Consider the following 144179-nt stretch of genomic DNA (forward strand, 5'->3'; position numbering starts at 1 on the left):
TCATCCTATTATGGTTCTTTTTCTGTTAACAGGTGACCTGATATGGTTACACATTTTCCTTATATTCTATATCATTAAGGGGATTTGTTTTGTGAGGTTTGGATTCAGTCAAAGGCCACACTTGAGAACCTATAGGGCCACATGTTGCCTTGAGGCCACAAGTTTCCCACCCGTGTTCTATGCTATCTATCATGTAATAATCATTTGTTAGGGACTAGAAAGATCAAGGAAACTGATGGAAGGACACCAATGAGAACTATAGTGGGGATTTATGACAGAAGGCTGGCAATTTGTCCTCATAATGGATGAAAAAGCAATCTATAAATGAAAAATAAAGGAAGTCAAGGATTTTTCTTAAGTATGAATATGAAGGCCTTCTCCAAAGTCAGCCCTTCCTTCTGGTATCAAGGAGCAACATGTTTCCATTATTAGTTAAAAGGGCAAGTTTAAGTCTTTATATTTTTTTTAAAAGTCATATTCAATGAACTTGTTAATAACATACAAAAACTAACTGACTCAACTCCCCATTTGGAAGGATTTTTATGGTAAAATATATGGTTGGGAAGAGAAGAGAAAGTGTTTTATATTACCTACGTAAATGTGTGTGTGTGTGTGTGTGTGTGTGTGTGTATTTCCCTTCAAGATTCCACAGAGCTACATCTCTATAATTTATAAACAACTGAGTTTATTAAGAAACAGATAATTCCATTGGCCACTCTTATAAGTACTTGGCCTTCACATATTATAAAAGGTCCTGTGTACACATTTCAAGGCAGAATTTCCCAGTTTACAGAAGTGTAACTAAAAAAAAAAAAGTATTTCCAAGTTAGCAAAAGATAGTCTCACAAAGTAAAGTTCCTAGTTACTAGATGGGTGTCCTTGACCAGGGAGACATGACATTCATTCATCATTTTCATTGTCATCCTCATAACTGTCACTACATCCACACCACTATCATTCTCTTCATCACCCAAAAATATTTATTAAGTGATTACTTACATGGAACATTATGTTAATCTCTGGATAAAATTTAAAAGAAATACCTTTGTACTCTATAGGATAATTTGCAGAAGTGAGAGGAAATGTTTTTAAGAAAATATATTATTCTTAGTCTCATATAGAGAAGGGGACAATAGGTTTATGATAAAATTTCCCTTTTGTCTTCAGACAATTTACATTCCACTTCAATCATGGTATTTTCCTTTCAGATTATTCATAAAATTTACTCTTTGGTAGAACTAGAAATGTCTAAACCTTGCAAGGATAAAATAAGCTAATACAGCACTTAAGGAACTATCTTAAACCTCTTTAATAGTTTTTGACACATTCTCCTAAATTACCTAAGGAATAGGAACTTTCTCCTGTTACCACATGCAGCTCCTTCTCTGCTCCATATCCCCCACCCCCATACAGTTTGCATTTTCCATTATTTTACTTGGAAGCTAGGGAGTATAAAATTTCCCTGGAGCCATTCAAATAATCATGGCATTAGCAAACTACCTTCTAGGAGCCATTAAATGGATATCATAAATTTGGTCATACTGAATCTATATCGGAATTGATGGGACATACAGAATAAATTACATATCAAAACTGCTGAATGGCACAAGAAGAGTACATAGATGCATTGTTTAGTGGAGATACACAGATTGTATGGTCCTTGTACACTCTATATACAGTAACTGTGGTTGTTAGAGAGAAAAAAAGGTTGTGGAATTTTCATGTTAAGGGAATCAACAATCATCCTTTTAAAAGGATGCATTTTGTAAAGGATGAGTGAAAACTGTAGATTATTGCAATTTCATAACTATAAATTATTGAACATACATTCTTTGAAATGATGTCTCCATTGGCATACAACCAATTAGAGAGATTATTCATTGAAGACCAGCAAAGAAGACATACTTTGTAATTATGACCATCACAGCTGGTGAGTTTGAGTTGGAAAAATGTATGCTTAATTGTTGCTGTGAACATGTGTATTTAGATCAAGGTTAAAAATTTTAATTAATAGTCGTAGTCACATCAAGTATGTGAAATACTTATTTTCTCTTTTTAAAAGTGTAGAAAAATTGGTTTCTGTCTAAAAATACTTATGCACTGAGGAGAATTAGTTAAAATACAAAATATACACTTTATATGATAAAAAAAGAAGCAAACAAAACAACTGAATGAGACTGAGAGAACAACCCTTATGAAGGACTTAACCCAGTAGCAGGGAGAGTAGGCCCCTCTAATTTATCCTTGAGACATGGTCAACAAGGTTTTATCAACTACTTCTTTGAACAGTGTACTAGGCATTATAGACAGGCTGCTTAATGAAAAGACAGAATTGTCAGCCACTTACAGTAGGAGGTGTTATTTGAGGTTATTTACATGGAATGTTATGTTAATCCCTGAATAATATTTAAAAGAAATACTTCTGTACACTACAGGATAATTTGCAGAATTGACAGGAAGAAATGTTTTTAGGTTTCTACCTTCTCACCACAAATATTATAACCCACTGCTTCGTTAAGTGGTTGTTTTTTTTTTTTAATTTCTGGAATTCATCATAAGTATTTATTCAGCTTAATAATTAGCAAGTAATATTTGTACAGTGTTTTAAGTTTTGCAAGATATTTTAGTTACATTATGTCATTTGAGACATAATGAGGACAACTCTGCGAGGTAGAGACTATAGGTATTATGATTTGTTATACAAGTAAGGAAAGTGAGGTATAAAAAGGGTTAATGATTTGCCTATTTACCAAACAATTACATGTCAGAGGTGGGTATTAAACCCAGGCTGTCCCAATTGCAAGTGTGACACAATGACCACTGTATCACTCTGCCTATATTAAGGTTTGTTTGTTTTTTTCCTCTATTAAAATGTAAAGGCCTTAGAAAAAGTAAACTGTTAAACTTTACTAGGCATCTATACTTATTGTGTACAGGAGTTAGACACTTTTTTTCCTAGTTAAGATTTCCGATGGAATTATAAAGAACGATTAAGACATCAGGTGCCTAAGAGATAAGGGGTACATTATATATAGAAACCAAACCTAGAACATAAGGTGGAGGAAATGCAAAAAACAAACTTTGTCTATACCTCAATTTTGCCAAGGGTCTATCCTGACCATGAGGAAATGGATGCACAATAATTCAAAACTCAAGATCCCTTCCCAAGAATTATCTGAATTTAATTTAGAGACAAAACAAGGACCTAATTTCACTTATGCACATTAGCAAGTATCACATGAAAGAACTGCAAAATGTAAACTCTGTACACAGATGCCCAAGGGGATGGAGAATAAGATAGCAATCAATTGCTTGGGATAAAGTCACAGAATCCTAGGAAGTATGGAGTCAACCTAATTAAGAATAAGATTCTTCAAGCAAGAATTCATTTAGGTACATTTGGCTTCAGGGCATTTGAATTGCCTTGTTATCAGCCTTCTGTAGTTATCTGACTAATTCCTTTGCTTAGACTTCCCCTTTTATCTTATCTCAACTTACCCAATCATAGACACTTTCAGGCTGGAAAAGAGAGACAGGATCTAGGTCAGCCCTGTCTTGACCAGATGAAGAAACTGAACCTAAAAGAAGTCAAGTGATTTAGGCTGGTTAGTTATTAAGTCAAAATACTTCAAGTACAGGTAGGCCTGAAACTCAAGGTATTCTGGTGCGCAGAGACGTGTTTGTCCTACTATTTCCTGAGTACTGTCACAGTGCTAACTCTGTGGTAGACCATAGCCTTGGAGGCCACAGTGGTAGGGTACAGTGGCTGATATAGCTGAAACCAGCAAGACTGGGGGCACATATCCTTGCTCTGAGGCTCACTGGCTTTGTGACTTCCATGGAGAAGTCACTTAGACTCTCTTAGTCAATTTCTTCTTTAAATTATTACTATATTCTCCGAGTCTGTAGGAATTTTCTTATAAGGAAAACAAATCCCCCAAAATTACCAAGTTCCAACCATTTTAATTGCTACACTGGTAGGAAGGGCCTTTAAAGAAGTTATTTTGTTTGGCGGAGCCAAGATTGTAGCGTGAAAACAAGGCTGCCATGCCAGGACAGACCAGGCAGGAGCAGACTGAGCAGAGTAGGCCTCGGGGCCCTGAAAAACTGAGCTATGGCAGTTTTCAGGCTTCTCAACCCACAAACGCCAAAGACAATGTAGTAGGTCAGTAGGAAAACTGCTGGACCTGGGTGAGAGAAGGGCATTATTCAGCTCCAGCCCTGGGGTGGCAGAGGTGGCTGCAGTGGTGGTGGCAGCAGCAGCAGCACTTCTTCCAGAGCTCTAGGCCCACAGACTGTGGGAGGGACCAAGTGGCTTATCAGAACAGGAGTGCAGGGATCTCTTGCTGTGCTATGTTTGGATCTGGGTCCCAGTCCTGGGTGGCAGTCCTTGGAGGAGGAGGATCACTCATGTGGCAGAGCTTGTGGTGGCTGTGGGAGTCCTCCTGGTAGTTGCACGGCAGAAAGGAGTGCTTGCACTCATAGAACAGAGCACAGGCAGGGAGAGAAGTATCATACCACCTAAGGATAGAAGTAGCTTTGAAAACAGCAGCGCAAAACCCCTGAAGCTTGGGACAGAGCCCGTCCACTCTGGAAGCAGTCACACCCTGACAAAGAGCTCAAAAGACAAGCATTTGCTGGGAAAATGAGCAGACAGCATAAAAGGACTCAGACTATAGAATCTCACTTTGGTGACAAAGAAGATCAAAACATATAGCCAGAAGAAGTCAACAAAGTCCAAGATCCTACATCAAAAGCCTCCAAGAAAAATGTGAATTAGTCTCAGGTCATGGAAGAGCTCAAAAAGGATTTGGAAGAGCAAGTAAGAGAAGTAGAGGACAAATTGGGAAGAGAAATGAGAGTGATGCAAGAAAATCATGAAAAACAAGTCAACACCTTGCTAAAGGAGACCCAAAAAAGTACTGAAGAAAATAACACCTTAAAAAGTAGATTAACCCAAATGGCAAAAGAAGTCCAAAAAGCCAGTGAAGAGAAGAATATCTTAAAAGGCAGAATTAAAATGGAAAAGGAGGTCCAAAATACCACTGAAGAAAATAATGCCTTAAAAATTAGAATGGAGCAAGTGGAAGCTAGTGACTTTATGAGAAATCGAGATATTATAAAAAAAGAACCAAAGGAATGAAAAAATGGAAGACAATGTGAAATATCTCCTTGGAAAAACCACTGACCTGAAAAACAGATCCAGGAGAGATAATTTAAAAATTATTGGACTACCTGAAAGCCATGATCAAAAAAAGAGCCTAGATATCATCTTTCAAGAAAAAATCAAGGAGAACTGCCCACAGGCATTTAATTTGCTCAGTATTTCTTTTTTTTTTTCATTTCATCATCTTCACCACATTTCTAGAAAGCATAATTTCTTCTTGCCTATAATGGGACTAATAACTCTGGAAGGGAAATTATATATTTTTACTCTCAACTTTCATCCCATGGAATAATGGCTAGACCCTAAAATGAGAAAACTAAAACTATTTCTATCATTTTAATTGAAAATATAATACTTTCAAAAGTAGGGAGGAAAGGGATGGGGGGGATGACAGAAGGGAGGACAGACTAGGGGAGGGGGTAGTCAGGAGCAAATACTTTTGAAAAGGGACAGGGTCAAAGGAGAAAACTGAATAAATGAGGCACAGGATAGGATGGAGAGAAATATAGTTAGTCTTTCACAACCGGACTATTATGGAAGTGTTTTGCATAATGATACATGTATAACCTATATTGAATTGCTTGCCTTCTCAAGGAGGGGGTGGGTAGGGAGGGAAGAAGGCAGAGAATTTGGAACTCAAAGTTCTAAAAACAAATGTTAAAAACTGTTTTTACATGCAACTGGGAAATAAGATATACAGGCAATGGGGTATAAAAATCTATCTTGCCCTACAAGAAAGTAAGGGAAAAGGCAATGGGGAGGAGTGAGTTGATAGAAGGGAGGGCAGACAAGGGAAAGGGACAATCAGAAGACACGCCATCTTGGGGTGGGGAGGAAGGGAGAGATGGGTAAAAAATTTGTAACTCAAAATCTTGTGGAAATGAATGATGAAAACTAAAAATAAATTAATTAATAAAAACATAATATGTTCAAAGTAGTAAGTTGTCATTAACTAATAAACAACACCTTATGGAAAAGTTGAAGAAGTATTCACACACAACTGGGTATAGAAATTCATCTTACTGAACAGGTAAATATAAGGGGAAGGGGCTAAGAGAAAGAGGGACAGGAAGAACAGGGAAGGCAGATTAAGTGAGGATGAAGTCAGATGCAAAACAGACTTTTGAGGAGAGGACAGGTTAAAAAAAAAGAACAAATAAAAACGAATAGGACGGAAATACAGTTAGCAATAATGAATATGGCTGTGAATGGGAATTCACACATGAAAAGGAAAGAATATAGACAAACGGATTAGAAACCACAATCCAATAACATTTTTTATAAGAGACAAACTTGAAACATATAGATACATATACAGATAAAATTTGAGGCCAGAGCAGAAACTATTATGCTTCAGCTGGAGTAAATAAAGATAGTAATACCAATCATAATCTCCTACAAAGCAAAAGAAAAAAATGGACTATTAAAAGGGATAATTAGCATAGTTATATTTTGCTAAAAAGGTACTAGAGATAATAAAAGAATATCAACACTCAACATATATGCAACAAATGTCATAGCATCTAAATTCTTGGATGAAAAGTGATATGAATTATAGGAGGAAAAAGACAGTACAATTAGTGGAGGATTTCAATATGCCCCTATAAAACTTAAATAAATTAGAAACTAAATATCCTTATCCTGAAGAATGAGTGCAAGGAACAAATCATAGAAACAATAATTTTATTAAAGATAACAATGAGACAACATACCAAAAGTTGTGGGATGCAGTCAAAGAAGTATTTAGGGAAAGTTTATAGCTCTATAAGCTTACATCAATAAAAAAAAAAAAAGAAAGAGAAGTTCAATGAATTAGGGATTCAATTTTTAAAACTAGAAAAAGAAAAAAATTAAAAATTCCCCCCATTAAACACCAAAGTTGAAATCCTAAAACTTAAAGGAGAGATTAAGAAAACTGAAAATAAAAAAGTGAAGTAAAAAATAAAACTTGAAGATGGTTCTATAAAAATAAATAAACCATCAGTTGATTTGTTTAATAAAAGAAAAGCAAATGACCAGTGTAAAAAATAATGAATAAACAACTAACATGAAATTAAAGAAATTATTTGGACTTATTTTGTCCAAATGCCAATAAAACTGACTATGTAAATGAAATGCATTAATGTTTACAAAAATAAAAATATTCCAGATTAGGAGAAGAGGAAATAAAGTACTTAAATAACTCCATCTTGGAAAAATAAATTAAACAAGTCATAAGCTCCCTATGGGGTAAGGGAAAAACAAACAAACCTAGGACCAGATGGATTTACAAGTGAATTTTACAAAACATTTAAATAACAATAACTACTCTATTATATAAACTGTTTGGAAAAAGAAATAGGCAAAGAAATAGTCCTACCAAATTCCTTCTATGACACAACTATGGTTTTGATACCTACACCAGGGAAAGCAAGAACAGAGAAAGAAAAGAGCTATGTCCCTGCTGAATACTGATGAAAAATTTTTTTCAAATAAAATAATAGCAAGAAGATTACAACAATATACCACAAAGATCATACATTATGGTCATGCTGGAATGGAATGCAAGTGGTTCAATATTAGGAAAATTATAAGCATAACTGACCACATCAATAACAATAAGAATTATATGATTTTATCAAGAGATACATAAAGTAAAAACAATTTACAAAATACTTACTCCTATTAAAATATGAGAAAATAGAGGAATAAAATGAACTTTCCTTAAAATAAGTATGATTTAACTAAAACAAAGAGCAATCACTATTCGCAATGGGGATAAACTAGAAGCTGTTCTAATAAAATCAGGAGTGAAGTACGTATGTCCATTACCACCATTATTATTCAACATTGTTCTAAAAATGCTAGCTCCAGCAATAGGACAAGAAAGAAATTTAAGGAATTAGCATAGGAAACAAGGAACAAAACTATCACTTTTTAAAGATGATAGAGAATCCTAGAGATTCAACAAAACAACAACAAACTAAATGAAACAACAACTTCAGCAAAGTTGTTGTAGGATATAAAATAAACCTATATAAATCGCCAACATTTCTACATATTACAAACAAAACCCAGAAGGAAAGGATAGAAAGATAAATTCCACTCAAAAATACTGCAGACCATATAAAGTACTAGAGAATCTACCTGCCAAGACACACTCAGGAACTTTATGTAGTATTAAAATACTAAACACTTATCATATGAATAAAGACAGATCCAAAAAATTGGAGAAATATCAATTGCTCATGTGTACAACTAGCCAATATAGCAAAAATTCCAATACTACCTAAATTAATTTCCTTATTCATAGTTATTCCAATCAAACAATTAATTTATAGAGCTAGAAAAAATAATAAAATTCATATGGAGGTAAAAAAGATCAAGACTCTCAATGGAATCAATTAAAAAACCAAACAAACTGAAGGAAGGAGTTGCAGTATCAGATCTCAAACTATATTACAAAACAGTAATCATAAAAAAATAGTAATCATCAAAGCAATTTGGTACTGGATAAGAAATAAAATGGTTGACCAATGAAATAGATTAGGTACACAATATACAGAAGTAAAAGAGCACAGTATACCAGTGTTTGATGTAGATCTCAGCAATTCTGGGCAAAAACTATTTCACAAAAACTGCTGGGAAAATGAAAAGTAGTCTGGCAGAAATTAGGCACAGATAACTCCTCACACCACATATCAAAACAAACTCAAAAAGAGTATATGGTTTTGACATAAAGGATGATATTATAAGCAAATTAGGGGGAACACAGAAAAAATTACATGTCAGATCTATGGATAGCAGAAGAGTACATGACCAAACAGGAAGGTAAAATTGATCATTTTAATGACACAAAATTGAAAAGTTTATGAACAAATAAAAGCCATGCAGCCAAAATTAGAAGAAAAGCAGGAAACTGTGAAAAAATACAGAAAATTTCTTTGATAAGGATCTCATTTCTCAAATGTATAGAGGACTGAGCCAAATTAATAAAAATAGGAATGATTCTCCAAATGACAAATGGTCAAAGTATATAAATATACACCCTTCAGAGGAATTAACAAAAGCTTTCAATAGTAATATTAAAAAAAATGATCAAAATCAATGGTGCATAAATATATATATATGATGAGGGTTGGGGTGAGAGATGCTCGACACCCCAAAGTACCCACAGGCCAGGTCCTGCCGAAAGAATTCGACTCAAGCTTTCTCAGCCAAGGGAAAAGACAAAGTTTATTAAGAGTTAGCCAAATAAGCCTGCCCTGAGAGATCTCACCCCCTGCGGCGCCTGTAAGGAAAGTGGGCCAGACCAATCTGAGCTAGATTGGATCTGACCGCCTTCCTGGAGGCAAGATGGAGATTATATACACAAAGGTTGTGGGAGGGATTGAGGGGTGGTCTGGGGTGACCAGAAGAGGGGTCTAGGGAGGGACTTAAGGAGGAGTCTAAGGAGGAGCTTGAAGGGACTGGGATGAGGTCAGACTCCCGGGCGGCGGGGGGGGGGGGGGGGGGGGGGGGGGGGGGGGGGGCCGAATAGCTGAAGGCTATATGGAAATGACAACCCATAAAGGGCTGGGGTAACAGAGCTAGGGTATAGATATTTTGATCAGGATTAAGGATGGGAAACAGGATTAAGGGTGGGAGGTTGTTGGGAAGACAAGATTAAGGGTGGGAAACAGCTGGACAATAGAGGACTGGGCAAGGTAGTCATTTGGGCTTAATGGTTATAGCCTCAGGCCAAGGCCAGGTCGAGTGGGAAGATTCAAGGAGAGTTCAAGGTTTCAAGGGGTTCCCAGAGACTGCCCTCATCATATATATATATATATATATCTTCTCATATCCTCTTCATCATTTGTCATTTTCCTGTTCTGTTATCTTAGCCAATCTGATGAACAGTTTGCATTGGTGGAGCAATGAGCAAGTACAAATATTCTGGAGAGCAATTTGGAACTATTTCCAAAGGGTTTTATAAAACTATACACACCCTTTGACCCAGCAATACTGCTACTAGAGCTATACCCTGTATTAGTAAGGCAAGATTCATGACCTCGAGGATGATCGTGAACATGCCTTGTATGGTTCGGGAATAGCAAAGTATGAGAAACTCTCTAGGTAGAAGGCAGAGGAAGTGTAACTTTTATTTACCTCCAGATGATTACATCCAAAGACTGATACCTCCAATTTGATATAGCAGTGATTATATTCTGAAACCAGTAAGCCCACTTCAATGCATCAAGAAGGAAACTATAACATACTATTATAGCAAGGAACCAAGTCATCCTGTAACCTTGCCCCCTGCTAGGTTCTTCCCTGTCTGCTTGCCTGTGTTCTCTCCCGCCTCAGTTCTCTGGTTTCTGCAGCTTACTGGTTTCCACTCTACACTCTGAACTCTTTCTGCATCTCTGTTATCTCTTTCACCTTGGGCTGAATTCTGAATTCTGGTTTCTCTTCTGACTTCTGAATTTTGAATTCTCAGTTCTCAATGGCTACCTTCTGGGTGGGCCTGAGGCTTAGTGCCTAGTAAGTAAAGGGATTAGGCCTACCTACCAACAAACCTCTAATTAAGTTTCCCTTAATTGCCCCCCCCCCAGGTCCCTGGAAGTGAGTAGGAAAAATCTTTAATCCCTGATTGGCAACACAAAGGTGTGGGCTTGCCTCTAATCAGGCCTCCCTTTATTGGCCCTACGGGAGGCCTATTCAATGGGTGGGAAAGATCTTTTACTTATTGATTGGCCTTACATACCCCAAAGAGATGAGTGGAAACCAGTAGAAAAAATACATATATTTATAGCTGCTCATTTTGTGGTAACAAAAAATTCAAAACTAAGGGGATGGCCATGAGTTGGGGAATGGTTGAACAAGTTATGGTATATAAATGTGATGGAGTATTATTGTGCTATACACAATCATGAAGGAAATGGTTTCAGAAAACCTAGGAAGGTTTATATGAACTGATGCAAAGTGAAGTAAATAGAACCATGAAAATAATCTATAGAATAGCAATATTGTAAAGACAATAAACTGTGAAAACTTAGCAATTCTGATCAGTACAATGATCCACCAGAACTCCAAAGAACTCACAATGTAAAATGCAATCCACCTCCTGATAGAGAACTTATTATTAAAAGTGCAGAACCAAGCATTATTTTTTCTTTCCTTTTTTTTAACATAGTTAATGTAGAAAAATATTTTGCATGATTTCACATGCATAAGGTGTATCTCATTTCTTGCCTTCTCAAGGGGGGGGCTAGAAGGAGAGAGAGAATTTAGAACTAAAAAAAAATGATATATATATAAATATAACATAATACGTATAATATATAATATATAAACTATATATGTACACACACACACATATTTAAAAGCAGCAGTAACAGACCGAGAGAAAAAATAGGCATTCAAATCTACAAAGAAGGACATGACAACAGAGAGCTGGAACTGAAGCAAATCTATCTTCAGTGAGCTGCATGTATTCCCATGCCAGTCACTGACAGCATACTGAAAGAAAACAGCAATGATTGACAGTTTCCTCACCCTGTCTTCTCACATACCAAAGGGATACTCATCCTCACCCCCTCATAAATTTGTTTAGGAGATTTCTTCTATATCTACCCCACTGAGAGATATAAGAGATTAATTTCTATATGGGGAAAAAAAGTTATTTCTGCACAATAATATTCCATCACATTTATATACCATAACTTGTTCAACCATTCCCCAATTCATGGCCATCCCCTTAGTTATTTGAATTGTTTTATTCGTAATTGCTTTTGCTTTGAAATCTGTGGCTATTCACGTTCTATAAATAGAGTTGCATTGGAAAAAATAAAGTTAAAGAAGGAACATGGCCTTTTGAAGGTTCAGATGTCAAAGTTAAGGTGACATTTTTCCTAAAATACTCATATACTAGACAAAGGACTTTTTAATATTCTATATGGTCATTTAACTAAATAGAAGTAACAAAAAAATCACCCATTCTTTTATTTGATACATATGTCTTGGACTATCATGTTTGTGTGTGCAGGAAGAACTGTTTATGCTTCAGCAGATATTATTGGGGCTTGCAAGGATGAGGTACATACTGGAAAGCTCATACTGCAGGTGCTCTGCCACCTGCCTCACTGCAGTATATCACCAATGAATAAGGTGCCACAGCATTCCCTGCATGGATCACCATTTACAGACTCACTGATGCTTTGGATTTGGTACAGCATCTAAGGAGGTGACATTTCAAATCCAAAAATGTTTGTTTCAAAAGCTGGGACAATCAGGAGAGTTGTCATCTCTCAGTTCTAATATGAGTTTGGTCTTATAAGAAGTATATGACTGGCGCATTTGTCATTTTTTTTTCCCACTCTTCCCCATAGGACATAAGAACCATCTCAGCAGGATACACTCAAAATAGATAACTGAGACTTGTCATCACTTTAGATCATGAAAAAAAGCTTTGGACTAACTTTAGATTTCAGAATTATTATTTGTCTCTTTGATCATTCACTGATTTGGCAACTCACATTGATGGAAGTTTTCGAAGTGTTTCTTAAAGGCAATGATTATCACAAATAGCCAACAAAGTTTAAGGAGATCTCAGAAGATATGAAGCCTAAGTCCTACCTGAACAGTAATCACTTCTACAAAATCCCCCCAAAATGATCATCTGGCTTTTGCTGGCATGCCCCTAGTGCAGTCTTTCTTCAACTTTACCATTTGTCTTTAATTAACAATTTGCATCTTTCTGGAAGTACCAGGATCTATTTGTCTGCAAACAGACCTCAATCAGAACCAAATTATCACTAACTTTGGGCCTTATTCTACTTCTTGTAATACTCTTCCACTGATCACATTTTGAAAAACTTTTTCCAGTTTCATTTTTGCTACTGCTGCTATTCCTTACTTTCACTCTGAGGATAATGCAGCTTAATAATTCTAGGGATAAGGTATAGTATGAAAAACTTATATTTTCATTTATATCAAGCATAAGACTTTTGGCATTTGATTTTGGGAGAAAAAAGGTAATTTTGTTTGGGAGAGCAAATTACAGATATTTAAGAGTCAAAATATCTGAGCTAAGTATTAAAAAAATTATTAATTTTTAATACTAGCTCAAATTGTGTAACTGCCAGCTACGAACTTTCATCCTCACAACTCTGGGAGATTAAGTGGATGAAGATCTATGGTATTCATTTTATTATGAGAAAACTATGACTCAGAGAATCTAAAAAACTTTCCTTGGGTCATATTACATATATATATATCAGAGATGGATTTTTTGGACACTGGATCTGATTTAAACTTAATGTTATTTCTACTATACTGTACTGCCACAATATTCAACAAACTACCTAATCAATATAATTTTTTTCCAAACGAATTTTGTAGGAAAATAGTCCTCATCTCTTCCTTTGCATGAACAGATCCATTCATGGGCTCCAGCGTATGAACAATGAACATCTCCTTTAAAACATGATCATATATGTGGATATCTCTATGCAAGTATATATACATATACATATATATATATATATATATATATATATATATATATATTTGTTTCCTTTGTTATCTTATGTAGTTAAAAAATATTATTTTGAAAAGGGGTCCACATGCTTTAGCAGACTGCCAAAAAAGTTCATCATACAAGACCACCCACACTCATAGACACACGCAAACCTTAACAAAGGTTAAGAGCCCTTGATCATTCTAAAATAAAATGCATCACTACCACCTGGTATTAATAGCTATGTGAATTATAGGCATGAATCTCAGGGTGCAGGGGGGCAGATTTTGGAAGAGCTTCAGCACAAAATCTTAGAGCTTGAAGTCTCAGGTTTTTTCATCCAATTGTAATATATTAGTTATATTTAAAAATATTAAATTTAATTTTTCTGGATCTGGTTTAACATTTTGGCCCGCTAAGATTTTTTGGATCCTGCCTCCAGTATCCAGTGTTAGTTATATTTCCTATGTTGTATCATCTGAAATTGGATAATATTGCTTCTTACTTTTTTCCTAGCAATTGATAAAATGCTTTAAAAGCTCAGAGCTAAACACAAATACCTGTGTTACTCCTTTAAAATCTTCTCTCCAACCTATTCATTACATGCATTGAGCAATACTACATTTTTGCCTTCATCCATTATCATTCCATTCACCTCAAGCAGAAGTCCTGCCCTTTATCTTTTCCTTGCCCTGACTTCAAGTCGTTTCATTCACATCTGATTGTGATCTCATTTTGGGGTTACTTGGCAAAGATACTAAAGTGGGTTGCCACTTCCTTCTCCAGCTTATTTTACAGATGAGAAACTGAGGCAAACAAGGTTCAGTGATTTCCTCTGGGTCATGCAGCTAGTCTGAGGATGGATTTGAACTCATGAAGATAATTCTTTCTAGTTCTAAGCCCAGTGCTCTAATTACTGTACCACCTAGCTGTCCCATCTTGCCCTAGACAAAGCTAAAAACAAACAAAAACAAGCAAAAATGTCCCTTTTTAAGTTGTCCTTAGCATTCCTTTCTAGCCTGAGCTCATTCTGATATCATCCTTAAAGGATCATGCTACTTTTTATATTTGGTCTCAGTTTTTACTGGCTTTTAATTATATCTTCTATGCCTGTATGGCAGTTGCTTTTATCTGAATTGGTGAATGAGTTCCCTACAGAGCTCCAGTACTCTGCTTCCCCCAGTGCACTTCAAATTCATCCCCTTCTCTCCATTCACAGTCACCACTCTAGTTCATAGTTTCATACTCTCTCCTGTGGACTTTTGAAATACCATCTTAATTGGATTCCCACCTTCCAGTCTTTTCCCTCTCCAATCTAACCTACACACAGCTACAAAATTAATATTCCTAAAACATTCATCTGACAATATCACTTCCCTATTTAAAATTTGTGGTCGCTCCTTCTTGCCTCTAGGATAAGATACAATTCAACAGCCTGATATTTAAAGTCCTTCTCAATCTGAATCTCCTTTATCTGATTTCAAATAAGTAGTTCCCTTCATAATCTTTGTAAGATTAGCTGGTTCCCAAAAAGTCTTTAACCTTCCTCTCTGCCACTTAGAATCCATAGTTTCATTCAAAGATTAATTCATGTGTCACCTCTTAGATGAGGCCTTTCTTCATCCCCACCCTCCAGTTGTTAGTGCTTTCACTCTTCTCAAATAACTTTCATTTACTTATATCTTGTGTATCCAGAGACTTTTCTATTTTTGTATTTATGTCCCCCAATACAAAACACAACGCATTGCACGTTAGGTACTTAATAAATTCATATCAGGTATCACTGGCTCATCTTTTTAGCAAAGAAAAATCTCTGGCAGATGTAAGTATATCCTTAATGCCCTCACTGCTAAAATATTATGCTTTTGTGCCAAGTTTTAAAACCATTTTCTAAACCACTTATTTAATTCCTCTTTCTGATGAGATGCTTTTACAACAGTGGTCTACAAAGTGTTGGGGGAGGGAGAGCAGGGAGCAGGCGATGATAGTGAGACAGACTTACAGCACTGATTGTATAATCAAGCACTATGAGGATGAGAAGATGAGCTTTTCTCCAATTCAACTACGCCACCCACCCCATGCATTATATCTCAAAATTCCCTTGCTGTACCCACTCCCACCCTTGGTCTCCCATAGCTGTCTGGTCCAGGACTCTTCGTGATAGTTATATCCTAACCACAAACCAAGCACCCACAGCATCTGTACAGATAAAATTTCTCCATTCTCTCACTTGCAACCTATTTCCAGATCACCTTAAAGCTACCAAAGGCAGCCCTCAACGAATGGCTTCTGTAATATGGTGTAGTAGCTAGTTATAAGATCCATGCAGTTTTTTGCCACAAGAAATGATAATTTCAGAGAATACTAGGAAGTATGAATTTAAACAAAGAGAAGTGAGCAGTCCCAGGAGGGCAATGTATACAAGAACAACACTGTAAAGAAAAAACTGAAGAAAGACTTAAGAAATCTCATCAAAGCAATGATCAGTCACATTTTCAGGGGACATAAGACAGAGAGGTAATAGATTCAAGGTACAAAAAGAGATATTCTCACTGTGCTTTTCACCACAAGTGTGTTTGCTGAATCTTTTCTGTTTTTAATTGCAGAGAGGACTAGGGAGGAGTGGAGTTAATAACAATGATTTCCTTAATAAAACTGAGCCATTATAAAACTGTTTTAAAATGTATAGAAGGCGGGCGGAGCCAAGATGGCGGCTGGTAAGCACGGACTAGAGTGAGCTCCATACCCGAGTCCCTCCAAAAACCTATAAAAATGGCTCTGAACCAATTCTAGAACGGCAGAACCCACAGAACAGCAGAGGGAAGCAGGGCTCCAGCCCAGGACAGCCCGGATGGTCTCTGGGTGAGCTCTATTCCACACGGAGCTGGGAGCTGGGAGCTGGGAGCTGGGAACGGAGTGGAGCAGAGCCCAGCCTGAGCGGCGTGGACGATCCAGACCAGAGGCCGGGCGGAGGGGGCCCTAGCGCCCTGAATACGTGAGCAGTTACCAGACCCCTCGACCCACAAACGCCAAAGACTGCGGAGAAGGTTAGTGGGAAAAGCTGCGGGAGTGGAAGGAGTTCGGGGTTCGGCTTCCAGCCCCGGGGGCAGCGGAGGTGGGGCAGCTACAGCTGTTGTTACTTCCGGCTCCAGGCCCACCTGGTGGGGGGAATTAAGTGGCGGATCACAGCAGGGGTGCACAGCCTGCCGAAGATCTGAGCCCAGTCTGGACTGGGGGTCCTTGGGGAAGGAGGAGTGTGGCTCTGACAGAGCTGGCACCTCCCCCCCAAACGTAGAACATAGAACTCTGTAATCTACAAGCAGTCATACCCCACTGAAAAACTCAAGGGTCAAGTTAGTTGGTTGGGAATATGGCCAGGACGCGAAAACGCGCCCAGATTCAGTCTCAGACTTTGGATTCTTTCTTTGGTGACAAAGAAGACCAAAACATACAGCCTAAAGAAGACAGCAAAGTCATAGAGCCTACAACCAAAGCCTCCAAGAAAAACATGAACTGGCCCCAGACCATAGAAGAACTCAAAAAGGATTTGGAAAAGCAAGTTAGAGAAGTAGAGGAAAAATTGGGAAGAGAAATAAGAAGGATGCGAGAAAGCCATGAAAAACAAGTCAATGACTTGCTAAAGGAGACCCAAAAAAATACTGAAAAATACACTGAAGAAAACAACACCTTACAAAATAGACTAACTCAAATGGCAAAAGAGCTCCAAAAAGCCAATGAGGAGAAGAATGCCTTGAAAGGCAGAATTAGCCAAATGGAAAAGGAGGTCCAAAAGACCACTGAAGAAAATACTACTTTAAAAATTAGATTGGAGCAAGTGGAAGCTAGTGACTTTATGAGAAATCAGGATATTATAAAACAGAACCAGAGGAATGAAAAAATGGAAGACAATGTGAAATATCTCATTGGAAAAACCACTGACCTGGAAAATAGATCCAGGAGAGATAATTTAAAAATTATTGGACTACCTGAAAGCCATGATCAAAAAAAGAGCCTAGATACCATCTTTCAGGAAATTATCAAGGAGAACTGCCCTGATATTCTAGAGCCACAGGGCAAAATAGAAATTGAAAGAATCCATCGATCGCCTCCGCAAATAGATCCCAAAAAGAAATCTCCTAGGAATATTGTTGCCAAATTCCAGAGCTCCCAGATCAAGGAGAAAATACTGCAAGCAGCCAGAAAGAAACAATTTGAATATTGTGGAAACCCAATCAGAATAATCCAAGACCTGGCAGCTTCTACATTAAGAGATCGAAGGGCTTGGAATGCGATATTCCGGAGGTCAATGGAGCTAGGATTAAAACCTAGAATCACCTACCCAGCAAAACTGAGTATCATGTTCCAAGGCAAAATATGGACTTTCAATAAAATGGAGGACTTTCAAGCCTTCTCAGTGAAAAGACCAGAACTGAATAGAAAATTTGACTTTCAAACACAAGAATCAAGAGAAGCATGAAAAGGTAATCAAGAAACGGAAATTGCAAGGGACTTACTAAAGTTGAACTGTTTTGTTTACATTCCTACATGGAAAGATGATGAGTATGATTCATGAGACCTCAGTATTAGGGTAGTTGAAGGGAATATGCATATATATATATATGTTTATGTATATATAAGTGAATGTGTATGTATGCATGTATCTATGTGTATATGTATGTATGTGTATGTATGTGTATATATATATATATATATGTAAAAGAAAGAGAGCAGACACAGGGTGAGTTGAGGATGAAGGGAAGATAGCTAAAAGAAATAAAATGACATTAAGGGATGAGAGAGTAACTTACTGAGAGAGGGAGATAGGGAGAGATAGAATGGGGTGGATTATCTCCCATAAAGGTGGCAAGAGGAAGCAGTTCTAGGAGAGGAGGGGAGTGGGCAGGTGAGGGGGGAATGAGTGAACCTTGCTCTCATCAGATTTGGCCTGAGGGGGAATACCATACATACTCAGTTGGGTATCTTACCCCACAGGAAAGAAGAGGGAGGAAGATAAAAAAAAAAAAATAAAAGCCAGGGGGATGATGGAGTGGAGGGCAGATGGGGGTGGAGGTAATCAAAACAAACACTTTGGAAAGGGGACAGGGTCAAGGAAGAAAATTCAATAAAGCGGGATGGGTTGGGAAGGAGCAAAATGTAGTTAGCCTTTCACAACATGAATATTGTGGAAGGGTTATACATAATAATACATGTGTGGCCTAGGTTGAATTGCTCAACTTCTTAGGGAGGGTGGGTGGGAAGGGAAGAGGGAAGGGAATTTGGAACTCAAAGTTTTAAAATCAGATGTTCAAAAACAAAAAAAGTTTTTGTATGCAACTAAAAAATAAGATACACAGGCAATGGGGCGTAGAAATTTATCTTGCCCTACAAGAAAGGAAGGGAAAAGGGGATGAGAGGGGAGGGGGGTGATAGAGGGGAGGGCTGACTGGGGAACAGGGCAACCAGAATATACGCCATCTTGGAGTGGGGGGGGAGGGCAGAAATGGGGAGAAAATTTGTAATTCAAACTGTTGTGAAAATCAATGCTGAAAACCAAATATGTTAAATAAATAAATTGCATTAAATGTGCAAGTAAAAAAAAAATGTATAGAAGGGAACAAAAAAGGGCAGAAGAAAGCACAGAGAAGGCCAATTATGAAAGTAATGTGTGGATTTTATTATATGTGTAACTCTCCTTTTCTAGTTTTCCTAATGTAGGACCTATTGTGTCCCCTGCCACATGGGGGGGTGGCATCCTTTGATAGGCTGCCTGTGTCTTTAAAACTGGGGAGACCAAGCTGGTTGCTGTTTTCTGCCATCCATTCCAATGCACTCTTCTCAAGGACTTCTACCTACTGTGCCCAATGTGGAATCCATGAACTAAAGCTGTGAAAGTGGATGGACTTGCCTCCTCCCCTGCTCTGCCTCTTTTCTCCTGGCTCAGAAAAATGAGCCTGGGGTTATTTATTTCAATTCTGCTTTGTTCACCTTCAGTTTCAGGGGAGGAAGGGAGCTTCATGAATCTGGAATTAGAACCCATAGGACGCTGAAGCCAGGGAGGTGGTACAGTCAGCTTAACATGAAAGCTGTGGGAAACCAAGGTGTTCAGGACTAAAGCCTAATGAGGGTTTTGGACTTGGAACTGGGACTATGCTCTACAAAAATTGCAGTAAATTGTGAATCTAGTTATTTTCCCCTCCCCAGAGACTGAGGTGATACATGGTACATGGATTATGCTTCCCACATGTTGGGAGAAGCAAGTTTGCATATTGCAGAGTGGTGTAGGGGCAGCTAGGTGGGGCAGTGAGTAGAGCACAGGCCCTGGAGTCAGGAGGACCTGAGTTCAAATTTGGCCCCAGACACTTGACACACTTAATAGCTGTGAGACCTTGGGCAAGTCACTTAACCCCAATTTCCCTTCCCTTGCTCCAAAAAAAAAAAAAAAAAGAAATAGAGTGGTGGATCAAGTATACAATTCACAATAGTAAATGACCAGAGTAGTCCAGTATTTGACAACCGCCCACCCAAACAAAAAGGACAAGAAATCACTATCTAACAAAAATTGCTAAGAAGACTGGAAAGCAGCTTGGCACAAACTAGGTATAGACCAACATCTCACACTGTACACTGAGATAAGGTTAAAATGGGTACATGATTTAGACATAAAGGATAACACCATAGGAAAATTAGGGGAGGATGGAATAAATAGTTCACCTGTCACATTTATGGATAAAGGAAGAATGCATGATCAAATAAGAAATAAAAGAAAAAACATTATGGGATGTAAAGTGCATAATTTTGATTACATCAAATTAAAAAGTTATTGTGCAACCAAAACCAATGCAACCCAGATTAGAAGGGAAACAGGAAACTGGGGAAAATTGTTTACAGCAGGTCTCTCTGATAAAGGCCTCATTTCTTAAATATACAGAGAACTGAGTCAAATTTATTAGAATAGGAGTTATTCTTCTATTGATAAATAATAGTCAAGGATACAAAGAGGCAGTTTTCAGAAGAAATCAAAGCTATCTATGGTCTTATAGGGAAAAATGCTTTAAATCACTATGGATTAGACAAATGCAAGTTAAAACAACTCTGAGGTACCTTCTTATACCTATTAGATTGTTCAATGTGACAGAAAAGGAAAATGACAAATGTTTGAGGGGATGTGGAAAAATTGGGAAATCAATGCATTATTGGTAGAGTTTTAAACTGACAACCATTCTGGAGAACGATTAAGAATTATGTCCAAAGGGCTATAAAACTGTTCATACCCTTTGACCCAGCAATATCACTGCTAGCTAGTTAATGTATCATACCTGTGACTAAGTCCCTATCATGTAGTAGTTCTTTCTCCCTTAAGGATTATATCTTTCCACCTTTCCATGTTGCACTCAAAAGGGAGACTATTTGGTGACATTAGTTCAGAGGCTGTTGTAGTAATTCAAAAGTGAGATAAGTACTTGTGCTTAATCAAATCAATATAAATTTCATGAAGAGAGGAGGTGGAGGAAGAGAAGGCCTATAAAAGATAATCTGGAGCAGTTTTCAATTGTTTACTATTGGAAAGAAATTAAAATATCTTCCTAAACAAAACAAGAAAAGCATAAACTAACCCACCTAAAGCATAACTTCACCTTTCTCTACAAAACCTGAAATTCTAAAGATTCCTAATTACTGCTGACTTCTTTCTAAAAGTGCACGGCCACTTTGATTATGAGAGTGACTTTTCCCATTAGAAAACCTTCCAAGATGATGAAAGCAAAAATTGGAGTCCTTGTGCCAAGCAAATGCTGTGTTAAATGAAGCTTGCAGATTTTCTTGTTATCCCCTGAATCATTGCTATTAAATGCTTTCCATTATCTCCTTCATCGTTTAGTGAGGGACTGGCTAAAGAAGAAAGCAAACTGGATCCAAAGTAATCATCTATGGCCACTGTTATTTGCATCATCCTTTGTCAGTGTCTGTGTTTTTTATCTGCAGGTTCTCATCATGCTGTTTGTCTTTTGGAATTCATGGTTTTTGCACAGTATCTTCTGATTGACTTAGCCAACTGGAAGAAACAAGTTGATTGTGCCTGTTGATTAAAATTAGCCTAAAAAAAACATGATAAATATAGAGTTCAATTTGCTTTGTGGGAAATAAAAAAGCTGTGCATTAAAATGTTTGCAAGTTTATTTACAATTGTGTAATTTTTTTAATAATGTCGTTTTAGAACTGGTTTGGTTTTTTCAGGTTCTAAAACTGACAGAAAATTAATATTCAGGTACAGCTATTGATCATTTCTTTTCTTAAAGGATATTATTTCCCCCATAACACTTTAAGTACTACCCATTTTAGGATCTGACCCACTAACTACTCACAGACTATCCCTACATATACATAAAGTTCAACTGTCATGGCAATAATCCTTTTTTTTTTAATAGTCAACTATAGATAAGCAGAGTTGGGTATTAAACCATTATAGGAATTTTTAACGCATAATGATTTGATCACTTAATTACAATTGGTTTAAATAATGCTGAATTTAAAATTAATCACATTTCTATTTAGTTTCATATACATCAAAATATCAGTGACAGTTCCTTAAATTTATGGAAATGTTATTTGAACTATTTTTCAGTTAGCTAGTTTCCTACATAAACACTTCAAACTTTTAACATGTTTATTATTGTCTCCTCCTTTTTCTATGGAGCTCATCTGTCCTAATAGTTTAGGAAACATCACAATGCACACAAGGGCAGATGAATAGCAAATCTATCTCCCAACTCCTACATGTTCTATTTCCATAAATAGAAACCATTAAAATTCTTTCTTTTTAAGCTCATTGTGTATTCCTGATGATTTTATGATCTAATTTGAGATTTGGATAGAAAAGGTTTAGATACACAAGTAGATTCCCACTTAAGCAGATTTGGAGACTGGTTGAATACCCTAAAGGGAAGGCATTATTGGTTTGATATCAGCTTGGAAAGAGGTCTCAGAAAGAAGATTCAAAGTACTGATATCTGACTGGCCCATGTTTAACATGTTTATCAATGATTGGCTATCTCTCATACCTTGTATACATTTCTTCCTCCCCTTTTCCTTTTTTAATCTTTTTTTTTTTACCTTTAAGAAACAGCTGAAGAACTATATGATGCCTTTTCTCATCTCCCAAATTGTTTTGTCCTCCCTCCCCAAATTTTTATTTTGTATATGTTTATTTTGTATAAACTCTATATTTTACATACATTCTGAACATGGATATATGTGAACCTATGATTCAACACAGCCTTCTTGAGGGAAAGTGCTGAATCATTTTTGTCTTTGCGTCTCCAGGACTGAGTACATCCATGGAACGTAACTGGTAATTAAAAAGTGTTTGTTCATTGATTGATAGCTGTTTAAATAACTTGGTTTGGATAATCCACATATGATCCAAAAAAAAGTCCTCATGTTAACAACACTATGTTACCTTCACACAATTTCACTGCCAATTTTAAAAAATGCCACAGTCTGTAAAAAAAAAAAAAAAGAAAGAAAGAAATGAAAAACCTTAAAGATCAGCATCCATTAATGGCAATTGCCTTTCAAACATGTTTTTAAAAATGCTTCATTAGTAAACTTTGTTTCCAATGATAGTGTTCAGGGAAGAAACAGAAACAGCTAAGATCAAAACTGGGCTCTGGAACTAAGAAATTAAATGAAACAAATGGCCCAAATTCTGGAAGCGCTGAAGTAATCTGTTTCTAGTGAGATACAGATGAGCTGAATAAAATCGCTTTTAGTGTTATTTGTCAGCCTTGATTGTCTTTTTCTTATTACTTTGTGTTTGTCAAATAGGGAAATCAGGTGACAACTAATAGGCAGACTAGGCTATATATATATATATGTGTGTGTGTGTGTGTCTGTGTGTCTCTGTGTCTCTGTGTGTGTGTGTGTGCATGCGCACGTGTGTGTGTGCATCTTTCAGGGTCTTTGTACATCATTGCTGTATTTAAATCATTTAACCACTCATACACAATCACGGGTGAAATTACAACACTCTTGGGATGACCTTTCATTGCACATATTTGCTTTTGAAAAAGCTGTCCAAAAATCTATACTTAGTTATCCTAAACATGCAAGTTCTAATCATCTTGGCATGCTGTGGAAAGCTGTCATCTCCTGGGACACTTTATCTTTTTTTCCAAGTGGTAAAGTGAAGTTGTGACTTCTTTTCTGGCACCAACCTAATGGCGTGAGTCACAGGAGAGGAAAGTTTAAGGTGTTTGTGACAGTTTGGAAGAGACATGCAATGAATGCATTGATAGACCCTAATAGTACTAGAAATCAAATTAATGCAAGTGCCTGTTGCTTTTCTTATTTTTAAGCACTTGCCTATTCTCCTCCCCACTGCTCCAAGATGCTAACGTGCATACATATATAAATACATAGTTACAAACCCTGTACAGAAACACGCACAAATGAACTTTTTGACGAATACATTTTCAATTGAAACAATTCAGATTTACTGAATATCCCCCTGACCTTTATTAGTTATTATTTGGGGTTGGAGGTAGGAAACAATTTCGTAAGTTTCTGAAAACAAGAAACAATAACCATAGCAACCATTTATTGAGCCCTTTACAAGCATGATCACATGTTTCTCACAAGGTGGTAAGCTGAGTAGTTTAGGTATTGTTATCCCCATTTTACAGATGGGGATTGAGTTTTAGAAAGGTTAGGTGCATTCCCTATTATAACCCAATTAGCAAGTGCCAAAGGCAGGTTCTGAATCAAAGTTGCTATGGACTTTTGAGTCCAGAGATCTTTTGTGAACATAAAGCATAGTTTGTCTATTATATATGAAGGGGGAATAATTGTGACATTATTATCTGTCAAATTGTATTCACAGATTAGGGCAGATAGTATTACAATCAGGGAGAGAGGCCCAGGTGTTGGTGCTAGGAATACCTGGGTATAGCTCCTGCTTCTTACACATCCTGCCTATGTGACCAGGAACAAATCACTTAACTTAGCCCACATGCTTCTAAGACTATAGGTTAGAGATCTTTCCTCATATAATCAATGGAGGGAAATTCTACACCAATGGAATGGCAGGTCAATACCAAAACCAAACATACTGAAAATTTAACATCTATTTGGATGTATAAAGATGTGGCTTAGGGAAAATAAATTACTTGAATGCTTGTGTACCTTGGTATATTAGTATAACATGAATTATGGCAATCTGTGCAGAATTATTAGAAATTTCTTCAACCTTGTATCCCCACTGGGCTTCTTTGTTTTGAAGTGTTTATGTTGTAAAGTATAATAGCTGAAAAAGCTGAAATGATTCAAGCCACAGAGAATAATGTTTTTATTTTAGTCTTTCAAAAGGTCACTAAAGCTGAACAGCAGTAAATTACATTGCTAAAAATGCATTGTCTGTCAACACAACACACTTTCCAGATGGTTTCCTCAATATCTGTTAGATTTGCATTTTTCAATCATATTAAGGTGCTGGTAAGGGGTAAATTGGCCTTATTATTTTGATAACAATTTTTGGCGCATGGGGAGGGAGTACCTTGTCCTTTTAAAAAAAGTCTTTTTTCCCCTATTAAGAATTTTCAATATGGTAGATTATATATGTACATGTATACATACATACATGTGTGGAGATGTACAGACTACATCTAACTACATGGACATATATATGCATATGTGCAATATAATAGACAGCATATGACCTATCATACAGAAAATAATGAACCCAGAGATACACATGCATAAAAACATACACATGCATGCACATCATCTATCTGTCTACATATATATGTCCTACACACACATAACCTTGGAGACAGGAAGATCAAGGTTCAACTCCTTATTCCACATGTTAGCTGTGCAACCCTGAGAGATCACTAAACCCAAGGCAACTCTTAAATTTCTCATCTGAATCAAATGAAGAAGTTTCCATACCTGCAATTCCCAACATCAATGAAATCAAAGAAAGAGCCTCCTACACTCCACCCAAAAGGGGATAAATACAATACGCACAATCCAAATCCAAATTTTATATCTATTTATATAAAGTATATTATATAGTATACATATATAGTATAGAGTATATTATAGATTATATATACTAGGATGGAGTTTCATTTTAATGAGGAATCAAGGGTTAATATAGTTGAACTTTTTTCTTAATAAAGAAAAAGGAGAGGAGGAGGAAAACAAATCCCTCCTAGCCTAATCCCTAAATAAAAAATTCCCCTGTTCTACCCCACCTATATACTTGTACCTACTCATATCTACAGATCTTTATACTACCTCCGCAACAGTGTGAATCATGTTAATCCCACGGCACCATAGGGAACATCTGGGGCTGTTAACAAATGGGAAAACAATACACTTCCCACTTTCCCCAGAGTGAGTAAAGGTAGGCACTTCATAGGCTTCTTTGTTGGAACAGAATACTAACCCCAATCCTCATCACATCTGCCTTGCATCATCTTGATTTATGTATATGATTTTGTGCCCTTCCAGATTATAAGCTATATATTGAAGGTAGGGTCTCTGAGTTTCATATCATCATTGTGTTTCCCTTAATTCTAATCACATTAAGTGGGAGCAGCTAGGTGATGTAATAGAGTGCTGGGCCTGGAGAACTGAATTCAAATCTGGCCCCAGATATTTACTAGCTGTGTGACCCAGGCAAATCATTTAACCTATTTGTTTCAGTTTCCTCACAGTAAAATGGAGATAAAATGAGATATTTGCAAAGTGTTTAACACAATGTCTAGCACACTGTAGGCGTTATATAAATGCTTACTCCCTTCCATAAATGTTTGTTGAATTGAATTAATATGAGTTAAGCTTTGAATTAGTGAGTAAATTCCTTTTAATGGCAGTTTATTCTGTCTGGTGTGTTTTCCACAGGATAAAATAGAGACAGGCAAAGGTATAATATACTCAAATACTTATGTGTTGTGATAACATAGTTTTTGCAAAGGTAATAAGTATCGATAGTGAGCAGCTAAATTCCTGTACTCAGATCTGTCTTTTGGAAGCAATGTAGCTATCTTTCTAACCTGAATATTTACTAGGACATTCAGTCAAAATATTGAGTAAATGTAGTTTTACTGGCTTAAAAAAAGCAGTAAAACTAGAAAGCATTCCAAATACCAAAAAGACCATTACTATTTGTAATGAAAGCAAAAAGGAATGATCTTGGAATTTTAGCTAAGCTTTGAATTAAATGAAGAGGGTAACAAGGTAAACTAGAAAAAAACATACTATTCCAAGAATATTTTCCCATTTATTTTTTGTATATTTTATATATCGACAAATATTTTACAGTAAACATGCATTTACATAACAGCATCTATTAAAATTATATAAAGCTGTGATTTTTCTTTTGATTCTCAAAAAGTGGTTGGACTTTCTTATTGATATAGACTTATTAAAAAAAACAAATATGAAATAGCATTCAACTTAATACACATTCATCAATGGCCTGTTATGTGCAAGGTATGATGCTAAGTCTCAGAGATACAAACACAAAAACTCTACCCTCAAGAAACTTACTTGCAATTTCAAGTGAGCTTTGGGGGTATAAGTAAGGATTTCCCCACAGCCAGTGGCTCCTGAGTTGTGTCTTGAAGGAAACTAGAGATGTTAAGAGGCAGATGTAAGGAGAGCAGCCATGCAGGGCAGCCTGTGCAAAGGCAAAGAGACTAAAGAAAGAAATGCCAAGTTCATAGAGAAATAAGGTCAGACTGGCTGGACAATTGGGAACATTAAGTATAGTAATGTGCAGTAAGTCTGGAAATATAGACTGAAGTCAGACTATGAAGGTATTTAAAATCCTAGCTGCATTTTATCCTAAAGGTAATAGCGAACGATAAAAATATCTTATGCAAAGGAGGGATACGGTTATAGCTGTGCCTTAGGAATATTACTTTGATGGCCATGTGGAAGATGGATTGCAGAGGGAGGATAGAAAAAGGGGAAAAAATTAGGAGGCAACTTCAATAATCTAGGCAAGAGGGAAGGAAGTCTCATTTTAGGTGGAAGAATAGTAGGTTTAAGATAAGATTTTCAAAACTCTGGACTAAGGAAATAGAACAGCCGTGTCTGAGAGAGAGAGAGAGAGAGAGAGAGCGAGTGTGTGTGTGTGTGTGTGTGTGTGTGTGTGTGAGAGAGAGACAGACAGACAGACAGACAGAGACAAAGAGAGGGAGAATGTGTGATCTATGTGAGTGGTGTTCAATCTGCAGTTATACTATAAGACTATTATTTATAAAAATTATACATACAAATAGAAGAGTGATCAGTTTTAGTGTAAATAACATTTCTAGTCCACACATATTTCTCCTTTATATACAAATAATCTAAGTGAATATGACTTTTCTATTCTTAAAAGGAAGTAAATATCTTGGCTTCTAAATAATAGGACTAGAACCAAAAGAAGCTACTTTATTAAACCTAACAATTTAAAAGAATAAAATTTCTACTACCTCTTAAAAATAAATGTGTCTCATCTTATCTCCTGCCTTAGCAAATTCAGTGGTTTATCCTAAAAGAAAATATAAGGTAACCAAAATAAAACAGAATCTCCTATGAAAACAAGAATTTAAACAATGTTTTATAACAATATTTTCCAAGCTGAGTTCCTCAGAAATGGTGTTTCACATAATTTAAAGAGTTTATGCAATAAAAAATTTATGCAGGTGATATTTCCCCAAAATATCAATTAGGAAATTATATATGCACCAAAATATTTATTATGCAGTTCTTTTTTTCTGGCACAAAACAAACTGAATTTCTTTTATTTAGCTTCAATCCTACTTTCTTCCCAAGAATATACCTTGTCCTCCAGGTTTCTTATGTACCAGTATTTATAAGTTCTGTCTATATATTTCAAAATCCAATGTGTTCTGTGGCCATGTTAATTTGGTAAACACTGTTTGAGATTATCTGAATTCTTTTACATCTATTTTTCTCATCTCTTTTGATTTTAGACATACCACAATTGTTCAGCAACCATGAATTATCATTTAACTATAAATACTGAGTGTCATCTTCACCATTTTCTAAATATAATTTCATATGAACATAGTAATCATATGCAATAGATGATTGTTGTATCTACCTTTTGTAATGCTGGGCTATCTGTAATTATAAATTAGAGATGAATTCCCTCTCTGCATTGGTAGAAGAAGGTTCCATACCAGGAACGTCAGCACCTTGGGAAACTGGATGGGCTTTTGCTTTCACAATGATACCAGTGATTGAAGTCTAGGAGGGAGAAAAGTGAAAAAAGAAGAAAAATAAGGAAAGAGGAAAAATGAAAAAGTAGATGAGTGAAACAATAGTAATTAAAAAACAAAATATGAGATAAAGAAATGGAAAAGCCACTGTCTTTTTTATAAAAGAAATTTTCAATTTCATTTCAATAACAAAGCAGATAAAGAAAAAGCAAGATCAACAGTGACACAACAAAGACATAAAAAGTCTGGTGCCCCCACCATGCTGTCTGTCATTCTGCTCTGCCAAATTCAATCCCCACCCTTGACTCGCCCCTATGAGGAGCTGGCCATGACCCAGATATCATTCACCTTCCCCTTTCCCATTTTAACAAAGCCAGTGTTTAGAAGGTGGATGTACAATCCATTGAAAGGCCTTTTGGATCCTGGAGGCCTACTCCTTATCCTCCAAGTGGTAGAGTCATATGTGGACACTGCTTTCTGAAAATGAGGAAGTGCTAAATACTGCATGAACAATGCAGATTCCTTTGAGCAGTTGCTAGCAGAAGATGCTGAGTTCCTAAATGTGATTGACATAGCAGATGCCAAATCCTACTTTGAAAAGACTCAGTAGGACAGGTCAAGTGCATCAGATGAAACAGCCCAGGCTGAAATGCAGATTCAATTAAAAGCCAATAAAACCTGTGTGAAAGTGCTTGAATAGCAAAAGTGAGAGCTGATCCTCCCCAAATTAATGGTGATTAGTACACTCCACAGGGTTACCTTCAGTTGACTGGCCCAGAAAATGTCCAAGAAGGAAAACACCTACACTGAACCCATTTTGCCCCTAGACCCACCCCTATCCTCTGTGGAAGATGAAAAACCAGACAAACCCTGGGAGAGTTGGGGGTCAGATCAGTGACAAAGTAAACAGTGTAGAGATCCTTTAAATGTGAACACTTTAGTACTCCCCTCTTTTACTGAATCTTGTCCTATCATTGTGGGTACTCCCTCCAACAGGAAAGATTACTTCCTATCCATGCGTTCCCCTTTGATTCAAAAGTCCTATATGATACTTGTCTAGGTTCTCCAATAAATCCTCTATAACAGAGCTTCCCAAAGTCCTGGAAGACATGCTATATGTTTTTGTTTTTGTTTAGGTTTTTATCCATCCTGTCAAGCACTTTAACTAGTCATGTGTTATCTCTCCCTCCTTGGTCCCTTTAATAGTCATAACTTTCTTGAATAGTTCTTATGCTGCTTCTTGAGAACATCATCACTAGTAATATGTGACAGCCTACTTAGCCCAACAATAGTATCCTACTGTCCCTTTTATTATCTACAATTCTAATTTTTCAGAGATTATATTATGACTTGATATGCAATTATATGCACCCTACAAGGATACTGGTATTGAAAAATTGGTCTTTTTTATGTCAAGGAGCAACTTCATATCACTGAAAGCATTATACACTTTCCAATAAGCAATATCCTATTCTCTGCCTACCAGTCAATTCTAGGCCCTCTTCATTTACATCTATAATGCCGATCCAAGATACAATATTTATCTACTGATGGATTAATTCATATTTCATGATAGAGAGGCATTTCCACAACAGGATGATTTATCATAACACTTTATGTTGAGGTCAATTATAGCATCTTAATTATGCTCTGCTCAAGGCAGCAATCTTTGTTTCTACCTAAATTCTTTTCCCAACTCCCTGATGCTCTGATCACAGAAACATATATTCAAACTGAAATTCTGAGGGTTATTCTTGGGGGCATTAGTAGCACAATACCTGGGAAAACTAAAATGTTTGCCTTGGCTCTCAATGTTTTTGTTTTGTTTTTCTTTTCTGGTATGTGTGTCCACGAATACATGTGAATGAATATCTGCCACTTGCTATGGTCCATTACATTAGACCAATTCCAAGCAAGGCCTCTGAAATAGGTTCTTTTTGCCAAACAACAAAATAGACAATTCTCATTCTTTGATTTCACCAGTGGTTGGTATTTAACAGGTTTTTCCAAATACTTGAAGGCAAAAAATAATGACATCTTGTCCTTTCATCTTTAGAACTAAAAGTCATAAAATCAGTATTTTTTAAAATGGGAAAGAATTCCTAGGTGATTCTTCATATTGTAAAAAATGGTTTAATGAATCTATAACTTCAAAATAGTATATAAAATGTGTATATATGTTTAGATTTTTATATATTGCAATACCTTCCATCCATCCATCCATCCATCAATCTATCTATCTATCTTCTATCCATTTGGCTAAAAAGGCAGTATGGTGTAATGGATAGATTCAGCTTCCAAAAGAGAAGGACTTGGTTCAGGTCCTAACACTGGTGCATGCTAGCCACAGGCCTCTAAACAAGTCACTTTACCCCTCAGTTCTTTAGGCAATTATCCAAACTACAAGTTGCAGAGCAGTTGCTACATTGGAAGAGGGAGTTTTCTCAGAGTTCACTATACCAATGGAATAACAAGTCTTGTACAAATTTTGTGTGTGTGTGCATGTGTGTGCATGGGTGCATGTGTGTGTGAGAGAGAGAGACACCAAGAGAGAGGCATAGATGAAAAAGTGAGCTAGTTACAAGGCGAGAGTTGGAGATAACTTGTGAACACCCCAGATGCTCCACTGATATCTTTATGACATCAGCAAGACTTTCTCTGGTAAACTTACTGGAGAACATGAGCAAGAGTTGCACAGAACATTATGGGTAGGAGTGGATGGCTTATTACCTGAATCACTGGAGGGATTACTCACATTGATGAGATAACAGGTCTGCTTCAGTAGATGACTATACCTACAAAGGGCTTTCTATTCATTACACATACCCCCAGAATATATACATAAATCCATGTATGTATAAACGCATATATGTATGCAGTTTTGAAAGAGCCATACATATGGATCTATATATGTATATGTATGTACCATATATGCATCCATACAAATATATCTGAGTGTATTGGCTACCAGCTGAGCAAATATATAACAATACAATGGCAAGTGGTAATTATAATACATTTTTTTCAACAGAGTAAAAATACTTTTTTTTTTTTGCAGGGGTTTGGAAGGCAGGGCAATTGGGGGTTAAGCGATTTACCTAAGGTCACAAAGATGGTAATTGTGTCAAGTGTTTGAGACCGGATTTGAGCTAGGGTCCTCCTGACTCTACTCACTGCGCCACCTAGCTGCCCCAGAATAAAAATACTTTTAATAAAGAAGTATACAATTCATTTATAATTCACAGATCAACTGAGGTTTCCTAAACTATAGTAAATGAGGATTAACTAAGGAAAAGCATTTCTTTAACAAGGTTTTTTTTTGTTTTTGTTTTTTTCTTGAAGGCAGGTCAAATGCCTTTGTGGGTTCCATATTATTTCACAAAGGCAAGATAAGGCTAAGTCTCTGTGCAATAGGACTCTTTTTTTCCCCCAAGATTCTAGTGAAGTCCACATTAAATTGTTCCAGTTTCTTTTTAAAAAATACAGACTGTGCTTAAAGCCTAAAGAGTCGTTATATATAGCTCTTAAATATGAAATTCTAATAATAAGTCTTACAAAAGTGAACTGCACTTCTTACTAAATGAGAAGTTGCAGAGTAGTTGCTACTATATATGTTCCTGAAAATAACTGAAAACAATGCACTGATTATATGCACTGGGGATGCATAAAGGATCCACTTCAAGAACTTGGCTAACCAATACAAATATGGTGGGGGCACAGATGGAAACTTTCTTTGGTGAAGGTAACTTTTGATGAGAAAAATACCTTATATAAATTCAGATCAGCGACTATTCTGGAGTTATAATCTTCAAAAGTTGCCTGGAGTGCTTGAGAGGTTAAATGACTTGGTCTGTCGCATAACTAGTATGTGTCAGAGGTGAGTGAGCCAAGTCTTCCTGTTTCAAGGTGAATTCTCTATCCACTATGCCATGAAGTCTATCAGGAAGTAAATCCCAGTATTCATTTCAATGAGATACTATGCTCTGGCCCCAAAATCATGTTTGCTTGTTTTTTTCACCATTAGAACACAGTAGAACCTTAATGCTGACTATCATGAAACATCCCAGCCTCCAAAGAATCAAAATTACAGAAAACCCTAAGGATGATGGAAATCAGCATGGCGAGCATAAATGAGGAGGCTACAGCATCTCAGCAACCACAACTTGTATGGAGGAAGTGACGTAAAAGATATCAACTAAGAAAATTATGATCAGACAAAAAGGTAGGCCAGATATGTAGAAATAGTGTTAGATGAAAAGTGGGCAGCCAAGTTCTTTACTGGTACCCAAGAAATATTAAAAGATTTCCTATGCAATGATCTTCTAAGGAGGAACAGTGAAAGAATATGGACAAGAAGTACAGAGCATAAGAAACCATTGTTGGGATGAGTTCTACAAAATTGGAGCGAGAACTCGGAATGATGAGAACCAACTGAAGGATTACAGTTATCATCAGCATTCTTAGGGTTAAATGTTAATAATTTCACATAACTCTTTACATTTTGTTAAAACTCATCAGATTTACATTCATGCTGTCTGTCTCGCCCCTCCACCTCTATCTTCATCAGAGTTTCTTAACTTTTTGTGCTATGGACCCCTTCACTTATAAATGCATAAAGTAAAATAGAGAGGATTGCAAAGCAAACCAATTGTATTGATGTAGAGTTGTCTTTTTTTTAATTCATGGATCCCAGTGTAAAAATTCCCCATCTACAGGTATTAGATTAATTGGAAAACTGGCAATATTTTCCAAGCATGATCTGTAAAGTTCATTTAAAAAAATAACACTCATTGTCTTTTTTATTAGAAATACTTACTACGTGGCAGGTTCTGTGTTAAGTACAGAGGATACAAATACAAACAAAAAATAAATATAGTCCCTGCAAGCAAAGACCTTACATTAAATTGGGGAAATGCTTATATCCTAATGAGGGCAAACAATATATAAAAGGGCTCCAGAAAGGTGGAAATAGAGAAGATAACAGGTCTCCCAGGGTATAGTCATGAGAGGAATGAAGCATGGCCCAGGCCTCAGTAGATGCCAAAAATAGGAGCCATGAAAGTAATTCACCAATGGGAGAAAGAAGTTGGCATAATGGAGGGCTGTTTCAGGGATATTGGTAAAACAAAGATCTTTCAAATAAAAAATCATTTTTGGCATTATTCCATCTACATGTCTACCTAGTACCTTTACTATTGTTTTATATGATTGAATTAGACAGGCAATCAATAGTAAGAGGAACTGTCATATCACATTCCTGATTTCAGGTCTGAGCTAAGAGATCTTTGGATGCTAAGATCACTTACAATCTGTCAGACTGTAAAATATTTGTGGAATGCAAGTATTATTTCAACAACTGCTACTCTGCAAAGAAATCTGCAAAGAGAAAGTTGTATGTTCCTCATAGTCCAGGCTCCTGATGACATTTAAATGATTATATAACCAATAGCAGGACATGGTTTAAAAATCTGCTTAAACATACAAATAAAAAAAATTAGCCTAACATCAGTATCCTTTTTTTTTTCAAAGCCAGATGATAAAATGTGAGCTTATTCATTGTATATACCATGCATATCATAGAGCTCCCGTCAATCCCTATTCAGATATTTTATCATGATACCACCAAGTGACCCTGAGTTTTCTTAACCAGTAGCAGGGAACTGGTGGCCTCGAGGCCACATGTGGCTCTCTAGGTCCTCAAGTGCAACACTTTGACTAAATCCAAATTTCACAGAACAAATCCCCTTAATAAGAGGATTTGTTCTATAAAACTGGACTCAACCAAAAGGCCACACCCAAGGATGCAGTTTCCCCACCTGTTAGGCCATAGTATTAAGTATACAAGTTCTGACAAAGTCTCCCAAATTTGACAGGCTTTAAGCATGAGACAAATGATAGACTATTTCTCGGTTGTTGTTATGTGTATATACATGTGTCTGTGTGTGTGTGTGTGTGTACATACATACTTATCTCTCTCCAAACACAGACTTTTCTCTCTCTCTCTCTATACACACACACACACACACACACACATACACATAGAATAAGAGTATAAGAAAGATACAAAAGGCTATTCGTAGCAAAAATCACATCCTCACTAAGTCATTTGTTTAAAATACTGTTGGATTCAATACAGAATTGTTGTGGATATAAATGGCTCATGTTATTTGGTATTAAAAGTAATAGTCCCAAATAACTATTTAAAATAGTTAACTATAAAGTAGCTATTCAAGTTTTGTTGCTGTTGAATTAATATTTTCTAATACTGTAAAAAATACATTTTTAAGCTTTTAATTCTCATGAGGGGAAAATTAGTTGAAATTTAAGTTTCCCTTGGTTGAAAATATCCCTCTTGCTCTGAGGAAAAACGTGTCAAGTGGAAGAACACTGGACTGAGGGACCAAAGACCTATTTCTTAGACTTTGCTCTGCCACTAACTAGATGTATAAGTGTTTACACATCTAGTTCGTGAGCATCTCTAGGCCTCAGCATCTTCTTCTCAAACCATGAGAGAACTGGACTAGATGATGCCTAAGATCACTTCCAAAGTTAAATTCTTCATTATTTTCTCTGTTTGTTTTCCAATTTTTCAGATTATATAAATGGGGTTTAAAAAAAGATAAAAATAGCCCACCCTCACACTGTAATGTCAGTAGAGGCTCCCGAGTAAAATAAAAGTTGTCTTCACTGACTTCTTCTAAAATATTTTAATTCTTACAGCAATTTTTTTAAATAAATGTTACTTAAGTTACCCTGTAATTAATTTGAGGAAATTTCCCCAACCTGCATAGCTCCTACATGAAGCCTTTTCTGATTGTCTCCAGTTATTAACACTGCTTTCCTCTTACGAAACATAATAAAACCCCTCTGTATATACTTCATATTTATATGCCTCAACAGGGCCATCATTACTGTATGTCAAACCTTTTTTCTAAAAAATTCATTATTTTTTAATTTTTTAGTTTTCAGCATTGATTTTCACAAGAGTTTGAATTATAAATTTTCTCCCCATTTCTACCCTCCCCGCACTCCTAGGTGGCATGTATTTTGATTGCCCTGTTCCCCAGTCAACCCCTCTTCTGTCACCCCACTCCCCTGCATCCCCTTTTCCCTTACATTCTTGTGGAGCAAGATGGATTTCTATGCCCCATGGCCTGTATATCTTATTTCCTAGTTGCATGCAAAAACTTTTTTTTTGAAGATCTGCTTTTAAAACTTTGAGTTCTAAATTCTCTCCCCTCTTCCCTCCCCACCCACTCTCCCTAAGAAGGCAAGCAATTCAACATAGGCCATATGTGTATCACTGTGCAAAACCCTTCCAAAATACTCAAAGACTAACTATAGTTTGCTCCTTCCTATCATGTCCCCCTTTATTCAATTTTCTCCCTTGACCCTGTCCCTTTTCAAAAGTGTTTGCTTTTGATTACCTCCTCCCCATATATACCCTCCCTTCTATCGTCCCCCCCCCCTTTTTTATCTCCTTCCTCCTTCTTTCCTGTGTGGTAAGATACCCAATTGAGTACGTATGTTATTCTCTCCTCATGTCAAATCCGATGACAGCAAGATTCACTCATTCCCCCTCGTGAGCCCCCTCTTCCCTTCCTACAGAACTGCTTTTTCTTGCCACTTTTATGCGAGATAATTTACCCCATTCTATCTCTCCCTTTCTCCCTCTCTCAATATATTCTTCTCTCATCCCTTAATTTGATTTTATTTTTGTAGATATCGTCCCTTCATATTCAACTCACCTTGTTCCCTCTGTCTATATATATATGCATATATATATATATATATACACACACATATATATTTGTATATATGTATATTCCCTTCAGCTACCTAATACTGAGGTCTCATGAATTATACACATCATCTTTCCATGCAGAATTGTAAACAAAACACTTCAACTTTAGTAAGTCCCTTATGATTTCTCTTTCTTGTTTATTTTTTCATGCTTCTTTTGATGCTTGTGTTTGAAAGTCAAATTTTCTATTCAGCTCTGGTCTTTTCACTGAGAAGACTTAAAAGTCCTCTATTTTATTAAAAATCCATATTTTGCCTTGAGCATGATACTCAGTTTTGCTGGGTAGGTGATTCTTGGTTTTAATCCTAGCTCCATTGACCTCCAGAACATCATATTCCAAGCCCTTCAATCCCTTAGGGTAGAAGCTGCTAGATCTTGTGTTATCCTGATTATGTTTCCACAACACTCAAATTGTTTCTTTCTGGCTGCTTGCAGTATTTTCTCCTTGATCTGGGAGCTCTGGAATTTGGTGACAATATTCCTAGGAGTTTTCTTTTTGGGATCTTTTTCAGGAGACAATAGGTGGATTCTTTCAATTTCTATTTCGCCCTGCAGCTCTAGAATATCAGGGCAGTTCTCCTTGATAATTTCTTGAAAGATGATATGTAGGCTATTTTCTTGATCATGGCTTTCAGGTAGTCCAATAATTTTTAAATTATCTCTCCTGGATCTATTTTCCAGGTCAGTGGTTTTTCCAATGCGATATTTCACATTGTCTTCCATTTTTTCATTCCTTTGGTTCTGTTTTATAATATCTTGATTTCTCATAAAGTCACTAGCTTCCACTTGCTCCAATCTAATTTTTAAGGTAGTATTTTCTTCAGTGGTCTTTTGGACCTCCTTTTCCATGTGGCTAATTCTGCCTTTCAAAGAATTCTTCTCCTCATTGGCTTTTTGGAGCTTTGTTGCCATTTGAGTTAGTCTATTTTTTAAGGTGTTATTTTCTTCAGTATTTTTTGGGGTCTCCTTTAGCAAGTCATTGACTTGTTTTTCATGGTTTTCTGGCATCCTTCTCATTTCTCTTCCCAATTTTTCCTCTACTTCTCTAACTTGCTTTTCCAAATCCTTTTTGAGCTCTTCCATGGCCTGAGACCAGTTCATGTTTTTCTTGGAGGCTTTTGATGTAGGCTCTTTGACTTTGTTGACTTCTTCTGGCTGTATGTTTTGGTCTTCTTTGTCCCAAAGAAAGATTCCAAAGTCTGAGTCTGAATCTGAGTCTGTTTTCACTGCCTGGCCATGTTCCCAGCCAACTACTTCATCCTAGAGTTTTTTGTTGGGGTATGACTGCTTGCAGAGTAGAGAGTACTTTGTGCCAAGCTTGAGGGGCTACACTGTTGTTTTCAGAGGTATTTCTACACAGCAAGCTCTGCCACACCAGCGCTCCTCCTCCCCCAAGAACTGCCAACCCAGACCATGACTCAGATCTAAGCAGGCTCTGCACTCCCTCTCTGATCTTCCACTTAATTCCTCCCACCAGGTGGGCCTGGGTCCAGAAGCAACTACAGCTGTAGTTCTGTTCTCAGAGCTACACCACTTCCGCTTCCCCGGGGCGGGGGACAGGGGGGTGGCTGAACCATGAACTCCTTTCACTCTGTCCCCCACAGCTTTTCCCACCAACCTTCTCTGTTGTCTTTGGTGTTTGTTGGTTGAGAAGTCTGGTAAATGCCACATCTCGCTGATTCAGGCTGCTAGGGCCTGTTCTGCCCAGCTCCAGGTCTGGTTGGTCTGGGCACAGCCCATGCTGGGCTCTGCTCCATTCCACTCGTATCTTCGTGAAATTAACCTTACCCAGCAACCATCCAGGCTGTCCTGGGCTGGAGCCCTGCTTCCCTCTGCTATTTCATGGGTTCTGCAGTTTTAGAATTAGTTCAGAGTAATTTTTTATAGCTGTATGGAGGGTCCTGGGGGATAGCTTTAGGGAAGTCCCTGCTTTCCAGATGCCATCTTGGCTCTGCCCCTATGGCAAAGCTTTTCATCTTCCTAATTAACTCCCTATCCCACTCAGCATAAGGGTTTCTCCAAACATTTCCATCCCTTTTCCAACTTCCCATGGCTTCCCCTCCCCCAAACCCTCTCAGCTGAGGCCTCATAACTACTGAAAAAATTGAGGCCATTTACCAAGAGCTTCCTTTTCTTTCTTCCTCCTCATGTAATTATATCCAGATGCCTTCTGCCACTATCTCCTTTGTCCCCATCTCACAACAAGTGTCCCTTTTTGAAAAGGCAAATCCCTCTACATGCATAAGTGATACCATTCTATTCCATCTTCTCCAAGACATCACCTCCTCTATCATCCCTACTCTTGCTTCTGTTCAATTCCTCCCTGCCTAGTAGGTATTTCCCCACTGTCTACAATCATGTCTGTATCTCCCCCATCCTCACAAAAACCTTCACTTGATCCATCCATCCTTGCTAACTTCCCATAGCTCTCCTCTTTATGGTTAAATTTCATTTTCTTTTTCCCTCTCACTCTTTTCTTAACTCTATAGTCTAGCTTCCAAGTTCAGCATTCAACAAAAACTGCTTTCTCCAAAGTTACTAACAATGTCTTAATTTCCAACTCTAATGGGCTTGTTTTCAAGCCTCATCCTTCTTGACTTCTCTGCAACTTCTGAAACTGCCAATTATCCTCCTTTCCTTGACAGTCTCTCTTCTTTTAGGTTTTTGTGACACATTCTCTCCTAATTCTTTCCTACCCATCTGACCCCATCACTCTCCTTTGCTGGATCTTTATTTGGATAATACCCCTTAATTGTGGGTGTCCCACAGGCCTGGCTCTATTCTTGGCCCTCTTCTCCTCTCCCTCCACATACTACTTCACTTGGTGATCTCATTAGCTCCTATGGATTTAATCACCATTACTATGCTGATAATTCTCAAATTGACTTCTAGCCCTAAGATCTCTCTTGACCTCCAATTTAGTTGCCTAATGTACATCTCCAACTGATGTCCCACAGATGCCTTAATCTTAATATTTCCAAAACTGAATTCATTACCCTTTTTGCCCCAAACCCTCCCCATCTTCCAAATTCCCTTATTACTGCAACCCTATCTTCCCAGTACCCCAGACTCACAACCTCAGTGTCATCCCTGATTCCTCACCTTCCCATATCTAATCTATTATCAAGGACTATTAATTTTACATTCATGTTATCTCTCACATACACCTTCTCTCCTATGATACTGCCACTGCATTGGTACCTTATCACTTTAACCCTGGATTTTTGCAATAGCCTATTGATTAGTCTCCCTGCGCCATTTTCCCCTACTATAACCCATCCTCCATTCAGCTCTCAGTGATCTTCCTAAATCTCACATCTCATCATGTAAGCCATACCTTCTCCCACCCTCATCCCCACCCCCGCCTCCATTCAATAAACTCTAGTGGTTGCTGACCTTCAAAAACAAATATAAACTCTTCTGTTTGGCATCAGAGCCCTTCATAATCTTTCCTGACATCTTTCCAATCTTCTCACTCATTATATCCCTCATGTTCTCTTCAGTTCAGTGACACTGGCCTCCTTGCTGTTCCTCAAACAAGAAACTCCATCTCTATACTCTGGGCATTTTCACTGGCTATTCCCCATGTCTAGAATGCTGTCTCTCCTCATCTCTACCTCCTGGCATCATCTCCTTCAAGTCCCAGTCAAAGCCCCACCTTCTACAGGAAATCTTTCCCCATCTTGCTTAATTCTAGTGCATTTCCTCTATTGATCCTTTTCAATTTAACTTGTATATGGTTTGTTTTTTCATAGTCGTTTATGAGCTCAAGGACAGGGACTGTCCTTTGTCTTTCTTTACCTCCCTAGTGCTAAGCGTTGTGCTTGACACGTAATAAATTCCCTAGATTCCAAAGGAGACAGCCCAGGGCACTTTAACCCAAGGGCCTCAGGACTGGCAATGTTTCAAGCCCAGTGCCCATAAGCATTATCTTTGGAAGCAATCTCTATAGAAGCAACCACTGGCAAACTCCTACAGGTGCTAAAAAGCTACTGAAGGCACAAAAAAAAATCTTGTCACCAAAGATCTTGGGGTTTAACATTAGGCAATGATAGGATTTTATCAAGGGAAATGAGATTAAAAAAGAGAAACTAGCATCTGCTTTTCCACTGTACCCTAAGGACCAAGAAACCTTTCTATCTGACATATCTTTTCATGTGTGTTATCCCCCCCATTAGAATTTGAGCTCTTTGGGAGCAGGGGTGCTTAACATAGTGCTTTACACATAGTAAGCACTTAATAAATGCTTCATTCATTCATCTATTTATGCATTCCTGACAATGCCAAAATCCTGGTGGAATATATGGCATCTCATTAGATATCACTACTAACCTTAGCCTTGTGACCAAACCATCTTCTTTTTCCATCATAATTTTTTTAACGAGTTAATTATCTTGTCATGTTTCTTACAGTTTTCAGGTTAAAAATGAAGTCATCTTTACAAGAATTTTAAACTGAAGTTTCTCCAGTAATAAGTGCTGTTCCACCACACATATAAGGTCAATTCATCAAACTTAAGACTACTTGTTACCTTAAAATTCAGTAACACTTCATTTTTCGCACCAATTTTTATTCAATATTTCTATCCCAGTTTTGGTTTTATAATTCATAAATAAAACTCTCTTGAGCCTTCTTAAAATTAGGCCAACCTATGCCCCTCAGATGCTACAATTTATTGCTTCTGCTTGTGTTTCAGAAAGCTTTTTCATATTTTACATTGACATAGTTTATCATAAAAGGCACATTTCAATACAATACCTGAATCAAGGGCAATTTAATCTTTCTGTACACAATCTATATACTCAGGTGTCACACTGGAGCTATAGAACTCATAACGCCACTTTTATGAGTTGCAGAAGAAAAGAAAATGACACACTTCTTAAGAGAAAGAAGAGTAAACAGCCTAGCTCACCCTTCAGAACTCTACAATTCTTGCAATCTTCTTCACTGGAGACTATTTATTGGCTAATGCTTTGCAACCCACAGGGCCAAGAAAAGTGAGCTGATCCTTGACCCACTCCATTTAGTCTAGACAATTACTCTACCGCCATCACATGATAACCTTTCATCTTTTGAAGTGTATGAAATCCATTTGCACTAATTTCATCCAATCTTTGTTGGTGTTATTTTTTGCCCTAAAGGTCACTCTCTAAAATTTCTCAATGACTTGTACCTGACCCAGGATATTCTTCTTTGCCTTATCCACAAGGATTTTAGTATTCACGTTGATGATCATGACAACATACATATTCCCTTAGTCTGACAACCTGGTCCTCCCCACTTCAACAACCTATTAGCATGCACAAACCCATTTCTCAAAATTGATTCTCAAAAAAGATCTAGAACATTGATATACCTCTTGACCACAAGCCCTAGTCCTGATACTCTCTTTGCCACTAAATCCATTTTTCACTTTCATTGCTTTTCTTTCATTATTTATTTATTTATCTTGTCCCCGCCACCCCCCCTATTCTCATTCTTACTGTTTATCTCACTCACTTTTGCCTTCAAATCTAGCACTGACCTCTCATCTGCTGCTTTAACAATTCACTAGCTTTAACATTTCACTAACACTCACTATCTTAACATTTCAGAATGGCAAAATTGGAAAAGACCACAGATAAAATCTAGTCCAAAACTTATCTGCACTGTGATCTCCTCCAGTTATTATGACAAATGGTCATATAGCCTTTGCTTGAGTCTTTGAGTAATAAGGAAGTCTCTATACCCTTTGAATATTTGAAGACAAATGTTATGGCTATCCTCTTCCCAACCTTAAATCCCCCAAGATCAAACAACTATTCACCCAATTTGTTCTCTGATAACTTGTTCTCCAGTATCTTCATTGAACTAGTTAATCTCCTCTGGAAGTTCTTTAGATAAGATTTCCTAAAATACTCTAGAGTACTGTGTTCAGTTTGGGGAACAGCATTTTAGGATCATGAAAGAGTATAGTGAAGCTATCAGCTCTTTCATTCTGACACTAGGAGTCTCTATTCAGTGGAATCAAATTCAAATAGAAACAGGGCAACTAAGCTATACACAAGGATCCTGTCTGGCTGTATATTGGCTTATAAAACTACATATTAACATTATGTATATTCTATGGTATTTTTATTTTTAAAATACTTTCCAATCAAATTTTAATCTGGTTCAAATGTTTGGATGCCTCTGCCTTAGTAAAATCTAAGGTCACATTAACTTTGTCCATTGTCATGTCATATTGTTGATTTGTATTAAGCCTGCAGGCCACCAAATTGATAAATTTTCCAAATGAACCGAACTATTCACTTCCTATCTCTCCCATCATATACTTGTGAAATTTTTTTTTAACACTATGAATAAGACTTTGCATTAGCCCTGTTAAATTTCATCTTCCTATATTCAACCCTACAATTTAGCTTGCTAAAGACTTTTTTTTTCCAGATTCTTACTCTGTCATTCAGTGGATTAGCTATTTTTCACAGTTTCATTTTATTTTGCAATTTTGAAAAAAAGAAAAGAATTGGCCATCTGTGCTCTCATTTAAGTCATTGATAAAGAATGTTCAAAAGCTTGGAGCCAAAATTGGAAGTGTGGCACACCCCGCTAGAGATTTCACTCCATGTTCACATTGGTGCATCAATAAATAAAAGTCCTTAGTGAGCTACACTGGGCTGTGGGTCCAATGTTAGTATGATGAAAGGCCATCTCTGGGTCAGGAGAGTCTGGGAAGGGAGCAGGGAAGAACTGTCTGAAGGAAGGGGGCAGCTAAAGCTTAACCAGGCCCTCTACTGCTGTAAGTCCAAGGCAAGAAGGAGCCTTCCTCTAAAATAAGAGTGTGGATGGTATCCAGGGGCTCTGAGAAGCTACAGGAAGCCCTGGTGAGGATAGTCAAAAAAATATTTTGGGGCACAGAGAGGTACAGAGCTAGTACTGCTGACAGTTTTACTCAAGCCTGGGCCAGGCCTTTGCCTTCTATGTAGCCCATGGCCAGGGTGCATTGGCTAGTGTTGGCAGATATGCTACCAAGGGTGGGGAATCTGTGGCCTCGAGGCCACATGTGGCCCTCTAGGTCCTCAAGTGCAGCCCTTTGACTGAATCCAAACTTAACAGAACAAGTCCCCTTAATACAAGGATTTGTTCTGTAAAATTTGGACTCAGTCAAAAGGCCACACCCAAGGTCTAGAAGGCGAAGCCACAGGTTCCCCACCCCTGTAACTAGCCCATTGCTGCTGCTAGCTCCTCAGCTCCACCACTTGGCCCACAGCCCCATGCTCCTGGCTAGAGGGCAAGGATGATAAGGAAGAAGTCAATGAAAAGAAAAAGGGGAAAGGAAGGAGAAAGAGGGGGAGAGAAATGAAAATGAAGCTTAAAGAGAAAGGAAGTGCAAGGGAGAGTGGAAAGGATCAGAGGCTGAGAAGGAAGAGGGGAAAGAAAAAAAGGCGGAGGGAAAGAAGAAAAGGGAAAGGGGGAGGAGAGGGACAAGGAGGACAAGACAGAGAAGGCAGGGCGAAGGTGTCTAAGAACTGTTGATACTGGGAGGCCTCTTCTGATGGATGAATAAGCTACCTGTAATCCAGATCCAGAGAGCCCTGGTGGCGAGCGCCTGATTAATGAGGCACCCCCGGTCCTCCGAACTGCGTGATCGAGGCTACCCAACAGTCTGCCAAAGGTCTCACGACTCCGCTTTTGAGGGGCTTCGAGCAAAGAAAAAGCGCAGGTCGGAGAAGGGAAATGAGCGCCCTTCCTCTGACCTGGACTGCCACATGAGCAAGGTCAAGGGCGTCTGGGTGTCCTGTGATCTACCCCTACCTGCCAAGCTTCGATGGCAAAAACTTCCAGAGGTGGAACGTGGGGGAACTGGAGAGAGTAAAGGAAACTAATCAAAGTCCCAGCTCTGCTCACTGATCCTACCCGTCAATTTGTGCCGACCAATCCTCTTCAACTTTTCCGGGGACGCCAGCTTTACAAAGAAAGCCCAATCAGCTCCCTACGCAGCAACAACCTTAGCCCTGCCCCGACCAATCAGGACTTAGTGCCTTCTCAGGGAGCACCCTTTCTGCTTCTGCGGGAACCAGTGGATACCGGAGCTGCTCAGTAGCTCTGCTCTATGGGAAAAGTTCACTCTTCCTGATACCACAACCATCCTACTCCTGGCCCAACCTACCTCAGGGATGGCCCAATTACATTAGTATTTGCCCACATGAAGACCCACCATTGGCCTATCCCTGGAAAGGGTTCAGCCAATCAGCTGTCTCTTTGAAGTATGTCTGTTCCCCCACTCAACCACGCATGTCTTTAAGGGCCTCCCTGGCCAGTGGGAGTAAATAGGCGGTTTGCCAGAGAATAAAGTGGGTTTATATCTCCCTTTCCTCCCATCTCCCATTATTATTATTTTTTTTTTAATTTAGGGACATTTACCCATCTACAAACTGTTATAATTTGTATTCACTGCTCTGCTTGCTTTCTACTTATTGTCGGTAATAATTATAGTGCAATGTCTCACCTGCAAGTTAAATCTGTAATATTCTGGAATCTTCTTAGAGTTTCCACGTGTCTTTCCATTGCCAATAATCTTCGATCTTTTTTCTTATGTGAGCACAATCTTTCATGATACTGCTATATGATTAGTAAGACTGGGACATTATTTGGCAAAAAGCAAAAAACAAAAAGCGAAAACATAGATTTTTGCAGTTTGAGAAGAGTTTGGAATCCACAGAAGTGTTTAGCTAGTTTTCAACTTTGCTGCAATTTAGTCTCTTCCCAAGTCCAGCTCATTTTTCATGAGTAGAGAGAATAGACATATTTGTGGATACCATGGAGCTCATCCAGTTGTGATTTCACATATCTTAATTGGGACAATATTCATTCTTTATCCACTTAGCTTTTTTGTTGTTATTTTTTATTTAGTTTTACTAGAGTAATGTCTCTTCTTAAAATTTAAATAAATCTTATTAATATTATTTTAATAGTCTACATTCCTCTATGGAAGTTTTAAAAACATATTAAAATATCCTTATACTTTGTTGGGTTTTTTTTAGTACAGATGAGTGTTATGCTTTATTAAAAATGTTTTTTCCTCTAAATGTCTTAATCAGATAATTTTAAACATTTTAATACTAATTATTTTCCTAGTGGTAAACATCTTTATACCCCCAATGTAAAAGCTAATTTAATCATGGTAAATTATTTTATGTTAAATCATTGTAGTCAGTCAGTCAAAAAGAATTCATTACTCATGACATCTGAGGCAACATGCTAAGCATAGTTCTTGCTTTAAGTCAGTGGAACATTCTGCAGACCTCTACTAAAGAAATTTTTCTATAGTATGAATTTACCATGGGTATGGGAAAGGGAGGGAGGCTAATAGGCAGGAAGAGGACCATTGGCCTGTGAATAAGGGTGCTGGCACACTGTTCAAGGTCTCATGGAGGCCAGGGACAAAGAAGAGAGCAAGAGGAGGAGCACATAGGGTGGTGCCAGCCCCATGGGGGTCTGGCCTGAACTGAGAGGAAGAACAGGGGGAGGACCTGACACATGGTAGACATGGATGGTACCCAAGTGTTGGAGGGACAGAAGACAGGCAGGTAGGTGGATGGAGGGCAAAGGTCTCCTGTCCAGGGGGAGGTCTCAAACCAAGCCCTAGACCCAGAGTCTTAGGTGGCCATCTCTTCACAGCTGTTCTTTTGCTTTCACTTGGAGGATATTTTTTAAGAGTTTTATATATTATGGAATGTAGATTCTTTCAAAATTCTTTATGTAAAAGTTGAATTTGCTCAATGTGAACTTACATTATGTAAGAACTATCTGTAAAGGCAAAAACACACAGTCCTTGTCTTCAAGGTGCTCACATTCTAATGGGAAATACAATATACAAACTACTATGTATAAACAAAATACATATAGGTAACTATCCTCAACCTATATACTGCCCATGAGCTACTACCTCTATGCCACACATAAAGATTACCCTACTCTTGATCTTGCCATCACCAACAAATGTACCACCTCTGTGTTCAAAAATTCTGAAATCCTTGTATCCAACCATAATCTACTGGATTTTTATCTTTCTCTCTGACTTTCCTTAAAAAAAATGTTACTTTTTGTCCTGCACCATGATCTCCAATCCCTTGATCCTTCAATTCTCTCTACTTTCCACTCTGTCCTCTCCATTTTGACCCTTTAGTGAACCAATTCAACTCTACATTGTGTTCCTGTCTTGAATCCCTGAACCCCTTATCATATCCCTGATTATACGCAGCCTTGGATCACCTCCACCATTCACCACCTTCATTCCTACACATGTGCTGCTGAATGAAGATGGGGAAAATCACTCAAATAGTCTGACTGGATACGCCACAAATTTATGTTATACCACTTCAACTTAGCCCTGAATGCTGTCAGGTAATGCTATTATACCTCCCTTATCAACTCACTATTCCTCCTTTCCACAATGGCTCTTCCAAACCTCATCCATCTTCAAACCTCCCACGGTTCCCCTTCCAACTACTCTCTCAACCTCATATTTTACAGGGGAAAAAATAAGCTGTTTACTGTGAGCTCTCTCTTCTCTCATCTTCCTCCTTTTCTGTCATTCAGATATCTTATGCCACCATCTCCTCCTTTTTCCCTCTCTCACATTATTAAGTGGTTTTACTCCTTTCTAAGTCTAATCTCTCTACTTGTTCAAAGGATCCCATTCTATCCTACCTCTTCGAACAGATTTCCCTCTCCGTCATCTACACTCTCACTTATTTTCAATCTCTCCCTGTATACTAGCTCATTCCTTATTGCCTACCAACACTCCCATGTCTCCCTTGTCCTGAAAAATCTCTCACTTGATCCTCCCATCCCAGCTAACTATCATCCTATATATCTCTTCTGTTCTTTGTAGCTAAACTTCTAGAAAAGGCCAACTACAATTTGTGCCTACACTTTGGCTCTTCTCATTCTCTTCTTAATCCCTTACGATATGACTTCAGATCTTAACATTCCACTGAAACTGCTCTTTCTAAAATTACTAATGATTTCTTAGCTGCCAGATCCAATTGTTTTTTCACTATCCTCATTCTTCTTGACATCTCTGCAGTCTTTGATAATATTGATCACTCTCCTCCTTGATATTCTCTTCTTCTAGGTTTTTGGGACACCACGCTCTCCTAGTTTTCATCTTATCTATCCAAACTCTTTCTCTCTGTATTTTTCTGGGTCCTCTTCCAGATTACGTCTTCTAACCATAGGTGCCCCTTAAGGTTTTATCCTGGGCCCTCTTTTCTTCTCCCTCTATACTATTTCACTTATAGGATCTCATCAGTTTCCATGGATTTAATTGAATCTAACTATCCTGTCCTAAACTCTATATTGAGTTCCAATCTTGTATCTCCAATTGCTTTTCAGACAGCTAGAATGTCCAGTAGTCATCTTAAACTCAATATATCCAAAACAGAACTCATTGTCTTTCCCTCTAAAGCCTTCTCTCTTCCTACCTTCCCTATTACTGTAAGGACAACACCATACTCTCAATCTCATGGTCTTGCAACACAGGGTTCACCTGGAATCCTCATTGTCTCTCATTGCTTCCTGCCTACCCCGCTCTACCCCATATCAAATCGGTCGCCAAGGCCTGTTGATTTCACCTTTGCAACATATGTCAAGTGTACCTCATTCTCTGCTCTGGTACTGTCAATGTTCTAGTGTAGGCCCTCATCACCTCATGCCTGGATTATTGGAATAAACTATTGGAGGATCTGCCTGCCTCAAGTCTCTTCCCACTCCAATTCATCCTCCATTCACCGCTAAAGTGATTTTCCTAAAATACAGGTCTGATCATGTCGTCTCCCTACTTGATAAATTCCAATTACTCCCTATTGGCTCCTGGATCAAATTTGTGAGAATAATTTAGGTGATATAGGAATTATTTATTCCTTTAAAATTTGTTATAATTCTCTTGTAAATCCATCTGGACCAAGATTGTTAATGTCTGACCCTGCCTCCACTTTTGTAGTTCTTCTACAGATGATTCACAGACCTATTATCTGTTACAGGATTTGAACTCAAGTCTTCCTGACTCTGGCTTCAACATTACGTCCACCTAGCTGCTCCATTATAGAATTCATTCCAATTCCCCAACATTTCTGGACTCCATTTGTCACTGTGAGTTCATCCATCCCTTCCCCTGCGCTGGGATATTGTCCCTGAAGGCATCTCATTATCTCAAAGAAGGTTGTCCCAGAAGGCACTAACTTCCCCTAGATCAAACCCATTATGGGGTTCTTATCCTCCATCACAGACATATACCACTTCCCCTATGCGAGTGTTCTTCAGTGAGACTCCTTCTTCTTACCATTGAATTGAGAATTCCCCTTTTATGCACCCAGATTCACTGCCTTCTTTCTGCCACCTATACTTTTCCTCCATTCTCCCACTTCTCTCTGACAGACTATAGGAATCATTTTCCCTTCACTCTTCACCTATGGAATTGAAGGTGTACATTGATTATTGTCCTGTGTCCAACTTCATGTTTAGGGATACTTCTACCCTGCAATTTCTGCCCGATGAAATGCAATGACTCCTCTTAGATGAGTCATGGAGTTGAACTGATAGTGCTTGAGTTTCGCTCTTCCAACATTATTTCTCTTACCTTAAGTCCTGCTTATGTCACTTAAAGATTCTTTTTTATTCTCTTCTTTTCTAGAAAACACCTTCAGCCTTTAACCATTGGCTAATGTATTTCGTTTCTTTCCTTGATAACTGTACTTGTTTCTCATGTCTTTCCCATCTGCTCATATCTCATTTATATTGTAGTAATGTTCACTATCCATCTTTTTTCATCGATGCTTAGGCTTCGGTTTGCATTGTATATAATTTTGGATTGTATCTTGAGTTAATTATTGTTGTTGTTTGTTGTTGCTGCTGCTGCTGTGGTTTTTTTCAGCATGTGAAATAATTTTGTGTTATTCAGATCTCCTTTGCTTTATGTTCGAAAGTCTCTCCTGCCCTCTGTAATAGGGTTTGAAACATGGTTTTGTTGTTTGTTGTTTGTTGTTGTTGTTGTTTGGTTTGGTTTGATTTTAATTTTTCTTGGAATCAATGTGTAGATCTCTCTCGATTTGTTCTTTGCTTTTTGTATTAAGAAGTTTGGACTGTTTCTTGTATTATTCCCTGCATTATGATGTTTCCTGATGATGGTGAGAATGATGATGATGATCTTGATGATCTGCCATATTCTTCTGGGAAACCTCTATTGCTTAAGCTTTTCTCCACAGACTCAAGTTCCTGATTTCTTTCAATACTGTTGCCTTTTTTCTTTTCTTCTGTAAAATTTTTCTTACCCTTCTTTTTATATTATCTAATTCAAATCTTTAGAGAGAATTTCAGTCATGGATTCAAATATTTTCTAATCTACTTAATGAACTTAAATTTTTATATGACACACTGAAAAATCTAAATTCTGAACAATGTTCATTCCTAATTTATTTTATTATGGTTTTCAAATAATTTTGGAGTTTTAAAAATTGTTGTCTCACGCTGTCTTTAGAGTCTACAAGTTTCTTTATTTCTTCAAGCATACACTTTGATACATTTTCCTTTGTCTTTGCAATATTTGTTGAGACTTTTTATTCTTTTTCAGGATTTACTGCTCATCTTTTCTTCTAATTTAGGATCATCTCTGTTGATTTATCTGCTCATGTTTGATTTTTTTATTGAGGTATTTTCTCTTGAAATCTTTGGTGTTTTAGGCTTCCTTCCTTCCCCTGTCCCTCCCTCTCTCCCTCTCTCCCTTCTTTCCTTCCTTCCTCCCTCTCTTACTTCATTCTTTCTTTCCTTCCTTCCTTCCTTCATTCCTTCCTCCCTCCCTCCTTCTCTCTCTCTCTCTCTCTCTCTCTCTCTCTCTCTGTGTCTCTCTTTCTCTGTCTCTGTCTCTCTGTCTGTCTCTGTCTGTCTCTGTCTCTGTCTGCCTCTGTCTCTATCACTGTCTCTCTCTCTCTCTCTTTCTCACTTGCCATCTGGCTCCTTTACACCTTTCCTCATATTCACACCTCTGTGGCTCAAATATAACATTGCCTCAACTTGCTGGCAATATTAGGTTCACTAGTCTCTGTCCCTGCCCTGAATATCCTCTATTGGGATAGAATTGGCCCCAGATGGATTTGAGGACCCTTTCCTTTAGAACCAATACGTACATACATAAGATATGTCTCAAATTCATCTTTAATTAAATTCTGTTGCTTTTTTCCTTCCCTTTTTGTGACTGGGATGAATCAAAATCTGCAATTTTTTGAAGAGTAGGGATGGTTATTTTGAACAAAGTTCCCTTGAAGCATTATGGGATTTCTAACTTTAAGTTTGTTGTTGTTATTTAGTCATTTTTATCTGACTCTTTGTGACCCCATTTGTGGTCTTCTTGGCAGAGATACAGGAGTGGTTTGCCATTTACTTCTCCAGTTCATTTTCATTCCATCCTCCAGATGAGGAAACCAAGGCAAACAGGGATAAGTGACTTGCCCAGGGTCACATAGCTAGTAAGTATCTGATTTGAACTCAAGAAGGGGAGTCTTCCTGATTCCAGGCCCACTACTCTATCCACTTTGACACTGAGCATAGAGCATGCCTAGAGAGATGTATTGAGTAAAGATTTTTGAAGATTTGTCACTCATATGGTCCAGAAGTCTAGGTCAATCTCTACTGACTAACTAATACTTAATGAAAATACCCTATATTACAGGAGATTTTAATCCGTGGTGGGGTTCATGGATAGATTTCAGAGGTCTGTGAACTTGGTGTGGAAAACAAAAATTATATCTTCATTTTTATATAATTGGTGTCTTTTGTAAAACTATGCCTTTTATTTTATGCACTTAAAAACATTATTATGAGGAGTACATAGGTTTTACCATATTGCCAAAGTGGACCATGAAACAAACAAAAACAAAAAGTATAAAGGGGACTCAATTCAAGCAATGCAATGCCATGTGAAAGCAGGAGCATCTGGAGAACCTCACCAACTATAAAGAATCCTTCTTCCCTTTCAACTTTCCTCAAGACTTTTCCCCTCCTGAAAATGCCATTGAAATATATGCTTGATTATGCTATGTCTCTATGTATAATTCTTAACTTGATGTTGATACTCAGAAAATCACTAAACATGAGGCATACTCTATGCAACTTCTGTTTGTGCCTTATCCTTTGTGATCTTGAGATGAAGACAGAAAATTTATGGGAGAATACAAAAAGAGAATCCCACAGTATGTTGTTGTTGTTCAGTCATTTGAGTTGTGTCCTACTCTTTGTGACCCCATTTGGGGTTTTCTAAGCAAAGATACTGGAGTGGTTTGCCATTTCCTTCTTCAGGTCATTTTACAGATAAGGAAACTGAGGCAAAGAGGGTTAAGTGACACAGAGTAAGTATCTGAGTCTGGATTTGAATGCAGGTCTTCCTGACTCCAGGCCAAACACATTCTCCATTGCGTCGCCTAGCTGCCCATCTTGAGATGAAGACAGAGGATTTATGGGATGATAACTAAAAAAAAAAAAAATACCAGAGTATAAGGAAGTGTATGTAATTTGTGAATTGCCTCATTAATTCAAGGAAACACCTACTTTATCGAGATTACAGGTCCCCTGAAGTACTGGCACATACATTTGTTATTACTTTGTAACTAGAATTCTGAACCTGCAAACAGCGAATATTCCTAGCACATGTTTTTCTGCTAATTTAGGCACGGTGCTATTAATTATGGATACATGTTTTGGTTGCATGACCTGAAGTACTAAGCACACATTTTACCAGTTTATTTCCATGCTGAAGGGTAGGTGATTATATTAATCCAGGTACTACCTGAAAAAATCTAGTTCCACAAGCCATGAATGTTATCCATCTTGCTTGATTCTTGTTCATATACTCTCAAAATATTCTATAGGGGTTCAACCCAACATTGTAGAGCCATTCCTCTCAACCTTGAGTGAATATCAGTGAAGCACTTGGGCTTTTAGTTTGCTCATACCTTACACTTGCTGCATGATAAGTTCATCTTTTTTCCTTCCTAGTCATGTGTTTTTCTATATTCTTCATATCACTTTTGCCTAATTCTTCACTTTCAGTGAATTGCAAGTTGTTTACGCCAGTCATATACATCAGAAACTGTTATTCATTTTACCATCATAAATTTTCAACTCTATATAAACTTCATTGCCTCTAGTCTCTGGGATGCCATTAGCGTGGGTTTTCCCTCATAGAATCACAGAAACTTCGTCTTGCCCACAGGATACCATGAGACTGTTAAATGATTGAATAAAATCTTAACATACAACACTATATTGCATTCCCTTGACCTGCTGCTAATCAAAGAAGCTTTTCACATTAGGAAATATCTTAATCTGACACAAACTCTTCTTGATGAAACTATGCTGCCTCTTTTAAAAAAATCATTTCAATGAAGGTTTTTATTCTGTTTTAAGGATTCAAGTTAGCTAAATACACAAAATTGGCCATTTCATTTTTAATAATTCTCTCTACTCCAATCTGTCCTAAATAACACTCTCAGATAAATACATGTTTCTAAATCACAGTTCTCTTCATTTCACTTTCTTACTCTAAAATCTTGAGTGGCTCTCTATTATCTAACACAGAAACACAGTATCAAGATTTGGAAAGGAAGTCAGAAGCCATGTAGTGAAACCTATGCCAGAACAAAAATTTTCTCTACTTAATGTTGTTCATAAGTGGCCATCCAGACTCTGGAGACTTCCACTGTGGTGGAAAACTGGTGAAAAATTACAGCTAAGCAGTTTATCACAGTGGTTGTCATCGTTCCATCTGCCCCTTCTCCAGCAGAGGACTCCCTCTTCCCCTCAACATAAATGAAGAAACTCTTCGCTGTACATACTATTCATTAAGAATATTAGCACATTATGATTCCTTATACTACTCTTAAGGAATTTAATTCATCATTTTATTCATCCTTTATTTGCTTTTGCTTCCATCTATATGCATATCTTTTAAAAATCCGAATTTGTTACTGTGTATCTACAGAAGTAACTTTAGGCAGCTCACCTTTTTTCTTGTGGTCAGAACCATTTCTGCTTGTGTTCTCAGAATTTCACAGCATCACATATTTAGAGCTGGATGTTACCTTACAAGTCCAGTCCAACCTCTTCACTTAAACTGAGGCTCAAGGAAATTTAATGACTTGCTCAAAGTCATACACTTAGTAAGTGGCAGAGCAGGGATTTGAATCCAAGTTCCCTGACTCCAAATTATATCCACTTTTGACTTTACCGCCATTATTCTTTTGTATCAACTTTCACTATAGAATAGTAAGCCACTGAACATTACTTATCCTTTCTATGATTCTCTTTATAATACCTCTAAGCAAAATCTATTTAAAATCAATGAGGTTGTACCTCACTTTCCTCTTCTTCTTCAATATGAACTTTATGTTGAATGAATTACTTGATCCTATCATCTACATTTTAGTAACTATTTATTCTCTTGTTAATAAGAATTAGATGTCTAATACAAGTTACTTTTGGTGCTTCTTCTGCTAAAGGAAGAAGACAAGGAGTGTTTAAGAATTTATCAGTTGTTTTATTTTTGGCAGATATATGTGGTCAGTTGAGGGCAGGGGGAAGGAGACAGTCCTTGGAGCTAGGCAATGTTCTTTATTGCAGATTCATATGAAGGTTTCTGAACCTGCCTCCAGAAACTTGTGATGATGTGCACAAAAGGGCCCTAGCCCTAACTCAGAGCACACACATGTATTTTATGACTATCATCCGCTTACTGAATGGTGAAGAAAAGCCTTTTCATTGGTTACAGAACAGGACCTGAACATGCATACAGAAGCCATAAACAGGAAATATTGCATTCTCTTTCAGGTTAAGAGTAAGAAAAAAGTGCTATAAGCCTCTAGGTGGGAGAGCACCTAGAAGCACGAGTTGTCTTATTTCCTGACTCAGGTTTCCATGTGCCCATGGATGCATGGATGTGTCTGGATGGCCACTTATCCATGATATTAAGTAGAGAGAATCTTTGTTCAGGCTTAGGCTTCACTACTACAAGACTTATGACTTCCTTCCCCAAAATAACTAAACAACAACAACGGCTCTGGACCTCCTTGGAAACTTCCATGAAAAATTCTTATTGGTCTTCCCATTTATGTAGTGCATATATCCTTGGCAAAAACAAAAACTAAAATAATTTCACTTTATCTGCTAATCAGAACCTTGTCTAATTAAATGCACTGACAGTGAAATAATTATTAATCAGAATAAATGATGCTATATGAGAAATTTCTCAAGCTATTTTCACAATATTTTACTAAAATAAAATTGAAGATTCCTTCTAAGTGACATTTCTCTTATGTTTTTGGTAGTGAAAAAGAATGGGATGAGTTGCAATTCATGAGATTAAGAATTTTATTTTTGGATTTCAAATTGGAGAATTAAATCTTTAGTTCAGTAGCCAGATTACCTCATTTGTAACATATCTCTTCATGTGAGAGGTGTATGAGAAAGAGGTTTTTAGTCTGAAGGCAAAATTTGTAGGTGTATCAGATAAGGTAGTGGTTCTTTTTTTGTTTCTAAAACAACCTTTCTTATGTTTCAAGAAATAATAACTCTTTTATTAGTAGTCTGGGACTTGGTGCACATTTTTTTTGTTCAATTTATCCATATTCTTCATGCTTGTATAAAATGTCATGATAGCATCTTTTTAGGATTCCCTTTTTCAAAATGAAGTTGCCCCTCTTGTCTCTATATCCTGACAGGAGGTACTTTTGGCTGTTTGATCTTTTTCCTAAACCTTCCCTGGAATTTTCCAGTTCAATTCCTTTTTAAATTTAATTAAATTTAATTGATTAATTAACTTATTTTGCAGTATGGAAAACATACATAATGTTGTAAGGTATTTCAGGTCTGAACACAGCATAATTTTGTATTATGCATATTCTTGCCTTTGAAATATTTGACAGTATTAAGAGAAAACATAATCCAAGATTTTTAGATTTGGAGGAATAGAATATCAGAGAAAGAAAAGGCTTTACAGATCATCTTTTCTAACTCTTAATTGAAGAATATATATTCTTTCAGTGAAATCCTCAAGAAATTATCATCTGCATTCTTACCAATTACCTTCAGTGACGGTGAACTCACTACCTAATGATATAATTTATGCCATTTTTAGAGTACTATAATTGTTTAAAAGCATTTTCTCCTCTTAAATGGCAATGTGCTTCCCAAATAATTTCAAATCTTTTTTCCCCTAGTTCTGACCTCTGGACCCAAGTAGATCATATCTAATCTCTTTTCTATTAAAGATGTTTTCAGATATCTGAAGACAATACTCATGTCTCTTCCTAAATTTATTCCTTTAGATAAACATTCCTACATCTATGAACTGATTATTTTCAAAGAATTTATAAGGATTTAATTTTTCCAATTCAGTAGAAATGTATTATAAATTTTCCTGACATTTTAATCTAATTATAGCCTGATGATACCAAGTACAGTCATCAATGAAATGATTTTTGTAATACTAGTGTAGTTACCTCATGGCTGATGATTTAACTGGACGTAAGAGCAATTCTTATCTAGTTTCAATATCATAATATAGATATAGTTTTTTCCAAGTATTTATTATATTATTCAATACAAATGATTAATTTCCTAGGATCCATGTTATTAAATATTAAGAAGTAGAATTAAAAAAATCATTCCCTTCCTGATTTTTTTCACCTTCAAAACAGAAATGATTTATAGAAGTTAAATGTGAAAATGAAATAATAACTCAAGTGATGAAAACTTGCCCTCTATACCATGTATATAACGGGGTCTGTCTCCATTAAAAATCAGGCTCCCATAGTTTATTTAGGTAATAGACAGAAGTATTTGGAATTGGTTTTTAGGATTTGTCCAAATGCCATTCATTCCAGGGCATCACACTCTTGGCAAAAGCTATTTTAGTTCATTTCCCCTTCAACTTTCTGGACAAACCTCAAAGACATGGTAGGCAGTCACTTGTACAAAGCAAAGACGACAAGAACATTTTTCTATTCTATTTAACTTACTGGACAATGTCAGTTCTGATGGCTATGTCAATTACTTGATATTTATCCTAGGGCTTCACGAAGTCTAGAACCTATTTTATTGGCACTCTCTTTTAGGCTGTTGATCCCAAGCAATCTCCCTATGGTATGTATGAGCTCTGCTTTTCCAATCAGGGATATTGTGGAAGTTTGACAAATTGCTTGGGGGTATCTTTCATATCTGATGATGTTTAACAGTGCAGGTGCAAGCTAGAGATACCACATAGCTCTTTGTGAGGAAGTTTATTTTTTTCTCAGAGTTGCAGAACTATATTCTTTCATCAGTCATCCAACCACCACTGAAGAGCCTCAATCATTTCCTCTTTCTGTTCAGATGAATAGAGCACAGGCAGTACATCATCAGGTGTTAGTACACCATCATCTGAAGAGGTGTAATGATTGCCCCCATAATCAGTATTATTACTGTTCTTAGTCTGTGCTGCTGCTCACAACTGATTTGACTGAACTGATTCATCATCCAATCAGACAGCCAATCACTTTGATGAAAATAAATAAATAATAATAGGTGAACTGATTCTTGGAGTAAATGGATCAGTCAATGAAAATGCTGCTACAACATGAGCTTTGAAATGGCAACCTTAAAACTTTGGAGTCTTATCTGCCAAAAAAAAAATAGGTGGAGGAATAACGATTGGAAATTTAAAGTCATTTTTTGTTCTTGTAAGGAATCATTGATCTGTATACTACCAAGAACATTATTTGTCTTAGTTATGTCTTTCATCATTTTTACAGGTGAAAACTATATTTTCACTTGCCACTGACTGAAAAGAAAATCATTCATGTATATGAGAAATGAAGATACTATTTTAACTAATGTAAGTTGTATGCTGCTTATGTAGCTTTTGTATGGTATACAGGAGTTGGCTAAATATGGCGTATGGGGAGATCTCAATAGCTATCTCTGTAATCTTAACCACCTCTTTCTAGAAGACACTGTGATTCCTGCCTTGAGGAGAGTAGGGGAAGAGGCTGTTGAGATGGCTGCTTTGTTTCCCTTTAAGAGAGAGGGGAGTGCTAGACTAGAATTGTATCTATTTCCATCTTCCAAAATAATACCAGTATGGGAACAAGATTTTTTTTTAAGTTCAAAAAAAACTTTTTTTTTTTTCTGGCCACTATTTGAAAGGGAGAGAGTACCTTGAGCTTACACACACTAGCTTGCCTTCTTCTAACTGAATTCCGTAACAAATAGAGAATAATAAGCAAATCCATTTATCTGACTAAATGGAAAAAAAATAGAGAGGTTCTACAAATTAGGATGTATAATTTATACTAGAATTCATTAACTCCTTTTTTGGGAGCTGAAATATCTCGTAACTTAAATAGAGTGCTCACACTCTTATCTTATTGGAAATTCCTTACTTTCAGTAAATAGGTGACTCAGAACATGTTCAAGCACTAGCTTTCCTAGATGTGTGTTGCTTTCCAAGTCTTTTTTCTTGCTCCTTCTTGGAACTGGTCCCTTAGGAAGTCTGGAACTGTATCTCTCCCCAAATTCTCACCTTAACTGATGCTCACATAGGCTCTGAGAGTAATCACTCTCTCTAGCATACCAAGAGTATCATAATAAATCTCCCAGGATGGAAATACAGGTTACAATAAAATAAGTTAAAGTATTCTTTCTATGGTAGTCTACTTTCAATTAAGTATTTTCCCACACCTTTCTAAATGTTGAACAAGGGTATCAAATTCTAAATGATAGAGTCAATGACGATGAAATTTTAGCATTCAAAATACCTCATTTTGAGCAATTTGGAAATATGCCCCAGAGGCAAACTGTTCAGACTCTTTGATCTAGCAATACCACTACTAGTTCTGTATCCCAAAAAGATCATAAAAAAGAGAAAAGGAACTACATATACAAAAATATTTATAGCAGCTCTTTTTGTGGTGGCAAAGAAATAGAAATTGAGGGAATGCCTATCAGTTGGGAAGTGACTGAATAAGTTGTGGTATATGAATGTGATAAAATGCTATTGTGCTTTAGGAGATGATGAGTAAGTGGATTTCAGGAAAAAAAAAACTGGAAAGACTTAAATGAACCGATGCTGAGAGAAGTGAACAGAAATAAGAGAACATTGTACACAGTAACAGCAACATTGTACAATGTTCAGCTATGATTGACTTAGCTCTTCTCAGCAATACAATGATCTAAGACAATTCCACGAAAGGCTAATGATGGAAAATACTAACTGCATCCAGACAAAGAACTATGGAGTCTAAATGCAGATTGAAACAAACTATTTTTACTTTTTGGTGGCTTTTCTCTTTTGTTCTGTTTCTTCTTTCACAACATGACCAATATGGAAATATGTTTATATGTTTGCACATGTATAACATTTATCAGATTGCTTGCTATCCTGGGGAGGGGGAGTGGGAGGGAGGGAAGGAGAAAAAATTTGAAACTCAAAATCTTATAAAAAAATGAATGTTGAAAACTGTCCTTACATGTAATTAGAAAAACAAAATGCTATTTACCAATTTTTTAATGTTTAAAGTACAAATATCATATATATGTATATATACACACATACATATATACATATGCATATATGTATGTGTGTATGTATAGACACATACATACAAAACCCTGAAATGCCTCATTTCAAAATAATGAGGAATTGTCATCAACTTTGCATAGGACCACATATTCAGTCAAAATAATAACTAACTCCATTACAGTCTCGGGTCATAAGACATTTCTAGATTCCTTAATTCTTAATTTTGCCAACCGTGCCTCACCTAAAACACTTTGCATTTTCTTTGGACATATTGTATATTTACCTATTTGTGTACATGTTGCTTTCTTACCAAGTAAAACGTAAAATCTTTGAGGGCAAGACACAGAAATGGGAATAGGGATTGCATCTGGACCTGTAATTTTATTGCTATAGGGAACTCCAAGATGAGGAAAGTCCCTTTACCATGCACAACAAAACTCTCTTTGCCACTTATATTTTTAGAATGTTACTTAAAGCATTGTAAGGTTAATGTTATTTGTCAAGGGTCACATAGTCAATAGGCAAAACAAGAAACCAGGTCTTCCTGGCTCCAAATTTAACTATCCATCTACCATGTCATCTCTTTTTCTGGATACATGGTAGATATTTAATAACTACAGGTTGAAATGTGAGTTTGGCCTTTAATTTTATATTTAATCTTCTGTGTCCCATGTTAAAAGTCTCCAGCATTAATTGATCTTGGTGGACACTATTTTGAGTCCTCTCATCAGCCTTGTCATCACTTTTTACTTAGTCAATATTCTTCCTAAAACATAGTACAAAATCTCAATATTCCAAATATGGTTTGACCAGCATTGAGAGAGAGAGAGAGAGAGAGTTAGTTTTGAAAAGGGTGATATGTGGTTGGTGTTGCTAAGAGACTTTTTATTATAGCATTGTGGAGAATGCTAATGAAGTTCAGTGACTGGTTTGTACCTTACAGTATTTGAATTGCCATGGATAAACTTTGCATTTATCTTTATCAAATTTAATCTTATTAGAAGCAGACTATTGTTTTATCCTGTTAAAATCTTTTTTACATCCTGTACCTATAATCAAATAGCCAATTCCATCCTTCATGCCAAAGTGGAGCTATGGAATCAATCACCATCAATGAGGAGGGCCCGTGTAATTTTACTCTTTGAGCCAAGGATTACAATATGTTATTACATTTGATTTTCAAAACAACCCTGTAAGGTAGTAGCTATTTTTAGCTCCACTTAAACAGATGAGGGAACTGAGGCTGAGAGGTGATTTGCCACTATTTATGACTTGAAACCAAGCACTTTATCCAAGCTGAACCATTGTGTCTAAAGCTGTTTCATCACACAAAAGACCTGGCTACATTTTGGGAGGATTTTTTCTCTCTCTCTTCTGATTCATAGTAAGCTAAACCTCTCTTCTTTTTTCTCTCTCCTCCCCTCCCCTTCCGTCATTTGATCAAACATCTTCATTGGTTTGGATGAGTGTTATTTACATTAGTGACAGAAAGAAAGGAAGGAAGGAAGCAAACAAGGGAGGAAGGAAGGAGAGAAAGGAAAGAGAGCTCATACCTCGCTGAAAGTCTCACGAAGTTTATGTCATTGATGTTTTCCTGATAAAAGAGCAAAAGACAGACTTTGAAAGCTCCCTGAACAGCTGTGGTAAAATTAAAGGGAGAAAAAATAATGAAATCTGTATGTTATCGGCTCTCTGAAAGAAACATTTTTTGACTGACATGAGAGACATGCATAATGAGGATATTTGTAGTCTTTTTAATCATCTGAGAAAGCTATTAGCTGAATGTGAACTAAGTATAAGATAATCTTCCACTTAGCAGGTATTCAATCAAATGAAAATCTATCTACTACATAATCATTTTCATCTTGATGAGAAAGTAAGAAACATCGACCACATTAGGGAAAATGCTAGTAAGGTCATAAGTGTCCTCCCTTCTGTCCAGTATCAGGCCCTTCCAATTCACTTCAATTCCAAATTTTTCATGAAGATTTTAACAAGAAAAAAGATTAAAGAGAAACAATTGTCCTCCACTCATTCAACTGTGCCTAAATTTTCATTTATTGGACCATTTGGGTTTAGTCAATATGTATCATCATTGATTCTCTTGCTTTAGAGGATCAAATCAATCTTGAAATCTAGAGTTTCCAGAGCTCCAGGCCCACAGAGGGTGGGGGGATCAAGTGGCTGATTAGAAGGGGATTGCAGGGATCTCTTTCCTGGCTCTGAGGCAGGATTCTCTTGCTTTGCCCTGCTTGGGTCTGGATCACAGTCTTGGGTGGCAGTCCTGGGGTGAAGACGCGCATTGGTGTGCCAGAGCTTGTGGTGGCTGTGGAGAGGAAATCCTCCTTACAGTTCCAAGGCAGAAAAGAGTGCTTGTGGTCATTCACAGACCAGAGCACAGGCCAGGAGAGCAGTAAACACCTCTCCTTGGATCATATCACCTTAGAAGAACTGAAGATTAACAGGTGCCTAGAAGTATCTCTGAAAACAGCTGCACAAAACCCCTGAAGATTGGGACAGAGTACTCTCCACTCTGGAATCAGAGCTTACATTTACACAGAGCTTAAAAGTCGAGTAATTGGCTGGGGAAATGAGCAAACAGTGTATAAAAAAACCTCAGACTATAGAATCTTAATTTACCAACAAAGAAGATCAAAATATACAACCAGAAGAAGACAACAAAGTCAAAGCTCCTACAGCCACAGCCTCCATCAGGCCATGGAGGAGCTCAAAAAGGATTTTGAAAATTAAGTAAGAGAAATAGAGGAGAAATTGTAAAGAGAAATGAGAGTGATTCAAGAAAATCATGAAAAAGAGTCAACAACTTGCTAAATACTAAATATCAAAATACTAAAGAAAATAACACCTTAAAAATAGACTAACCCAAGTGGCAAAAGAGGTCCAAAAAGCCAATGAGGAGAAGAAAGCCTTAAAAAGTAGAACTGGCCAAATGGAAAAGGACTTTCAAAAGCTCATGGAAGAAGATAATTCCTTAAAAATTAGAATGGAGCAAATTGAAGCTAATGACTTTATGAGAAATCAGGAAATTATAAAAGAGAACAAAAGAATGAAAAAGTAAAAGATGATGTGAAATATCTCATTGGAAAAACCACTGACCTGGAGAATAGATCCAGGAGAGAAAATTTAAAAATTATTGGACTACCTGAAAGCCAAGATCAAAAAACCAGCCTAGTCATCACCTTTCAAGAAATTATCAAGGAAAATTTCCCTGATATTCTGGAATGAGAGAGTAAAATAGAACTTGAGAGAATCCATCAATCACCTTTTGAAAAAGATCCCAAAAGGAAAAGTCTTAGAAATAGTGTAGCCAAATTCCAGAGTTCCCAGGTCAAGGAGAAAATATTTCAAGCATGCAGCAAGAAACAATTCAAGTACTGTGTGGAATCTACATTAAGGGATCAAAGGCCTTGGAATATGATATTCTGGAGTTCAAAGGAGCTAGGATTAAAACCAAGAATCACCTATCTAGCAAAACTGAGCATGATACTGCAAGGGAAAAAATGGATATTCAATGAAATAGAGGACTTTTAAGCATTCTTTTTTTGGGGGGTGCAGAGGGGAAGGACCAGCAATTGGGGTTAAGTGACTTGCCCAAGGTCACACAACTAGTAAGTGTGTCAAGTGTCTGAGGTCAGATTTGAACTCAGGTCCTCCTGACTCTGAGGCCAGTGCTCTACACACTGTGCCTCCTAGCTGCCCCCATTTTCAAGCATTCTTGATGAAAAGACCAGAGCTGAATGGAAAATTTGACTTTCAAATACAAGAATCAAGGGAAACATGAAAAAGTAAACAGTAAAGAGAAATCATAAGGGACTTAATAAAGTTGAACGGCTTACATTCTTTCATAGAAAGATGATATTTGTAACTCATGAGACCTTTCTCAGTATTAGAGTAGTTGAAGGGAATATATATATATATATTCCCTTCAACTACTCTAATACTGAGTATATATATATATATATATATATATATATATATATATATATATATAGATATAGATATAGATATAGATATATATAGAATATATATATATATATTCTATATATATAGAGAGAGAATATATATATATCTATATATATATTCTCTCTCTATATATATATATATTCCCTTCAATATATATATATATATATATACACATACATACACACATATACATATTATATATTTTCACATATACACATACGCACACATATATGTGTGTGTATGTATGTGTGTGTATATATATGTATTTATATGTATATATATAAAGAAGGCACAGGATGAGTTGAATATGAAGGGATGATATCTAAAAAATAAAATTAAGGGGTGAGAGAGGAATATGTTGGGAGAAGGAGAAAAGGAGAGATAGAATGTTGTAAATTATCTCGTATAAAAGAGGCAAGAAAAAACTGTTATAATGGAGGGGAAGTGGGGAGGTGAAAGGGAATGAGTGAACCTTACTCTCATCAGATTTGGCTTAAGGAGGAAATAACATACACACTCAACTGGGTATCTTACCCTATAGGAAAGTAGAAAGGAAGGGGATGAGGGGGAGGATGGTAGAAGGGAGGGCAGAATAGCAGAGGGGGTAATCAGAAACAAACACTTTAGAAAATGCACAGAGTCAAAGGAGAAAATAAAATAAATGTGGGGCAGGATAGGATGGAGGGAAATATAGTCAGTCTTTCACAACATGACAGTTACGGAAGTGTTTTGCAAGACTACACATGTATAATCTATATTGAATTGGTTGCCTTCTCAATGGGGGTGGGTGGGGAGAGAGGAAGGGAGAGATTTTGGAATTCAAAGTTTTAAAAACAAATGTTAAAAATTATTTTTACTTGCAACTGGGAAATAAGATATACAGGCAATGGGGTATAGAAATCTATCTTGCCCTGCAAGAAAATAAAGAGGAAGAGGATAGGGGGGAGGTGGTGATAGAAGAGAGGGCAGACTGGGGAAAGGGGTAATCAGAATGCATGACATCTTGGGGTGGGGTGTAGGGTAGAGAGGGGAGAAAATTTGGAACTCAAAATCTTATGGAAATGAATGTTGAGAACTAAAAATTAATAAAGAAAAATAAATGTTTGTAGCATAGTGCACAAACTCTCAAAAAAAAAATAGAATGTGAGCCCTGTGAGATTAGGAGTTGTCTAACTTTCCTATAGGTATCCTTAGAGGTTAGTAGAGTGCTTTGCACAGTATAAGTACTTAATAAATGTGTTTTTATTGAAAAAATAAATTTTAAATTATAGGAAATAAGGGCGTATAATTGACATATAAATTAGGACCTGAGATATTTTAACTTTTGGGGTAAGATTTTGAACATTGTGGTAAAAAAGGAAGCTGTATGGTTTGAGGGAAAAAAACACTAGGCTTGATGTCCAGGGTTTTGGGTTCAAATTCTGGCTTTGTATTGAGTAATTTTACGACTTTGGTCAAAAGACATCTTTTTTTTTTCAAATATGTTTTAGGGACATCTTATTTTTCTTATATCATCAAAAGTATCCCTCAAATTTCCCCCTTTTCCCCCCTCAGGAAGCCATTTCATATAAAAATAATATTTTTTCAGAGAAAAAAAAAAGAAAGGGGGGAAAACTCAGCAAAACTGATGAAGACATTGGAAATGCCTGAAGCATAAGTTATACTAAACATCTGGGGACCTGCTGTCTCTTTTAAGAGGTGGGTTGGGGTGTCCTCTCATATCTCTGCATTTGAGTTATGTTTGATCTTTATAATTTTGTTACATTCAATTTACTTTTTTGTGGTTGTTTTGTGATTGTGATTGCCTGGATAGTTGTTCTTTCCATTTATATTGCTGTAGTTATTGTGTATATTATTTTCTTGGCTCCACTTACTTCATTTTAAATCAGATCATGTAGATGTTTTCATGCTTCTCTATATTCATTATTCCATTACATTCAAATACCACAATGCATTTAGCTACTCCCAAACAGATGGGCATCTCCTTTTTTCCAACTAATTATTTGCTATGGCAAAAAATGCTACTATAAATATTTGGTGCCTATGGGGGTTTCTTCTCAATATCCTCCTTGAGGTATAAGTCCAGTTATGGAGTTTATAGTTCCAAGGATATGGATATTTTAGCCACCTTAGTCGCATAATTACGGACTACTTTCCAAAACAGTTGTGTCATTTCACAACTCCATCAACATTAATACTATTGTGCCTATCATTCTACAACCTTTCTGAAATTGACTATAGACATTTTTTGTCATCTTTGCCAATTTGCAGGATATGAGGTGAAATTTTAGGGTTGTTTCAATTTGTATTTCACTTTTTCATCATTTGAAGAATTATTTCATGTGGTTGTCAATACTTTGAAATTCTACTGAGAACTGTTTGTTCGTACCCTTTGACCACTTATCTATGGGGAAAAGACTATTAAACACATACACATATGTATAATATTACAGATAGCTTTTTAACCATATTGGATACCAAAATTTTTCAGAGATTTGTTGAAAAGAATTTTTTGCCACTTATCTTAGGTTGCATTAGTTTTGCCTGTGCAGAGACTTTTTCAGTTTCATGTACCTAAATTTATCTATTATATCTTTTCTAACAGTCTCTATTTTTTGTTTGGTTAAGAACACATCTTTTAACCTTAGCCACAAAAGCTATATAATTTGTTTCTCTTAAAATTTTAAGTGATCTTTAATTATCAAAAGTTTTATCATCTTCAATTTTAAGGTCACATATCTATTTAGAATGTATTGTGGAGTATGGTATAAGGTTTTGGTCAGAACATAATTCTGTCAGATTGCTTTCCAACTTTCTCAGCAGTTTTTATCAAGTAAGGAGTACTTTTTCTAGAGATTTGTTTTTCATTTTATGAAACAGTATATTACTGAATTCCATTGTTTCTGATTCTTTCCTCTCTAGTTTGTTCCATTGGTCTCTTTTTTTTTAACCAATACCAAATGGTATTGAATGCTTCCTACTTTGTAATATAGTTTGAGATTTTGAAGTGCTCTTCTATCTTTTCTCTTACCTCTTTTCATAACTTCTCTTGATATTATAGATCTTTTTCTTTTCCAGATAAATTTTTTATTATTTTATCAAATCCCATAAAGTATTTCCTTAATAATTTGATTGGTGTAGCACTAAAAGTGTAAATTAACTTTAGTAGTATTGTCATTTCATTATATTATCATGGCTTAATCATATCAACAAATATTTCTCCAGCTTCTTAAGTTATTCTTTATGTCTTTAAGAGCACTTTGTAATTGAGTCCATACAAATCTTTTGTGTGCTTCGGTAGGACAATTGGCAGATATTTTATGCATTTTATATTTTTGTGGGATTTCTCTTTCAATTATTGCTTTTTTGATTTTCTTACTATTATATTTAAGTGCTGTTGATTTTGGAGGGTTTATTTTGTAATCTACAATTTTGCTGGAGCTGTTGTCTCAATCAATATCTTCATGGATTCCTCAGGATTTTCCAAGTATACTGTCATGTTATCAGTAACTAAATATATATTTGTTTCTTTTTTGCCTAACCTTATCCCTTTTGTTTCTTTCTCTGTATATGAGGCTTGCTTTTGGATTTAGATATATGCTTTTTTTGTGATACTAAAAAAAAGGTTCTTCTAAGCCTCTAGTTTTTAGGTTGTTTTCTTTTTAGCATTTACTCACAATCTTCTTTGGAATCTATTAAAAATCATGTGGTTTTAGATGTTTTTGTTTTTAATATGAGTATTTATATTGATTTCCTTTTATTGAACCATCCTTGCTTTCCTGGAGTAAATCCCACTTTGTCATATGAATGATTTCTTGAATGAATTGCTGTAGGCTGTTTGATGAGATTTTGTTTAAAATGTTTGAGTCAATATTCATTACTAATATTGGCCCATAGTTTTCCTTCTGTGTTTCGTATTTCCCTGGTTTAGGTTTTAGGACTATATTTGTCTCATAAAAGGTTCTTGGTAGAGTACTTTGTTTCTCAAGTTTTGAAAATAATTTTTGAAGCATAGGTATTAATTTTTCTTTGAAATTTGTTAGAATTTTCCTGAGAACATGACTATTATGAAAATATGTTTTGCATGATTGCACATATATAACCTATGTCAACCTGCTAACAATTTCAGGGAGGGGGAAGGAGGAGAGAGAAGAACTCAATTTTTTAAATTAATGTTAAAATTATCTTTATATGTAACTGAGAAAAATAAAATATTACTAAAAGAAAAAAAAAGATTTTTCCTGAGAATCCAACAGGACCTACAATTTTTTCTTTTGTAGTTCCTTTGTACTAGATCTATTTCCTTTTCTAAAATTGGGTTAAGATCTCTATTTGGTGATATCTCAGTTTGAATATTAAATATCTATATCTATATATGTGTGTGTATGTATGTATGTAATCTCTGTTTCTTTTGTTTTCTCAGTTTTGGAAGGACATAAGTGTGCATAAAATGCTTTGATTATTTCTTCTGATTGTTATGATTTTACCTTTCTTATTTCCTATTTAGTGATTTGATTTTCTGCCTTCTTCTTTTTAATCAGATTATCTAAAGATTCATCAATTTTTAATAGTCCTTTCAAAAATCAACTGTTAGTTTTACTTCTAAGGGTTTTTTGTTTTCAATGTATCTATTTCTCTAATTTCAGTAGCTCTCCTTTTGTGCTTTTTAAAAGTTTGTTTTTTATTTGTTGGCTTTCTAAGTTTTTAAAGCATATTCAATTCATTAATCTTCTCTTTTTTTTCTCTTATGTTAATGTACATTTGTAGTAGTATGATTTTTCCTCTGAGAAATTTTTTATCTGGCTACCAGAAATTTTGATATGTTGTTTCATAAATATAATTTTCTTTCACCCAATTATCAATTAGTCCTATGATTTTTTTTCTTTTACATACTCATTACTTAGGATTTCATTTTCATCTCCATTTTCATCTGAGTATTTTCTTTGTGGCCCCTGAAAAAAATGGCTGTTTTTATTTTTGGTGTGTTATGATCTGTAAAGGATACATTTATCATTTTGACTTTTTATATATGCTTGCTATATTTCTGTGCCTGAATATGTGGTCAGTATTTTCTAAAACTTCTATCTGATGCTTAGAAATATGTGTAGTCTTTTGTCATACCATTTAGAAGATGATGTATGTCTTTTATCTTTACTTTCTCCAGCAATCCATTCAGTTATAAATTTTCTATTTTGTTTATCTTTCTTTTAAACTTAGCTAACTTTGAGAGAAAGAGGTTTAAGTTTCCTATCACTATTGTTTTACAATCCATGTATCCTTTTAGCTTAGCATGCCTCTTTTGAATTTGGATGCAAAGAAATTTGGAACATAGATCTTAATTATTGATGTTGGTTTGTTATCTATAGTTCCTTTTAGCATAATGCAGTTTTCTTGATTATCCTAGTTTTTATTTTTTGAATGTTTATTTTTGTTTTGTCAGTGCAATTGCAAATCTTGCCTTTTTGAATTCAGTTGATGCATAGTATTTTTTTCCATCACCTCTTTCCTTATGTCTTTGGTTTTTTTCAATGTGTCTCTTGTTAGCAAAAGATTTAAAGGTTTCATCTACTTATCCAATTTGTCTCTTTTTTGTTTTATTGAATTGTTTAATCCATTCACATTCAAAGTTATGAGAGTTAGATTTAAATTTTCCTCCATTTTTTCTAATATTTTTTTCAAGTTATGATTTTTTTCCCTTTTCTGTGTAAATACAGTACAACGGTTCTCCAGGTACTTTACTTAAACCATTTTTATTTTTATTTTTATTTTTTTAAAATTTATTTATTTATTTATTTATTTTAATGCACTTTATTTATTTAACATATTTGGTTTTCAGCATTGATTTTCACAACAGTTTGAATTACAAATTTTCTCCCCATTTCTGCCCTCCCCCCCCACTCCAAGATGGCGTATATTCTGGTTGCCCTGTTCCCCAGTCAGCCCTCCCCTCTATCACCCCCCTCCCCTCTCATCCCCTTTTCCCTTCCTTTCTTGTAGGGCAAGATAAATTTCTACGCCCCATTGCCTGTGTATCTTATTTTTTAGTTGCATACAAAAAGTTTTTTTGTTTTTGAACATCTGATTTAAAACTTTGAGTTCCAAATTCCCTTCCCTCTTCCCTTCCCACCCACCCTCCCTAAGAAGTTGAGCAATTCAACCTAGGCCACACATGTATTATTATGTATAACCCTTCTACAATACTCATGTTGTGAAAGGCTAACTACATTTTGCTCCTTCCCAACCCATCCCGCTTTATTGAATTTTCTCCCTTGACCCTGTCCCCTTTCCAAAGTGTTTGTTTTGATTACCTCCACCCCCATCTGCTCTCCACTCCATCATCCCCCCGCCTTTTATTATTTTTTTTTTTATCTTCCTCCCTCTTCTTTCCTGTGGGGTAAGATACCCAACTGAGTATGTATGGTATTCCCCCTCGGGCCAAATCTGATGAGAGCAAGGTTCACTCATTCCCCCCTCACCTGCCCTCTCCCCTCCTCCCTTAGAACTGCTTCCTCTTGCCACCTTTATGCGAGATAATCCACCCCATTCTATCTCTCCCTATCTCCCTCTCTCAGTATGTTACTCTCTCATCCCTTAATTTCATTTTATTTCTTTTAGCTATCTTCCCTTCATCCTCAACTCACCCTGTGTCTGCTCTCTCTCTTTTACATATATATATATATATATACATAAACACATATATATATACACATACATACACATACATACATATACACATAGATACATACATACATACACATTCACTTATATATATATATATAAACATATATATATATATATATACACATATATATGCATATTCCCTTCAACTACCCTAATACTGAGGTCTCATGAATCATACTCATCATCTTTCCATGTAGGAATGTAAACAAAACAGTTCAACTTTAGTAAGTCCCTTGCAATTTCCGTTTCTTGATTACCTTTTCATGCTTCTCTTGATTCTTGTGTTTGAAAGTCAAATTTTCTATTCAGTTCTGGTCTTTTCACTGAGAAAGCTTGAAAGTCCTCTATTTTATTGAAACTCCATATTTTTCCTTGGAACATGATACTCAGTTTTGCTGGGTAGGTGATTCTAGGTTTTAATCCTAGCTCCATTGACCTCCGGAATATCGCATTCCAAGCCCTTCGATCTCTTAATGTAGAGGCTGCCAGATCGTGGGTTATTCTGATTGGGTTTCCACAATACTCAAATTGTTTCTTTCTGGCTGCTTGCAGTATTTTCTCCTTGATCTGGGAGCTCTGGAATTTGGCAACAATATTCCTAGGAGATTTCTTTTTGGGATCTATTTGAGGAGGCGATCGATGGATTCTTTCAATTTCTATTTTGCCCTGTGGCTCTAGAATATCAGGGTAGTTCTCCTTGATAATTTCCTGAAAGATGGTATCTAGGCTCTTTTTTTGATCATGGCTTTCAGGTAGTCCAATAATTTTTAAATTATCTCTCCTGGATCTATTTTCCAGGTCAGTGGTTTTTCCAAGGAGATATTTCACATTGTCTTCCATTTTTTCATTCCTCTGGTTCTGTTTTATAATATCCTGATTTCTCATAAAGTCACTAGCTTCCACTTGCTCCAATCTAATTTTTAAAGTAGTATTTTCTTCAGTGGTCTTTTGGACCTCCTTTTCCATTTGGCTAATTCTGCCTTTCAAGGCATTCTTCTCCTCATTGGCTTTTTGGAGCTCTTTTGCCATTTGAGTTAGTCTATTTTTTAAGGTGTTGTTTTCTTCAGTGTATTTTTCAGTATTTTTTTGGGTCTCCTTTAGCAAGTCATTGACTTGTTTTTCATGGTTTTCTCGCATCCTTCTTATTTCTCTTCCCAATTTTTCCTCTACTTCTCTAACTTGCTTTTCCAAATCCTTTTTGAGTTCTTCTATGGCCTGGGGCCAGTTCATGTTTTTCTTGGAGGCTTTGGTTGTAGGCTCTATGACTTTGTTGTCTTCTTTAGGCTGTATGTTTTGGTCTTCTTTGTCACCAAAGAAAGAATCCAAAGTCTGAGACTGAATCTGGGCGTGTTTTCGCTGCCTGGCCATATTCCCAACCAACTGACTTGACCCTTGAGTTTTTCAGTGGGGTATGACTGCTTGTAGACTAACGAGTTCTATGTTCTACGTTTGGGGGGGAGGTGCCAGCTCTGTCAGAGCCGCACTCCTCCTTCCCCAAGGACCCCCAGTCCAGGCTGGGCTTAGATCTTCAGCAGGCTGTTGCACTCCTGCTCTGATCCGCCACTTAATTCCTCCCACCAGGTGGGCCTGGAGCCGGCAGTAACAACAGCTGTAGCTGCCCCACCTCCGCTGCCCCCGGGGCTGGAAGCCGAACCGCGAACTCCTTCCACTCCCGCAGCTTTTCCCACTAACCTTCTCCGCAGTCTTTGGTGTTTGTGGGTCGAGGGGTCTGGTAACTGCCGCAGCTCACATATTCAGGGCGCTAGGGCCCCCTCTGCCCGGCTTCTGGTCTGGATCGTCCACGCCGCTCAGGCTGGGCTCTGCTCCACTCCGTTCCTAGCTCCCAGCTCCGTGAGGAATAGACCTCACCCAGAGACCATCCGGGCTGTCCTGGGCTGGAGCCCTGCTTCCCTCTGCTGTTCTGTGGGTTCTGCCGTTCTAGAATTGGTTCAGAGCCATTTTTATAGGTTTTTGGAGGGACTCGGGTACGGAGCTCACTCTAGTCCGTGCTTACCAGCCGCCCCTTAAACCATTTTTAAAATGGCCATATTCCATCTGGCTCTCTTCTCCTCACCCTGATCCCCACTTGCCATTTCTTATCCCCTTCCTTTTGGAGTTTTGCTTAGTAATTCCTTTTTCTTTCATTCTTTTATCTATTTACTCTGTTGCTGTTCATGGCTGCTGCATTCATTCACCCCTCCCTCATTTCTGTTGCTTGTGCTATTTGAAAATAAACCATCTCTTCAGGTCTAGTTTTCCTTATAAGAATGCTTATAAAGCCTCTTTATTGTTGAATATGCATCCTTTTTCATTTATTATTAACCTCAGATTTGCAGGTAAGGTCACCCTGGAATCTATTCTGGGTCACATTGCTTTTTTTTTTATCATATTCCCATCTGTATTTTCTCGTTGATGCAGAATAGTCTTATATTATCTAGCGTTCCTTTCTTTTGTATATGAATTTCTAGTCACTTGTAGAACTGATTGTTGCTAAATTGAATTATCAAATTTAACCACATTTTGGAGTTTGCACCCTTGGATTTTTGTTTGTTCGTTTGTCCCTTTTATTGTTTTTTCCCTCTCTGGAGGCAGTCTTTGATGTTTCATTTTTTTTATTCAGAAGTTCTGGGCAGAAATTTTCATATTATTTCTTGAATTGTGGTATTCAGGTTTCTTGACTTGTCATATTCTTCTGGGAAATCTATAATGCTTAGGTTGTATTTATACATCCTGTCTTTAAGATCAGTATATTTTGCTTGGATAGAGATTATATTTTATTTTAATGTTATTGTTTTTTGCCTTTCTTCTTTTAGTTGTCTTTCACTTCTGTGTGTTTGGATTTTCAGTCTGTTGTCCTCTTTTCTCTTACTTCTGTGAGACTTGCCATATTGATTCATGTTTTTCTTTTCTGCCATTTTTTTTCTGTACAGGCCATAAGGTATAGAGGGTGTTCAGGGAAGACTGGTACCTTTGGTGTGAGGTTGCTGACATCTTTTCATGGCTACTTTCCATCTCTGGTGTCTACCTGATTCACCCAGCTCTCACCTGTGACTCCAAGAAGCTGTAACATTTTCAGTGGTCACACACCAGTAGACGTTTCCATAGATGGGCTAAATCAGGTTGAGAGTAACAAAGAGGTGTCAAAACCTTTGGTGAGTTGGGGGGGGCAGTGTGTATGTCCCAAGCATGTGAAGACTTCCCCTGGCAGGATGGGCAGATGAGAACAATTTACTCCAATGGCCACGAAGGCAGCTGAAACAGGCACTATGGTGTGCTTAGAGGTTGGTTAAATATCAAAGACGGCAAGTTCATCCATTGAATCTTGAGCCATTGCCAGTTGTCTTGTCTTTTGTCTTTCCACTGGACTTAGATGATTCTGGAAGAGAGAATGAGGCCAACAACATTGAGCAACTCTGGCTCACTTAAATCGAAATTTACCAAATTTACCAAATTATTTCCATGTAGACTATTAGCTCAGCATATAAAATATTCTTAAAAATAAATAAATTTATGTTCTAGTCAAAAGACATGACCTATACTATTTTTACCTACATTAAAGTCCTGTGACAATGGGCAAATGATTAAGTAGCAGGTACAAATATATTGGGAGCTGTAGTCATAACATTGCAGATGGACAGCCCAGGCCATAGGGTTCTCTTCTCACTGGACTGAAGCTGCAGTGGTATTCAGAAGCCCTAGTGTATGATCAGCCTTTTCTAGGGACCACAATGCTCACTTTCCGGCATGAGGAAAGGGCTAGAAAAGATGCCTTAAAAATTGTCTGCTCCACCCAACCTAGTCTGCTTGCTGCAGCAGGTAGAGATCCTACCTTGTGGTTGAAACATACACAAAAAGTACAAAAACTTTTGTGAATATGGTTCCACTCACCATTAGTACATGGAATGTATAGACACTTATGGACAACACACAATCAAGTGAACCTGAAAGACAAACAGCTCTTGTTGTGACAGAACTCAGAAGGTATCATATCCAAATAGCAACCCTGAGTGAAATAAGGCTGGCAAATGAAGGCCAACTTACTGAAGTTGGAGCTGGATGCACATTTTTTTTCCTGTAGTGGCCACAGGGAAAGGGAGCATCATGAAGCTGGCATAGAGTCAATACAAATAAATACAAAGTATGGGGAGAGAGTGCTAGAACTTGGGGGGATCAGAAAAGAGTTCATGTAGAAGATTGTACTTGAACTGAGTCTGTAAGATGAGGAATCTATGAGAGAATGAGGAGGAACTCTATGTAAATCATATATGTATATACATATATATATCATGTGTATCCTATATATGTATGATATATACATATATATGTATGTGTATATATATGGAGTCCCTCTTCAGTTTTGTTTCTAGTAATACAACATTGATTCAGAAAAAAAGAGTATTTTTAATAGTTATTTGATAATTTTACAATATATTTAATAGCTTTAATAGTTTACAACTGCACTGAGACATTTGTAATCCTATGTATATATACTTGTGTCTTCTTTAGGTTATAATCACCCTGAGAGAAAGGATCTCTCTCTGTCTCTCTGTCTCTGTCTCTCTTTCCTTTATATTTCTATTCCTGAAAGCTAGACAGCAAATAGGTAACTGGTTCTAGAGACTGATTCCTTTCTTCTCTCCTATCAACTTGCTTGGAATAATGGAGTATTTCTGGACAGAACTAAGGATACTTCTATTAACTTTACCAGCATTTTCCTTAATCTGATATGTGTTTTGCTATTTTCTCATCAGGGAGATCTTGTAGAGAAAGGTTTTGTTTTTTAATTGTATTTGCATGTAGACAGAGCAGAGTTACTCTTTGTTTTTAAAAATAAGCTGCCTGAGTAGTGAATTTAGTATTCTTTTATAATCATATAATATTACATAAATGTTAAGGTGCTTTATAGTTATAACTAAATAGACATTTTTGTGTAAAGAAATTCATCCCACTGAAAATTTCAAAAATGAGCTCATTATTATCTTGAATACATATATGTATATATACATATATATACACACATATATTTAAAAGCTTTTACAAAGTAAATATACATATTTATATCAAAGGCAGGAAATTTTTTTTTCTGAATTAATTGTTTTTTATTAGTATAAACTCATCAAACTACATTTGATTTCAAGAAAGAGATAATTCCTAAGAAAATTTCAGCTCTAAGACAGTGTTAAAAGGAATGAGATTATGAAGCCAAAAGTAAAAGTGAGACATTTTACAGTCTTATCTGTGAAAATAACTTGCTAGCTAAGAAGCATTACTTGAAAGTAATAGATAAAAAAGAAAGACTATCCAGAGCTCTGAAATCAACAAATATTTGCATAGGTATTTTTTTTAAATTTTATTCAAGCAAAAGTTCATCATAATAACAAATAGGCTGTTTTATAGACTCATGAAAAGAAGAAATAAAATGGGAAGAAGCACATTAGTCAAGCTAACAGCCCAACCAGAGAGGACAAATAAAGGTTATCTGTCTAGTTTTTAGCCCAGAGAAGGCATTTCCTAGTCGAAGTTGTATTCTGCTCCAATTGAGAAATGTAATTGCTTCTATTCTGCAGTGATTTTGCATGCATAGATTATTCCTCAAGACATAATAGGACAAGTTACTCTTCAGGACAAGACCCCTTATGAATAACTCACATGCAAATACCCTATGAATTGATCTCATTTAATATAAGCTTTGCCTTACTAGGGGACTAAATATTAAATGCCTAAGGGTCAAGGTTAGAGTTGAAATTGTTCAGCAAATTAGCTCGGGGAAAAAAAAAGCATATATACACATACATGCCCATGCACACCCACAACCCATACATACACACACATATGCGTGTATATATGTAAGTATATGTATGTATACACAGCCCCAGACCCACACACACCCACACCCACACACACCCATACCCACACACACACACACACACACACACACACACACACACACACACACATACTGCCCTGAAAAAGCTGATTTAAGTTGACCTCAGTTTATGCCTCAGTATTAGTAGAGCTTTCCATTTTGTAGCAACAATGTTGCTAGCAGCTGCTGTGGAAGTGAAAGACCAACAAGACCAGTAACAAGAGCACACAGGAGGGCTGCTAGCACAGATCCTTTCTAAGGAAAGCAACTTTAAGGGGTTAACAATCTTACTTTAATTAAACATACATATACCATTCACTTAGTTCAGCAGGAAAAGCCAGCACCCTGAACTTCAGAGAGAAAACAAACAGAAATTAGAGACAATATAAACAAATCAACAGATTTCTGTCTGACCAAATCACAATACATAGTTACCAGAGAAGCATCAACATCTGTGTTTTTTCAAAGGGGGGTGGGGGAGTGGGACTCTTTCAATGGCTACCCAGGGTCTCCTCACTAGCACTCTTTCCATGAGTGCGCCTCCCAAAGGCCAAAAACTAACCTCTGGGCTCTTATACCCCGTTCAGGGCCAGAGGGCTCAGAGCCTACTTAGCAGAAAGGTGTGAGGCTTGGGGCCTGGGGCCTGGGGCTTTCTTGTTTCTTAAGCAGGTCATTAAAGACCCTTGATTCAATCAAAGATTTCCATTTGAAACAAAAGTACTTGATTGCCTTAGTGCTGAGAAGCACTCAAACAAACAAACAAACAAAAAAACCCAGCAAAATGTCCTACTTTGCTTTCCATTACATTTGAAAGGCAAGACTCATCAAAGTTACTTGATTACCTCAGCATTCCAAAAGACAAAACAGTAAAAAAGTCCCACCCTAATTACCATAACACATTTCTAGCTACCTTAAGCCATGGGCTTCTATTTTGTTTTTGTTTTCTTTATCCCCAGTATCCCAGTATCCCCAGTATCCCCTAATGTAGTGCCTTATATAGCAGATGATTAATAAATTACTTTGAGATTAAATTGTACTGTCATGACCCATAGACATGTATGTATTGGCTCAAGAATCTAAGTCCCATTTGACTAACGCATGTTCTTGTGTTATAGGAAGGAGATATGGTTAGAAGTACATTGTTTGGATTCAGCAGAGTTGTGGTGGCAAGCTTTGGAGAAGGACATGGATAAAAATTACATTAAGACTAGAAATTGTGGATAAATTATAATCTGTGTCATTGGAGAGAACACCAATAGCCATGAGATCATGAAATTCAGTCAGTAAATAAACAGTCATTAAGTGCCTGTGCTATAATAATGCACATATATAAAAAAAAGCAAGAAATAATCCCTGCCTTCAAGAAGCTTACAGTCTAAGGAGGGAAAACAACAAATGAATATGAAGCCAAAAGGAGGGATAGGCGAGACAGGTAAGGTTAGCATTTGATTAGCAAAAAAAAGTTGATGTAAAACTCAAATTTTTGCGTCTTGACAAGTTCAGTAATTTCACCAGGGACATAGGCCCTGATCTATCTGATCAAAATCCAACAGTGAGCCCAGAGATATTTGCTGTATTCTGCCACTCTCATCTCCTGTTGCTAGAAGCTTATAGTTTCTCAACCTAGAAATATAGCACTAGGCAAAAATTGCAGATATTTTTTCACATTTTTGCAAGACTGTGGTGAAAAATTGTCCAACTGGTATTCCATTAGTGATCCCGATGTTTATTACTGGAAAGAGGTTTAACTTAGAAGAACTGAAACCAATAGATTACCTTTTGGAATTGATTAGGTGACATTTCCCAGTTCTAGGTCATGACATGATTGTATGCACATTCTAGCATAGAAAAAATACCTACCATGTATACAACCATAGCACAAAAGTATGGCAGGGAGGGAAGTCACCTTTCCTTCATTCCCTGATAAACAATTGCATGTAATTTTAAAATATAGTTATGTGCACTTGCCTCCCTTTACCAATCTCATATTGGTAGGAACAGCTGAACTAATGCACAAAAATTACCCATATATATGTTGTCTTAAGACAGAAATGAGCTTCAGGAGAGAGCAAAAAGGAAGGATAATCCTACCCAATTCATTGATCATTGGAAAAAAATTCAAGAATTCTAAATTACTGAGTTACCTGCTAGTATATCTCAGTTTCATGGACTAGAGGAATTCATTACACTACACACAGGAGACATTCTATAAACCATTTTTGGCTAACTGAAAGGTGATCCAAAGGATGTAAAAGTTGTATTAGCTGTTCTCTTAGTGCCGATGATTAAACTGGTAGCTTCCAAGTAGGGGTGATGAGGCAGAACCATTGTTGTAAATGACTTGATCACAAAACTGCTGAACCTTTGCTTGCTTAGGTATATTATCTATATTGAGATGAGCTAGCACAGCCTTGAAAGTAGTTTCCAAAGAATCTAACAGCCCATATAAATCTTCCCATGCCCTGCTCCATTCAAGCCAGTCCTGCAGCCAGGACAGATCTATCCTGCATACGAACCAGTCCCAAAATGCCCACCCAATTTGAATGAGCACCATTATTCATTTTAGCACTTTTCAAATCTAAATGATGGCAATCAATGTAAAATAAAATAAAATAAACTGAGTACCCCCAAACATGCAAGTTGAGTGCTCTTTGCAGCCTCTCCAAGTTTTTTAAAGGATTTTTGACTGCATATAGGAATGCTTACTCCTTATTATCATAAAATGTTAGAGTAAAAGGTAGCTTAGATATGAGTTAATCCAATCACATAATCCTATGGAGAAGAAGACGGTCTCAGAGAGATGAAATGATTTGGCCCAGAACACAGAATGAGTTGAACTCCAAATTTTTGTGTTTCCAATGCAAATGCAAAGATTAGAACCAAACATTTTAAATCTCAGTCCAGGGTGCTTTGCATAATATGATGCTGCCATGAGGAAAAACTAAACATATTCTCTATTGTTCATTGTGACATATTTGTGTGGCTGACACATCTTTCTCCTTTTTAGGTCAGTCTACAACGGCTTCTATTTAATTTATAGACTATTACAAATTGAACTTTCAAAGAAAAGCATTATTTATAAATTTATAAATAATAATGATAAATTAATTTTAAAAAGCATTATTTATAAAAGGGCACATTTAGTTTATACCTAGCCTATCAACTTTGAAAATACATTTCTTTAGATTTTGTTTTGTTATTTTATACCAAAAAAAAAGGATTGAGGAAAGGAATAAAACCAAAGCTTCATTCAGGGAAAATCACATCACATTTCTTTATAATCAAAGATCTATGTTGGAGGTGACAGGAGGAAGGAAAATTGCCCCCAGTGAGATTTGTAATTTTACTGTGATCTTCACTAAAGACAGGACCAGGGACTGAGATACTGATAGGGAAATGATATCTCATTTCTACTACAGTCAATCAGTGTCTTTTCTTTTAAATTTTGCTGAAAGAAGACATTTTTCAAAGATACGCAAACTGACAACCTGGAATGATGGAACTATTTGTTTCCCCCTGTCAGAAAAGCACTGTTGGCAGTTATAGTGTGAACAGTAAGCTTCCCACACAATGGTCCATCAGCCAACTGCACTGTTCATAAATGTAATATTCACTTGTGGGAAGTTGTGATGTGACCTTCTCCATATTCATGTGCTACTTTTCAAAGTGAAAATTGGGAATTTAAAAAAAAAACCTGCTAACTCTAAATTTCATGGGTTGAAAAAAACAACAAAAAAAAATCTATTATCCATTTGTTAACCAGGATTACTGGATGGCTGGAGGCAGATGGTTGTATGGTAAAAACAAACAAAAACAAACAAACAAAAAAGCCTCCAGGAAACTTGCAATTGAAAAACAAAAGCCCAACAATTATTTTTAGTCTTAATAATAGCGAGAGGCATTGTGATATCCAGATTCATCTTTGAAGCCAGGAAGACCTAGTTTCAAGTCTCTGCTCTGACATATACTATCTGTGTGACAATGGGAAGATAATTTCACTTCTCACATCTCTAGGCCTTTAAATTTCTGAATAGATAGATACTGACTCACATTGATCAAAGGAATTTCCTTACCCAACTGCCTATAGTAATAGATTAGAGGTACATTCCCTATTTTAACAATAACAATAATAATCAATGAACAAGCATTTATTAAACAGCCACTACGTGCTACCAGGGGTGGGGAACCTGAGATCCTGTGGCCCCTTGACCGAGCCTCACTGGAGGACCTGAAGGGTCATGTGTGGCTTCAAGGTCCCAGGTTCCCCACCCCTGTGAACCTAAGACGTTGTGATGATGAGGACTTGTAGTAACATACTTGTACAGTGCTTTAAGGTTACAAAATACTTTCATGTGTGTATTATGTTCTTTATAAGCAAATTCCAGAGGCAATTTGTCATCTAATTTAATTCAGTCTCATAGTAGACTTTTGAAATCTGTCTGGAACAAGTATGGAGTTATTATAGCCCCCTAGCATAATATATTCAGAACCAACCCAACTAATGAAAGGTCAAAGGATCCCTCTGTAGGAGCCTGTTCCTATCCATATTATTCTGTTCCAGGGTCTTGACTGATTCCTGAACTTTGTTGAAATTTCAGATACAATCAAAAATAGTAACTATTAGTAATTCTTGGTAGTTCATCAGACACCTGGGTAAGACCTTAGAACTGACCTAAAACAGGGTTGACAGGCTTCTGCAGATCTAACCCATTATTCTTCAGGAGTTGTATGGCCTACCATCATCCAAAATTCAGAAATTTGACTTATGGGTCTAATGGGCCAGCAATTACATATGGCAAATTATGGTGTTTAGAAAGAGTTGACAATTTTCAGGGAACAGTTTATTCGTCAGTCCTATGCTTGGTGTTGTTTGCTTTCTCCAATGTTCAAGGGGGAAGAGAAGAAATATTCATTTATTATCAAAAGTGGTCAATTTTCAGATAGTGTACAGTTTGTTGTTTCAGTTTTTTCCATCTTGCCCCCAGTGACTTTAGTGAGAGAAATGCTTATTTATTTATTCATTCATTCATTTATTTATTTAAAAGAATATATTATATTCTAAGCTGATAGTCTACATGGAAATGACTTTGTAAATTTGTAGAGAAGCCATGACAAAAACATAAGCTGTATTATCATCCTCTATGGCACATTTTCTCATTTATGTTACAAATTAATTGTAAAACTCTGCATCAATTATGCTGTCTTCAAGAATGAGGGGAAACCTAAACCCCCAAGAGAATACTTAATGAGAAAGACTTGATTAAATAAGAACCACAGAGAAGAAGGTAATGAATCAAACCTAAAGCAACAAAATGGAGCAACTCTTTTGGGATTCATTTAAAAGTATTAATAGATGTGTTATTGTACATGTTGCAAGCTAGAAAACAAAATTAAAATGTATGAGAGGTGTAAGGGGAACACTGTAATATACTAGAGAGCATTTATAAGATATATATGTGTTATGACATGTATGTAGGTAGATCCACATATGTATATATCTACATATACATATACACACATACAAAAATCAGATTAAAAAAAAAACAAAATGTCACATAGTGCATTTGACATGAAACAATGATAAGATTTGCTACTTGAGCTATATTTGGTATTCTCTGTTAAGGCCCCTTGGTACTCTGAGGGGTTATTTCATTGGGATAGGTACTTTACCCCTGACCCCCAGTGTCAGACATTAAAAGTTCTCTATATGTTTTTATAGCTGTGTTTTATTCTTTTCCACATTTTAGACACCTGATGTGTTAGAGACCTTCCTCTTAATCTGTTATTGTTTCAGTAGTACCAGCATACCATATGATTTATTCATCTATCTTCTTCCATTTTTAATACATGACCAAATTACTTATTTTATGGTCATGTATATTAATGGCTATTATGTTAGTCCTTGAATTCAAATTATTGGTAGTGTATTATGGCCCACTTGCACCCACCATATCTTTCTTTTGTCCTTTGGGGTTTTGGTAACTAATTCTTTTAAGACTGTAATGTTATAATATTCATGGGAGAATACAGAAGTTAAGGAGATGGACTTGCAATAGGCAATTAGTTTGGGAGCTTGGAAAGCAGTAGACAATTTCCCAAATGATATTCAGTCAAATAACCTCCTTCTACTTAATTCTGGGCTTAGTTCATTAGTCATTTTCACTGTTTATTAAGGATTCATATATTGTAAGACTAAGTAAATAGGCCTTTAGAATGTAAACTCAGTGATAGTAAAGATTGTTTCATTCTTTATATTTGTATGCAACATTGAGTACAATACCTGGCATATAGTTAGTACTTAATAAATGCTTATTGATGGATTGCTTGAATGGGTTACCTATCAAAGGGGAAAGTTCTCTCTCTCTAATCAATATATATATATATATATGTATATATATATATGTAGAGATGATATGTCTATATCTACATATCTATATATACCTATACATATTTACACACATATATATCAACATTATATATGTTTATAGACACATTATATATTTTGTGTATATATATTTATATGCATAATCTGTTGCTTTTTTTTTAAGCCAGCTATGCAAACAATATAAATTATTATCATTTTTGTCAAATGTAGCTAAATCTAAGGAATATATGCTTTAAGGAACAATGTCCAGGTATTGTAAATGAAATTTCTAGAGATCAGGAAATTAACCCTTTATGAAAATTTTCTACTATTTTAATGTTTCAAAAGAAGTTTTATAAACCCTTCCATTTGCAAACTTTGCTATTATTGTCAAAGGCACTCCCCAATTTGTCAATCACACAGGTTCACAACCTTGAGGTGATTCTTGACTCTTCCTTTTCACTCACTCTATATATACAATTTGCCAAATTCTTGTCACTTTTATGTCCACAAAATCTCTTATCTATGTCCCCTTCTCTCCATTCACACACCCACCACCCATGGGTGCAGGCCCTCATTACCTTTCCCTTGGACTATTGCACTGACTTTCCAAATGGTGTCCTTACCTCATGTCTTTCTAATTCATCCTTCATTAAGCTGTCAAAGTGATTTTCTTAAAGCATAAGGCTGCCCATATCAAACCCCCACCCCCAATTCAATAAACTTCAGTGGACACCTATTAAATCTGGAATCAAATAAAATGTACTCCATTTGCCGTTTAAAGCTCTTCATGACCTGATCCTGTTATGCAATTCTAGTCTTCTTAGACTTCATTCTTCACATATTCTATGATCCAATTACACTAGCCGACATAATGTTCCTGGACACTGCATCTCCTAACACTCTGCCTTTGCCCTGACTGTTCCCCAAACCTGGAATACTTTGTCTCCTCACCTCCTCTTCTAAATTTTCCTGGCCTCCTTCAAAACTCAGCTCAAATCCCATTTATGATGGAGGACTTTTCTAGTTTCCTCAGGAACTAATGCCTTCCTCTCTGAGATTACCTTCTATTCACTCCATAGAACATTTTTGTACCGAAGTATTTTTGTGTTTCCCCCATTGGAATGTAAGACCCTGGAAGGAAGGGACCTTTTTTCATTTCTTTTTCTCTTCAGTGCTTAGGATTGTGCTTGACACATAGTAAATGCCTAACAAATGCTTGTTGACCAAACCATGAGCTAGTATAATGATGCCTTCAAAGCTGATACCATGAAAAGACTATCAGACGATTTTTCCCTTTGTATTCCAGATTTTTGCAATGTGTTATTAGGTGCTTCTGATGTGTTCTACTTTGTGCCCACCTCACCTTTCATTATTGTTAAAGGCTTTCCAAACAGTACCAACTGCTAGCCCCACCTCACCATCCCACACTATACTATTTCAATTTATAACTGCTGGCTTTGATATTTTGTTCAAATGCTAGAGAAGTAAAGGATGAGGAGGTCTTAGAAAAGATCTTCAGAATTGGCAATTAAAGGACTATTAGTAGCCTTAAAGCAGTTTTAGTTGGATTATGATATTGGAAACCAAATTTAAAGGATTTGAAGAAAAAAATGACAGGACAGCAAGTGTGAATAACATTTTCTAGGAGCTAGGCTACAAAAGGAGGACAGAGGATGATATAGCATGTTGGATGGTAGAGTCAATGAATATGTTTTGTTTCATTTGTTTTTAAGGATTGAGGAAATTTAGGGGTTGTTTTAATATAAAAGAAAAAAGTGGATAAAGATTGAATGTTCATACATTCAAAATGAATATGTTTATACACATAAAGAAATAAACCACACACACGTACACACACATTTATACAGACATATGTGTATATATGTATATGTTTATATATATACATATATATGTACATATACATATATATACATATGTGTGTGTATATATATATGTATATATATACATATATATATATACATATATATATATATATATATACACATATTCAGACAGAAAGTGAGAGAGATGTTTCCAAAGATAATTTGACAGAAAAAGTGAGGAATGGGATATCAAGGGCAAAAGTAGAGAGGTAGAGAGGTTGGATTTGCTAAGAAGAAAGGTCTCTTTTATTAGAGATCAGAGTAAAGGGGCATATGTAGTCAGACATATCAATGGGCTTTGAGATACTAAATAGAGAGAGAGAAAAAAAAGAGCACAAGTAAATGGCCACTCTAAAATAAGGGAATTTCCTCTTCTAAAGGGGAATGAGGGTGGTTAGGAGGCTGAATAAGTGAAGAAAATGTTTGAAATAGCTACTCTGGGGAATGCAATACAACCAACTAGAGAAGAATGAAAGGTTTGCCTTGCTGCAGCAAGGACCCATTTACAATTAAATAATAATAATTTATAGCTGAATCAGGAAAATTGAGTGGCATGTTACAGTATTCAATTGCATAGCATTTTCCATGGTAAACACATCTCTTCACATACCTTAAACTAAAACCTCTCTGTGGGTGTCTTTCAAAACATTTTGTTAAGGCCTAATCTTTAATCTCATATTTCTCCATTTCTAACTACCTACTGGATATTTCCTATTGGCTAATTTGCTGGCGCAACAAATTTACCATATTCAAAACTGAACTTGTCATACATTACCTCTAAAAGTACCATTTCCTCAATAGTCCTATTTTTGTTACTGTACAAATATCCTCCCAATGATCCAGGCATAAAAACTTGAAACTCCATTTGATGTTTGGTTTTTTTTTTGTTGTTGTTGTTGCACATCTCCTCCCTTAATACCTAATAAGTTTTCCTAATCTATTGATTCTATACTCATTACCTCCATTTCTGCTCTCCTTACTCCTTATCCATCCCTTTGCAATCTGATTTCTGACCCGACTACCCAATCTAAACTGCTTTCTCTATTGCTATTATATAATTGCCAAATCTGATCTCATAGTCTTTTTTTCGTCTTGTTGATTTCTCTCCTGCCTTTGACACTGTTGACCACCCTGTCTTTTGTGGATTTTGTATTCCTCCCACTTGTCTGACTTCTTATTCCCAATCAGAAGACTGCAAATGAAGTGTGGTCAATAGTTACAAGTGGGCACTCTCAATGATCTTGTCTCAAAATATTTTCTCTAAAATCTTCCCGATTCAGAAATCTTTGACCATGGTACTTGCCTTCTGAAAAACCATCAGTGATTTCCTATTATTTATCAGATTAACTACAAACACCTCAACCAGCTACTTGGGCCTTCTACAATCTGACTCCAACTTAGCCTTCCAACCTTTTCCAATACTATAGATTTATACACACCATATTTTCTAGCTAAAATAGAATAGTAGGTATTCCCCAGACATTTCATGCTCTCACATAACTTTATTCATTTTTACAGGGAATTTTGCCTGAAATAAATTCTTTCCATATTATCTACCTTTTTCTTCTATTAAAGATTTTCCAAGGCAGTGGTAATTAACTTGGGGTCCCTGAACATTTAAAAAAATTCTTTTGTAGTTGTAATTCAAAGTAATTATTTGACTTGGTAATCCTATATATTTTATTTTATGTATTTAATACCATTATTCTAAGAAGGATTCTATCAGACTGCCAAAGGGGTATAAAATAATGCAAAAGGTAGGAACCTCAAATCTAAGCTGTCACCTCCTTCCCTGCCCTCTCTATGAAACAGTTTCTTCCCCCTCAAATTTTCTTAGAACATTTTGGATCTGTTTTTCATTTTTATTTCATTCTACTATATGCATACAGACACACAGACACATACTTACATATATGTACATATGTAAGTGTATGTGTGTGTGTGTGTGCATGTGCACTTTTCTGAGTATGGACAATCACTCTTCCTCTTTGAGGTCAAATAATTCAATGTGGTATTTCTTTGTATCCCACCAAAGATGCAAAGTCTAACATAGCACTTTATACATAATAACTGTTAAGTAAATGTTAGTAAACCTGGAAATTCTTTAGCCATTACCTATCTTCCTCTGTTACTGGGGTTTGGACCTCAAAATACTCTCATGTCCACATAGGATCTTTTTTCCCCCAAAATGCTTCTGATAAGAATTCTGCATCACTATTGCCACTAGAGAGAGCAAAACAAAATTTAAACCATCTGGGCAGATCTACATAACATGTTGAAGAGAGGCTAACACAATGGCATGTTTAAATGTGGCACTATGCAAAAATGACTAGTTCACTTCCATGGCCATTTCATATCTATTGATTGTTAATGATGTAATGAGACTATACTCTTAATGCGCTTATAGGAAGTCCTCTGATACTGGCAGCCTGTCAAGCAGAAATTCCTTATTAATAGAAACTTAGGTGCAGATTAGTAATTAATGTCTATAATGATGACCCAGAGGCACTACAAGATTCTGAAGTACCTTCACAATGACCACGAAACATTTAGTTGTGTTCAATGTAGTTTAATGGTAAATAGTATAAGTTTAGCTTTGTTACACTGAATTCACATTTTTTAAATGGTGATGTGTAAGTAGTATATATAACTTTCTATTAAGCAGAACATCATGTCTCCTCACCATGAAGGTAATAGAGAGCTTATAGTACTTAGTTCTCTGTGGCTGGTGGGAAATAATAACTGAGAAATCTCTTTGGGGGCATCAAACACAGAAGGACATGTGGAATTGAAGTTAGAAGACTGGAGCCTGGGTCTTGATTCTGTTGTCTGTGAATAGTGTGATTATGAGCAAGTCTCGTCACCATACTGAACCTCAGTTACATTATTTATGTAATGAGACATTGGTAATTGTACTACCAACCTCCCAAGGTTTGTGTGATGGAAAATACTTCAATGTGTATAAAATACTGCATAAACATGAAATATTTGGTCCACAAAAGTAGAACTTGTGGAGCCAAGATGGTGGAATAAAGGCAGGGACTCACCTGAGCTCTCCTCCAAACCCTTCAAATACCTTTAAACAAATTCTAGAGTGGCAGAACCTACAACAAGTCAGAGGGAAACTATTTTCCAGCCAAAGACAACTTGGAAAGTTGGAAGAAAAGGTCTATTGCACCAAGGTGAGAGAGGAGCACAGTCTAGTACAGGCCACACCTATGCAGACCAGGCTCCAGCAAACCAGGAGCAGGCCTCAGGGTGACTGAATCAGTGGCAGCAATGGTGGTTTCCAGACCTATCAACCCACAGATGCCAAAGACAACTTAGAAGGTCATCAGGAAATGTCTGTCCCACCTGGGTGAGAGTGAAGCACAGTCTAACACAGGGCATGACAGCACAATCCTGTCCCCAACAAGTCAAGAGCAGGCCTTGGAAGCCACTGAATCAAAAGCAGCAGCAATTACTTCCAGAATTCTCAGCCTATAGATAGTAAAAGGGTAGAACAACTGATCAGAAAGAGATCACAGGGATCTCTTTGCTAGCCCTGGGGTGGGATTCTGTTGCTTTGCCCATACTTGGATCCGGGCCCCAGTCCTGGGTGGCAGTCCCAGGGCAAGAAGGAACATTAATATAGCAGAGCTTGTGGTCACTCACAGACCAGAGTACAGGCCAGGAATGTAGTAAACACAGTTCCTCTTAGATTATATCACCTTGGAAGAACTGAAAACTTACAGGTCCCTGGAAGTATCTCTGAAAATAGCTGCACAAAACCCCTGAAGCTTGGGACACTGTGCCCTTCCATCCTGATGTATCAGTAAGGCAAGTGTAACAATATCGATGGTGACCATGAATATACCTGTATAGTTCTGTATTGCAGAATATGAGACTCTCCATATAGAAGGCAGAAGAAGTAAAACATTTATTCAGACACCAGAGGATCAAATCCCAAAACCAATAACTCCAGTTCAACATAGGAGCAATTATATCCCAAAACCAGTAAGCTCACTTTATCATAACAGTAAAGAACTTAAAATATAATATCACAGTAGGGAGCCAAGCCATCCCATAACCTTCCCCTCTGCTGAGGCCTTCCTGTAAACACTCACAAATCCTCACAAATACATCAGAAAGTAAAGGAGCTATGCAAGTATAGGTTGTTACCTAGTAATCAGTATGCTATATGCTATCTTCATTTGAAGACATTTTACAATTAAGAGTGTTTGGTGTTAAATGGCTGATGGCGTGTGCAAGTGAACTGTCCTCAGCTGCCACTCTTGAAAACAGTGAAAATCTCTCCCTCAAATCCACTGACACAGGCCCCTAAAACAGTAGAATTACTTTTCCCTTACTGGACTGATATATCTTTAGCTCCTTTCAGAGTGGAGCCCCTAAATGATTGATATGAGAAATTGAAAAAATGTTAATAGTAGTTCAGAACTTTTCCCATTTGCATTTATCAAGTACTGTAATTTATAATGAATTATTTTCACTGAACCCCTTCAATTGCTCTTATCAAGTTCTCAGAGGTAGAGATCATGTCTGTTGATATCTGGCAACTGGTAGGGGGTGGGATGTGGAGGATTTGTTTCGTTATATGAAATAAGTAACTCTTGTCTTTCTTTCTCAAAAAAAGAAAACATTTATAAATTTTTTATTCATTGCACTTAAGTAAATTCCTTATTATTAAACATAAATTATCTCTTGCAAATGTTTAATTTGAAGAATGTCAAGAAAAGCAATAATATGTTAAGTCTAGTGAGTCTTGATGAATATTATACACTTAAACTTGAGTGAACATAAGACATACTTATTTATAAAATGGCAAGCTACAGAGGAGCAAAGGTGGATATAGGCTAATACAAATGAGAATTCAAATACATGAATAATATTCCTAGTTTGATGTCAACCCTAATACTAGCTATAAAATACAAGACTTTTAAAAACCTTAACATTGAACTCCAGAGTTTAAGCAACAAGTAAACTTAATATGTCTAGGTAAGTAGTAAAAATATATATTTCTTACTGAATTGCATAGGCAGGTGCCTGAATAATAGAAAAAAATCAGAATTTTTTTTTAAAAATATTATTTTTCTTGATTTAACTGTTTTAATGAAACATACATATTTTTTAAATCATCAAAAATTGTCAAGCCTTAACATGAACATTGAGTATGGGGAACCAGAAATCACTCAACTTTTCAAGGAAAGAACTTCTTAGAGTAATCATTTCTTTCTATTTCAGGGGAAGAACTTTTGAGCAGCTAAGGAGAAAATGATATAAAATATCTTAAGAAAGTTATTTGATACTTTATCAGGGATTTATTCAATGGTTACAGCTATAAGAGGTAGATAAGCAACTTGCCTTCAATTCCCCAGAAAATTCTAGAAGATATATTTAAAGAGATGGCAGATGAGCAGCTTAGTCAGTCAGTCAATAAGCAAGCACTTTGCCAGGTACTGTACTAAGTGCTGGGAATAGAGGAAAAAAAGCAAAAAAAAAACCAACCCAAAACAGTCCCTACTCTCAAAGAGCTCACAGGTCAATGGGAGAAGACGTGATTACGAAAAGCGAACATGGTTTCAACATGAATAGGTCAAGAATAGGTCATGCTACACAATCCTCATTTCTGATTTTGCAAAAAAAAAAATGCAACAACTAGACTGTGACTTTCTGGTCTGGGCCTTACTCAAATGTCTACAGCTGTGGCAACTTCTCTCTCTACTTTTAGACAGATATGAGACTTCAAACTATTTTTCTACTGTCTTTTTAGGCACTGGATAGCCTGAGGCTAAGTCTCATCAGTGTCTATAGCTGGTCATTTTACTTTCTTTAGATTTATTCTAAATCTCTTCTACACACACGCACGCACACACACACACACACACACACACTCAGAACACAAAAGACAGGCCTGACCCTAGGCCACTTAAGGTATGGAATTCCTTAATGACATAGATCTGACACCATTTTCCAAACATATTACCTCACTCAGAGGCACTGCTCTGTAGCTAATGCCTAAGAAAGGCTAACAAGGGCATAAATGAAACAATAAGGCAATAAACACAACATCAGCAATAATCGTGAATATGCCTATGTAGCTCTGTATCGCACGGTATGAGAGACTCTCCATAAAGAAAGTAAAAGAAGTATAACATTTATTCAGACACAGAAAATCATATCCTATAACCAAATGTTCAGCTCCCACAGCCAGTCAGCTCACTTTATCAAAACATCAAGGAACTTAAAAGACCATATCACAGCATGGAGACTCGCCATCCCAAAACCTCTCTGACCCACTGCTGGGGTCTTCCACAAAACAAACTCACAGTACAGCTAAGTAAGCCTGTTTAGTTCTAACAGTCATGAGGGTGGCCATTAGCAGCCATTAGTAGCCATAACATCTCTCTTTCTCTCTCAGCATTTTTCTGTGACAGCTTCCTTTTCTTGTCAGGAAGCTCCTCCCACCACATACCATATTTCCCCATGTATAAGATGCACCCTTTTTTGAAAAATTGGGGGTCTAAAAACTGGGTGGTTGTAGGTTTTTTTACTTGCATTTCCTGCTTTTTGTGCTTATTTTTGCGCTCATTACTGTAGATTTTTTTACTTGCATTTCTTGCTTTTTCAAGCTTGCTGTCTTTGCACTCATTGTATCGCATTTGTTGCTGGTATATTAGGTTACATTTTGCCACGATCCACCCAGAAATGGCTCAGAAAAGATTTTCATACAGTGCTGAATTCGAGTTAAAAGTGATCCAGTTTGCAAAAGTGAATGGAAATTGTGAATGGAAATCGTCTTCCTCCAACTGAGAAAACAATCTGAGACTGGCTACAGGAAGAAGAAACCCTACTGAAAACACCATGGCAGAAGAAGGTCATGAGAGGCAAGTCAGCAAAATGGCCTGATTTAGAGAGGGAATTGAAGATATGGATTGAAGAGCAAAGGGTAATTGGAATTCCTGTGTCCACAAAGATGGTTCAGCATGAGGCAAGAATTGCTGATGAAAAAGAAGTTACTGGGAGGCGGAGGCAAGATAGTGGCGGGAAAGCAGGGACTTGCCTAAAGTTCTCCCCCAGAATCCTCCAAACACCATGAGCAGCTTAGTCAGTCAGTCAATAAGCAAGCACTTTGCCAGGTACTATACTAAGTGCTGGGGATAGAGGAAAAAAAGCAAAAAAAACCCAAAAAACCCAAAACAGTCCCTACTCTCACAGAACTCACAGTCAATGGGAGAAGAGGTGATTATGAAAAGCGAACATGGTTTCAACATGAATAGGTCAAGAATAGGTCATGCTACACAATCTTCATTTCTGATTTTGCAACAAATCTAATTTTTGAACAAATTCTAGAACCGAAGAACCCACAAAATAGCAGAGGGAAGCAGAGCTCCAGACCAGGACAGCCTGGATGGTCCCTGGGTAAGATCTATTGCACAGTGCTGGGAGCGGAGTGGAGCAGAGCCCAGTGTGGGCTGTGCATGGACCGACCAGACCAAGAGCTGGGCAGAATAGGTGGTAGGGCCCTGAATCAGTAAGCTGTGGCAGTTACCAGACTTCTCAACCTGCAAACACCAAAGACAACAGAGAAGGTTAGTGGGAAAAACTGGGGGAATGGAGTGAAAGGAGTTCGCCATCGGCCACTGCCCTGGGGGGTGGGGGAGGTGGTGCAGCTCTGAGGCTGCTTACAGAGCTACAGCTTCTGGCCCCAGGCCCACCTGGTGGGAGGAATTAAGTGGCGGATCAGAGCAGGAGTGCAGAGCCTGCTTAGATCTGAGTCTTGGTCTGGGTTGGCAGTTCTTGGGGGAGAAGGAGCACTGGTGTGGCAGAGCTTGCTGTGTAGCAAAAGTTCTGAAAACAACAGCACAGCCCCTCAAGCTTGGGACAAAGTATTCTATACTCTACAAGTAGTCATACCCTGAAGAAAAGCTCAAGGGTCAAGTAGTTGGCTGGGAACATGAACAGGTAGGGAAAATGGACTCAGATTCAGACTCAGACTTTGCAATCTTTCTTTGGTGACAAAGAAGATGAAAACATACAGTCAGTAGAAGTCAACAAAGTCAAAGAGCCTGCATCAAAAACCTCCAAGAAAAACATGAACTGGTCTCAAGCTATGGAAGAGCTCAAAAAGGATTTGGAAAAGCAAATTAGAGAGGTAGAGGAAAAATTGGGAAGAGAAATGAGAGTGATGTGAGAAAACCATGAAAAACAAGGCAATGACTCGCTAAAGGAGACCCGAAAAAATACTGAAGAAAATAACACCTTAAAAAATAGACTAACTCAAATGGCAAAAGACCTCCAAAAAGCCAATGAGAAGAAGAATGCCTTGAGAGGCAGAATTAGTCAAATGGAAAAGGAGGTCCAAAAGACCACTGAAGAAAATACTACCTTAAAAATTAGATTGGAGCAAGTGGAAGCTAGTGACTTTATGAGAAATCAAGATATTATAAAACAGAACCAAAGGAATGAAAAAATGGAAGACAAAGTGAACTATCTCACTGGAAAAAAAAACCACTGACCTGGAAAATAGATCCAGGAGAGAGAATTTAGAAATTATTGGACTACCTGAAAGTCATGATCAAAAAAGAACCTAGATATCGTCTTTCAAGAAATTATCAAGGAGACCTGCCCTGATATTCTAGAACCAGAGGGTAAAATAGAAATTGAAAGAATCCACAGATTACCTCTTGAAAAAGACCCCAAAAAGAAAACTCCTAGGAATATTGTCACCAAATTCCAGAGCTCCAAGATCAAGGAGAAAATATTGCAAGCAGTCAGAAAGAAACAATTTGAGTATTGTGGAAACACAATCAGAATAATACAAGATCTAGCAGCTTCTACATTAAGGGATCAAAGGGCTTGGAATATGATATTGCAGAGGTCAATGGAGCTAGGATTAAAACCAGGAATCACCTACCCAGCAAAACTGAGTATAATGTTCCAAGGAAAAATATGGATTTTTAATAAAATAGAGCACTTTCAAGATTTCTCAGTGAAAAGACCAGAGCTGAAGAGAAAATTTGACTTTCAAACACAAGAATCAAGAGAACCATGAAAAGATAAACAAGAAAGAGAAATCATAAGGGACTTACTAAAGTTGAACTGTTTTGTTTACATTCCTACATGGAAAGATGATGTGTATAATTCATGAGACCTCAGTATTAGGGTAGCTGAAGGGAACATACATATATAAATATATATATAGACAGAGGGCACAGGGTGAGCGTAATATGAAGGGATGATATCTATCTAAAAAGTAAAATCAAATTAAGGGATGAGAGAGGAATATATTGACAGAGTTGAGAGAGGGAGAAAGGGAGAGATAGAATGGGGTAAATTATCTCGCATAAAAGTGGCAAGAAAGAAAAAGCAATTCTGTTGGAAGGGAAGAGGGGGTAGGTGAGGGGGAATGAGTGAATCTTGCTCTCATTGGATTTGACCTGAGGAGGGAATAACATACACACACAACTGGGTATCTTACCCCACAGGAAAGAAGGAGGAAGGAGGTAAAAAGGGGGGGATGGTAGAAGGGAGGGCAGATGGGGCAGGAGGTAATCAAAAGCAAACACTTTTGAAAAGGGACAGGGTCAAGGGAGAAAATTGAATAAAGGGAGATAGGATAGGAAGGAGAAAAATATAGGTAGTCTTTCACAACGTGAGTATTGTGGAAGGGTTTTGCATAATGATACACATGTGGCCTATGTTGAATTGCTTGCCTTCGTAGGGAGGGTGGGTGGGGAGGGAAGAGGGGAGAGAATTTGGAACTCAAGTTTTAAAAGCAGATGTTCAAAAAAACGTTTTTACATGCAACTGGGAAGTAAGATATACAGGCAATGGGGCATATAAATCTATCTTGCCCTACAAGAAAGTAAGGGAAAAGGCAATGGGGGGGAGTGGGGTGACAGAAGGGAGGGCTGACTGGGGAATAGGGCAATCAGACTATATGCCATCTTGGAGTGGGGGGATGGTAGAAATGGGGAGAAAATTTTTAATTCAAACTCTTGTGGAAATCAATGCTGAAAACTAAAAATATTAAATACGTAAATAATAATAAAAAAAGAAAAAGAAGTTACTGATTTCAAAGGAGGACACAATTGGTGCTTCAGGTTCATGAAAAGGAATGGACTAAGTATGCACACATGCACCAGACTTGCTTAAAAGATGCCTGAAAGCTGCGAGCAGATGAATAAAACTTGAGTTTGGTAACTTTATGTAATACATTTTTTTTCAAATTTTGGACCCCAAAATTAAGTGCATCTTATACATGGGGAAATACGGTGTGTCTTAGGCTTCCTGTGACATAAGGAGGTCACATGGCCTATTAATGGGTTGGAAAGATCTTCAAATCCAACTTGCTACTACAATAGGTCAAGATTAATCAACATTGATGAGACTCTTGCCCTAGATTTTATGACTGAAGCACTACTATTATTTCTGTTTGAGAAGCCCTTCTTTTCTACAGGTGTGCACAAATTCTTTGGAGGCATCAGAAGGTTCTGAGTTTTAGTTTTGCTGAGTAAAATCTATAGAATCCGAGACAGCTTTGAGTTCCTTTCAGTAACATTTCATCACTATAGTGATGATAATAGTATATTCATTTTTCTTGACTTATTAGGTTCAATGATAAGGGTGGCTATAATAAGGACATCATACTAATATTTCTGATTTCCTGGACAGTACCTAAGGTGTTCCATCTCTGTCTCTAGACAGCTATGTGGTACATTGGATAGAGGGCTGGTACTGAATCAGGAAGATCAGAGTTCAAATCCGGCACCAGTCACTTATTAGCTGCCAGGAAAAGAAATTAACCTTTTTTTGTCTCAATTTCCTCAACCATAAAATAAGGATAATAACAAGCACCTGCCTTTCAGGGTTGTTTTGTAAAGCACTGTGCTAAATACCTGGAAATTAATAGGTGTCATGTGAGTGTTTATTCCCTTTCTTTTCCCCCTACCTGGCAAAGCAGAGAAAGAAGCAGATATAGAAACAGAATCGTAACGGTCTATGAGCCTTCTCCTCTAATCACCATTTCCCCTGCAGCTGACTTCTCAGTCCTTTTCAAGCTAAAAGTGTCATCTCTAATTCATAAACTAGGAGACAATTTTTACATTAAATACTGCAACACGTTTCCTTTATCAGTGACTCTAGCCAGCTACCAGCTCAGAAACATACCTATTTTTCATCCAACTTGCTTTTATTAATAATAAGAAAATCTAAGTCAAATACATGTACATACACAAAGGTCCTCTCATTTCATTAGTGTGGAAACAGCTTTCAGTAAATTAAACAAGTATTTATACCTTATAGGGTTAATGATTACCTGAGACTCATGAAAGTTAAATAACTTGCCCATGGCCAAAATCAGTGTTAGAGGCAGAATTTGAATCCAGGTCTTTCTGAATCGAATTCCAAGGAAACTATAATTGTGTTTTAAAGGAGAGATATAATGTGGTTTTTATCCCACATAAGTAAATGATAAATCTCCCTGTTTTATTGACCATGTCAAAACAGAATCATAGTCAGCTAGATAGAACTGCTCTAGTCTTGGGCTTTCTTCTCTACTCCATCAACAGTATAACTTCCCATCCATGTAGTGTCAGAAAATGAAACTTTAAAGTTACGAGGGATGGAGACCTTAGAAATCACCCAGTTCAACTTCTCAATTTTACAGATGAAGAAACTAAGGCACTTGCACATCACTCAATAACATAAAAGCTCACATTGTAGAACTAGGTCTGTAGCCCAACTCTCTTGACTCTCTAGTACAGTTGCTCAATTTCCTTTTTATTAGTAGATGTTATATTTTAAGACCAAGGCTGATATTCAATGATACCCAAACTGTATTTCCCTAGTTGAATATGCCTCTTTTACAAGCAACTCATAGTTCTTAAATCTCTCCAAATTGTTGTATTAGAATATGGCACACTGATCACCCCCAGCCACACAAGTAGTCATGGAACATTTTTGGTTGATGGTCTCTGTATATAGGCTCCAGAGACTTAAGTAAGTTATTTAAATCTTTTGGCTATTCATTTTCTTACCTGTAAAATGAGGTTACTAAATAAGATGATCTTGAAGGTACCTTCTAGATTTATATCTATTATATAATAACTAACAGGGTCATAACTAAGGATCCTATCACATGGGACAAATCAATTTGAATGAAAGCCATTGGGTTGGAGTGGTGTAAAAGAAATCACCATTCCTGTGTGTGGCTGTAGTATGTCATAGACAAAGGTCAGGGAAACTGGAGACATTGAGGAAATGGTCTGCAGTTTTTAAAAGGGGCAGAAAAGTCTGGAGAGAGAAGACGGAGAGCCAGGGAATGATATTGTTGGGAAGGATGGAAAATATGAAGGAGGCTCATTAACTGAGAAATAATGATCTGGGTAGTATTATGTGAACTTTAGAAAAAGAAAGCTGGTCCTTGAGTGATGATGATGCCAGATGGGAGATGTGAAAGTGTCATACTGACATCATTCTTTCCCCTTCCAGCCCACTATTTTCCAGGGAATTCAGACTTTGACTTCTCTAATTCACTAGATTCCTCTGGCCTCCATTTTCTTTCTTTCTTTTCTTAAAGTATTTTATTTTTCCACATTTACATGTAAAAACAAATTTTAACACTTCTTTTTAAAACTTTGAGTTCAAAATTTTCTCTGTCCCTCTCTGCAACCCTCACTGAGAAGGCAAGCAATTCGATATAGGTTATGCATGTGTGGTCATACAAAACATTTCCATATTAGTCATGATGTCAAAAAATATATATCACCCAAAAACCTTTGAGAAAAATAAGTCAAGTAAAACATGCTTCAATCTGTACTCAGACACTACCAGTTCTTTCCCTGGGGATGGATAACATTTTTCATCATAAGTCCTTCAGGATCACTGTATTGTTGGGAATAGCTAAGTCATTCACAAATGATTGCCTTACAATAGTGCAATTACTTTGTACACAGTACATTTCACTTTGCATCAGCTCATGTAAGTCTTTCCAGGTTTTTCTGAGAACACTCTGCTCATCATTTCTTATAGCCCAAAAGTATTTCATCATAATCATATACCGCAATTTTTCAGCCAATTGATGGGCATCTCCTCAATTTCTAATTTTTTGCCAACAGAAAAGACCTGCCATAAATATTTTGGTACACCTAGGTCCTTTTCTTTTATTTTAATTTCTTTTGGGGTACAGACTTAATCATGGTATTGCTAGGTCAAAGGGTATGCATGGTTTTATAGCCCATTGGGCAAAGTTCCGAATTGCTCTACAGAATGGTTGAATCAGTTCACAGCTCCACCAACAGTGCACAAATGTCTTATTTCCCCCACATCCCCTCCAGCATATGTCGCTTACCTTTTCTGTCCTATTAGCCAATCTAATAGGTGTGAGGTAGTACCTCAAAACTGTTTTAATTTTCACTTTCCAATCAATAATGAGTTAGAACATTTTCTCATATGGCTATAGATAGCTTTGATTTCTTCATCTGAAAAATGCTTATATTTTTCAATCATTTATCAATTGGGGAATTGCTTTTACTTTTATAAGTTTGATTCAGTTTTCTGTATGTTTGATAAATGAGGCCTTTATCCAAGAAACTTACTTCAAAATATTTTTCACGGTTACTATTGCTAACTGTATTTTCCTCCATCCTATTTCCCCCTCCGTGTTTTTTTTTCTATTCTCTCTTTTTACCCTGTGCCTCCTTAAAAGTGTTTGGCTTCTTACTACCCAATCACCCAAATATGCCCTCCCTATCACTTCTTGCCCCCTTCTCTTATCCCCTTCCCCTCCTACATTCCTATAGGGTGAGATAGTTTTCTATACCAAATTGAGTGTGTATGTTATTCCCTCCTTGAGCCAATTCTGATAAGAGTAAGGTTCACTCACTCCCCCTCACCTCTCCTCATTCCCTTCCACTGTAAAATATTTTTCTTGCCTCTTTTATGTGAGATAATTTACCCCATTCTATTTCTCCCTTTCCCTTTCGCCCAGTACATTCCTCTCTCACCCCTTCATTTTATTTTTTTTTAGATATCATCCCTTCATATTCAATTCACACCTATGCCCTCTGTCTACATATACTCCTTCTTACTCCCCTAATAATGAGAATGTTCCCATGAGTTATAAGTATCATCTTCCCATGTAGGAATGTAAATAGTTAAACCTTATTGAACCCTTATAATATCTCTTGAGTCTTGTATTTGAAAGTCAAATTTTCTATTCAGCTCTGGTCTTTTCATCAAGAATGCTTGAAAGTCAAGACTGGAAGTGCCAGGGTATCTGATAGGAACCAGTACCTTCTGCTAGCCCGAAGCCCAGGCTGGGCCACCAAGATGCCAGGAAACTGAGGCATGGAGAAGCAAGCAGCTCTTTCTCATGATAATAAAGAGTTAGAGCAAGATGTGGAGATTCTCCCTCCAGACCTTTCATTTTGGCAGTTAAAGATGCTCTGAGAGGCATACCACTCCTCTGTCATGGGCCCCAACACCAAACTAATTGGAAACATGGCACATTACCCATTAGGAGTCAATATAAAGGACCAGATCTTAGAGAAACAAAAGGCACAGATATTGTGGATGAAGCCATCTATTACTTCAAAGCCAATGTCTTCTTCAAAACCTATGAAATTAAGAATGAAACTGATAGGACATTGATCTACATAACTCTTTACATTTCAGAATGCTTAAAGACATTCCAGAAGTGCAACTCAGAAAGCCAAGGAAAGAAAGAAATGTATACATTGGGAATCACCAATTTTCCTTTTCCTGGAGAGCCAGGTTTCCCTCTGTATCAACAATCCAGCTAGCAGCTTCTGTGGGGGTGTAAGATTCACCAACAACCAGCACTCAGAAAGCTGCCAACATGTCCTTTTGATCTGCTTTACTTAAGGAAAGTAACATTAAGGCATTAACAATCTTACTTTAGTCCAGCATACAAATAACATCCACCTAGTTCAGGGGAAAAAGCCAGCACCCTGAATTACAGACCAAATACAATTCCTAGTCTTCAACATCTGGGTGCAGCCGGGGAGCTCATTAGAATGGCTGGCCCAGAGTCACATGCCACTCCTGCTGTGGCTCAGAGCTCCAAGAGAGAACACTAACCTCTGCACTTATGTATCCTGTTCAGGGCCACAACCTCACCCAGGCTGGGCATGGAGAAGTTCCCCACCCCCAATGTCACATCAGATACAAATCATTGGCTCCCAATTGTCTCAGTGCTGAGAAATACAGAAACATCCCACTTTGTCTGCCCCATTCAAACAAAGGTCAGAATCATTAAAGGTCAACAGCAAAAAGTCCCACCTTAATTACTATTACACCCTCTTAATACAATTTATGCCAAGCCTGCAAATAGGCAAGAAGATGAAGTGTTGAGGGCCTACTTACAGCAGCTGTGGCAAGACACTGGGCTGAGGCTTTGTGAGAAGGTCTGATCCTCGGAGCGACAGGCCCAGCAAGTGGTGGACTTGCTTTGTGAAGAGGCGGTTCATGTGCAAGAGTCTTTCAGGGCCTTGGCAGTGACAGGGTCTTATGGAATCATCCCCATTGCAGAAGCATTCAATATTTGGCAGCAAGATGTGCTCAGTTGTTGGCCTTTGTTTCATAAAATTTTATAGCAAGGAAGAGGAGACACATCCTTACTGGAAAAGCCCTTTATCAAGAATTTTGGGGTTTAAGGATCACTGAGAATTTTTGCAATGTTAAGCTGGTGCTTAATGATAATAGTAATTAAAAAAAAACATTTCTTAACAACAGACAAGACTGCTTGAAAGTCCTCTCTTTCACAGAATATCAATGTTCCCCCTTGAAAGATTTTACTGTTTTTCTGGGTAGGTGATTCTTGGTTTTAATCCTAGCTCCTTTGCCCTCCAGAATACCATATTCCAAGCCTCCAATCCTTTAAAAAAATCTTGTGTTATCCTGACTGTGGCTCCATGATATTTGAATTGTTTCTTTCTGCCTGCTTGCAACATTTTCTCCTTGATTTGGGAGCTCTGGAATTTGGCTGCAATATTCCTGGTGGTTTTCATTTTGGAATCTCTTTCAGGAAGTGATTGGTGGATTCTTTCAATTTCTATTTTGCTCCCTGCTTATAGAATTTCAGGGCAATTTTCCTTCATAATTTCTTGAAAGATGATGTCTAGGCTCTTTTTTTGTTCATGGATTTCAGGTTGCCCAATTGTTTTTAAATTGTCTCTCTTGGATCTATTTTCTAGGTCAGTTGTTATTTCAATGGGGTATTTCACATTGTCCTCTATTTTTTCATTCTTTTGGTTTTGTTTTATTGTTTCTTGATTTCTCATTAAGTTATTAGCTTCCATTTGCTCATTTCTAATTTTTAAGGAGTTTTTTTCTTCAGTGAATTTTTATGCCTCTTTTTACATTTGGCCAATTCTGCTTTTTAAGGTATTCTTCTTTTCATAGCTTTCTGTATCTTTTTTTTTTTTGCCATTTGGCCTAGTCTGTTTTTAAGATGTTTTTTTTTTTTTTTTTTAGTATTCTTTAGTGTCTCCTTTACCAAGTTCTTGATTCTTTTTTTCATGATTTTCTTTCATCACTCTCATTTCTTTTCCCAATTTTCCTTCTACCTCTCTTACTTGATTTTCAAAATCCTTTTTGAGCTCTTTCATAGCCTGAAACTGATTTCTAATTTTCTTGGAGATTTGATGTAGGAGCTTTGACTTTGTTATCTTCTTCTGAGTGTGTATTTTGATCTTCCTTAACATAGTAACTTTCTATAGCCAGCATTTTTTTCTGTTGCTTACTTATTTTCCCAGCTCATTTCTTGTCTTTTAACTTTTTGCAAAGTGGGACTCTGTTTTCAGGGTGGAGGACGCACTGTTCCCAAGCTTCAGGATTTCTTTTGCAATTGTTTTCAGAGATACCTCTAGGGACCTATAAGTCTTCAGTTCTCCTCTAAGGAGAGATATTTACTACTCTACTGTTCTGCGCTCCGGTCTATGGGTGACCATAAGCACTCTTTTCTGACCTGGAACTATGACAAGTGTCCCTGCTCCACTGTGGCCACAAGATCTGGTGTGCCAGTGGTCCTTGCCCTGGGACTGCCACTCAGGACTGGGAACCAGATCTGAGTATGGACAAAGCAACAGAATTCTGCTTCAATGCTAGCAAAGAGACCCCTGTACTCTCCTTCTGACCAGTTGTTTGACCCCCTTTCTGTCTGTGGGCTGAGACCACTGGAAGCAGCCACTGCAGCTGCTGAATTAGTGGCTCCTAAGGCCTGTTCCTGGTTGGCTGGGGCTAGGGCTGTGCTGGTGAGGTCTACACTGGACTGTGTTCCACTCTCACCCAGGTGAGACAGACCTTTTCTGCCAACCTTCTAAGTTGTCTTTGGCTGGAAAATTATTTCACCCTGTCCTTTTGTGGGTTCTATTCCAGGAATTGTTTTATTGCATTACTTAATGGTGTTTGGAGGGGTTTTGGTGATGGCTCAGGCAAGTTGCTTGTCTTTTCTTCTCCATCTTCTGGTCTCCATTTTCATTGCATCCTTATAGCCTTCCTTTGGAAGTTGTGCAGTGGAAAAGTTGCTGCATTTAGACCCACAGGACCCAAACTCAAGTCAGGCTTTTCTCTTACTACTTGTGTGACAAGAACAGCCACTTTTTTTAGATCATGATTTCTTCATCTATATAATGAAGAAGTTGGAGTAGATGATCTCTGAGGTCCCTTCTAGCTCTAAATCTGTGATGCTTTGATTCTAGCTTTTTCATCTTACATACTTTCCATCTTTTCATGTTCATTGAAATCTAAATTTCTTCTGAAGACATTGCAACTTCTGACATACTCTGAATTTCTCCTTCTCTCACATAGCCAGTGCCAGGAGGAAAAATTCTCAAATTCCCTGCTCCCCATTATAGCTTTTAGACTTTCCTTCTGATGCTGTAACTCAGTAACTACCTCTTTTCTTTTAATGTTCACCACACAGTCTGTCCAGATTCTTTTTGATGTCATCTATGGAACTACAGGCCACTTTCCTTCCTCTCAATATGCTTAGTAGCTGGTTGGTAATCACCCCACCCCAAGGGCTGTACTCTTGAATACCCCGGCCTCCTAGCTCCTCAACTTCAAATCTTATCTACCACAGTCATAGACACAAATGATTAAACCTTTTCCTTTCCCAGCTCAGCCCAAGTGAATGTTTCTTATAGATGCCAGAATTCACAAACTCATAGGTCTAGAGGAGCTATAATGGGAGTTGGAATTCATCTAGTTCAACTCCCTTATTTTATAGATGATGAAGCTGAGGCTCAGAGGGGTTAAGTGATTTGCATGTAGTCACATAAATAACAGGTATCAGAGATGGCGTTTGAACTCAGCCCCTCTGAATCCACACATAGCATTCTTTCCACTCTAATTCTTAACTTTATCTTTGCAGAGGCATTTAAGACTTCTATGCTACTTGAGCTCCAGAACTTGTATATTTGGTATATTTCTAAAAAACTTGACTAGGTCCTTTATATAGAATAAAGATCATCTTAACCTGGTGAGGGGCAGCTAGGTGGTGCAGTGGATAGATCACCAGGCTTGGAGTCAGGAAGACTAATCTTCCTACATTCAAGTCTGGCCTCAGATATTTACTAGCTGTGTGTCCCTGGACAAATCACGTAACCCTGTTTGCCTCAGTTTACTCATCTGTAAAATAGGCTGGAGAAGGAAATGGAAAACCACTCATGTATCTGCCAAGAAAACCCCAAATTGGGTCATGAAAAGTCAGAAATGACAGAGCACAACTGAACAACAACTACAAAACTTGGCAAATCCTGGGTAAGTTGTTTCAATTTGCATGCAGAGTCCTAACCACCTTTCTAATCAGCGGAGTCCAAGAGAAACAGGTGATCAAAATCCCTCATCAGATTCAAGGTGCAACTGGCTATCCCAGCTCCTACTAGTCCTGTACTTATTCAGGACTCTCCTTTGACCCTCACTTTGCCTTTCATAGCAGGCAGCCTCAGAACATGTGGAAGCACAACATTTGCATGGGAAAATAATGATGTTCAGTAGCTCTTGCTCTCTTTCAAAGCTGTCTACATTTTTTTTCCTTTTTCGTTTCCGTAGGGGGCATGGACGAAAGGGCAGCAGCATTATGTAGATTGATTTGCACTCATCCTCTGGCCAGTCCCTTGTTTCTCATTTGCCTGTCGACAGATTTTATGAAGGACACTAAGTGCACAGTTGCCAGCCTCTTTTATGAGTTCATCTGTAACATCGGACCATGTGCCTTTCCCAGTTTGAGCTTGTTTACTGCCGTTTCCATCTCTGCCAGAGAAGGTGAAGGTTATTTTACGGCGGTGCAGATGATTGCCTCACACTTGGTACTGTCTCTAATGTCCCTTGATGCCTCATATAGCTTCTTGAAATATTCTTTCCAGTGGTTCTGGATGTCTTCCTGTGCTGTTAGCACTTTGCCATCTGCTGCCCTGATGCCACTGCAGTCTTTGGGTAAAAATTAGTGTTTACAAATCCCCTCATAGTCTGGTTCCCTGCCTCCTGCCCCCAGATTTCAGGATATTATTGTTTTTTTCTGGGGGTTTTGATTTCTCATCCGGTTGGATTGTAATTTCTCTGCCAGTCATAACCCTTTTGTGGGGGTTGGTGTGGGGGAGCAAAAAATTTTACTAAAATGCAGCATTGCCAACACTAGAATTGCTGCTTTTGAAATGCATATACTGAATAAAAGAAAGCAATAACGTATTTGTACTGAAAGCCTTTGGAAACCTCATCAGTCTCCTAAATAAAATTTTTACACAGTCAGCTCACAAGGAAGTTCAATGCAGTTAAATATCATTTTTAAATTTTATGTTATTGTCTAAGTTTTATTTTAGCAATGTGGGGTTGGTCCCAGGGCTATGTTCAACATGCTGCGGGAAGGGAAAAAAAGTACATTTAAATGTAGAACTGCATTTACACCAGAGAAACAGTATTGCAATCCTCAACAGTGCATTCCATTCTTATAACTGTTATTTAAGACTTGTATAAATTTCTATAAATCTTTGAAAGCAATTATCACTTTATTTATACTTCTTTTCCTCTTAAACTATCACCGTTGACAATTCCCAGGAACATGTTTAAACGTGTTTGCCTCTTCCATCAAAAAAATCCATTGCTCAAAAAGTGGAAAAAACAAACAAAACATTTTAGCTTCTGATAAGATGAATTTACACACTGCCCCTCCCTACCAAAGGACCCACAGGTAATAAATGTCATCATAATTTTTATTACCATCACCATCTTCGCAGCATTTTTCTTCCTTCCCTAATAGGAACTAGTTGTAATGGGGGGAAAGATTGGTGGTCATAAATAAAAGCAATGTGGAGACATATGTTATCAGCTACTGTCTACACAGTGCCCAGAAACCCAAGGGAAATTTCCTAGAAAGTTAGAAAAATTACAAAGGATAAGAAAACCATCTGGCTTTAATACAGATTAGACCTTCATTGCTAACATCCTTCCACATACATATACCTTCTCTTCAATAAGGTGACTTTAATTCATACAACAGTGTTAGATGGGATTGATCCTCCTTTCCCTTCCCTCTTTCCCCCATGGTACAGAGAAACTCTGCTAGAGTTGGAAGCATCAACAGACATGTTTTAAACACCTATTATGTGCCAAGAACTGTGCTAGGTTGTGGAGATACAAAGACACAAATAAAACAAGACCTGTCCTAAACAACCTTACTCAAACATTTCTTTCTCAAAGCTTTGGAGAGAAAAAAAAAAACTCATTTGAAGGATAACATAAGTAGAGGGGTACAAAGCCAAGACCTTTAGTTTGGAAGGCATGGGAACAGCTTTTTGAGAGTTGTTTGAAGTGGTCTCAGAAAGATTAAGTGATATACCCGTGGGAAAATAGCCAGTGGTAAAAGTGAGATTTGCATGCAGGATTTCTTGGCTTCCTGTTCAGTATACTATGCATTTTGCAAGTTTGTCTTTTTTAAAAAGTGAGGCAAAAACCCCTATAACTTTTTGTTAAAGACTAAAACACGGTTGACACTGGATTTGTGATAGAGTTTCACTGGTGAACTTTGACAAGCAAGATAGGCCATGACAGCGTCATAGAAAAGACCTGAGACATAGAGTTAACCCTGAGCTTACTTCTCAGCTCTTCTACTGACCCCTGAAATTATTTTATGTTAAATTTGTAAATATTGTGTATTTATTTATCAATATACATGTTATTTCCCCTCGGTGTCATTTAAACTCCTTGAAGGAAAGGAATATTTCGGGGTTGGAGGGTATCTTGTTTCTGTTTGTTTTTATATCTCCTAGCACAGTGCCTGACACCTGATCAATGCAAAGTAGCGTTTGATTAATACTAGATTTGTGATTGTGGTCAAGTTAAAACCTCTCTGAGTCTCTATTAAGTTTATTTTATAAAATAGAAACCATAATGCTTGTACTACTTATCTCAAAGAGTTATTTTAAAGAAAAGTGCTTCTTAAACTAGACTTCATAAACTACTATATCAATAGAAGTTATTAACCAGCCACTCAATGAAATTTATTAGTATCTACTATGTAGGCACTTCCTATACTGTCATGTAGAAAGAATCACATAATGACTTGTGCTTTAGGAAAATCACTTTTTCAGCTTTTTAGACGATAGATTGAGGCATGGAGATCAGTTAGGAAGCCATTACACTGATTCAGACAAGAGGTGATGAGTTCCTCAAATAGAGTGGTGGCTGTGTGAGTGAAGAAGAGGTTATCACTCTGAGAGACATTGTGGAGATAGAAACAAGGGGTCTGGAAATTAAGCAGATATATGTGGTAAATGCATAAGAGGATTGCAGTGTCATATTAAGATTGTGAACCTAGATAACTTGGAAAGGTGGTAATGGACTCAATAGAAATATGACAGTTTGGAAGAGGGATGGATTTTGAAGGCAAAAGGAATGAGTTAGTTTTGGACAAGTCTGTGGGACGCACAGTTTGAAGCTGGCCTTTTCTCACTTTTTCCTTTGTGTACTATTTATTTCTTTGTTTATGTTTTCAGAAATTCCCTTAGCATTCTGTATTATTATATAAGAAATAAAACAGCTAGGGATAACATAGCGCTTCTCTGACGAAAGGTCAAGTTGTAAACTTACTCTGTTAGCAGAAATGCAGCGCTTCATTCACAAAACAGTGAAATGTAGATTTTTTTTAATCCATGGAAAGAATGGAGGAGTTAGATTCACGTTGGTTATCACAGCAAGTCCATGATGAGTTTTTTCGGTTCAATTCAACAATTGTATGTAAGATGTATATATTGCATCCTGTTAGATGGTAAGAGCGCTACACAATTTAAATGATCCCTTTCTTGGTGAAAGGTACAAGTTAGTGAGGATGAGCCATAAATAACTTCAATAAAAATAGAACCATATAAGAATAGATACATGCGACGTTCCTCATATGACACTGTATGTTACCAGTTCTTGATCCTCACGGAATTTTTGAGAGTTTACAGAAAGGGTTTAGAAAGGATCCTCAAAGGGAAGAATGGGTAGAAGGACAGTCTGGGCTCCAGATCATTAGTAGCTACAGGATTTTGAAGACATTGTAGTATCCAATTCAGAGTTCTAGTGATTAAACAAAAACAATAGGAGTTATTATGAGAGGGAGAAGGTTAGGTAAACTTTCCTAGGAATGTAGCCACCAAGAAGAAATCAAATGTTAAAGTTGGAAGAAAGCTTACAAATAATTTATTTTAACTCTCTAATTATGCTGATAAAGAAATTGACATCCAGAGAGGTGGAGTTACTTGTCAAGGTCACATCACTATTTGACTTCAAAGCCATGGCTAAGATCTATCAGGGGTGAGGAACCTGTGACCCTGAGGCCTCTAGGTCCTCAAGTGTGGACCTTTGGCTGAATCCAAACTTTAGAAGTGCCCTCAAGGCCGCAGGTTCCTCACCCCTGATATAGATCTATTGACAGGGGGCAGGTAGGCAGCCGCAGTGAGTAGAGCACTGGCCCTGGAGTCAGGAGGACCTGAGTTCAAATGCAGCCTCAGATGCTTAACACATGAACTAACTGTGTGACCTCAGGCAAATCACTTAACCCCAATTGCCCTGCCAAAAAACCCCCAAAAAACCAAAGCAAAAAAAAAAAAGATCTAGTGACCTCTAGTCCAGTGGTCTTTCTACTAAGCCACACGGACTATTTAGGTCTGAGGTTTCACTTGATTGGTAAGTCAAGGACAAAAAGAGCATATAACAGCAGGAGTTTCCTCTTTTTGCTTCAGAGGAATGTGGGTTGAAAGCACCCAAGGAAGCTACCATTGCTCTCCTGAGGCTTAGGAAAGTAAGGAAGCAATTAGAAGCCTTTCAGAGATAAGGCAAGCAAGGTCATTAAAGACAATAAACCTAACAGCAGGGATAAGATGCTACTGGGTTGGTTTTAATAGAGCCCTGAACAAGAGTAGCCTCTGCTTCTAACTGAGGGTATAGAGTAAAAGTCATAGCTAGTCTAGACCAAGTTAAATAGAGTTGATTACAAATGATTGTCCAAAAGGTCTTAAGTTCACCCTCCATTAAAGACCCAATGTCATCATAATGTAGAGAAGATTATGGGTTTCTTTAGGTTCTGGTAGCAGAGTGTAATCTTTAGGAGGTTCTTTAAAGTTGGAAAGGCCCTGAATACTCTTGTAAATGAAATTTATGCCTATTGTCATAGCACTAGCTTAACCAAGTTAAGAGAGAGTCCGTAATCTACAGGACAATAAATTTTTAAGCCTTTCATTAAAACCATCTATTAATCTATTGGCAAGGGCAGGGAAGGGGAGAGTTGCAATCTGCTTCTTTGGAGAAAGTACCCCACACAAACACAATTATTGAAATATTCAGTCAATCATGCTGTGTGTATTGAATGCCATGCTGTTCCTCATATACAATATTCCATCTCCCGTCTCTGAGCCTTTGCATAAATCATCCTCTATGCTTGGAATGCACTCTCTCCTTGCTTTCACATTTAAGGCTTCCTAACTCTTTTCACAGTTCAGTAGAGGAACTACCACCTGATTCTTACAGTTACAGTACCCCCCACGCCAAATTCCTTTATTTTACCTTGATACGAGTTATATTTACTTATATGTATATCTGTTTATTCTTCCCTGCCCAGACTACAATGTAAATTCCTTGAGGACAGATGTTGCTTATTTTTTATCTTTTTATTCCCAATGTCTGAACAGTACTTGTTACGTAATAAGAGCTAAAGATGTTTGTTGAGTGAGTTTGAATAATTCTCATTTTGGGTTAAGTAACTCATACAGATAATTATTAAAGTATTATTACATACTACTTTAATAGAAAAAGACCCTAAGTTGTGACTCAATCTCTTTTCAGTCACCCTTGACTGTATATTTAGCTGAAAAGACAGGATATGCTCCTATTACAAAGTATTATTATCATTTCTATAGAAGATAAACTACCTGGAAGCAAGGTTTATTGCATTTTTGTGTTTGTACCCAGAGTCTAGCACAGTGTCTGGGTTTTAGTAGATAATTAATACACAAATGCCAGTTTGTTGATTGACCTGATAGATAGCTACCTGGAATTGTAGGCAATGTGGCCATAAAATAACCTTCTCTAAAAGGGACACCTCCCAATTGTACCATCTTACATTGGTAGTAAATATCACAGTCAACATTTGGAATGTTCTGAATAGTTCTGCTCACTGAACTTCATCAAAGACAGAAGGAGCTAGATGCCCATAGAAAAGCAATCAAAATCATTTTTAAAAAAGCAATAGGAACTTCTATATGAAATTTTTAAAAGATTAGAATTCCTTCTGGAAAGATAAAGGATAGGAATAGAGTGACATTTATAAATTCACAAACAACATAGACTTCATCAAATACTGGAAGCTCAGAGCTACAAGACACATATTGCAACCAGGAAATTGTTTTAAGATATAAAGTTGCATTTGTACTAGCTTGCAGTTAACTTATAGAATTCATTATGTGAAGAGATAGAAGTTGAATATATACATATTATATATATATATATATATGTATATATATATATATATATTGATTCAATAATAACTTTGATAAATTCTGCATTCTGAATTCAAATCCTGACCTGAGTTAGGGCACTTATTAGGCATATAACCCTGGGTAAGTCACTTAACCTTTCTCAGGCTACTTTCCTCATCAATAACAGTGGGATGATATTAGCACCTACCTCATAGTGTTCCTGTACAGATTAGATGATAAAATATATGTAAAGCACTTTTCAAATATTAAAATTACTAAACACAAATACTAGATTTTAAAATAAATTAATCAATGATTTCTGTGCAATGATTAATTAAAGAGAATTAGATGTGTTAGGGTAAATCTTTGAGGGCAAGCAATGATCTTTGGTGCTCATGGCAGCAGCAAGATTAGGCCGGATTGCATAAAGAAATACTCTAGGCAAGAACTGATGTCAGGGAAGGCACAGGAGCATCTGCCTCTGCAAATCTGCAATGTTGTATTATTAAAAACTGGCTCATACGTTTCAAAGTTCATAAAGTTTTGTACTTGGAGTCAGGAAGACTTGAGTTCAAATCTTCCTTCAGACACTTTCTGGATGTGCGACCATGGACCAGTCACAACCTCTATCAGCCTTCTTTATTTCATCAGTAAAATACAGATAATAATAACACCTACCTACCAGAGTTGTGAAAATCAAATGAGATAACATATGTAAAGTGCTTTGTAAACCTTACAGGACTTTATAAAGGTTAGCTACTTATTATTACTATTATAAAATGAAAGATAAAACATAAATCACACAGTAGTATGGAATTTAGACATGACTGTTATGCTTTCAAGCCATGTTGGGGTTTTCTTTGTAAGATGGACTGCTAGTCTGACCCTCTTAATGATGTTTGTTATTCTAATCTGTCATCCGATTCCCTGGTGTTTTGTCAGTTCACTGATGGAGAAATATTTCTTTCATTTTCTCTCCCTTCCTTCTTTCCTTCCTTTTATTCAATTATTCTTTGATAACTAAAGATAACATTTTGTAATAAATTCTAGAATATTGATGCATTATTGAAAAAATTGTTTATTTTTCAAATTTACATTTTGTCCAGCTGAAGAGGTTTAGATATAAAAATACTGCTCGCTATTTTACACTTTTTTTTCTGTGATGTTTCTGCTAGAAATTAAAATTGCATTGCTTTGGTGATTAAGCTCTTAAACTCATCAATAAACTTTCTATTAACTCCAAGGAGCACATGTAAAGGTAGATGAGTTTGTGGGTGTGATATGTGAGCATTTTCAGCCAGCTCTATTTCCAAAGACAAAACTCTACATACAGCGGTTACAATGCACTGCGCAAACATAAAACTGTTTAATTCATTATTGGAGCAGTTTCATTACAGCAACAACAGTTTAACACCCTGCAGTGACAATTCTGAATGGAAAATTAAGTATATGTTTGCTTTAGTTGAAGTCGTTGTAATCACTATCCGAATGTTAGTAGACATGGTCTTGAGGAAACAGGTTATAGCTCTTGTGCCATCTTCAAAGGTACATCTTTCTATCTAAATTTTAATAAATAAATTACATGACTAGATTTAGTTGTCTTTCTTGTTTGTTTTCTTTCTTTTATGATTGATGGAATCTTATTAGGGGAGATCTACCATGGAACTTAGTAGAAAAACATGTACTTGCTTACCCAGGCAAAGATGATGATAAGCTAATTGAGTGTCTTCCATTCCATTCATGTTCTGGATTGAAAACACCCAATAATCACGTGAGATTTTTACTGACCAGCAATTTCACTGGTCTAATGAATTCATGGTATGGACAATTCCTCTACCAATGAAAATTAGCATCTGCTATACAAGTAATGTAGCCTTGGGTAACAAGAAGTTGTGACTTGCTCATGACTCCCATGGCCAGTATGTGTCAGAGGCAGGTGTTGAAGGCAGATAGTAGGCTTCTCCCTGAGTCTAGCTCTACCAACTGTCTGTGGCCTCTACCTATAATCATTCTCAAGTTATACTGAATAAAATCTAAAAGGAGGCATCTTCTCGATTTCATAATCTTTAAAATGTACATGAGAAGGAAATATTATTTTCCTCCAAATGAAAAATGTTCCTTTAATTCATTAGCAAACTTAATTAAATTTAATAAGGAATATTTAGAAACAAAACTTTTTAAACTGCATCTTAAAATTTTAAAATATTGCTAATTTTTAAAAATAATGTAATTATAGAATTATATCCCCAAACTTTCTTTTATTTTTCCCCGCTCTTAATCAACTACAAAGAATGAAAAAATTAGACATAAAACAAAAATAATGAAAGGAAGGAGAAGAAACAGTGGGTTTATGGGATTACTTTCCCCTGAAAAGATAATTTTCACTTGTTACTTCTCTGGGCAAGGCTCTTATACTTTTTCAAAAATAGTTGCCACAGCTCATTTTAAATACAAACTTCACTTAGGTTAGTTTATAGGCCACTGGTTCACAGCAGCTGCTAAAGGCTCTTTCTTCCACAGATCCCAGTCAACCTATGTATTTCATTGGCTCAACTATCAGGCCAATACCATGTGTTTGCTGGCTTAGGCTCCAGTCTTTGGCTTGTTCTTTGGTTCTTCTATACTGCTTAGGCCTAAATGACTTTGGTGACAGGACATTTTGTTCCATAAATCAACATCTTTGAATCAAACTTTCATTATCTAGGACTAGATGGACTTTGAATTTCCTTCCAACTCTGAGATTTCATGACTTGATGTTCTTTGTTCAGTGTGCTGGCTTTGTCATCTGAGTCCCATGCTTCCCTTCCCTGGCATCCTTCCCTCTGTCTTGTGTTTGTGATGTATAGACTCTCTTCTCCATTTTGCTGAGTCATATCTGTCACTAGTTTGCTCATCTATGGCCAAGAATAAGGCCACTGCTGACCTCCATGATGGCCATGAAACCTGCATATAACAAATAAATCCTATTTATACTAGATACCTATCCCATGTTTTAATAACACTGATACACCTGCATAAAGGAAAAATTCTGAAATATTTTTTGTTATGAATCTTTTTGTTACTCTGGTGAAGCTTATAGATACCTTCTTAGAATAATTTATAAGTGCAAAAATAAAACATGCAATATTATAAATAAATCTAATTATATTGAGATAAATTTATCAATTTTTTTTTAAAATACAAAAGCAAACAAAAACAAGGTCATGAACTCCAGGACAAAGGACTTTGAAAATAGATCCCTTTTAGTAAGTACTACCTATTTGCCGTAACAAAATGGGACTTGATAAACTTGGTTAGACCCTTGTTCCATCCATCCATCCATTCATTAAATGGTTATTAAGCACTCACTATATAAAGCCAATTGGGAAATATAATATGCTGTTGCTAGCAGTTTCCTCAAAGAATAGACCATGAGAAATCATGGTTGCTCTGAATCTGATATTAGTAGTTGGATGGGAAGCAGTGTGGATAGCAAGTTGGTAGGGAAGGAGACACAGGTTCAAGTCCTGTGTCTGACACATACTGGTAGTGTGACTCTGGGCAAGTCATTTAACCTGTCAATTCTGCAGGTGATTTTCTGTGGCTATAAACTTCAAAACAATAGTTCTTCTGCATCCACTGGGATATTACAACAGCGAAATAAAAAGTTGGGAAAAATTAGATAAACATATCCCAGGATATATTAGCAGCCATTTGTGTCTCTGTTCTTGATAAATTTGTTGAAAAACATTTTAATGTGTTTATATTTCCTACCATTAACATATACAAAGGTAATGAAATTCTTCCAGAGCACTCATTTATCTAGATTAATTGTTTGAAACTTAATTTAAACCAGTTTCATAGAATGTTTGCCTCCTCATCTTCATACTTCAGAATGAGTAAATTAATTCTTATTATACATGCCATTCATGGTTTCACAGGTTTTGATATTGTGACCTCTCAATCTTTGTTTTCCCAGATGAAATATTTGTCTTTTTAGTTGCTCTCCCTATTTCAGTGTATCATTCTTCTGATTACGTTCATAGAATATGTATTTAGGCATACCAAAGCTGCCATTTCAGGCTCTGCATCTGGGCTCAGGAACTTATAGTAACCAAATAAATGACATACAATATACAGAATGTGAGCAAAAAAAAAATTCCTTTGCTCCTTTTTGAGCTAAGAAGAACTAGGTTCAAATCCTGCCTCCAATACTTAATGGCTATGTGATTATAAGTCAGTCAGATAAATATACTCATTTTTTTCATCTTTAAAGTAGAAATAATTCTGATTCTCCTTAACTCATGAGCGTTGGGAGGCTTAAATGAGTTTATACACACACACACACACACACACACAATGCTTTACGTTAAAATGCTATGTAAATGTCAGGGATTATTATTGTTACCATTGATTTCTAAATTTTTGGTTCTAGCTGGATGAATGTAACTGTATGTGTGTGTGTATATATATATGTATATATATATAACATATATCATATATATACACACATGTATGTGTATAAACATATGCACATCTATATATTACACAATCCTGTAGTCCAGTATTACATTGTATATGGCATGAATCCCTCTCTTGACATACTAATTACATTAAATACACCATCTACTAAAATGTAATGCTTTTTTTTTGGTCTGAAGCAACAATAGCAAAGAAATAGCCTTGGTTGCTCCTATCCTATAGAATCAGGGATAAAGAATGAAAGTAAGATCTGCTTCCAGTGGGCCATTTGAAAAAAGGTCTAGGAAATTCTTTCCAAGAAATATCCCACACAATCCTTTCCCATTGTACTACTTAGAAGGAGGTAATTGGTGGAGTTATTCAAATTGTTTAAAGAGAGGCCTGATGACCATGTGTTGGGAATGTTTATAGAAGAGATATACCCATTAGGCAGAGAGTTAGAATAAATGACCTCTAAGAATCCCTCCAAATCACCGATTAGTTTGACATGAAATTATTCTCAACAAAGAACTAGCTTTGAGCCTTGACAATAGAATTTTAACATCACTTAGCAAATTGACATATGCTTATGGATTTCAGACATATGGAAAAACATCATGGGCTCACAGGATGCTTTGATCCTGTGCAACTGCACTCATATCGTACTGTTGGAGAGAAATTAGATCAAATGTGTGCATTGCTTTATAGGGGAATAATTCAGTGAATGCTGTAGAAATCATTTGCCATACTTGCGCGAAAACTATATCCTGCTTTGCTTGACTGGTGGTAAGTGATGTCCTGCTGAGTAATGGAAATTTAGATGCGCTTCAGAACTTGGAAAGGATTTATTTTCCCCTTTATTCTAACTGAAATTTCCTGTGGCTTTTGGTGTTGCTATCACAGTATTGTGTCTTGTTCTAAGTGAAAGGGACTGAAGGAATAAGAAAACCTGTTTTCCAAATTCTTATCAACAAGATAGGATTAAGGTTGAAAGTGCTGAGTAATTGTAAATGGTTTAATTTATTTATTATGTATTTTTAGCTTTCCTATTAAATCCATATTTGTAAATGGACCTGAGATTTGATGTAACTATGTAAATTCTCATATCAAGAAATATATAAATATAAAATTTTGGCCCCAGTGATGAAATAAAACTTCTTAAATATCTCCCATTCACATGAAGGGTGGTTCATATATAGTATGTCTTAAACCTTCTGTATTCAGAAAGATATTTAATTCTTTTTGGATAACAACTCAAAATTTGGAAGATAGTGAGTTCATTAATATTTGTGCTCTGGTCCATTCTCCACAAAGCTAGCTAGGTGCCAAAATTATTTCTGTTGTATCCTTGACTATCCCTCGAATATGACTGACCACATCACTCACCTACTCAGCAAACACCAATGATTCTCTGCTACCTCTAATATCACATGGAAACTCTTCCAATTAGCATTTGAAACCCTGAAAAACCTATACACAATATAGTGTTTTACCCTTGTTACACACTGATCTTCATTCACACTGTAATCCAGCCAAACTGGCCTTCTCCTTCTCCTCATACATGTCACTCCATCACCTGCCTCTCTCTGTTCCTTTGTACTAGTTATCTCTCATGCCTGAAATGTGTCTTAGAATCCCAACTTCAATTCGTTGATCTAATCTTTTATGTGAACTCTTTCCTAATTTCCCATACTGTAGTGCCCTCCAATCAAGTTGTAACACACACACATACATCTATATACATACTTGTATGTCCATGTGTGTATATATGTGTATGCGTGTATGTGTGTGTGCATACTTCTCTCCCCTGAGAGAAGATGAGCTTCTGTTTGACTTTTTGTCTTCGTGTCACTAGCATCTAGCACAGTGTCTGAGACATGAACACAGAAGTGCTTATCAGGGGTGGAGAACTTATGACCTGATGGCCACATGTGAACCTCTAGGTCCTCAAGTGCAGCCCTTTGACTAAATCCAAACTTCACAGAACAAATTCCCTTAATAAAATGATTTGTTCTGTAAAACTTGGACTCAGTCAAAGGCTCCACCCAAGGACCTAGAAAACTACATGCGACCTCAAGGTCACAGTTTTCCCACCCTTGGCTTAACTCTTGTTGATTGATTGGTTCTTCCACTGGCATTCAGACACTCCTTTGCATTTTTAAATTAAATTTTATTGTTAAATTTTAAGTTCTTAACTGACTCTCTCCCTTTCTCCCCACCCCTTACGAGAGAAGACCACCATTTGAGAAACACACACATGTATGTGAATACTATGTATATTTTTATTTTATCAATTCTTTCTCTGGAGGTGAACAGCATCTTCCTTCATAGGTCCTCTACAGTTGATTTCTGTATTTATAATATTCAGAACAACTTAGTCATTCACGGTTGTTCTTCAAACAGCATTGCTGTTACTGTACATAATGTTCTCTTGGTTCTGCTCATTTCCCTCTTCATTATTTCATGCAAGTCTTTCCATATTTTTCTAAAATCAATCTGATCATCATTTCTTATAACACAGTAGTATTCCATCACAATCATATACCACAACTTGTTTAGCCATTCCCCAATTGATGGGCATCCCCTCAATTTCCAGTTCTTTGCCACTCTAGAGAGCTGCTATAAATATTTTAAAAGATATTAGGTCCCTTTCCTTTTACCCTGATCACCTGGGGAAACAGACCTAAAAGTGATATTACTGGGTTAAAGGGTATACAGAGTTTCATAACTCTTTAGATATAATTCCAGATTGTTCCCCAAAATGGTTAGAGCAGTCCACGGTTCCACTAACAGTATATTCATGTCCCCATTTTTCCATATCTCCTCCAACATTTTTCACTTTCTCCTTCTATTCCTGTAGCCAATCTGATAGCTGTGAGATGATATATCAAAGTTGGTTTAATTTGCATTTCTCTAATCAATAATGATTGAAAACACTTTTAATATGACTATTACATAGTTTCAATTTCTTCATGTAAAAACTGCCTGTTCATATCCTTTGACCATTTATCAACTGGAGAATAACTCATATTCTTATAAATTTGATAAAATTCTCTATATGTTTGAGATATGAGACCTTTACCAAAGAAACTGTCTATGATTTTCCCCCCAATTTTCTGTTTTCCTTCTAATCTTGGTTACATTGGTTTTATTTGTACAAAACAATTTTAATTTAATATAATTAAAATTATCCATTTTACATCTCACAATGCTCTCTATCTCTTGTTTGTTCATATTTTTTCTCCTCTCTATAAGTCTGACAGGTAATATGTTCCATGTTCTTCTAATTTACTTATAGTTCTCTTTATATCTAGTTCATGTATCCATTTGGACCTCATGATGGTAAATGGCGTAAGCTATCAGTTGATTCCTGGTTTCTCCCAGACTACTTTCCAATTTTCCCAAAGTTTTTTTTTATTTTTTTTTACCAAATAGTGAATTCTTATCCCAAAAGCTTAAGCCTCTGCATTAGTCAAACACAAGATTACTATGATCTTTACTACTGTGTAATTTCTGCTCTTTCCCGTTGATTCACCTTTCTATTTCACAAACACTACTGAATAGTTTTAATAATTACTCCCTTATGTGTTGGCAATCAAAATGGGCTCTTAGCACTAAATTCAACCAAGTGCCCTTGAAGAGTTTGGCCTTTGTTTCCTTGATTAGATTGGGAGTCCTTGGGGACCTCCTTGCCTCAGCGGAGGGCCTAGTTTACATGGGTTTGAGTGGCATGTTTGGGACATCAGAGGCTTTTAGACCATGTGGGTTTAAGTCACTTCTTTGTGAGGACTTCAGGTCATGTGGGTGAGTCACATGTGTGACTTACCCTTGCCCCTGAAAAAGATATAAAACCAGGGGTTGGCTTTCTCTTTTTCGGAGCTCTTACCCACAGTTGTGGAGCATGTGACTCTGGGCTAGCTCTTGTTATGAGCTCCCAGGCTGCACTTAGATGTTGGTAACTATGAATGGTATTTGGTCTGTCTGTTGATGTTTGGAATTTGTTTGTATTTTGCTCTGAAGTTCAGGGTGCTAGCTTTTTCCCCTGAACCAAGTGAATGGCATTTGTATGCTGGATTAAAGTGAGATTGTCAACCCCTTAATGTTGCTTTCCTTAGACCAAAAGAACCTTGGCTTTGGCAGCATTCTTGTTGTTGGGCTTGTATTGGTCTTTCACCCCCACAACAGCTGCTAGCCGGATTGTCGAAACACCTTATAATATAGTTTAAGATCTGATACTATAAACCTCTGTCCGTTACATTTTTTTCATTAATTCCATTGATATTCCTGACCTTTTGTTCATTTTTTAAACTTTTTTAAATTTTAAATTAAATATAAAAGAAGAAAAAAATAAACATAAGTACTAAAAATAAAATAAAAGAAGGAAAAATCATTGTCACGTGTACAGCAGAACATAGGAGAGGATTCAAAATATACAGCAATAAATTCCCTTTTCAAGAAAGCCTATATAATAAATATTACTTGTGTTGATAGCCGTCCATCTTTGCTTCCTTGTAAGTTTTCTTTTGTTCTCTGCCATGCACTTTTTCCTTTTAAAAATATTTATTTATTTTTTGTTTTCAGCATTCATCTCCAAAAGATTTTGAGCTCCAAATTTTCTCCCCATTTCTCCCCTCTGTCCCATGCCAAGATGGCATGAATTCTGATTATCCCTTACCCCAATCTACCCTCCCTTCTATCACCCTATGCCTCCCTCTTATCCCATTCCCCCTTACTTTCTTGTAGGGCAAGATAGATTTCTCTACCCCATTGCCTGTGTATCTTATTTCTCCAGTCACATGTAAAAACAATTTTTAAGATTTGTTTTTAAAACTTTGATTTCAAAATACTTTCCCTTCTTCCCTCCCCACACACCTTCCTTGAGAAGGCAAGCAATTCAATATAGGTTATACATCTATTGTTATGCAAAACACTTCCATAAGAGTCACTTTGTGGAAGACTATATTTCCCTCCATCCTACCCTGTCCAATTATTCTATTTTCTCCTTTGATACTGTCCCTTTTCAAAAGTGTTTGCTTTTGACTACACCCTCCCCCAATCTGTCCTCCCTTCTATCATCGACCCCCCATCTCCTTCCCTCATACTATCCTGTAGGCCTCGTAAGATACTCAATTGAGTGTGTATGTTATTCTCTCCTTAAGCCAAATCAGGTGAGGGTGAGGTTCACTCATTCCCTTTCACCTCCCCCCCCTTCCATTATAACAACTTTTTCTTGCCACTTTTATGTGAGATAATTTACCCCATTCTATCTCTCCCTTTCTCTTTCTCCCAATATATTCCTCTCTCACCACTTAATTTTATTTTTCCTTCATATACAACTCATCCTGTGCACTCTCTCTATATATATGTATACATGTGTACACACACACACACACACATATTCCCATCAACTACCCTAGTACTGAGAAAGGTCTCCTGAGCTACAAATATCATCTTTCCATGTAGGGATATAAACAACTCAACTTTAATAAGTCCCTTATGATTTTTCTTTCCTGTGTACCTTTTCATGCTTCTCTTGATTCTTGTATTTGAAAGTCAAATTTTCTATTCAGCTATGGTCTTTTCATCAAGAATGCTGGAAAGTCCTCTATTTCATTGAATGTCTGTTTTCCCCCTGAAGTATTATACTTAGCTTTGCTTGGTAAGTGATTCTTGGTTTTAATTCTAGCTCCTTTGACCTCCAGAATATCATATTACAAGACCTTCAATCCCATGATGTTGAAGTTGCTAGATCTGTGTTATCCTGATTGTGTTTCTACAATACTCAAATTACTTCTTTCTGACTGCTTGCAATATTTTCTTCTTGACCTGGGAACCATGGAATTGGATACAATATTCCTAGGAGTTTTCCTTTAGGGGGCTTTTTCAAGTGGTGATCAGTGGATTCTTTCAATTTCTATTTTACCCTCTGGTTCCAGAACATCAGGGAAGTTTTCCTTGATAATTTCTTGAAAGATGATGTCTAGGCTCTTTTTTGGTCATGGCTTTCAGGTAGTCCAAAATTTTTAAAATGATCTCTCCCAGATCTATTTTCCAGGTCAGTGGTTTTCCCAATCAGATATTTCACAGTGTCTTGTATTTTTCCATTCTTTTGGTTCTCTTTTATAATTTTTTGATTTCTCATAAAGTCTTTAGCTACCATTTGCTCCGTTCTAATTTTTAAGGAATTATTTTCTTCAGTGAGCTTTTAGAATGCCTTTTCCCTTTGTCCAATTCTGCTTTTTATTTTTAAATATTTTTAATTTAATTTTTTTTTATTTTTTGTTTACAACACTCAGTTCCACATGTTTTTGAGTTCCAAATTTTCTTCCCCTCCCCTTTCTCCACCTCCCCCCAAGATGGCATGGAATCCAATATATGTCCTACATATACCTTCACATTAAACATATTTACACAATAGTCAAGTCATAAAGAAGAACCATGATCAATGGAGTAAGTCATGAGAAAGAAGAAACAAAACCAAAAAAAAAGATACAGAAAAAAGAGAGAGCAGATAGTTTCCTTCAATCTGCATTCATGCTCCATAGTTCTTTATTTGGATGTAGATGGCTCTTTCCATCATGAGACCTTTGGGGCTGTGTTTGAACCTTGTATTGCTGAGAAGAGCCAAGTCTATCAAAGTTAGTCATAACAGAATCAATATGTCTGTGGTTGTGTATAATGTTCTCCTGGTTCTGCTCCTCTCACTCAGCATTACATCATGTAGTTCTTTCCATTGTATTATGACTTCTGTATCTTTCCCAATTCTTAGAGCACAGTAATATTCCATTACATTCATACACCACAACTTGTTTAGTCATTCCCCAATTGATAAGCATCCCCTTGATTTCCAGTTCTTTGCTACCAGAAAAAGAGTTGCTATAAATATTTTTGTATGTATGGGTCGCTTTGCCACTTGTGTGATCTCATTGGGATATAGTCCTAGGAGTTGTATTTCTGGGTCAAAGTGTATGTACAATTTTGTAGCACTTTGGGCATAGGTCCAAATTGCCCTCCAGAATGGCCGGATCTGTTCACAACTCCACCAACAATGTAACAATGTTCCATCCTCTACAGCATTTATGATTTTCCTGTTTTGTCATGTTAGCTAATCTGACAGGAGAGATGTGGTACCTGAGAGTTGTTTTGATTTGCATTTCTCTAATCAATGGTGATTGTATAGAGAATTTTTTCATATGCCTATAGATATCTTTAATTTCTTCTTCTGAAAACTGCCTGTTCATATCCTTTGACTCTTTCCCAATTGGGGAATGAATTGTATTCCTGTAAATTTGGCTCAGTTCCCTGTATATTTTAGACATGAGGCCTTTATCAGAGACAGTAGTTATAAAGATTTTCTCCCAATTTTCTGCTTCCTGCCTAATGCTTGTTGCATTAGCTCTGTTTATACAAAAATGTTTCAATTTAACATGATCAAAATTATCCATTTTGCATTTTATAATGCTCTCTATCACTTGTTGGGTCATGAATTCTTCCCTTTCTCATAAATCTGACAGGTAAACTATTCCTTGCTCTCCCAAATTGCCTTTATTTCTAAATCATGAATCCATTTTGACTTTATTTTGGTACATGGTGTAAGATGTTGGTCTGTGCCCAGTTTCTGCCCTACCATTTTCCAATTTTCCCAGCAGTTTTTGTGAAATAGTGAGTTCTCAGCCCAGAAGCTGGATTACTTGGGTTTATCAAAGATTAGATTGCTATAGTTGTTGCCTACTGCGTCTTATCTACCTAACCTATTTTACTGATCCACCCCTCTGTTTCTTAGCCAGTACCAAGTAGTTTTGATGACTGCTGCTCTATAGTACAGTTTAATATCTGGTATGGCTAGGCCACCTTCCCTAGCATGCCTTTTCATTAATTCCCTAGACATTCTAGACCTCTTGTTCCTCAAGACAAATTTTGTTATCATTTTATCCAGCTCTATAAAATAATTTTTGGTAGTTCAATTGGTATAGCACTGAATAGATAAATTAACTTAGATAAAATTGTCATTTTTATTATATTAGCTGGGCCTAGCCACGAGCAACTAATGTTTTTCCATATGTTTAAGTCTGCCTTTATTTGTGTGAAAATTGTTTCATAATTGTGTTCATATAGGTCCTGGGTTTGTCTTGGCAGGTACACTCCCAAATATTTTACAGTGTCTACAGTAACTTTAAATAGAATTTCTCTTTCTATCTCTTGCTGTTGGGCTTTGTTAGTGAAATATAGGAATGCTGAGGATTTATGTGGGTTTATTTCATAACCTGCAACTTTGCTATAACTGTTTATTATTTCAGGTGTTTTTTAACTTGATTCTCTAGGATTCTCCAAGTAAATCATCATATCATCTGCAAAGAGTGATAACTTAGTTTCTTCTTTGCCTATTCTAATTCCTTCAATTTCTTTTTCTTCTCTTATTGCTAAAGCTAACATTTCTAGTACCGAATTGAATAATAGGGGTGATAATGGACATCCTTATTTCACCCCGGATCTTATTGGGAATGGATCTAGGTTAAACCCGTTACACATAATGCTTTCTGCTGGTTTTAGGTAGTTGCTGCCTATAATTTTAAAGAAGATTCCATTTGTTCCTATACTTTCTAGTGTTTTTAATAGGAATGGGTGTTGTATTTTGTCAAAAGCTTTTTCTGCATCTATTGAGAAAATCATATGGTTTCTGCTAGTTTTGTTGTTGTTATGATTAATTATGCTGATAGTTTTCCTAATATTGAACCAGCCTTGCATTCAAGGAATAAATCCTACCTGGTCATAGTGTATTATTCTAATGATAAGTTGCTGCAGTCTTTTTGCTAATATTTTATTTAAAATTTTTCATCAATATTCATTAGAGCAATTGGTCTATAGCTTTCTTTCTCTGTTTTGACTCTTCCTCGTTTGGGTATTAGTACCATATTTGTGTCATAAAAGGAATTTTGTAGGACTCCTTTTTTCACCTATTTTCCCAAATAGTCTTTAAAGTATGGGAATTAATTGTCCTTTAAATGTTTTATAGAATTCACATGTAAAACCATCTGGCCCTGGAGATTGTTTTCCTAGGGCGTTCATTGATGGCTTGCTCAATTTCTTTTTCTGAGATGGTGTTACTTAGGTAACTTACTTCCTCTTCTGTTAACCAGGGCAATTTATATTTTTGTAAATATTCATCCATTTCCCTAAGGTTTTCAAATTTATGTCCATATAATTGGGCAAAATAATTCCTAATTATTGTTTTAATTTCTTCTTCATCCTACATGAATCCACCTTTTTCATTTTTGATACTGGTATTTTGATTTCCTTCTTTTTTTTTTAAATCAAATTGACCAAAAGTTTATTAATTTTATTATTTTTTTCGTAAATCCAGCTCTTAGTTTTATTTATTAGTTCAATAGTTTTCTTGATTTCAATTTTATTAATCTCTCCTTTGGTTTTCAGTATTTCTAATTTGGTATTTAATTGGGGATTTGCAATTTGTGCCTTTTCTAGTTTTTTCAGTTGCACGCCCAATTCATTGATCTCCTTTAATCTATTTTATTCATGTAAGAATTTAGAGAGACAAAAATTCCCCTTAGAACAGCTTTTGCTGCATCCCATAAATTTTGCTATGTTATCTCATTATTGTCATTTTCTTGAATGAACTTATTTATTGTTTCTTTGATTTGTTCTTTGGCCCACTCATTCTTTAGAATTAGATTATTTAGTCTCTAATTAATTTTTAGTTTATCTTTCCATGCTCCTTTATTACAAATAATTTTTATTGCATTATGATTTGAAAAGGATGCATCGACTAATTCTGCCTTTCTGCACTGGATTGTGAGGTTTTTATGCCCTAGTACATGGTCAATTTTTGAGTATGTGCCATGTACCACTAAGAAAAAAGTATGTTCCTTTTTATCCCCCTTCAGTTTTCTCCAGAGGTCTATCATGTCTGCCTTTTCTAAAATTCTATTCACCTCCTTAACTTCTTTCTTATTTATTTTAAATTAGATTTATCAAGTTCAGAGAGGGAGAGGTTGAGGTCCCCCAGAAGTATTGTTTTGCTGTCTATTTCTTCCTATACTTCCCTTAACTTCTCCTCTAAGAATCTGCATGCTATACCACTTGGTTCATACGTGTTAAGTAATGATATTGTTTTATTGTCTATGGTGCCTTTTAGAAGGATATAGTGTCCTTCCTTATCTCTTTTAATTAGATCTGTCTTTGCTTTTGCTTTGTCTGAGATTAGGATTGCAACCCCTGCTTTTTTTTTTTACTTTATGTAAAGCACAATATATCCTACTCCAGCCTTTTACCTTTACCCTATGTGTATCCCCCTGTTTCAATTGTGTTTCTTGTAAACACCATATTTTAGGATTATGGTTTTTAATCCATTCAGCTATCTGCCTCCATTTTATAGGAGAGCTCATCCCATTCACATTCACAGTTATGATTACTATCTGTGTCTTTTTCTCCATCTTATTTTCCCACCTGTTTATGCTTTTCTTTCTCCCCTCTCACTTCCTCTCCTCTGCTTTTGACAGCCGCCTTCTTCAGTTTACACTTTCTATTGATTTCCCTCCCTTATCTTACCCTTTTCCCCTTGCTACTTCTTCCCTACCTTCTCACCTCCCCCCTTCTTTCCCCTTACTCCTCCTACTGCCTGTAGGACAAGTTTGACTTCTATACTTCTCAGTGTGTTATTCCCTTCTTGAACCAAATCCAATGAGAGTAAATCTCAAATATAGCTGTTCTCCCTCCCTTCTTTCCCTTTGGATACGTGTGATATAATTTACCCTTTTCTACTGCCTCCTTACCTTTTCTCCCAGATCCGTCCCTTTATATCTCTATAATTATATTTTTCATCATTATATCAGTTATTTTATACGGACATCTACAATCTAAGTATATCCCTTTCAATTGTCATAATAGCTGCAGTATTATCAAGCTCTGTCAAGCAGCGCTCCTCCTCCCACAAGAACCACCAACCAGGACCACAATCCAGATCCAGGCAGGGCACAGAAAGAGAAACTGCCTCTGTGACCACAAAGCACTCCTCTCATTCCCACTCTGATCTGCTTCTAGATTCCTCCCACCATGTGAGCCAGGGACTTGGGAAGCAGCCTCAGAGCTTCCTGCTGCTGCCACTGCCACTACTGCACCACATCCACCACCCCCAGGGATGGGGCCCGGACCACTCTAAACTCATGCCATAGTTTCCCACTAACCTGCTCTTTGGCATTTGTGGGTTGAGAAGTCTGGTAACTGCCACAGCTTAATGATTCATGGCCCTAAGGTCTGTTCTGGCTGGCTAACTCCAGGTTTGGTCTGTCCTGGCACAGCCCATGCTGGGCTGCTCTCCACTCCCAGCACTATGTAATAGATGTTTCCCAGCGACCATCCAGGCTCTCCTGGGCTGGAGAACTGTTTCCCTCTGGTATTTCGTGGGTTCCACAACTCTAGAATTTGTTCAGAGCCATTTTTTATAGGTCTTTGTAGGGATTTGGGGGAGAGCTTAAGCAAGTCTCTGCTTTCCAGCAACCATCTTGGCTCCACTCACTCCTTGCTTATATTTCTAAGAGAATAGATTACCCTGAATAGAAATTTCATTGATTTTTGTCTATTTGTGTATTGTGGAATTAGTCTCCTCTCTAAGAATAACACCAAGGTACAAAACTGAAACCAGTCTTTGATATTTAGCCCCAAGAGACAAGTCAGCTGGGTCTATTTTGTGTTGTTCTGTGGGCTAGATACTGTGTGTCTTCTAACTATGCATACCTGCCATTTTTACTGTGTTAATTGGCTTAGAGGGAGAAAAAAAGCAAAGAGGAAGAAAACAATCCTTTATGTAATGCCTACTATATACCAGACACTGTGCTAAGTGCTTTTTACAAATACTATTTTATTTGATCTTCATATAAAGGAAACTGAGGAAAACAGGTTAAGTTACTTGCTCAGGTACACACAGAAAATATTTAACTAAGACTGGATTTTAACTCAAGTCTTTCTGACTTCAGGCCAAGCACTTTATCTATGGTGCCAGCAGCTCCTTAGTGTGAATATAATCTAGGAAAAAGGAGATGACAGTTTCTAAGATATACCCTGCTTACTCTGTAAGGCACATCAGGTTATTATTTGTATATTTGGTATAGTTGTAGGACCTGTCAGCTACAATTTAAAAAAAATACATGTAATTACTGGCATTGGGACAGGAGAATAGTAAGGAATTAAACAAAAGGTGTAAACTCTGTGGCAAGTAATAAAGCCTGATCTCATCACTTGTTCAAGCAAAATTAGAATGGATTCCAAGATTAAAAATAAAAGATCTGCTGCTTTTACAGTTGAATGTTGGCAAGAGGTTTTTTTTAAGTATAGATGATTAACTCTTAATTCAAAGGAAATGAAAATTAGAGGCAGCATTAAAATGAAAATAGGATTTTTCCTAATTTGCACGGAGATTCTTTCCTTCCCTTAATCTGAACAATATGTTCAATCCGGGAACAGGGGGAGAGCATAATTTTAATGTGAGCAAAACTGAGTTAAGAAACTACTCTCTGTCTTGTTCCCAAGATTTGTGGAAAAGATGCTAAATTTTGTTCTACAAAAGAATTATAGGATCATTGATTTGGAGCTGGAAGGGACTTTAGAAATCATCTACTCAAACCCCCTCATTTTATAGAGAAGGAAGCTAATATTCAGAGGTAACTTTGACAGCTGTCCTGCAAGAAGTAAGTGACTAAACTGGAATCTTCAATGGGTATCTTCTAAATACCTACATGTAATCTATGAAATAAATGCATCTTGATCTAGTTACTAAAGCATTGGTGGATTATTTATTCAGCATACTGTCTTTTATGGACAACAGAATTCAGATGCTTTCTGTCAGTACCTTCTCCTTCACCCATATCTCTCACATCATAAATTGGCCTTACTTCCAAAGCCACCCCTTTTACATGAACAAGTAATCTCATTCCATTTTATTTTCTCTATCAAATTGCCCCTTCTATCATCCCCACGTTATAATACTTTGATCTCTTCCAGTCTACCAGATGCTTCCCTAAATCCTACAAACATGCCTATGTCTCCTGTCCTCAACAATCCTTTCTTCATCCAACCATTTCCTACTAGTGTCTCATATTTCTCTTGCCCTTTTGGCTCTATTCCTTGAGGTCATCAACAATAGGGTGCCTCCATTTCCTCTCCTTTCACTTTCTTCTTAACACTCTACAGTCTAGCTTCTAGTCTTATCATTCACCTGAAACTGCTCTTTCCAACGTTACCAGTGAACTCTTAAATGCTAAATCTAATGGCTTTTTCTCAATCTTCATCCTTCTTGACCTTTTTGAAGCCTTTAACATTGCCAATAACTCTCTTTTCTTCTCCTTGATATTCTCTTCTCTCTAGGTTTTTGGAACACTACTCTTTCCTGGTGTTCCTCCTACCTAAATGACTGCCCCTTCTCAGTTTCCTTTTACTGAATCTTTATCCAAGTCACATGCATTAACTATAGGTATCTCCCTTGGCTTTAACCTGGGCCTTCACATCTTCTCCCTCTATAGTATTTCACTTGGTGATCTCATCAGCTCTCAGGCTGTTGATTCTCAAAGCTATTTTTTTTTCTCCAGCCCTAGCCTCTCTGCTGACCTCCATTTTCACATTTCCATCTGTCTATTAGATATCTCTAACTGGGTGTCCCATAATTTTAAACTCAACATGTACAATACTGAACTCATTATCTTTCCAATAAACCCCTTAAGCTTCCAAACTTCCATATTACTGTCAAAACCACCAAGATCCTCCCAGTTCCCAAGGCATTATCCTTGACTCTCTCTCACCCCTGCCCATCACATCTAATTTATTGCCAAGGCCTGTTGATTTTATCATTATAACACCTCTAAAATATGCTTCCCTTACCTCTGATACTGTTACTTACCCTGTTCTAGGCCCTTATCTCCCCTCACCTGGAGTATATAGCCTGCTGGTTGGTCTCCCTGACAGAAGATTGTTCTTACTCCAGTCCATTCTTCTCTTGGCTGTCCATGATTTTCCTAAATTACATGTTCAACTATGCCACCTTCCTACTAGGGTAACTCCATTGGGTTCTTATCACCCCTAGGATTAAATACAGAATTCTCTGTTTGGCATTCAAATCCTTTTATAACCTACTGCATCCTAGCTTTTCTAGTTTCTTTTTTACACCTTACACCCCACACTTATTCTTCAATCCAGTGACACTGGCTTTCTTGCTCTTCCACACACAGGACACTTGATTTTTCAGTTTTAGATATTTTCTCTAGCTCCCCCTCCCATGCCTAGAATGTTCTCCCTCCTTATCTCTGACTTTACTTTCTTGTCTTCCCTCAAGTCCCAGCTTAAATCCTACGTTCTATAAGAGGGATTTCCTAATCCATCTTAATTCTAGTGCCTTCCCTTTGTTGATCATTTCCTTTTTATCCTATAGGTAGCTTGTTTGCACGTAGTTCTTTGCATGTTGTCTCCTCCATTAGATTATGAGCTCTTCAAGAGCAGCAACTATCTTTTGCCTTTCTTTGCATTGTTAGCATTTAGCAGAATGTCTGAAACATAGTAGGCACTTAACGAATGTTTATAGACTGACTGAACTTTGAAGTATCACTGCAGCCATCAGGCTTTCCATTCCCTTACAAATGTCTGATTTCTTCCAGTAAGATGATGATATCCTGGGAATGACAACTATATAGCATCATGATGGGGTTGGGGGAGGCAATGGTGTCAAAAAGATGACTTTTTGTTTTACCGAATATCTTGGCATAATTGACAGTGCTGAGGAATGTTCTAAATGTAACTCAGTCTCCTCCTCTCCTATTATTAATTGTCTATCAGCAATGTTTTTTTCCAAGATATAAGTAAAATATATTAACTCAACGGGCTATCCATCCAACTACAAATCACAGTGAAATGTATAAGCATTTTTCATTCCTTTGGTTTTTCCTGTATGTACTTTTCTGCCACACACTCTTTAGCGGTTGTGGATCTCATTAAAGATGCCTAACGAGATACTGAGACTTGGTACCTACCCACAAACACAGGCACACATATAGAGTACCTCACCACCTCACCACCTTTAGGTTTTAGGGACTCTAGCTTCTATTTGGATTTATCACTGGATATCCTCTATGAAGACAGATAATAGTTTCGTTAACTCATTTCTATTTTATAGTTGTAATAGAATGGAAACAAATTATCTCTGCAGTTGTATCTCTAAAAATCTTGGATGTTTTTAATGTGTGTAGGAGACTGAATATCAGAATCATGGAATCTCAGAGGTTTGAAGGGACCTTTGAGATCATTTAAATAATCTACACTAGTAAAGAAATTCCTCTAAAACTTACCCTATTGGTAGTCCGTTAGTATGTACATGAAGATATCTGATGTGGAAAAAATTGGTACTGTCTCCTCAGGCATTCATTCTACTTTTCCATAGCCCTAATTTTTCTGATGCTTTCCCTATGATGAGATTCAAATAGAATGGTCAATGAGTACCTCAAGTACCACTTAAAGCCACTTTAGGAGACTGAGATTCAAATAGGCTGGTCAATGAAATACTGAAAATAACAGTGGCCCCTCTTCCCCTCTGTCCTGTGGTGAACAATGGAATAGATAATGCCCAAAATTCCCTGGTCACCTCATCTCTCCACCCAAGGCAGGTTTTCCTGTATAAGAATCCCTAGCCTTTCCTGTCTAGGGGGAGTCCTCCTTAAGCGGAGGGCATTTCCCTTAAGTGGGGGGGGGGGTAGCATTCCTCTTACTCAGGCATCTCCCTTTAGTGGTTGTCCCCCTTACTAGAGTTTCTTCCTTAAGTGGAGGGTATCCCCCTCAAGCTGGGGTCTCCCTTAAGCTGCATTCCTCTTAAGGGGCAGAGGAGCCGGCTTGGTGTGTTGTGTTATTCCAATAAACTCCTTTACTCAACTTGGAGATGGCCTGAGTGAATTCTTTAAAAACAACCTTGAACCCCAGCATTTTGGGGTGCCCCTGAACCTCATCACCTATATCAAGTCAAAATCTTGTCCTTTACAACTGTAACTCACTGCTCCTGGTTTGGGCCAAAACAGCTAATATGCCATGCCCATTACGCCAAGGTATTCTCTTAAATACTCTAAACATTAACAGTGACTTTAACAGAACCTCGTAAGGTTTGAACTTGAGGGCCTTCACCACCTTTCCATCATTTGGAAAATCCTTTAGCAATACAACACTTTAGATGTAGTCTGACCTTGGAAGAATACTGTGGCACCATCACTTCCTTGAGACAGCTAGGTGGCTCAGAGAATAGAGGGCTGGGCTTGGAGTCAGGAACACCTGAATTCAAATCCAGCCTCAGATACTTAATAGTTCTGTGACCTTGGGCAAGTCATTTGACCTCTGTTTGCATTATTCCGCTGAAGAAGGAAATGGCAAACTACTCCAGTATCTTTGCCAAGAAAATATCATTCACAGGTAATGAAGAGACATATGTGATTGAACAACAATCACTTCCCTTGTTTTCTGCACTATGACTATCTTAATACCAACAAAGATCATATCAACCTTTTGGGGCTTGAAATAATTAGTTTGTAGTCCCCCTAATTCTCCCAGATTATTTGGTAGATGAACTGTTATTTACCCACCACTCTTCCATTTTGAACTTGTTGATTTTTTTAGCACAAGTGTAAGACTTTAGATGTATTCCTATTACATTTTATCATATTTAGCCTAATATTGAAGACTTTTGTGGACCCTGAGCTATGGAAATTTTGTCATCTACTATATGAGTTATCCTTAGCTGTCATCTGCAGTTTTGATAAGAATATCATTTAGGTGACATAGTGGGTAGAGCACTGGACTTGGGGTCAGGAAGAGCTGAGATTGAATCTTACTTCAGATTATCTATGTGGTTGCGGGTAAGTCACTAAACCTCTTCCAGGCTCAGTTACCACATTTGTAAAGTAATGGTGCCTAACCTCACTGGATTGTTGTAAGAATTAAAGAACTATAGTGTAAAATTTATGCAAGGACACAGTGAAGCAGATGGTCTCATTTGGTGTTGTAAAATTACTTGTTCTGAAGAGAATCCTGCAGCTTTGTATAAATATACCTCCACCCTGCTGTCTTAGATCAGATGGACTTCTTTGACAGTTGTAAAAGTATTTGGTCACATCCTCTTCTTTACTGCCCTTGAGCAAGCACAGTTTTCTCATTCTGACAACAAACCTTATCAGCTGTAATGTGAATAACCCCACAAAAGCTTGCCTTTTCCCTTGAATGAATCTCTCTTTCATTTCCTCTCCCTCTCCTATTAAGTGCTTTACATATCCTAAGATGATTCAGAATGTTGATGATTGGCTGTGTAATCTAAGAGGGCCTGAACAAGTTATTAAACCAAATCTCTGGCCTAGGAAGCTGAGATGTTGCCAGCAATCTGTCTTCCTTAGAATGATAAATTCCTTAGAATCCTTTTTCTTTTTGGTTTGGCTACTCAAGTCATTTAACCCTAAATCAGCTCTCTCCCCCCTTACCCCATATGAACACACAGTCAGAAGAAGCAGCTGATAGTTGAGATTTTCCATGGGAAATGCAAGAACCCAGATTGAAAAATTCCCCAACAGAATTTAATAAAAGAATAAACCTCATGCTTTACAAATCTTAAAGTACTACATCAATGCAATCTATTATTATTATTAATATTATCTATGCCTTTATCTAAGTCAGGGATCTTAACCTTTTTTGTATGTAATAGACCTATTTGACAGTTCTCAATATAATTTTTTAAAATCATAAATATATTATAATGGAAACCATTTTTATTGAAATAGATTTATCAAAATACATTTAAAAATAGTTCATGGACTTCAGGCTAAGAACTCCTGGTCTAAGTCATTGATAAAAATGTTAAGTAGGGGGGGCGGAGCCAAGATGGCCGCATGAAGGCAGCCTCTTACCGGAGCTCTCTCACAAGGTCTGTCAGATTCCCATAAAAAAGTGAATTTGAGCAGATTTGAGAGAGTCAGAAACCGCGAGCAGCCTGCGTGGGGCAAATTTCCGAGCCGGGAGAGTCTGAAAGGCCAGAGGAACGAACCTGCAGGCGCGGAGAGTGCTCGGTGCGGAGCTGCTCCAGACCAAGGCGGAAGCGGCCGGCCGGGAAATCCACGTGGGAGACGAGCTGGGAGAAAGCTGGGTGCCCGAAACCAGCAGAGATCCCCAGGCCTCCCAAAACAGGACGGCAGTCTCTGGGAGCGACGAGAGGCAGCGCAACGCCAACAGCCGCGAAAACACCCAGTTCTGACGCTTGCAAAACTCAGGATCTCGGCCTCTTGAACTTCCGGAAGACTCAATGGCTAGGTAAGCGGCTCTAACCCCTCCCCCCCTCACCCAGAGAATTCCTCGGGAAAAAAAAAAAAAAAACTGAAACAGAGGAGAGAGTAGCGGGGCTTCACAGGACAAATACTAGAAGCTCATTAGTCCCAGAGGGGAAGAGTCGGCAGGGGGCCAAGCCAGGAGCCCAGACGTAACCTTGCTCCCCCAGGGGAAGCGCCAGTCATCAGCTCAAACAACAAACAGCTGAGACCATTGCTGAAAAGCAAGGGCTGGAGAGCACCCACAGGGAGTGAGACGCCAGGGAGCCAGACCCCTCCCCCACACCTCAGGAAACTGAAGGTTATAATTTTAGACTCACAACCCCCAGAATAAGAAAGCTGGGACAGAAAGCCCTGAGACTCACAGATAGAAATTCGTTCTAACGCCAGCAAAAGGCAATCCAACATGAAGAAGAACACAAAAAAACCGAGGACAATAGATTCTTTTTATGGAGACAGGCAGGATCAAAATATCGACTTAGAAGAAGATAGCAATGACACGGTAGATACATCAGATACCTCAAAAGCTAATATGATCTGGTCTCCAGCCCAAAAAGCACTGCTGGAAGAGCTAAAAGAGGATTTTAAAAACCAAATTAGGGAGCTAAAAGAAAATATGGAAAAAATGGAAAAAAGGGAGAAAAAATCCACTGACGAAATCAAGTCCCTAAAGAATAAGATTGGCGAAATGGCTACGGAGATTCAGAATCTAGAGAGAGAAAAGGACACCCTGAGAGGTGAAATCAACCAATTGAAAATGGAGGCTCAAAAGCAAAATGTAAACACTAACTCATTTAAAATTAGACTTGAGCAAGTGGAAGCTAATGAATCTATGAGGCATCAAGAAGTAATAAAACAAAATGTAAAGAATGAAAAAATAGAAGAAAATGTGAAATATCTGATTGGCAAAACAACTGACCTGGAAAATAGATCCAGGAGAGACAATTTGAGAGTTATTGGTCTACCGGAAATCCACGATGAAAAAAGGAGCCTTGACAGTATCTTCGAAGAAATTATCAAAGACAACTGCCCAGAGGTCCTAGAACCAGAGGGCAAAATAGTCATTGAAAGAATTCACCGATCACCTCCTGAAAGAGATCCCAAACTGAAAACACCAAGAAATATTATAGCCAAATTTCAGAGCTATAAACTTAAGGAGAAAATACTGCAAGCAGCCAAAAAGAAGCAATTCAAATATCGTGGAACTACAGTCAGGATCACGCAGGATCTCTCAGCTTCCACATTAAAAGACAGGAGAAATTGGAATATGATATTCCGAAGGGCAAAGGAGTTGGGACTACAACCAAGGATCAACTACCCAGCAAAACTAAGCATAATTTTCCAGGCAAGGCGATGGACATTCAATGAAATAAGGGAATTCCAGACCTTCCTGATGAAAAGGCCAGAACTCAATGGAAAATTTGATCTCCAAATACAAACCTCAAGAGAGACATAAAAAGGTAACCGGGGGAAAAACCCCACAAACTTCATTAACCAATAAGCTTAGGTTGTTTACATCTTTATGTGGGATTATATCATCTTATGTATGTTTTTTATGTATATATATATACATATACATATATAAGTCATTCTTGTGAATGGTACAACTATTGTGACAAATGAAAGGGATATACATAGGTTGTGAATGCCTGTATAAATTAACTGATGTAAAGATATAAAATATAAATAAGAGATATAAAGGGAGGGCTATGAGGGAAGTGGTAAGAAGGTTGTAGAAAAGGGTAAATTACACCAAAGGAAGTGGCAAAAAAACATATTATAGTAGAGGGAAAGAAGGGAGGGAGAAGAGCAGTATTTGAGCTTTACTGTCATCTGATCTAGTTCAAGAAGGGAATAACATACTCTGATAAGTTTAGAAATCTAACTTGTCCTACGGGAAGTGGGAGGGAAAGGGGGGAAAAAGAGAGGGGGGAGGGCAGAAGGAAGAGGAGAAGTAGCAAGTGGGTAACGGTTAGACAAGGGAGGGGAATAAAGAGGGAGGGTTAACTGAGGAAAGCGGCGGTCAAAAGCAAAACTTTGTTGGGGAGGAGAAGGGGAAAGGGAGAAATAAAAGCATAAACAGGGGGAATTAGGATGGAGAAAAAGACACAGATAGAAATCATAACCCTGAACGTGCAGGGGATGAACATTCTCACAAAACAGAAGCAGATAGCAGAATGGATTAAAAACCATAATCCCACAATATGCTGTTTACAAGAAACACATCTGAAACAGGGGGATACACATAGGGTTAAGGTAAAAGGCTGGAGTAAAATATATTGTGCCTCAGCTAAAGTAAAAAAAGCAGGTGTAGCAATCCTAATCTCAGACAAAGCAAAAGTAAAGATAGATCTAATTAGAAGAGATAAGGAAGGACATTATATCCTGCTAAAAGGCACCATAAACAATGAAGCAATATCATTGCTTAACATATATGCACCAAGTGGTAAGGCATACAAATTCTTAGAGGAGAGGTTAAGGGAGTTACAGGAAGAAATAGACAGCAAAACTATAATATTGGGAGACCTCAACCTCCCCCTTTCTGAACTTGATAAATCTAACCTCAAAATAAATAAGAAAAAAGTTAAGGAGGTAAACAGAATTTTAGAAAAGGCACATATGATAGACCTCTGGAGAAAACTGAATGGGGATAAAAAGGAATATACTTTCTTCTCAAAAGTACATGGCACATACTCAAAAATTGACCATGTACTTGGGCATAAAAACCTCACAATCCAGTGCAGAAAAGCAGAAGTAGTCAATGCATCCTTTTCAGATCATGATGCAATAAGAATCATTTTTAATAAAGCACCATGGAAAAATAAGCTAAAAACTAATTGGAAACTAAATAATTTAATTCTAAAGAGTGAGTGGGCCAAAGATCAAATCAGAGAAACAATTAATAATTTCATTCAAGAGAATGACAATAATGAAACAACATACCAAAACTTATGGGATGCAGCAAAAGCTGTTCTTAGGGGAAGTTTTATATCTCTAAATGCCTACATGAATAAAATAGGGAAAGAGGAGATCAATGATATGGGCATACAGCTGAAAAAGCTAGAAAAAGAGCAAATTGAAAACCCCCAATTAAATACCAAATTAGAAATACTGAAAATCAAAGGAGAGATTAATAAAATTGAAACCAAGAAAACTATTGAATTAATAAATAAAACAAAGAGCTGGTTTTATGAAAAAACCAATAAAATTGACAAACCTTTGGCCAATTTGATTAAAAAAAAGAAAGAGGAAAATCAAATTACCAGTATCAAAAATGAAAAGGGTGAGGTCACCTCTAATGAAGAGGAAATCAAAACAATAATTAGGAATTATTTTGCCCAACTGTATGCCCATAAATTTGACAACCTTAGAGATATGGATGAATATCTACAAAAACATAAACTGCCCAGACTAACAGAGAAGGAAGTGAAATTTCTTAATGACCCCATATCAGAAAAAGAAATTGAGCAGGCCATCAACGAACTCCCTAGGAAAAATTCTCCAGGGCCAGATGGTTTTACATGTGAATTCTATCAAACATTTAAAGAACAACTAATTCCAATACTTTGCAGACTATTTGGGAAAATAGGGGAAGAAGGAGTCCTACCAAATTCTTTTTATGACACAAATATGGTACTAATACCTAAACCAGGTAGAGTTAAAACAGAGAAAGAAAATTATAGACCAATTTCTCTAATGAATATTGATGCAAAAATTTTAAATAAAATATTAGCAAAAAGATTGCAGCAACTCATTACGAGAATAATACACCATGACCAGGTAGGATTTATTCCAGGAATGCAAGGCTGGTTCAATATTAGGAAAACTATTAGCATAATTGATCATATCAACAACAAAACTAGCAAAAACCATATGATCATCTCAATAGACGCAGAAAAAGCCTTTGACAAAGTACAACACCCATTCCTATTAAAAACACTAGAAAGCATAGGAATAAGGGGAACCTTCCTCAAAATTATAAATAGCATCTACCTAAAACCATCAACAAGCATTATTTGTAATGGGGATAAACTAGATGCATTCCCAATAAGATCAGGGGTGAAACAAGGATGTCCATTATCACCCCTATTATTCAATTTGGTTCTAGAAACATTAGCTGTAGCAATAAGAGAAGAAAAAGAAATTGAAGGAATTAGAATAGGAAAAGAAGAAACTAAATTATCACTTTTTGCAGATGATATGATGATTTATCTAGAGAATCCTAGAGAATCAAGTAAAAAACTACTTGAAATAATAAACAACTTTAGCAAAGTTGCAGGATATAAAATAAACCCACATAAATCCTCAGCATTCCTATACATTACTGACAAAGCCCAACAGCAAGAGATAGAAAGAGAAATTCCATTCAAAGTTACTGAAGGCACTATAAAATATTTGGGAGTCTATTTGCCAAGACAAACCCAGGGCCTATATGAACATAACTATGAAACACTTTTCACGCGAATAAAATCAGATCTAAATAAATGGAGAAATATCAGTTGCTCATGGTTAGGCCGAGCTAATATAATAAAAATGACAATTCTACCTAAATTAATCTATCTATTCAGTGCCATACCAATCGAACTACCAAAATTTTTTTTTACTGAGCTGGACAAAATAATAACAAAATTCATTTGGAAAAACAAGAGGTCTAGAGTATCTAGGATATTAATGAAAAGACATGCTAGGGATGGTGGTTTAGCCACACCAGATATTAAACTGTACTACACAGCAGCAGTCATCAAAACTGCCTGGTACTGGTTAAGAAACAGGGGTGTGGATCAGTGGTATAGGATAGGTACACAAGTAGGTGAAATCAACAAGTTTAGCAATCTACTCTTTGATAAACCCAAAGAAGCCAGTTTCTGGGCTAATAATTCACTATTTCACAAAAACTGTTGGGAAAATTGGAAAATGGTAGGGCAAAAACTGGGCATAGACCAATATCTTACACCATATACCAAAATAAAGTCAAAATGGGTTCATGATTTAGGAGTAAAAGTTGATACTCTAAGTAATTTGGGAAAGCAAGGAATAGTTTACTTATCAGATTTGTGGAAAAGTAAAGAATTCATGACCCAACAAGAGATAGAGAGCATTACAAAATGCAAAGTGGATAATTTTGATTATGTCAAATTGAAATGTTTTTGTACAAAAAAAGCCAATGCAACAAGAATTAGGAGGGAAGCAGAAAATTGGGAGAAAATCTTTGCAACTAGTATCTCTGATAAAGGCCTCATTTCTAAAATATACAGGGAGCTAAGCCAAATATATAGGAATACAAGCCATTCCCCAATTGAGAAATGGTCAAAGGATATGAACAGGCAGTTTTCAGAGGAAGAAATTAAAGCTATCTACAGGCATATGGAAAAATGCTCTGGATCGCTGCTGATTAGAGAAATGCAAATCAAAACAACTCTTAGATACCACATCTCTCCTGTCAGATTGGCTAAAATAACAAATCAGGAGAATGATAAATGCTGGAAAGGATGTGGGGAAATTGGAACATTGTTGCATTGCTGGTGGAGTTGTGAGCTGATCCAGCCATTTTGGAGGGCGGTGTGGAGCTATGCCCAAAGGGCTATAGAAATGTTCATACCCTTTGACCCAGTAATACCACTTCTAGGGTTGTATCCCAAAGAAATCACGCAAGCGGGAAAAGGACCCATATGTACAAGAATATTTATAGCAGCTCTCTTTGTGGTAGCCAAGAATTGGAAAGCAAAGGGATGCCCATCAATTGGGGAATGGCTGAACAAGCTGTGGTATATGAAGGTGATGGAATACTATTGTGCCATAAGAAATGGGGATGATGCAGACTTCATAACAACCTGGAAAAACCTACACGACATAATGCTGAGTGAGCGGAGCAGAGCCAGGAGAACGTTGTGCACAGCCACAGATATGTGGATTCCTTGAGGACCAACCCTGACATACTGCGCTTCTCTCAGCAACCTAAAGGGGCAAGGACAACTCCAGGGGACTCACGATGGAGAATGCTATCTTCATTCAGAGAAAGAACTGCGAAGTTTGAATACAGACTGAGGCACACTACTACATGCTCGCCTTTTCTGCTTCTCTTTTGTTTTTGGTTTTGGGGTTTTTTTTTTGTTTTTTTTTTTTGGTTCTGTTTCTTCTTTCTCATGATTCATTCCATTGGTCAAAATTCTTCTCCACGACTTGACTAGAGCATAAATTAATTCAATGCGAAGTTATACATGACAGTTATATGAGACTTCATGCCGTCTTGGGGAGGGAGGGGGGAGGGAGGGGAGAAAAACTGGAACTCAAAACCATGTAGAATCGTGTGTGGTAAACTAAAAATAAATAAAAAATAAATTAAAAAAAAAATGTTAAGTAGTTTAAGGTCAAACACAGGTCCCTGGGGCTCACCACTAGGAATTTTCCAAGTTGAAATTGGAGCATTAAAGAGCGTTCTTTGAATTCAACTATTTAACCAGTTCTTAATGCACCAATTGAATATTGCCTAGAATCCCCATCTCCATTTGCTTTTTCCCACCAAGGAAAACATCACGGACTTTATGAAAAGCTTTGCTAAAATTTACATAAACTGTCTATAGCATTTCTCTTACCTATCAGTCTAATAGCCCCATCAAAATAGGAAATAAGTTTTATCTGATACATATTGTTAAGAAGTAAACTCACTTTGGTTCCTTTATTCAATATAACTTCCATTTCTGGATATCCTGTGGCCATTCTTTTGATAATATATTCTAAATATTTACCAGGCAAGTTTACTGCACTACAGGACAAAGATTAAACTCTTACATTTTTAAGGTGAGGCAAAACATCTAAGGGGCACTGTTGCTAAAACTGGGTTTGGAGTCAAGAAGACATCAGTTTAAATCCAGCCTCAGACACTTACCAGCTGTGTTACCATCAGCAAGTCCCGTAACTTTTGTCTACCTCAGTTTCCTCATCTATAAAATGAGGAAGATGTCATCATCTACTTCATAGGGTTGTTTTGAGGGTCAGATATGATAATATTTGTAAGGCATAGTGACTGGCACAAAGTAAATGGGTTAATAAATGCTCATACCCTTCCCCACTTAATGATAACTGAATCTTTTGCCCTTTTCTCATAGTCCATTATTTGTAGGTCTCTGCCCAAATGAATATAAATTCTGATGGCTGAAAACTGGCAAGATATCAGGGGTGGATTTCTTTCTTAAAGAGGATGCCTTAAACCCAATTCACATGGGCTCTCACTGATTGGCCAAGAATAGGTACCAGCTGGAGCCCCGATTAGTGATCATCGTTTGGGCCTGATGGCCCAAATAGTAATTGATTCTACCTTGGCCAGAAACCCTAAGAGCTTCCCCCTCTCAGATGGATTTTTTTTGATTAGGCAGAAGGGGCCATTCCTTGGCTCGTTTCTTACTCAGCCTTAATCACTGAATGGGTACTGCCTCAGTCAAAGTGAGGACTCAGAAAGACCTTAGCTGAAAAAGGCCAGAGTCTCCATCCACATCCTGGGCCATCTCCAATCATCCTGCTATATATCTTGCGACTGCACCCAGATGACTCTGGAGGAGAAAGGGAGGCTGGTGACTTTGCACAGTACTCCCTCACTTAAATCCAACTCACTTGCAAGTCATGGCATCAACTTCTTAATGCCATGGTCCTCTTCCAGAATGAAGGACAAACAGCAAGGAAGTAAGCAAAATCCAATATCTCTCACATTCTGCCTAGTCTTTTACAGATCATTGACTGTGACTCATCCATTACATGGTATTTCAGTTATTTTCAAACCCTGGAAAAGGTTGAGCCATTGTGTTGCAAAGAAATTAACACAGTCCCTGGGTTCAAATTCCTCCTTTAACGCACCCTGAGAGACTTTTCCTCTTAATAAAATGGGAGGCTTGAACTATAAGACCTCATAGTCTCCTTTCACTTTGAGATCTGTGCTGCTGTGCTCAGAACTCCCTTCCTACACTTTCTCTAAACCCTGTGAAATCATTTCTCCTGAGAGTTAAGGTGCATATAAAACTATTCTTGACTCTAATATTCTCTATGATAAATTATCAGATGAAATAGTTATTTCCCTTCCAGGTTCCTAGGGTCATGTAGCTAATAAGCATTCTATATTACTACTCCCTGCTCCCTCTCTAGAATGAACTGACATATAATTGGTTTTTTTAATAGCAAAACAATAGGCAGTGTGATACCATGGGAATTGCCCTCTGTTTAGGGACAGATGACTTGGATTCGAATTCAGACATAGCTACTTACTACCTGTTTGAACTTGGGCAAGTAATTTCATCTCTTTGGTCTTCTGTATCTTCATTTGTACAAAGATAGCTCTTGAATTTCCTTCTAATTCTAATTCCATGTGTTTATACAGAGATGTGCTTGTAAATGTTTGACAATTCTGGGGGTGGGGAATTGTGTATTCAGGATGAATTTTTAAGTTTAGTCCATATTATTAACATTTTCTCCATCATTTTCTTAAGTGTAGATAATCACAATCAGCGAAACAATAAATCAAGCCCTGCTTTGCCGTTTTCTGAAGTGTAAATGCTCACACTGAAAATTTAACAATTTGGCTTTCCAGAGACAGTTTGAGCAGGATCCAGTACACCTCTGATCCTAAGTCACCATATATAAAAAGATAATTCCATATTTTTTCTCAGTATGCTAAAATAATTTTGAATCTAATGGGAAAAATCTTTTAAAATGGTTTATGGAAAACAAATAAAGTGTGATTTCCCCCCCCTCTCCCATTTCATCAGTTTGACTCAGATTACTGTGAGTACACTCAGAAAATGTGCCAAAAGTAACTGGACTATGCTTGTAGGTTCTGCATTGTAACAGTGACTGGAAACTGGTGGTTTAGGGGTAATAGAAGGTTTTGGAAAAGAGGTTGATTCTGCTCACAAGAACATAAGGTACTTCTATTGAATCAAAAAATGAGTTTGACTAGGAAGAAGAGAGAGGATAGAAAGTCATTTCCACATAGACCTTTCAGGCCACTTGTAATTCTTTGAAGAAATTCCCCTTCCCCCCTTTTCCCATCTAGATGTTGCTTGATGTTAAATCTAACTAGATTTTATCAATGTAAAAATGTCAGTGTGGAGTACCATGTGATTGTTGAGTCACTGTCAATGATTTGTAAAAGATTAGGTAGAATGGGAGAGAAATTGGATTATGTTTGCTTGCTTGCTGTTTGTCCTTCATTCTGCAAGAGGACCCTGACATCAAGAAGCTGATGCCATGACTTGCAAGTGAATTGGATTTAAGTGAGGGAGTGCTGTGCAAAGTCACCAGCCTCCCTTTCTCCTCCAGAGCCATCTTGGTACAGTGGCAAGATATATATCAGAATGACTGGAGATGTCCCCAGTTACAGTGGGACACCTTGGCCTTTTTAACAAATAAGAGACAGTGTTATTGGTCTGGGAACTTATGGCCCTCTATGTATAGAAGAAAAAGAATTGATAATTTTTAGGATCTATGAATTAATAGAACTAGCAGAAGACCAGTATGGAGATAATGTTCACATTGGGAGTGTGCTATGTCAATGAAATCATCAGACAATATCACCTCCCCCACTAAAAAAAAAACAAACAAAAAAAGGAAAAATTATCTTGAGAAAGTCAAGTATCGTAATTCATGGATTAGAATATGCTGCCCACTGGAGAACAATCTGATCTAATAAATGGAAGAAAATATTTTCAAAATTTCAATAGAGATTGATATTAAGATGACAATTGTGTCTTGTGAAAATTGCACAAACTTGTGATTCTATATACAACAAAGAAGGACTTAAGAAAGAAACTAGGATTATAATTATAAACTTTTTAGCTCAATCGAACAATAATAAATGCAATAAAAAGACAGGAACAATGCATATGTGATTATTAAATGTCATATTCATTGTTTCCATTAAAATAAGTGAACAAAATTTTAATAACTGCATAATGGTGAAATCTGCATAATATAGAAGAAATTATAACAAAATTACAGAAGCATTGGCAGTTATAAAAATTATTTTCCCAAATCATTTTAGAGAATCTTGAAGTGTTTTTTTATGCTAAGAAAAAAAACACCCCAAAACACTTTCTTATGTGTTCCACAAAGTGAATAAGCCTTTTTTTGAATAAAACAGTCTGTTATATGATTATGTTTTTCCTAGGTCAAGTTGTATTAATGTGATTTTTTTTGTTAAAAAGTTATCAGCAAAAACTAATAAACATACAAACAAAATAAGGGATAAATTTTCCATTATGTTCATCATTTTATAAAGTTAAAACCAAATGTTTTAACAAAAATAAGGAAATAAAATTATTTTCTTCCATATCCCTTTATGTGTTTCACTGAAGTTCTGCTACCTTTAACTTTTCTTTCTATGCTTTTCCCCCTATCCTTTTCTGTTTATTTCTCTCCTATAGTTGTAATCCAAGTACATACTGTCTTGATTCTGCACATTTCACTTTACATCACTCTAGTGCAAATTTCTTTTCTATGCTTCATGATTATCCTTCTTTATAGCATCTTAATACTCCAGTACATAAGCACGCCGTTATTTAATCATTCTCCAATTTTTAGAGTATATGTAATTTTTACTATTATAGAATACCTATAACCATTTCTCTAATGATAAGGTCTTCCCCCAAATTTGATGTTTTTTTCAAATAAACATGCTTTATTTTTTCAAATAGCAATGAATGTTTACATTTACATATTAATTAATAAAGGTTTAATATGCATCTACTATGTGTAACTTCTATTAGAGTCCATCTATTGGACCACTGATAAGTGGCACAGTGATGCTGGGTTTTCCTAGGTTGCACATGCACACAAGGTAGATCTTACCAAGTTGAAATATTTATAAATATGGGACTAGCAGCGGATTACCTATTTTTTCAAAGCCCAGGCTAGCTATAAGAGACTAGTCACCATCTTGGCCATGCAATGATAAATAATGTAGTCAAAGCAATTCTTCAAGACCATTTACCAATTCATGGAGGAATTGTGGTCCAATTCAGTAGAGAAAGAATTCACATAGATGAAGTGATAAATCTATAGAGCCAAGGCAAGTTTTGTTTTTTTCCCCAGAGAAATCTAAGAAAAATAGTTTATTTAACCAACTAACTCCTTATTCTTTTCCACTATTGTCTAAGATCCCAAATGGGATCTCTTGGCATCCTTGAACATAGCTAAATGCCCAAGTTCTTATATTCCTAAGTGCCCATGTTGTTATCCCAGTTATCCCATTTATTTATCTATTTAACTAATTACCTATATACAGTATTAAGTACATTTATGTATGTGCCTCTGATATTCTAAAAGGCTACACATGTATACATGCATGCATGTATGTATATGTACATATATGTGTGTGCATATATATACATTGCTGTTGATGTTGTTCCTCTTTCCTTTTTGAAGAGGACCAATGTCATCATAAGGTGATGTCTGAACTTGCACATGAAGTGGATTTAAGTGAAATGGAGTTATACCAAATCATCACCTCATAGTCTCTTCCAGAGTCACTGAAGTACAGTGGCAAGGCAAAAGTGATGCAGTGGATAGCCTTGGCATCTTCAATGTCTGACCAAGCTCTATGTGATCCTCATCACCTGCTTCAGCCACCATCATGGCCTTTGTAACAAATTGTTCTTATCTGCCCTTCTGCTGGGAGAAACATTCATATGCTTGGGGTAGACACCCACCTAACTCACTGACGGGTTTGAGGCCTGCCAGTTACCCTCAACTTGGTTTTAGCCTGACTGCTGAAATGTCTTTGACAGCATGTGGCCACTGAGCATGCTTCAGCTTCTTGGAACCATTGGTGAGAGTTGAGTGACACCAAAGGTGGATGAGCAGCCCTGAGAAGGGCTCAGCAAGTCCTTACACCAGAGATGCTAGTCCTCCCTGGACACCCCATACACCCCAAGAATCTCAGTAGCTAAGTGCCCAAGTAGCTAATTGCCTAAGTACGTGATTGCCCATGCCCCTAAGTACTTTAGTGCCTGTTATCCTAAGTATGATGTACCTAAGTACATAGTCAACTAAGTACTTAAGTATTTAATCTGCTGGAGAAAATTATAAGAATGAGATCACTTGTAGATCCTTTCATGTAGAGGAATTTACCTTAATGTTAAAGTCCACTTTATAATGTGAGGCAAAAGTGAAGGAGATAGTGGTAGAAAACATTTGGGTGATATGGGATAAAGAGAAAGGCTTTCAGCAAAGGACTTCAAGATGTAAGGAAAACTAGATCTAGATGGACAGGGGGAGGGTAGAGGAAAGAATATTGTCACACCAGGTATGCTTGGAAGAAATGCTAAATATTCTGTACATATACTGGGTTTAACTCCAGCCTCTGAAATTTGTTAGCTA

At 37.0% G+C, this 144179-nt stretch overlaps 1 pseudogene; it reads left to right on the forward strand.

Moving 5' to 3' along the window:
- The first annotated feature begins 44281 nt into the window (after positions 1-44281).
- On the forward strand, positions 44282-99577 carry LOC118836953 (annotated as a pseudogene).
- The last annotated feature ends 44602 nt before the right edge of the window (positions 99578-144179 follow it).

The sequence above is a fragment of the Trichosurus vulpecula genome, chromosome 2 (genome assembly GCF_011100635.1).
Source record: "Trichosurus vulpecula isolate mTriVul1 chromosome 2, mTriVul1.pri, whole genome shotgun sequence".
Lineage (NCBI taxonomy): Eukaryota > Metazoa > Chordata > Mammalia > Diprotodontia > Phalangeridae > Trichosurus > Trichosurus vulpecula.